This window comes from Glycine max, chromosome 3 (genome assembly GCF_000004515.6).
Source record: "Glycine max cultivar Williams 82 chromosome 3, Glycine_max_v4.0, whole genome shotgun sequence".
NCBI classification, from domain to species: domain Eukaryota; kingdom Viridiplantae; phylum Streptophyta; class Magnoliopsida; order Fabales; family Fabaceae; genus Glycine; species Glycine max.
This window is the reverse complement of record NC_016090.4, coordinates 42521896-42641681: the sequence shown is the minus strand read 5'-3', so window position 1 is coordinate 42641681 and position 119786 is coordinate 42521896. Positions and strand designations below refer to the sequence as shown.

The 119786-nt window shown below is 33.4% G+C and overlaps 16 protein-coding genes and 1 non-coding gene across 33 annotated transcripts in view; 9 read left to right on the top strand and 8 right to left on the bottom strand.

The window, feature by feature from the left end:
- The first annotated feature begins 5416 nt into the window (after positions 1-5416).
- Positions 5417-9128, top strand: LOC100808403 (protein WHAT'S THIS FACTOR 9, mitochondrial). 2 transcript variants are annotated; one of them, XM_003521469.5, is made up of 2 exons: positions 5417-6729; positions 7743-8143. In XM_003521469.5, the coding sequence occupies exon 1, from the start codon at positions 5476-5478 to the stop codon at positions 6649-6651; it is 1176 nt and encodes a 391-aa protein (XP_003521517.1). In that variant the 5' UTR covers positions 5417-5475; the 3' UTR covers positions 6652-6729; positions 7743-8143. The 2 variants fall into 2 exon arrangements, with proteins under 2 accessions (XP_003521517.1, XP_025983697.1); XM_026127912.2 differs by lacking the exon at positions 7743-8143 and adding an exon at positions 8735-9128 and having other exon boundaries at positions 5418-6729.
- Positions 9129-14028: 4900 nt separating this feature from the next.
- On the top strand, positions 14029-16585 carry LOC102666073 (uncharacterized). Its single transcript, XM_006577053.4, has 2 exons — positions 14029-14650; positions 15782-16585. The coding sequence occupies exons 1-2, from the start codon at positions 14105-14107 to the stop codon at positions 16307-16309; spliced, it is 1074 nt and encodes a 357-aa protein (XP_006577116.1). The 5' UTR covers positions 14029-14104; the 3' UTR covers positions 16310-16585.
- Positions 16586-20346: 3761 nt separating this feature from the next.
- Positions 20347-24933, top strand: LOC100807865 (lipid phosphate phosphatase delta). The gene is made up of 8 exons (XM_006577052.4): positions 20347-20950; positions 21073-21168; positions 21273-21347; positions 21490-21620; positions 22138-22241; positions 22340-22468; positions 22755-22870; positions 24386-24933. The coding sequence occupies exons 1-8, from the start codon at positions 20783-20785 to the stop codon at positions 24785-24787; spliced, it is 1221 nt and encodes a 406-aa protein (XP_006577115.1). The 5' UTR covers positions 20347-20782; the 3' UTR covers positions 24788-24933.
- An 840-nt stretch (positions 24934-25773) lies between these two features.
- On the bottom strand, positions 25774-31700 carry LOC100807329 (serine/threonine-protein phosphatase PP2A catalytic subunit). The gene is made up of 11 exons (XM_003521467.5): positions 31414-31700; positions 30210-30266; positions 29746-29829; positions 29359-29430; positions 28704-28775; positions 28451-28491; positions 27685-27751; positions 26796-26987; positions 26582-26671; positions 26384-26491; positions 25774-26280 (listed from the first exon to the last, which is right to left on the bottom strand). Exons 1-11 carry the CDS (start codon positions 31504-31506, stop codon positions 26215-26217), a joined length of 942 nt encoding a protein of 313 aa, XP_003521515.1. The 5' UTR covers positions 31507-31700; the 3' UTR covers positions 25774-26214.
- A 2561-nt stretch (positions 31701-34261) lies between these two features.
- LOC100819804 (strigolactone esterase D14) lies at positions 34262-36194 on the bottom strand. The gene is made up of 2 exons (XM_003520681.4): positions 35597-36194; positions 34262-34966 (listed from the first exon to the last, which is right to left on the bottom strand). Exons 1-2 carry the CDS (start codon positions 35986-35988, stop codon positions 34531-34533), a joined length of 828 nt encoding a protein of 275 aa, XP_003520729.1. The 5' UTR covers positions 35989-36194; the 3' UTR covers positions 34262-34530.
- Positions 36195-46506: 10312 nt separating this feature from the next.
- Positions 46507-61095, bottom strand: LOC100806799 (splicing factor 3B subunit 3). 11 transcript variants are annotated; one of them, XM_006577049.4, is made up of 16 exons: positions 60697-61095; positions 60330-60467; positions 60129-60208; positions 59846-59929; positions 56917-57001; positions 56395-56555; positions 54301-56251; positions 52964-53274; positions 52171-52486; positions 51851-52006; positions 51181-51319; positions 50491-50567; positions 49395-49534; positions 47855-47963; positions 46930-47082; positions 46507-46840 (listed from the first exon to the last, which is right to left on the bottom strand). In XM_006577049.4, the coding sequence occupies exons 1-16, from the start codon at positions 60874-60876 to the stop codon at positions 46757-46759; spliced, it is 4164 nt and encodes a 1387-aa protein (XP_006577112.1). In that variant the 5' UTR covers positions 60877-61095; the 3' UTR covers positions 46507-46756. The 11 variants fall into 11 exon arrangements, 10 of the variants coding, with proteins under 10 accessions (XP_006577112.1, XP_006577113.1, XP_014629419.1 ...); XM_006577050.4 differs by having other exon boundaries at positions 46507-47082; positions 60697-61085; XM_014773933.3 differs by lacking the exons at positions 46507-46840; positions 46930-47082; positions 47855-47963 and adding an exon at positions 47991-49034 and having other exon boundaries at positions 60697-61085.
- Positions 61096-63593: 2498 nt separating this feature from the next.
- On the top strand, positions 63594-69005 carry LOC100819268 (uncharacterized). 2 transcript variants are annotated; one of them, XM_014773932.3, is made up of 3 exons: positions 63594-63797; positions 64071-65115; positions 67745-69005. In XM_014773932.3, the coding sequence occupies exons 2-3, from the start codon at positions 64192-64194 to the stop codon at positions 68390-68392; spliced, it is 1572 nt and encodes a 523-aa protein (XP_014629418.1). In that variant the 5' UTR covers positions 63594-63797; positions 64071-64191; the 3' UTR covers positions 68393-69005. The 2 variants fall into 2 exon arrangements, with proteins under 2 accessions (XP_014629418.1, XP_006577111.1); XM_006577048.4 differs by having other exon boundaries at positions 63596-63797; positions 64180-65115.
- A 1200-nt stretch (positions 69006-70205) lies between these two features.
- Positions 70206-74276, bottom strand: LOC100805203 (eukaryotic translation initiation factor 3 subunit C). Its single transcript, XM_003521463.5, has 4 exons — positions 74149-74276; positions 73939-73995; positions 72039-73829; positions 70206-71355 (listed from the first exon to the last, which is right to left on the bottom strand). Exons 2-4 carry the CDS (start codon positions 73960-73962, stop codon positions 70390-70392), a joined length of 2781 nt encoding a protein of 926 aa, XP_003521511.1. The 5' UTR covers positions 73963-73995; positions 74149-74276; the 3' UTR covers positions 70206-70389.
- A 1453-nt stretch (positions 74277-75729) lies between these two features.
- LOC100805745 (rhomboid-like protein 15) lies at positions 75730-82696 on the top strand. Its single transcript, XM_003521464.5, has 13 exons — positions 75730-76689; positions 77058-77223; positions 77718-78021; positions 78404-78436; positions 78521-78612; positions 78718-78791; positions 79379-79473; positions 79569-79638; positions 80689-80867; positions 81612-81663; positions 81751-81807; positions 82273-82347; positions 82456-82696. The coding sequence occupies exons 1-13, from the start codon at positions 76648-76650 to the stop codon at positions 82459-82461; spliced, it is 1245 nt and encodes a 414-aa protein (XP_003521512.1). The 5' UTR covers positions 75730-76647; the 3' UTR covers positions 82462-82696.
- Positions 82697-85663: 2967 nt separating this feature from the next.
- LOC102664376 (MATH domain and coiled-coil domain-containing protein At3g58270) lies at positions 85664-87976 on the top strand. Its single transcript, XM_006577047.4, has 4 exons — positions 85664-85854; positions 86130-86278; positions 86435-86589; positions 86975-87976. Exons 2-4 carry the CDS (start codon positions 86157-86159, stop codon positions 87829-87831), a joined length of 1134 nt encoding a protein of 377 aa, XP_006577110.1. The 5' UTR covers positions 85664-85854; positions 86130-86156; the 3' UTR covers positions 87832-87976.
- A 542-nt stretch (positions 87977-88518) lies between these two features.
- Positions 88519-91511, bottom strand: LOC100806270 (uncharacterized). 2 transcript variants are annotated; one of them, XM_003521465.5, is made up of 9 exons: positions 91196-91511; positions 90916-91116; positions 90710-90848; positions 90350-90420; positions 90104-90131; positions 89931-89998; positions 89730-89842; positions 89220-89319; positions 88519-88944 (listed from the first exon to the last, which is right to left on the bottom strand). In XM_003521465.5, the coding sequence occupies exons 1-9, from the start codon at positions 91341-91343 to the stop codon at positions 88850-88852; spliced, it is 963 nt and encodes a 320-aa protein (XP_003521513.2). In that variant the 5' UTR covers positions 91344-91511; the 3' UTR covers positions 88519-88849. The 2 variants fall into 2 exon arrangements, with proteins under 2 accessions (XP_003521513.2, XP_006577109.1); XM_006577046.3 differs by having other exon boundaries at positions 90928-91116; positions 91196-91373.
- On the top strand, positions 91455-91527 carry TRNAR-CCU (transfer RNA arginine (anticodon CCU)). The gene has a single exon. It is a non-coding gene; the product is annotated as a tRNA-Arg (tRNA).
- Positions 91528-91952: 425 nt separating this feature from the next.
- On the bottom strand, positions 91953-98112 carry LOC100818733 (probable glutamate carboxypeptidase AMP1). The gene is made up of 10 exons (XM_003520679.5): positions 96656-98112; positions 95497-95739; positions 94998-95150; positions 94806-94874; positions 94275-94362; positions 93656-93739; positions 93455-93543; positions 92851-92964; positions 92591-92725; positions 91953-92357 (listed from the first exon to the last, which is right to left on the bottom strand). Exons 1-10 carry the CDS (start codon positions 97583-97585, stop codon positions 92178-92180), a joined length of 2085 nt encoding a protein of 694 aa, XP_003520727.2. The 5' UTR covers positions 97586-98112; the 3' UTR covers positions 91953-92177.
- A 3790-nt stretch (positions 98113-101902) lies between these two features.
- On the top strand, positions 101903-103278 carry LOC100818200 (40S ribosomal protein S28). 2 transcript variants are annotated; one of them, XM_006577045.3, is made up of 2 exons: positions 101903-101991; positions 102930-103278. In XM_006577045.3, the coding sequence occupies exon 2, from the start codon at positions 102931-102933 to the stop codon at positions 103126-103128; it is 198 nt and encodes a 65-aa protein (XP_006577108.1). In that variant the 5' UTR covers positions 101903-101991; position 102930; the 3' UTR covers positions 103129-103278. The 2 variants fall into 2 exon arrangements, with proteins under 2 accessions (XP_006577108.1, XP_040870102.1); XM_041014168.1 differs by having other exon boundaries at positions 101919-102066.
- Positions 103279-104161: 883 nt separating this feature from the next.
- LOC100526857 (SLC5-6-like solute-binding domain-containing protein) lies at positions 104162-107163 on the bottom strand. Its single transcript, NM_001248164.2, has 3 exons — positions 106594-107163; positions 105454-106101; positions 104162-104669 (listed from the first exon to the last, which is right to left on the bottom strand). Exons 1-3 carry the CDS (start codon positions 106822-106824, stop codon positions 104286-104288), a joined length of 1263 nt encoding a protein of 420 aa, NP_001235093.2. The 5' UTR covers positions 106825-107163; the 3' UTR covers positions 104162-104285.
- An 889-nt stretch (positions 107164-108052) lies between these two features.
- Positions 108053-110169, bottom strand: LOC100804141 (uncharacterized). Its single transcript, XM_003521461.4, has 2 exons — positions 110018-110169; positions 108053-108991 (listed from the first exon to the last, which is right to left on the bottom strand). The coding sequence occupies exon 2, from the start codon at positions 108978-108980 to the stop codon at positions 108195-108197; it is 786 nt and encodes a 261-aa protein (XP_003521509.1). The 5' UTR covers positions 108981-108991; positions 110018-110169; the 3' UTR covers positions 108053-108194.
- Positions 110170-113846: 3677 nt separating this feature from the next.
- LOC100803612 (D-lactate dehydrogenase [cytochrome], mitochondrial) overlaps positions 113847-119786 on the top strand; it is a 10888-nt gene continuing 4948 nt past the window's right edge. For 2 of the 3 annotated variants that reach the window (XR_413677.4, XM_041014164.1), the window contains exons 1-9: positions 113866-114178; positions 114424-114526; positions 114821-114921; positions 115948-115996; positions 116940-117032; positions 118374-118488; positions 118599-118659; positions 118942-118978; positions 119052-119113. Coding sequence is in view for 2 of the 3 variants with exons in the window: in XM_041014164.1 (XP_040870098.1) it covers positions 113919-114178; positions 114424-114526; positions 114821-114921; positions 115948-115996; positions 116940-117032; positions 118374-118488; positions 118599-118659; positions 118942-118978; positions 119052-119113 (881 nt within the window). In the remaining variant the exon portion in view is untranslated. Of the gene's footprint in view, positions 114179-114423; positions 114527-114820; positions 114922-115947; positions 115997-116939; positions 117033-118373; positions 118489-118598; positions 118660-118941; positions 118979-119051; positions 119114-119786 lie in introns of all 3 variants that reach the window. The other variant, XM_003521460.5, reaches the window with a different exon arrangement.

Below are 119786 nucleotides of genomic sequence, written 5' to 3'. Positions count from 1 at the left end.
TGGATAAGTGACATTCGATTGAACTTGAAAATTAATTGGGGCGTAAGAGTTGGTGAGGTTTGGATAGAGCGCAACTATACAAGACAGACGTATCTAGTAGGCTAAAAAAATTGTAAGGTGTGGTTATTTATTAATTTTAACTAGATCTTCAGTATTTCATTGAATTGTTTCATTTAAAAAATTAAAGTGCACAGATAACAATCTAATTCGAGACATAAAAATTATTAATATTGATGTTGTCCCTTTTTTTTACATAAACATAGAAATTCGATCTTAATTATGCCAAATTTTATTAATTAATTTTTATATAAACATTTAATGAGAATTCACTCTATTGTCGCATCATTTAATTCATTGATGTGACACTAAGGTCATTTTTTTAGGATAAATAATTATTTTTATCTTTGAATGTGTAATTTGTTGATAAATATATTCCTGAAAAATGAAAATATAAAATTTAGTTCTGAAAGTGTAAAAAGTGCGACAAATATATCCAGACGTTGACTTCCATTTGTCATCGTTAATAAAATAATATGTGGCATAAAGGGATAAATTTGTCACGAATATAATTGCCAACATGGTCATAAGATGAAAATGTGAGTAAAATATCATTTTTGGACGTAAATGTCACTGATTTTTTGTTAGATGAAAAATGTCAATATTTTTTATTGAAAAAAAATTGTTAGTAATTTGTTTTGAACCTAGATATTATTGCGTTTCATTGAACCAAAGTATGAATAAGTTATTATTATTGAACAAAAATGTCAACAATTTTTTATTGAACCTAAATATTAGTACGTCTCGGTTGAACTAATTTGTTAGATCCGAACTTTCGTTTCATTTAAGAGTAAAATATAATTTTAGGAAAATTTTTTGTTATTTTTTATCGTTACAAACATAACTTACAATAATCACTTAAAAAATATATTAACAAACATAATTTAAAACAAACATGATGATAATGATAATATTGATTATCAATTATAATTTGTCTGTCATAATTAAAATTATCTAAAATAAACATCATACCAATTTATCAAAATAAATATTGAAACAGTATATTAATCATTACAAATTTTTTCAAGTTATAATAAATAATATCAATATACTATAAATAAAAGATAAATATATCTCATATTTTACTCCTTTAATTTTTTTCTATTTTATTGACGATGATGGACGAAAGTTATAGTAATTAATACCAATCATTTGTCACACTTTTTATACTTTCGGGGATTAAATTTTGAATTTTCATCTTTCAGGAATGCATTTGTCAGCACGAGAAGATAAAAAGTCAAGAAAATATTATATGACATATACACTCATATGTTGACAATTAGAGATGGTCACGTTGATAATCATTTTAGTGACAAATTCATCTATTTGTGTCACGTAGGCTATTTTATTAACGCTGACAGACGGAAGTTAACGGTTGAATATATTTGTTGCACTTTTTACACTTTCGGAGATAATTTTGTATTTTCATCTTTTAGAGACGCATTTTTCAGTGAATTACACATTAAGAGATAAAAATGACTATTTACCTTTTTTTTATTTAATGTCTCTATAAATAAACACAATAACAATATATAAATCAAACATTTTTGGGTAAATAATCATTTTTGTCTTTGAATGTGTAATTTGCTGACAAATATATCCCTGAAAGATAAAAATACAAAATTTAATTTTGAAAGTGTAAAAAGTGCGACAAATATATTTCAATGTTAAAATAGTCTACGTGACATAGAGGGACAAATTTGTCACAAAAATGAATAAAATAATCTACGTGGCACAGAGGGATAAATTTGTCACGAAAATGATTGTCAACATGACCATGTTGACTAAATTGGATGAAAATGTCAGTAAGATACCATTTTTTGACGTAAATGTTACTAATTTTTTGTTGGATGAAAAATGTTAATATTTTTTATTGGAGAAAAATGTGAGTAATTTGTTTTAGACCTAAATGTCAATACACTCCATTAGATCAACATGTTAATAAATTATCATTATTGAATGAAAATATCAACAATTTTTTATTGAACCTAAATATTGGTATGTCTCAATTGAACTAATTTGTTAGACTCGGACTTTCGTTTTATTTAAGAGTAAAATATAATTTTAGAATAAATTTTTGTCATTTTTTATCGTTACAAACATAACATTACAATAATTACTTAAAAAATATATTGACAAACATAATTTAAAACAAACATGATAATAACGATAATATTAATTATCAATCATAATTTATTTGTCACAATAGAAATTATCTAAAATAAACATCGTACCAATTTACCAAAATAAACATTGAAACAGTGTACCAATCATTACAATTTTTTTCAAGTTATAATAATTAGTATCAATCTATTATAAATAAAAGATAAATATATCTCACATTTTACTTCTTCGAATATTTACTATTTTATTGACGGTGACAGACGGAAGTTAAAATAATTAATATCAATCATTTGTTGCACTTTTTATACTTTTGGGAATTAAATTTTGTATTTTCATCTTTTAGGGGTGCATTTGTCAGCGGAGTGAAATTTCAATGACAAATTCGTCCATCTGTGTCACGTAGATTCTTTTATTAACGGTGATAGACGGAAGTTAACAACCAAATATATTTGTCGCACTTTTTACACTTTCAGAGACTAAATTTTGTATTTTCATCTTTTAGAAACAATTTACAACAAATTACGTATTAAAGGACAAAAATGACTATTTACCTTTTCTTATCGAATGTCTCTATACAAAAACACATTAACAATATATAAATCAAACATTTTTAATAAAAGGTCTAATATTTGGCGGAGAGATGAAACTAGGTTTAAATGGAAGCAGACACTAATTTTTAATCATTATATATTATACTATAAAAGGAATCATGTACTAAGAATAGCCTCTGCTAATATAAAGTTATAAAGTTGATCTAATTGATATTAACTGTTAATGTAAATATTCTGAATCTATATTAATAAAATGATATAATGCAAATTGTATATCGTTAGTATAAATCTACAAGACAAAAAATTTCATTTCTTCTTAAATAAAATCTATACCAAGGACATAAGTCTAACGACCCACTTTTGTTCTGGCCGAAGAACTCAATATCTTACCTAAGATACCAAGTTAATGTTTGAAACTCTTTTAAAAAGAAGTATTTATAGCCATGTTTGAAATTGGATAATCTCTTAGATTTCCGCAGAAGATACATGCGAGGGGGAAAATAAAAAATAAAAGATTACAAAATGATCCATTGTGATAGTAACAACTTAATATTTTCTTGTATGGTAGATTTTGCCAAAATATGGAAAATCGAGCACTTACACGTTAATGCATATGAAAAATATAGGATTGAAGTCTGTACCCCAGCCTCTAAACACCACGTAACCCTGCCATAAATTTCATTTTTTTGGGACTCCGTAATTAGCGGTGTCATACAGAAAAGGTAGACAAACTAAGAGAAAATAAACATCAACGAAAGAAAAGAACCAAACTTTGCCTGGACTTTTGCCTGCATGCCATGACATGATATAATTAGGCTCTCTTCACTTCTCTTCAATTATCTGATCATCTCCTCTCCTTGGAGAGGTTCAGTTCTTGCTCTATGGTTATATATAACTGCTAGCATGCTATATATAGTACTGAAGAATATGTAAATGAATGAAAAAGCTAGCAAGTTTATTAGTTAGTCAATTCAAACCAAACCTTTGTGGATCTTTGTTCCATATCTCTAAATAGTTTGGTGGACAGGTGGAGCATAAACCAACTAATCCACTGTTACTTTGACATATCTATTTATGACAAGGATATACTGAGGCAGAATATCTTTTACCATGTTTATACACATAGAACTCACACACCTAATTATAAGATTCAAGTTGGTTTTCTGTATATAATATATACGAATAATTCTTTAAGAATGATTACACCCTTTATTGTTTTCGTTAATTTCAGTGCATTGATATAGATATCGTTGAAAGTTTAAACAGAAACGTGATCAGGACAATAGGGACACCACCACCACTGTTGTCTAGTCTTTTCCAACAGGGGGCTTGATGATCTAAATGACATATATAGACAAACAAACTGAGAAAATGGGACACAGACTTTCTCAATTTCTTTTGTGAACAGTGAGAATGATTTGTGTGAAGTAATATTAAACATCTCTATTCTCTGGTGTCTTGTCAGTAGAGTGAATGATGGTGCTTAAGATGAATCATAAGTGGTGAAAAAGGATATGTCAGATGTTGTTGGGATGTGTTCTTTTTGTACGAACCAAAACATGAATAGCCAAGGCATTGTTGTGAGAATACAAATATAGTCACAACAATCCTTCATCCTTTCTGCAATCATATACCGACCATACGAGTGGGTGAGGGGATGGAGCGGGGCGAGGGAAAGAGAAAAGAACACAAGCAATGAAGCATGCGTGTGTCAATGATAATAGAATTAAAAGGAACTGTTCTTTGAGATAAAGATAAACAGTCTACCGAGAAGAAAAACTTTTCTTTCATGATAACTGATACAGATCTATCTTAGAATGAACTTTTCTTTTTAATTTAGCAAATACTGTAAAGTGAAATCACGAGTTATGATCATATTAATCCATTTTAGAAATTAGGATGTTCAATGCGGCTCGAAAAAACGTTAATGTGACAAAAGTGTTATTCTTTACCAACGGGTTTAGCCTCAAGATCATATTGGACTTCATCGACTCGTGCTTGATTCTAAAAAATGTGTAGTATTTATCATGAGTTACGTTTTAGGCTTGATAATGGTCGCCCTAAATTAGTCTCTATTTGTAGGGATCAAACTTTCAAATATTAATGCAAATTCTTAATTAAATTAATGTCTAAATTATATTTTAAATAATATTTTTTTACTAATAATAATAATTTATCTTAATTATGTAAAATAAGGAAATTAATTCTTGTTTAATTAAATAATTGATTAAGAGAAACAGAATGCTAATTTGCTTTAATTCAATATAAGAGCTCAAAATATATGTACACTATCACAATATGAACGTCACTCACATTTTATGGGGAAAAGAATATAACATGGCTTTGCGAGAATCAAATATAAAGACTTAAAAATTTATAATGCAGGATTTGCACCAAATATTAGCATACCTTCCTGGGTTATACTCGGTTGATATTGTTTTTTTCTTTTTTCCTAAAAGAAGTAGTTATTATAAAAGTTATATTCAAGATTATTTTTTATTAGTGGACAATATAAAAACAAATAGATATTTTTCACACTAATAATAATCTATAAAAATTAAACCCTTAAAATAATTTAGAACATAATAATTGTAATTCTCTCAATTGCTTGGTTGGGCCGTTTGCCTAAGATTTGGGCCGATGTTTTGTTAGACCAAGCGGGCAGGCCCATTGTCCAGATGGTGATGATGCCTGAACACGACGGAGGGGTTTGCTTTGTTGATTGTGTTGGTTAGGTTCGAAGATGAACAAAAATGGCGTTATTCCGTCGTGGATGAAGCAGCAATGGCGGGGCATAGTGAAAGTGCGTTTGAAATGGGTCAAGAACCGAAGCCTGGACCACGTCATCGACAAGGAAACCGATCTGAAGGCGGCGTGCCTCCTTAAGGACGCCGTGAACCGCTCCTCCACCGGCTTCCTCACCGCGCAATCCGTCGCCGACTGGCAGAAACTTCTCGGCCTGACCGTCCCCGTCCTCCGCTTCCTCCGCCGCTACCCCACCCTCTTCCACGAGTTCCCCCACCCTCGCTGGCCCTCCCTCCCCTGCTTCCGCCTCACCGACACCGCACTCTTCCTCCACTCCCAGGAACTCTCCCTCCACCAAACCCACCAAAACGGCGCCGTCGAAAAACTCTCCAAGCTCCTCATGATGTCCAACTCACGCGCCCTCCCTCTCCACTCCCTCCACGCGCTCAAGTGGGACCTCGGCTTACCCGACACCTTCCACAAAACCCTAGTCCCCCAATTCCCCAACCACTTCCAATTCGTCAAGTCCCCCAACGGCGTCGTTTCGCTCAAGCTATCCCGCTGGCCCGACGAACTCGCGGTTTCCGCACTGCAGAAGCACAACGAGGGTGGGACCCACTACCGCGAATTCAAGCGGGGACAATCCGCGTTGGCTTTTCCGATGCGGTTTCCGAGGGGCTACGGCGCGCAGACAAAAGTGAGGACGTGGATGGAGGAGTTTCAGAAGCTTCCTTATGTTTCTCCTTATGTGGATTCCACGAAGATTGATCCTAACAGCGATTTGATGGAGAAGCGTGTGGTTGGGGTTCTGCACGAGATTTTGAGCTTGACTCTGCACAAGAAAACCAAGAGGAACTACTTGAGGGGCTTGAGGGAAGAGTTCAACCTTCCGCATAAGTTTACCCGCATTTTCACCAGGTATCCTGGGATTTTTTACCTCTCCTTGAAGTGTAAAACCACCACGGTTACTCTCAAGGAAGGTTACCAGAGTGGGAAATTGGTGGACCCGCATCCTCTTGCTCGGCATAGAGATAAGTTCTACCATGTGATGCAGACGGGGCTGCTTTATCGCGGTGACGGATCCTTGAAACCTCGGGAGAACAAGATTGAAAATGATGAGCTAAGGAGTGAGGACGAGGTTGAAATGAGTGACCAACTCTGCGAGAGTGAATGAGATTTTGATGCAGAATTTTGTTAGTATGATACACGCAACCGGATAATTCGTTTTAAAGAAAAATTGTTTCCTCCCCAGGTTAGTAGCTCTGTTCCTAACTAGCTTCATGGCGCGGTTTGTTCGATTTGTCTTGCCCATAACAGTGGAACATTCATGTACTTTGTTATATATACTTTCGTTTTTAACTATTATTATAGGGTATAATGGATTCAGGGATTGTTGCTTATTATAACCATAAAAAATTGAATTGTGAACTCATTGTCTCTATAGGACCTGTTGTGGAGTGGAAATTTCATTCTGTTTTTCAACAATGTTTATAGCTGCGGCATTTTTTATATATAAAGATTCAGTGAAGCCAGATGATGGTTTGCAATTGCTTGTCTGCTTTAGGTTGATAGATAATTGGATGTGCTACTTTTGACAAATTTTGAACTCTGATTAATATCTGCTGTGCTATTTTACACTGGTTCACATATGTTGTCTAATTGACTACGGTGAGCTGGTTAGTTTGTTTTCATTAAAATTTCCCCGTTAGTCACCAACTGGAAATATATTTCTTCTTTAAGTTAGAACCTTGCAGATATCAATTAGCAATCAACTGTGAACTTTATTAACTACTCGTATGTCATACCAGCTTGCTTCACAATTTTAAGTTAATGACTATAATTTGAGAGTAGTGTTTAACTTAATTAATTTGCTCGATTGTAAGTTTAATGTCAGCTAAGTGAATATTTCTTTTTAGGCATTTCCCTTTTTTTCAATTCAAATACAAGCATGTGCTATAGATTTCCTTTTTATTTTATTCTGGTGTTATAGATTTCCTTTTTATTTTATTCTGAAATAAATCATGTCAGTATGATGGAGAAATACAGCATTTGGTATTCAATTACACAACACAGGATTGAAAAGTCCATTTACTTTTATTGGTATTGCGAATAACAGCCGGCATCCACATAATTATCTGCTTCATTTCTTTTGGTATTCTAAATATATACATCGGTGCTATTTTGGGGGTGAAACAGTTAGTCTGCTGATTAATGCTTGTATCATTAAAATAAGCACTAATAAAAAGAAATTCTGTTTAATTGAAGGTTTGCAAGAAATATCATAGGAGTGGAAAGAAGATCATTTTAGGTAGAAAAGTATTGCCTGATGCAGGCAAGGAACATGATCTTCCTTGAGAAATTGTTGCAACAAAATGTTGTGTACCTGTGTGAGCGGCTTTAAACTTTCTTGTTCGAGGGCAGTTTGTTGAAGCTATTGAATATGCTGGAGATCACTGAAACTGAACTACTCTGGCCTGAATGGTTTACGGACATTATTTATCAGCTGTATCTACTAATCATGTTACAGTATTCTTTATTTTTTGCCACTTTGGCGATCTGTCAACCCGCACTTATGTTTTGATTCTAAGGTGGAAATTTGAGTTGACAAATAACACAAAATGTAGGATTTTTTTTTCTCCCTATGTTGAGAATTTGTTGCAACAAAAGTTTTCTTTATTATGGTTCATTCAGTTGGAAAATATTCTTAGGGAGTTTAGAAGCAGAAAAGTTTTCCCATTTCCTCTCGAGATTGCTATTCATCGTCCTCGTGTAATCACGTTAACAGCGATCTTCAAGGGAGGGATAATTCAACATGTAGGCTAGATCAACAGCTCACAGTAGCTAGGACATGGCATTTATGGATCTTAACTCTTCTTAAGGACTAACAAATCAACCTAAATAAGCTTGGTCTTTGAGTAGAGTTTTCAAATCAATGATGCATTTGAATAATCTCTTGCGAGTAAACATGAGCTGTGGAGGAAAAATCAACATGGATTTTAGTATGTATAGATTGATCGTGTGATAGAATATGAAATTCACTCATGTTTCCGTTGTCACCCTTGTGGTATCAACAAGACGTTTCTTTTCCTCTCCAAATCAGTATTTTCTTTTCGTCCTCCCCTCTCCAATTGAATGAGCAGTGAGATATCTACTACTGAACATTCATGAGTTGCTCAAATTTCACTATCAATTGTTCCAATTTCTTTTTTGGTTGGCTTTCGTTTTTTACTTAAGCTGACTAGATTGTTGGGTCACAGGTTGGCTACCTCCTTTATTTATTGGGCGGGCAGTTAATTGACCATATGAACTCGGGACTCGGGTGTTATCTTAATATGACATGGCAACTTTGGAGTACATGTCTGTACGTGAGGCCACTACTGCATGTGTGAAGCGATTTGTGATGTTTGGAACAATTGGGTAGGTGATGGTCTATGGGTTAGTCTATAAATATTATAGTTGCCTCGGGTTTCTTTGCAAGTTAAAAAAATGCGTGATGCAACTCGAGTGTGTAGTACTTGCAGTTAACTGTCCTGCAATTAGAATTAATTATACAGGTCACTTAGTGTACTTTGGTTCATGGGTTTGTGGACAAACCCATGATGACCTAAATAAAAATATTAAAGTTAGAAAAAAAATCTTTAAAGTTTATAAGAAAACTATTTTGAGTTTATTTTGCCAATTTGTTACCACCTTAGAAGCATATCTATAGGAGTTTAATTGACCAACATTTATTGCCAATCTATGATAATGAAAAACATTTATCATTCTAGTTTGGTTACGAGATAAGGTTCATCTCCAGCACAATTAAGCTTTGGATGCGGGTCAACCCGTACAACACCATAGATTTTCTTTTCATTATAACCAGCTAAACATGATAGAGGTGACCAAATATAAAGTTGCTCCTATATTTTAATTATATTTTTTAAAAAATAATAGTATGTTATACAAGTTAAACGGGCTGGTTGTTGGTCCATAGGTTTGCGAACTAAATACATAAGCTAAGGTCTCATTTGGGGTGATTTTTTGTTTCTAATTTTAAAATTATTAAAAATCAAACCTAGTTGTTGAGTTTCAGTTTCAGTTTTGAAATTGATTCAAGCTAAAAAAATGCCCCTTCCCTCTCCTATACTCTTTACACCCCATATTATTTGGAAATTAAAATAATTTTTATCTACTCTTATATTCACACTCCCTTTTTAAAAAAAATTGCCCCTTCCCTCCCCCTACTCTCCTATATCTCCTCATGTCCACCCTACAACCCATCTCCTCATCTTCTTCAACATATTAGCATTATTCTTCCATAGCATCTATTACCTTCATGTTTCCTTGTTTCATTTTGCATTTTTTCAGTGCATTGCTTTTTGTGATTTTGTTTTGTTCCTTTAGAGACTTAGAAGTTGAAGATGAAAGTATTTACACTGGGATATGTGCCAATTGAGGATTCAATCTAGCCTTCTGTAATTGAAATGGTTTTCATTGATATTATAAGTACGCTTTATTTAAATTGCCTTTATTATATGATTTTGGCATAGTATTTAGAAAATACAGAGGAAAATTACAGTGAAATAATAAAATAACAATTAGAAAATTATTCCACTCTAAAAACATATTATAATTTATCATATACTTTTGAATTTAAAAGAAATCCCTTTCAAGAGAATAGACAAATCCTTGCACACTAAAAAATAATCAAAGGAGAAAGATAGGACAAAATTAAATGTATGTGGACCAAGAAGCCAGCCCTTATACTTGCTAGAACTACCCTTTTGGTTTCTAGTTCAAAAAAAAATTAATTCGTAATTTCAGCAAAGTGTTTTTTTTATTATTTGAACCATATTATATTATAATTTAGAATAAAATTGAAGAAACTGCTATTAGTCGGTTTAGTGGTGAGAATAAATTGTCTAACATGAAACTTTTAAGTTACATAATTATCTAAATATTTACTTATTTATTTATATTTCTATAGACATTAAATATATAAAAATTAAAAATTTGTAAACAAAAGTTTTAAATTAATATGTAAATAAATACAAAATTCTTACGGGAACATAAACTACATAGTTTTCTTTTTTCTTTTTTTCTTTTTTGAGAGGGGACTACATAGTAACTATCTAAATTTTTGGGATATCCGTATAATAGTAGTCGCTATCTCATTCAGTTTGCAGTTAATAGGTGAAATTAATGCCCATTTGTCTTGAGTTATTGCCAATTGCATAATCCAAAATCTGTATTTGGATTTTGGTCAACAATATGCTTCTTCCATCTCGTCGGTTCCAGGCCATGAACATTGAACAATTGTTTTTTGACAGAATGAACAAATGTTAATAACATAACTTTCTATTATTTGTTGGTATTTATTAAAATTCATAAAATTTTATAAATCTTATTTCTTATTTAATTATTTTATAATAAAATTGACGAGGAAAAATATAAATTAGGATTTATTCAAAAACATGTTGTAAACATTCTTTTCAATTATAAACGATGAAATTATTCAGTTTGAATATTCAATAAATTTTAACTAAAAAATGAAAATGATATTGAAAGAGTTTGCAAAAAAAAATGTTACTATCACTCTTTTTTAATGAAGTCGTTCCAAATTTTGTTCCTTGTTAATCCTATGAACTGAAAGTTTAGAAGTTGCCCCATCAACAAAGAGCTAACAGTTCCCACTCCCACCTTTTTTTTTTTTTCATTCTCTGTAGGCTTTGCTACCGAATGGTGTGAACTGCATTTTTGCATTTCAAGATGTGAATGATAGTTTAATCAGCCTAATAATAAATGCAACCATAACATAAACATTAGTGTGAGAGTTGAAGACGCTTAAATCTTTGCCAAAAAACTCTGAACCAACACAAAGCAAAGAAACCCCAAAATTGCACCGAACTACCAGAAAAGGCATAATTGCAAATCGGGGAGGATGTGGACACTTCAACTGCACAGCATTTCCATTGCCGTTGCCTCCCTTAAAAGCCCCTTCTCCTCAAGGTTACCAAATACACCACCCCATCACATTAGTGACATATATATACTTCAAATCCCACGCGCCTACTCTACCATATATTTTTATTATTATAATCACATCATGACTGTAAAACAATTACATTGCCTAATTAATATGATTATTGTGAACACTATATATTTTATGGGTTAGAAAAGTGCAGCACTTCCTTCGAAGATATTTTTCATAACTTTCTAATAAAATAATTGTACAAGTTTTTGGTCCTCAATTTAATATATTTGTTTTAGGGTCAATATTAGATGAGAACTTTTTTTCCCCCAAAAAAGCCAAAGTCCCACACTCAAAAGCCTCTATAAAAAGACAGTCCGGAGGAGTCAGCCAACAAATACATAAATAAAATCCGGCAGAAAATCAAAGATTCTAAAATCTACACTAATGGGTCATGCATGCTTAAGTGCATTGGTCATTTAGTTTGCTTCATGCTATACATGTGTAAATAACACACTAACACTAGCTAGATCTTGAATTAGCCAAAATTTTAGTGGGTATTTGGTTTAACTATTTTTTATTTTCATTTCTACTCAAAATAGAAAATAGTGATGGAAATACATTTGGTTGGATTTTTTTAAAAATATTTTCAGTGAAAATATTTTCTCAAATGAACCAAAAAATGAAAATAATAAAATCTCATTTTAAGTGTTTTTAGTTGAAACCAGAAACTTCATTTTTGGTAAAATGAAAACGTAGTGGCAAATAATGTAATTTTAAGCAAATCTAAAAATATATTTCCTTTTGAAAATGTATTTTCAGTGTTTTTATTTCTTAAAAGCAAAAAACAAAAAGTTAAACCAAATATATTTTCAGAATTCTAATCTTTTAAAAATGAAAGCAGTTTTCAGAAAATAAAAATGTAAACCAAATATATTCTTAATTTCTCCGGTCAAGTTGAAGCATATGGATGAGTGGAAGAATAACCATATAATATCAAATGAGAACTTTTATAATTTGAAAAAATAGAATTATAAATATAAACTATTATATTATATTTAAATCATATAAATTAAAATATTAACATGTAACTATTGATTATTTTTAATTTTGATCGTCTATATGATTATATAATTTTAGTTTATCTCACAATAAATAAGAGTTCTCCTTGATATATCCCTCATTAGAAAGATTATAATTTGCAAGTTTCAAACTAATTTTATTTATTTTTCATTAATTTTACAACAGACGAATATAACTATATATTTTTGTGTGTTTTGTACCAATGTATAATTTGATTTCTATCCATTTCCCTTTTTATCTATCAGTGTCATTTTTCTTTTATTTTTTTCATCACACCTTTTCTTTTTTTATTTTTAACTCCGCATATTTTCATTTGATTATCTTACGATCCGTTCAAAATGTGTCAAACGAACTGGGAATAAAAAATTGTTCACAGTCTTAATTAATAATTCAATAGATGATTACGAATTCATTGTCAAAAATTTCGTGTCATTCTGGTAATACAAATTAAACAAACTGGGTGGTTTCCATCCAATTTTGCATTTCTATATTCCGTACGTACCAATTGCACATTCCATGACTATTTTAAGAAAAGATGCACAGCACGTGACATGCAGAGTTTTTGCTGATGAGGAACTTTAGTCTGGATAAATAATAAATAAATAATGTAATTATTATTGATTATTATCATAAGAATGTAAGTAACGTGGATTTCCTCAAACTATGGTTTACTTCCTCCAACCAAAAGAAAAAGAAAGCATGGACCGACTGTGGGAATAACTGGTATAAAGCTGTTAACCAACAACAGTTCCACTATCAGTCAAAAGCCTTTTGTAGAACCAGCGAGTGATCCATATGTTTTGTTGGAAGCATCCAACAGTGAATCTAAGAATCCCAAAATAGGAATTCTATTTTAATTTCTTTTCTTTCTCAATTTCCCCTCCCCATGATACTTTATGTGTGGTAGGACGTAGGATCCTTTATATACAAGATTTGTGTTTCTGTGTTAGGATCATTAATACTTTACATGATGTTTTAGTATAAATAAGGATGGAAATTTTAGATGATGTTTTCGATAATTAAGTAATTGTTTTCAACGAGTGAAATGGTGAGTAAAAATTTTAGATGATGTTTTAGATGATTAAGTAGGACGTAGGATCCTTTATATACAAAATTTTGAGATTTGATCCTTACTCAAGAATGAAATGGTGAGTAAAAAAGATATTAATTTAACCTAAAATAGATTCACTTGTTGAGTAAACAATTAGTTAAGTTTCAAATAAAAGTTTAAAATAAAAAATGATAATTAAGAAAAAAAATATTTATACATGTAATATTTGATTATTATTAATAATATATTTTTATTGTGATTTTAAATAAAAACTATTTTTTTAATAGAGACCCCATATCTTTTATGGGCAGGCAGTAATAGTGTGAAATTATTATAGATGGGAAAAATTTCTGGATATTTAACATTATTTTGATTGATTTATTATTATCCTATTTGGGTGGATGGTGTGTCACATGCACGCACTTGTGATGCGTGTGACCTTTTAAGAGCGTTTTTCCAATTTTCCATTCATTATTACATACAACATTTTCCATTCCTCTGTTTCTGTGTGTGAGTTTGGGAAGGGAAAGGAAGAAGGAGATGGGTCGTCTTGCCACATTATCAGAAGAACCCATCAACGACCAAGACATCAACTACAACAAGAGAAACAGCTCCTCAGGCTCAAAAAAATGGCCAAACTGGAACTGGATCAAGACCCACTTCTTCCACAAGAAGCCCGACCTCAAGATTCTCCTCAGCGTCCTCGCATGCCCTCTCTTCCCCGTCCCTCTCCACACCCAACCGGACCCACCACCCCTCAACCAGCTTTCCTCCTCCGCTCAGTATATTATCCAGCACTTCACCGCCGCCACCGGCTGCCGGAAGCTGGAGGGTACGGTGAAGAATGTGTTTGCCACCGGGAAGGTGGAAATGTGGGCAGTGGATGAGGTCGGAAACACCGGAGTCTCCGAGAGAGGCTGCTTTGTCATATGGCAGATGCTCCCCGACAAGTGGCAGATTGAGCTTGCTGTCGCCGGTCACAAGGTTGTCGCCGGTAGTGACGGCGCCGTCGCCTGGCGCCACACCCCTTGGCTCGGAACGCACGCCGCTAAAGGTGGCATCCGCCCTCTTCGACGCGCTGTTCAGGCAAGTTCAATTATTAGATAGTCCAAAAACATCATCATCTTCATTACTGATCTCAACATGACATGTAGTCTAGTGTTATTAATCTTTTAAAACACTTGATTATGTGTCATGTAGGCATTAGTCGGAATGATAGACATCGAACATCTTGGATTACCTAATAATTTTTCCATCATCTCCTACTTTAAGAATTTCTAATTATTATCGTTTCCTTGATTTGTTTGTGTATTTATTTGTTAATGATGCCGTTGCTAGGTAGAAGTACTAAAGTTTGGGGTAAGAGAGGTTTGTTGATATTTAATTATGTGTGATGACCCTTGAGCGAGACGTGACTATGAATTGTTTCAACTTCTTTTGTTAAATAATAATATGAGGAATGAGGAATGAGGAATGGCGGGGCATGAGAACTGAGAAGGGGGTCAGTGAAATGAAATCTGTGAATGATGTAACTGATGTAGACTCCGAATTCAATGTCTTTGAATTTTGTTTTTAAAATTCATCAATGCTGGTTGATGAGGGGTTCAGTTTATTTTAATTAATATCCTAACCTTTTTTTCCCCACATTACCGGCCAATATAATGGATCTTTGTTTTCCACCTAAATTCTCTTCATTTGTTGGATCTAACCACATTCTCCTGTTACCTTTTCTTATTTCTGGAGGGCTCGACGATCACGTGTTACTATTTTGGCATGACCTACTTCTTCAAGATTCTTTCATAAAAAAAATAAAAATAAAGCTCATGATAACTAAGATCTTATTGTTTTAAATTCACAAAATCAATCTTGGCACTCTCAACCAAAACAGTTCAAAACTAATTCTATCATGATCAATTTTATCCAACTCTAAACCAATTTTGCATTGATATAAGACTATAAGAGAGTTGAATTTAATGTTTCTCTGAAATGTCAAACTTTTTTTTTGTGGAAAAGTTGGCTTTGGGCCATAGGGTACCCTCTGTATGAAGAACTACGAAATATATATTATTAGTATAGTGATTTGACTTGATCAGCATCTAATTCTAAGGTGGTGCCACACTGGCAGTAATGTTTGCCATTGCGTAGCATGAGTAGTGATGTGAGTGGTTGTGTAATTGTCACACCCTTAAACGACAAATTTCCTTGTACGTGTTGTAGGGACTGGACCCTTTGGCAGTGTCTGCAGTATTCTCTGCTGCGCAATACATGGGAGAGAAACAAATCTCAGGCATCGATTGCTTCGTTCTAAAGCTGTCACCTGATCAGAAGGACCTCGTTGACCGAAGTGACAACACTGCTGAAATGATCAAGCACGTTGCATTTGGCTACTTCAGCCAGAGAAACGGGCTTCTGGTGCACCTAGAGGACTCTTACCTTACTAGAATCCAATCCCCTGGGACACACCCCACTTATTGGGAGACCACTATGTCAACGAAAATTGAGGATTACAAAATGGTGGATGGTGTGATGATTGCACATGCTGGCCATTCAACCGTGATCATCACAAGGTTTGGAGACAATCTTAAAACAGGACCTGCCATCACACGGTTGGAAGAATCATGGACCATTGATGATGTTGCGTTCAATGTTCAAGGCCTTTCCATGGACTGCTTCATACCCCCTAAGGAACTCCACAAGGATTACCCACAAGAAGATCTAGATTGGAGATCACCCTTGCATAGATGATCATCATGAATTCATGATGATCCCATCCCAAACCTTGGTTGGAGGAGTTTTGTGTATTTTTGCTAAATAACTCTTGTTATTCATAATGCTAACTATTATTACTTAACATATATGTGTAGATTGGTTTGTAATTGTGTATTACTGATTTTGGGCATATATAATTAACAGATTTCAACTATTAATTGCTGTGTCTATGCCATGTGATTCCGGGCATAATATAGATATGTCTGTCAGCTATTATTAATTTTCTCTATGAAATTTTACTTTTTTTGGTTCCTTGTATTGAACAAGCCTGGGTTTTTGTGTCCAGTTTGTTGGGTACCTTTTGGCTGCTTTTAACTATGTATAAAGAAATGTAAAACTTACGTTCTTTCGCTGGTTGATTATATGATATGTGCAATGTGCATGACCTTTTTCCTTTTCACAATTTAATTTGAAAGGTATTATTTTTAAGTAGCTAAAATTTCAAACGCTTGTAGAAAAATGTTGTACTACTTTTTATTTGCCTTCCAAAAATAATACTAGTTATTTATGTAGTCGGCGTGTTATTTCTAGTTTTTCTCCACGTTCATGCCAATTTACCAGTCTTATATATGTCATTAAGCTGAACAGATGTTTGAAACTTCTCAACTGAAAACAAGCACACCCTAAATATATTTGCTGTGTATTTTGCAAAGCCTTCAACATCTCAGAGAGTAAAGAAAGAAACAGGCATGGCGTATAAACAAACAGAATTGTTTGCGAGTGCAAAACAATTAATTGTGTCGGTAAAATATAATTTGCAATTGAGATCGAATTTATAGAAGGTAAAAGATTGGCTTTTATTCTATAGAAACGCAGGAATTTTTTTTAAAGAAAAGTCAACAACAAATATCAATGCACAGCCCAGCACAGCACATAAATTAAAATAGTTTTTTTTTTTTTACAAAAAATTAGAAAATTTATATGGCGAGGTTGATTTTCAATTGTGGCACATTTTTGCTTTCACTGATTAAGTGATTCTCGCGTTATGGGGTTTTAGGTTAGGATGCATAAAAACGGGAACGAGAACTTATATAGGTACGGATACCGAAACCAAAAACGATAAATCTAAAAAGTTCAAGTTATAGGTATGATTAGAAATGATAATTTTTTTCAATATTTTTTATTATTTAAAAATACTGAAAAATTAAAAAAAAAAAAAAAAGAGAAATAAGTAGCAACACTAACACTAACATATTATTCCTTTATTATGCTCTGTCATCATATGAACAAATTTTGGAGTATTTATTATCATGTAATTTTCTTGTTTTATGTATGACTCCTTTATTTTCTTCTATTATATGACTGTATTGTGTTTCTAGATCATTTTAATAGATGACTCTTGTATTACTTATTTTAAAGATCTTCATTTTGATAATTGTCAATTCCTCATTTTCAACCAAGGTAGATTTTGGTTGGGGAATACTCTTATTAAAAGCACAAAAAAATAAAACTTAGAAAACTGAAAAATTTGTATTCCCAACGCGTCAACCCGCACTTCAGCAGCTTCGCGCGTGCGGTTCTCCAGCTCGTGAACGTCGTACGCCGTCGTCTCCACTAGCGCGTGAAAGGTCTGCAATCGGGTGGTTCAAGAGAGTGAAAGAAAGGAGAGAGGCAGCAAGCATTTCTCAGAATCCTAATTTAAATTTATGTTTTTTCTTATTTTATACAAATTTTGGACTTGGGGGATGCCAGCTAGCAGACGTCCTGGTGCTTCAGCTTTCAGGTTGAGAACCCTCAAATATCATTCATTGAAAAATACCCAACAACATTTAAAATATCAATGATACAAGACTCATAAATTAGAATAAGCTTTCATTGAAAATACCCTGTAACATTTACAAAAAAGATAGAGAAAATTACTGCATACTTGCATTAGAACGTACGTTAACTGCAATACAAATGCACACTTGTGCATGAAGCCCACGAGTCATTACTGTATATATGGACACTTGTGTCTTGAAGCCCACTAGTCATAATGGGTGTATCGGTATTTGTTAGGGCCGTGTTGTTGGCACACCCCCAATCTACTATTTAAACCTCGAAAAATTCCTAGCAGCTTCAGTTAGCTTATCTGCCGGCATTGTTTAGAGAGAAATAATGCTGGCTTAAGAGCTTAGAGATTAAGATGAATTAACAGTTATCCCTAAGTCCATGTTACATATATGGAAAGAACAGTACCTTAAGAAACTAGACATTGAGACGATCTTCAAAGAATAAATAATATTAATATATCCTCAAACAGGATTTAAAACTTCCTTATTTACACTAAAGTAGTGTTTGATAAAATAAAATAAAACAAAATTAAATTGAGATAAAAGTTTTAAATTAATAAAATATAATACAAAATGGTAAAGTCCACTTTATTTTATTGTTTATTTTTTTTCATCTCTATTAAATGGATGGTAATAAGTGCGTGTTTTTGTTTGGCAGCTTCTATACAAAAGTAGTGGGATTAGCAGAAGTTCCTATCATTATAAATGTACTTGGATATTGTTTATAGGATTCACGAAATGAAAAGAAAAGAAAACTAAACATAGCATAATTTTGATTTGAGCACCTGGTTTGGCGCCAGTTGACTGGTCAGTTTTGAAGGATGCCACTTGGACTCGGAGTCCTTTAATTAGTTGTTCCACAATCCACACCATTGATTTTCATACACCAAATAGTATTTTGCATCAATTACTTGTGATTTATATTTATCTTACACTTCAACAGTAAAAACATCTAACTTTAAAGGACGTAAAATAAAGAAAGGTATTGTCTTCGGTTTTTTCTGCAGAACTTTTACTACTTTCTTCTTGATTGATTTCTGAATTCAATATACAGTATCTTGTTTTTATTCTAAGTAAACAATCTATGTTTTCCCAGTGCTGCAAGCAAATAGTCTAACAAATAATAAGTCAACACTAAGTTTTTCTTAAGGTAAGTAAAATTGATATTATAATGAAAGAAACGATATAAAAAAGTTATATATTATCACACTTTTTTTCCATCTCATACAAAAAGAAGAACATGAGTTTGAGAAGTATATATATTTTTAGATAGTAAAAAATCGGACCACCTAAATCTAAATGTACCATAAAATCAAATAAAAGTAACCATAAAATCATTTATTGAACCACGAAAATCGGTCATTTAAAACTTTTGATTAGCTATATTCATTCATAACCAAAAGTCAACCGGAAATTTTGTTTGTTTGCCCATATCAATTTAGAATACTATATTTAGTGAATTACATTTTTATGTGTACATATATTTTACTGAAGATTTTCAATATTAGAGAGGACCCGAACTCTATATTGATTGAATTTTGGGCGGCATAACAATAAATACAAGGAGGAAACAACGCTGTATTGCACTGTCACTGTCCCGGAGAACGTATTAAATGTACGTGTCAATTCATTATCAAATCGATCAAAATCAACACTTGGTTTTAATTTCTCTCTCTTTTATAGATTTATTACCTTGGAAATTTTCAACTACAAAACCATTGTACTCAAACTTCTTAAAAAGGAAAATGACCATTAAAAATTAAAACCCCCAAATATATAATTAAGATCTAGTATGAATTCTTATTTTCTTTATAGATACGGATTCAATTTCTCTCAATATCGGTTAAAAAGAAAAAGTAAAAATCTCGCTGGGTGGACATTGAACAATTTTTCTCAGAAATATCCAATATTTTGTAAAATAAAAGTTCCAAAATTTAAAGAAAAACTGCACTTCAACAAGAAAAAAAAAATACATATTCACTGTAATTTGTCTTACACATTTGTACCTATAAGTGAACAAATATCACATGCGGGGAAAATGGGCCTCATCTGTTGGAGAAGAACATGACATATTTTAATTAAAAAAACCCACTTACATAGTTACATTAAATTAAGCCAAGATGATATCTGTTTTATTTTACTTATGGGTAATAGCAAATAAATTAACTTAAGAATCCTTGTCCCTCAGAATTTCCACGATAAAAAAAATGAAGAAAGAAGACTTTTAACCATTGACCCACTAAGCGTTGAAATTTCAAGCTTCTCCTTCCGCTCTCCGCAGGCCAAACTCCACTGAATCCGTGGACCGTAGTCCAATGAATATAAAATTCATGGCTTAGAAAAAATCTTGCTTGTTTCTTTTTATTGAAAGCAAATTAAACTGAATTCGATCTTCACTTGAGTGATATTTTGATGAAAATGAATCATTAATAAATATTTTGTAATAATTACGTGGTAATCTAAAAATAAAAGTAAAAAACCATTTTCATCTTTTATTTTATTTTCAGTGAGAGAAAGAAATAAAGTTGAATATTGAGAATACCGTTTCTTCCAACTTCCACGGTTCAATAAAAAATTTGATTCAGCCATTTTTGTTCCAGCGAGTCTCCTTTCTTATTTCTTCGGTTCCTCTCTTCTTCTCTTTTCCCCCAAAACACAAGAGAGAGAAGAAAGACGAATGGAGGGTGAGGGTGCAGCAGTGTGGCAAGGTGCGGTTTTAGGTGGAATAATCTTCTGGCTTGTTTCTGCTTCATACCTTAACGCTACTCGCAAACTTAGGTCTTTCTTACAACCTTGGGTTACTCATCACGTTGACACTCAAACCCCTATTATCCTCAAGATCCAGGTAACTCTCAATTTCCACCCAAATTGAATTCAATTGAAACAGACCCAGTTTTTTACTCTCCCAAAGTTGTCAGCTTTTTATTTTGTTGGTGTGTGTGTTGATCTTTTCCTTATGGGGTGCAGAGTTACGGGTTTGGGTTCCTGGATGCACTTTTCTCTGGGTTGTCTTGCGTTGTTTCTGTGCCCTTTTACACTGCTTTTCTCCCTCTGCTATTCTGGGTACGTACTACTACATGTGTTATGATGCTGGTGATGTCAGATTCAACCTTCGAGATTGTGTGACAATTTGGGTTTTGAAAAAGTCAAATTTGTTTGCTTTGTAGAGTGGTCATGGCAAATTGGCGAGGCAGATGACGTTGTTGATGGCGTTTTGTGATTATATTGGGAACTGCACAAAGGTGTGTGTGTGTGTGTGTTGTTCACTTTCATTTAATGATTAAATTCAACTTTGGATTCGGCCATTATTTGATGTGCCTGTGATCACTGCTTTTTACTGCACGGTATTTTATTAAATGCTTGTTGTGTTTGTCAATTTAACAGGATGTGGTTTCAGCTCCAAGACCTGCTTCTCCACCTGTCAAGAGAGTAACTGCCACAAAAGATGAAGAGGATAATGCGTTAGAATATGGATTGCCTTCTTCTCACACACTTAACACAGTTTGCTTATCTGGGTATTTATTATTCTCTGTTTTTATTTGCTTTTTATTTCTAAGTCATCCTACTCGGTTTAGGACTAGTTTAGCTGGCATGGTAACGGAAAGGGATTATGAGGTATGTCTCTTTAGAGTGAGTGAGTTTTTGTGTCATGTCATAAAGGTTCATATTGTGTGGCGAGATGGCTGTTGAGATGTTATGTTAGATACGTAAGCTAACTGATCAGGTGGCATGCCTTATAAGTCAAGTAATATGGTTACATACACTTACTCTTCTTCCTATCTATTTTTCTGGTTCAAGGAAGGAGAAACAAAATTAAATGAATGAGTAAAAACATGGAAATACATTTGCAATCATATATTTTATCTACTGTCAGTTTAACTTGATTAGAAGGGTGCCGATAAAAAAAAAACTTGATTAGAAGGGTCTTTTTTTATAAAGTCAGATTACCTTTTGAGAAAGATTAAACAATTGCTTTCAATTCTTTGTGTTTGTCATTAATGGATGTTTTTCCTCGGAATGGATGTTTATCAGCTACCTTTTGCGCTATGTCCTGACTCATACTCAAATTCAAGGTGCCTATGTTACTTATCTTGGAGTTTCTCTTGCCTGTATGCTGGTGTTTCTCATTGGATTGGGTAGGTCTCCTATCACTTTTGCATTATTAGCAGCTTCCTATTGTTGGCCTATTTCACTGCAAAACAATGAAAATTATTTGTTTTATTTTTTGTTGCAGGAAGAATTTATCTTGGCATGCATAGTGTGGTTGATGTCCTTGCTGGCCTTCTTATTGGACTTGTTGTCCTTGCATTTTGGCTTATGGTTGATGAATACATAGACAGTTTTGTGATCTCAGGACAAAATGGTATTCTTCAATATATAAATCTGCCCAAGATTGCTTTGTTATTTATAGTAACCACAGCAATGCTGATGCTCAGATTGTAGGAACTGGATTGTGTTTTAGATTATCATATTAGAAAAACTATATTCTCAAGGTTTTAAGGGTTTTTTTCCCCTTATTTCTTAAGCATCTTTGTTTATAAAATGATTAAAACTACTTATTGTAGAAGTTTCTCTCTCCCCCCTCTTTAATTTCAGTAATCTTGACAAGCTTTCTTTGTATTCTATCTCATAATCTGTTTTTGCTGCAGTTACGTCCTTTTGGGCTGCCTTGAGCTTCCTCTTGCTTTTTGCTTATCCAACTCCTGAACTTCCAACTCCAAGCTTTGAGTATCACACTGCTTTCGATGGTGTTGCATTGGGAATTGTAAGCTGTTTCTCACCCTTTAAGATCATCTATAATTGTTTCATTTCTTTCATTATGAATAAATATACCCAAGATTAAGTAATTTCTTCTTGGTATAAGGGTTACACATATTGAGTGAAAACAGGATTTTGGAATATAACCCTCAATTAGAGTCATAGACCTAAAGATGTCCTTGACTGTTTTAGTTATTTGTAATTGACCAGCTCTAGACAACTTTTAATGTTGGCAGCACCAGATCAGAATTTAAAATCTTAGTGCTATTGGGGTTATATCTGATCGGGCTTGAATGTTGACTTCACTGAGTTGGATTTGTATGCACTTTAACTAGTTTAAAACTAGCATTCTTGGCCTTGTTGCATATAGTACTAATGTTTAGGTGAATATGCTTTATATAAATTTATGCAGAGTAGCTGTAGAATAGAGTCAATTGCAGTTTTTGATATGCTAAGGGAAAAATGTCAAACTGCCTAGAATTCAGAATTTTGAGTTCAAATGCTGAGTAAGCCCTCAAGCTCAAGCTGATCAGGTTCTGGACCATGATCCTATTGGGCACAATACTTAGCTAGTTTATTCAAGGAGAGGAAGGACAGTCAGCTAGTAACCATTTACCAGTGTTGGCAAGTGGTTAGTCTGAGTCAACAGTTAGGAATTCTACCAGTTTTTAGGGAGTGAAAGGGGACCAGAATGGGGAAGGAGAGAATTGTGGTGTTAGTTTGGGCAGAGAGCTATCTCTTAGAGCTTCAGCTCTGGGACTGGTGTGAGTTTTTTCTTCTTCCTGTAAGAGCTTTGAGTTCCTCTTTCAGTTGAATAAAACTCATTTCTAGAAGTATTCTTCTGGGTTTCCTATCAGGCAGTGTTTGAAATGTAGCTGTATGCTGCAGTTGTAATAGAACTATTTGGAGATGTTAGAATCAAGTACTCCCCTAGGATTTGTTTTGGTAGTCCTCCGATATTAACTGAGCATGCCAGGAAGGGCCAGAGAAGAGCTGTTCTATGTCTTGGTTGATTAAATTACTATTCCTTTTACATTTATTTTTATTATTCTGTTAGGAATTTTTTCAAGGTACAAAAAACTGCAGTAAAGAATGTTAGAGACTTAGAGTAATGCAGTTGTGTTAAAAGATTTACTAGTATCCAAGCCCCTACGTTGAGTGTCAATGTGTCATGCAGAAAGAAATTAAATAGACATTTGTCTCTTTTACAATTTACTAATTAGAATACCATCTTTCTCTCACATTTTGGCATGTATGTTTATTCAGAGTTCAAATTCTTCTTTCCTTGTTATTCCTACGGACATAATATGAAATGGATGGAACATTTATAAACACAAATTCAGGTGGTGCCTGCCCCAATGCAGAATTAGGCAGGCCTTCACTACTCTAGTTATTTAAGCATAGGCAAATTACATTGTTGTTGAAGACAAGGAAGAATTCAATATTTTAATTTTGTATGTCCCTAACGTTGTTTTGTACTTGTATATTAATATTAATATTAATTCAATGCTCTTGTGTTCAGGTCTCTGGTGTTCAACAAACATACCATCAATTTCACCATGCCAACGTTCCTCGTTTGTTCTCGTCAGAGCTGACTATACCTGTATTTCTAGGAAGGATGCTATTGGGCATACCTACAATTCTAATTGTGAAATTCTGCAGTAAGGCTCTCGCAAAATGGACCATTCCTGTGGTAGCGAATACCTTGGGCATCCCAATAAAATCAACTGGCTATATACCTACATTGAATGGATCTGTGACGGGGAAAAAGTCTGATAAGCTTAAACAAGGTTACCTGCAAAAGCTCCTTTCCCAGCATAAGGCATTCGATGTTGATACCGGAATTAGATTTGTTCAGTATGCAGGGCTTGCGTGGTCTGTAGTTGACCTAGTGCCGTCTCTTTTTTCATACATGAGCTTGTGATGATATGCTTAAATTTTTTGAAAATTTTGTACAGCCGGAGATAATCCGATATCGGTCATATCCAGTCAAAATTATCCATCAGAACATATAAGTGTAGATCATTTACACGCGATGAAATTTTAACGTGAGAATCCCTTGTAAACCCATAAAATGTTTCTCAATCTTTGCGAACCACAAAATATAAAGATCATGTTCACGCATTAATTCGCCTCAAGATTAATTTTCTGCAACATTTCATGCCTGTGTCGTAGCAACTAGAGAAAGGCCTTATTCCTATTTCACGTCAATAACTTTAATTTTGCAATTTTGCCCTCCATCTTTCCAATAACGTTTTCTGATGCAACTAGTGATAGAAACCAGATAGCGAGCAAGTACAGTTTTCTTTTATTTTTTGACGAGTTGGGTTATAAACATAATATACCCGCAACATATCCAGCTATATATGCAATTATTTAATTTTAATTTATAGGTTTAATTACTTAGTCCTTATAGTTTTTAGTCTATAGTTAATAAATGTATTTTTTAATCCCTAAAATTTAATAAGTGAAACTTTTAATTTTAAAATTTATATTTTAATTTTCAAAAGATTCATATGTTAAATTTTTTTAACTCCATTAACTAAAGAATTTTAATAGTAAAGACCTTTTGGGAATTAAAATATAAATTTTAAAGATTAAAAAATTCACATATTAACTAAAATAGATAAATTTAAAAATTATAAAGATTAAATGAATTAACTATAAAGATTAAATAAATAATTAAACCTAATTTATATAATAAACGAAAGACATACCAAGAGAGAAAAAGACTTCACTTGAGTAGGAGGCCAGGAATCATATGTAAACAATTTTTCGTTGTCAACGAAAGAATGGAAAGATAGTCACAAAAAAAATAAAAAAAAAGTATAAAATGATTAAAAAATAACAAATAATGATAAAGGGAGGCTAACTTTAGATACGCGTTAATGATAAGATGAACATAATTCGTAAGAACAAAAATGAATCACTATTATCATGCAACTTTAACTGAAAATGATAGAACATGACAAAAACATCCACGAGACAAAAAAAAAAATCCAGTCATATAGCTTGTAAAGCCATAAAAGGGTTTTACTGAACATAAGAGACAAAAAAGATGAAAAACAAACAAAAAATATCCACATTTTGCTGGAACAATATGTATTCTGACATCATCTTGGCGACTTCTCCAGACAAGGTGTCCAGCAATTCCTCAGAGTGTAACAGATCAGTGGAATGTTACCTGCCTATTATGCATCAAAGCAGTCTTTGGACAACCCCAAAAGCACGGAACACGTATATCCATGGATTTAAATGTTTACGGCAATCTCGTGATGAGGATGCGCTACTACCTAAAATTAGTGCAGTAGAGGTAACCATGATATAACAGTATGACATTCAACAGCTACATTATAAGAAGTAATCAGGCGTTCTACGAGTGACATCAGGTTCTCCTCTCCTAGGAGCAGGTTCAAACTGCAAGAAATATTTCAAACTTATTCAGAGATAATCCAGGGGTCAAGACTAAAGTTAACATAATTTCACCAAGTAAATTGTATTTTGAATGACAGAAAAAGACCTGGATAAATGTGTGGCCCTTGCAATCATCAACCTCCAATATGGAAGCCATGTTCCCACATCGGTAACAGTAGTTAGGTGCACTAAAAATGGTAACCACCTTTTGTTCCTGTTTCAACAAAAACAATGCACATATCTAAAATGTTACACCTATAATTCTAAAGAGAGCAAATGGAAGAGAATCCATAACAACAATTACATGAGCCCAGTTAAATCCATCCATAACAAGCTGATGAGCTCTAGCAATCAACTTAAGGCTGTTTGTGTGATTGAATTGTTCAGATATATCCTGAAAGAAATAATGTCAACTGGAATAAAAAATCAAAATAATAATACAAAAACGGTAATGGATCTCTCAATGCTTCAAAATTACATTCAATAATGTAGAGTCAAGAAATTAAAGCTATGTTTACCTGGCCAAAAGTATATCCAGCACCACGAGGAGAAATTCCCCAGCCACATCTGTCATCTGGGTCAGACCACAATAGATCACACATGGGGCCTTCATGAGGAACCTCTTGAACACGATCAAAGTTCCTTATGTTATCAAGGGTCTCAATTGAAGGCGACAGTCCACCATGCAAACAGAATATTTCTGATTCAACCTGGAATGGACTATATTAAATTACTAGCTGAATGATCAAAAGCATCTAAATAAAATTTTAACCAACAATTTCTAAGTTGTCTTTATCATGCGCTCTAAAACATGTTAGATTGACTGTTGAACAACTTTCATGTTTATTATCTTAATTGAACTAGTCACAAAAGACAAAAACTAGATAAGTCTGTTGAGTGAAATTACAAGACAATCATGTCTATTTTTGAAAATAACAAAAATCTTTTAAAAGAAAATGCTTGAAAACTTCCATATCTAGACATGTATTTGTTAAAACTTACCCCTTTATATATTAGTCTATTATCACAATCTACTTCCTTGAAAGTTCATACATTTTATTTTCTCAATTTAACACAAATTTAGGCTAGTTTATCTTCCGTGAAATGGGTACACCTCAGATAAGTCGTAAGACATAGTATATAAAGAGGGATAGCATAGTTTTGATTTTAAGTTATTGAGGAAACAGTCACATGTCATGTTTAAAGATAAGTCACATGTAAAAGAAATGGACACCAGAGTTCTGAGCCTTGAAAAAAGGAAATACTGATATTGCAAAATGAGAATGTAATGTGATCCAGAAATTCCCCCCAATTCTAAATTTCAATTTACATAATAACTGACGTGTGAATGAGATATGCTTCAAATCACAAACAAAACACAAAACTACACAGGGAAAAGACACTAACCAATGCAGTCAATGGAAAAAAATCAAAAAGGTCTGTAAAGGTCTTCCAAACATTAGCATTACCATACCTGCAAATTAATAATAAACAAGGAATCATATTAAAAGCTAGAAACCAAATATCCTTATTTTGTTCTCTCACTTTTACTTTAGATCAAAATTTCCTCATTTAATAGAATATATTCTTTATTTTTTGGGACAAAAACAGGGCAGAATTACTTATTCATTACCTATGTTATGTTAACAAGAACATAGGACATTGTACATCAGCATGGTATTTTATATCATTCAACTACTATTACATCACTGGTACTAATACAACCAGACATCATGCTGCCACATCCATTAATATCTAAAACTAAAGATCTCTCTAACAGTAAAACTAAAAATCACAAAGCAAAAAGTTACATGACACCAAATCAACAGAAAAATTCATATGCTCATCCCAGAACTCCAGTTCAGCATATTAAAGTAACAAGAAACTACGTTGGAATTCCAAAAGAGCATATTGCAGGGGGAAGGAAAAATAAATTTCTGTCAGCTTCTATCTAAAAGGAAATTTTAGTGACTCCAACATGGCAAAACTAATAAAAAAATTGAACATCCGTATTTAACAAAATGAACTTCAATTGAAACAACAAAAACATCCTACACAAACAGATCTTTCTCTAGATAGAAACATCTCATGTTTTTCACTTTTGCTCCATAGAAACTATAAATTCTTCATTTTTGCCCCATAGAACCAATGAATGAAGGTGTTGAAAACTCACTTTCTAAGGCATTCATCATAAAATCCATATACTTGAGTAATCTGCATTAAAAGATGATAAAAGAACAATTAGCTCAACAGATAAGAAAACATCAACCACCCATATAAGTCTTCAAATCACAGCCATAAATGTTTAGAAACAACAATTTGTCATACAAATACAAAGCCTCCAAGACTAGCTAATTTATGTGCCATTCACAAATAACTACAGTTCAGAAAGTAATTTATAGTTTTGAAAGATTTAAAACACAAACCTGACGGCTTTCATGGTTTCCTCTAAGAATAGTAATTCGCTGAGGATACCGAACTTTCAGTGCCACGAGGAGCTGGATAGAACAATTAATTAGTATGACTAACATACACTGTCAATCATGGAAAAATTGTATGACAGTATGATTTCTTTTAAACCACCACAATGCCTAAAATTGTATGTGAAACAACCCCTATCTATTATTTACAAGTTGAAAAGTTGATGCTGAAAACCTAATCTTAAAAAATGATTGTAAGATAATGCAAACTTCTATATAATTTTGATGCATATGCAATCCACCTTTCATCTCTGTGAGCCTTCTAAATATTGACACATTGAAAAACATTTGCTATATAATTGAATTCCCTTATTTACCTTTGCAGCACATTCTAAACCCTGAACTATCTACCACTTGGGCATAGTCCCATTTTCTATTTTCATCCTAACAGCAAGAGACAACTTAAAGCTCACAGCTCATACAAACTTCATGAACAACCGCTTGAGAGCAATTTCCTACCTGATAGGTGATCACATCCTAATGCATGAATAACACAGAAACATACCCCGGAGGTTTGGGGCAAAGAGGAACAACACATTTTAAAAAAAAAACATCCGAAAAGAAAATCAAATAAGTTTATCTTGGTTGTAATTGTACTTACTGACACAGTCTCAACTGAATAATAACCCCGGTCCACATAATCACCCATAAACAAGTAGTTAGTATCTGGACACTGCAAACAAAACAGGTATATTTAGAATCCATTCCTAAATACTCAGCAAAAAATATTATCCAGAAGCTGACAAAATATTTCACATAATACATTTTCAGAAAATAAAATGTTAACAAACTTTAACAAAATATTAATTAGGGTCACAGTGGAGTCAATGAGTAGTTCCTGAATTTTACAATTTACTCCTCAATACCTCTGATGCACTTCAATCTCTGAAAGCTTTTTCTTTGACAGGTCTGAATTAGTTTAGTTAAGACATTCCCCAGCTGAAATAGAAAATTGAAAACAAAAGAAATACATAGTCAGAAATTATACCTTCCCTCCAATTCGAAACAGTTCAGCAAGATCATGAAACTGCCCATGAATATCGCCACAAATTGTCACAGGGCTTTTAACAGGCTGTGGTACAGGAGAGAAACCCCCAAGAAAAAATTAGACAAGAAACTAGTAATTAACAGACACACTTAAAAGCAATGGCATTAGATGTATAGCAAAAGCAAATTAGGTATTTCATGAAAGAGATTGCAAAAATTAGATCCTCCTCCAGAAAACAGGCTCGAAAACTTAAAAGCAATGGCATTAGATGAATGAATCAATGAACCCAAATACAAGATGAAAATGATAAAGTTCAATAGCTCATTTCTGACTTAAAATTTATTCGTGCAAAGCAAGCAGCAGATGGAACAACAGTCATGCAAGTAATATCAATGTTTAAGAAATAGAAAACAACATCAATAAAATGAAGGCATAAGTTAAAAGACTGGAAGAAAGGGTTGCACCTGAACATTACTTTCATCCGTTAAAATCTCCTTAGCCTTCTCACATAAACCTCGGACCTACAGGCAGAGCAGAAAACACAATCATGAGTTTATTTTTTGCATATTTATTTTTGACAAGGAGTCAATGATATTTGAGATATCTCCGCAGAAAAGGACATGACTACTTAAAACAAACAATACAAAGACAATCAACATAAAATGAAATGATGGCAAAACCTTACCTAAAAGCGATGAAATCCAGACATTTTTTCCATCTTAGTACATTTGAAGTAAAACAAACTTAGCAAAATAAAATCCTTTGCAAGGAAAGACAAATGAAGCAATAGTATTGCTGCAATAACAAGTGACAAACTAGGTGAGACCACTAATGTAGTACCCCTACAGTGTATGTCAAGCACCAGCATCTCTTTCTTTTAATCTAATCAATCTTTAACCATAATCGCAGTGTTAAGTGTCAACTTACAAGTTCTAAACAAAAGTCATAGTAAGCAAAGACCCACTAACATACCAACAAAACTATGACTCTATAGAAAACTCTCGCCAACATGCTACGACATTCAAAACTCAGGTGCTGAAGTGCTTTTTGGTGCTGTTCTCTGATCAGAACAGAAATTTCACTTTGATAACCTATGCTGACCTATAATGCAAACCTTTATCACATAGATTACCGAGGTGAAACTCCAATTTAATAAGAGGACAGCAACAAATACACCTATGGAACTGCATCTAAGTTTTATCCTTTAAGAAAAGAACTCATGCTATCTTAGGGCACTAGCAAAACGGTTTGAGAAAAATCCGATTTCCAGTGTTGGACAGTTTCAAATACAGAAAATCTACGTTTTTAAAACATCAAGCTTCCAAACACCTAACATAACATCTCTGTAATCTCTAAAAGAACATTGAGACAATCTCCACCAACGAAACTCGCTAATACCATACCAGAACACCTAAAAGCAGATTCCACATCTGAAAATCATTTTTCAGTGAACAAACACTATTAATTTCCTCCCAATCGTTCCACATCAGGTCAAAACGCAAAGAATCATCGCATCTGAGTCGCCATTTCGCGAAATAAACGCACGCACTGTCAAAAAACTCCTATTCGCCGCGAAAAAGGCAACAAATATACAAATCGAGGATAATTGGACACGTGTGCGGTGTTTTGGTGGGGAAAAGAAGCAGATCGAAGGAAATGGAAAGGAACCTGTTGCTCGGAGAGTGGCTTGCACTGCATGAGCTGGGAGATCTGGTCGTCGAGATCGTGAGAGAACTCGGCGAGCATGGAATTGGCGCCCATCGCGGTGGTGGTGGAGGAGGAGAGCGACGGATCTCCGGCGCCGTTGCAGTGAGTGAGGAACGAAGGAAAGGGAGGTCCAAATTGGAGAGAGAACGCGTGAAATAACAAGCAAAATGCTTGATTTGCACGGAGTCCAACAATCCCCTTTTTTCCTTTTTCTTTTTCAGATTTTTTTTTCTTGTGGAGGGAAAAGACTTCACTCCCCCCAATCACACCCGGCCACGTAGTGTTTTTTTCTACTTAAAATGAGGGGTAGGAGTGAAATTAAATTCTTACATTGAATTTTATTTGAGTTAAAAAAATTAGTTTAAGGCCGTTTGATTTCCTGAAAATCATAATACTTTTATTTTATGAATAATATAACCTTTGATCTTTTGCTAAAAATAAAATCTACTTGATTTTTATTTTGTCAGTATTATTATAGGAAAAGTAAACATATGGACTTTTTAAAAAGATAATTCAAACGTATTTTCAAAATAAATTACAAATAAATATATTTGTTAAGTCGTCTATTATATAAGAAGGAAGATGGTCGAAGTTAATACTAACAATATTTGTATTGGAGGTGTAAATTAATATCAAAAGGTTTAGTTCATTTGATTAAGTTATATATGTAAGTTATTATAAAATTTCTAATGCTCAAGAATTGTAGATTAATTATGTACAACCGAAAGGTTCTATTGTGTATTTTGACTCACATATATAATGAAAACCTATTTTTGTTAGGAATATTTTGGTTGAAAAAATCCTTAAAAGGTTGGGATGAACTTAGGAAAATAGGATATGGGAATAGCAACGACTGCATGGACTTATTTTCTATAAGGCTAGTCAGAACAAAACTCATTTTTTTATAGCCTTTGCCCTTTGGGATACTTGGAAAATCATTTGATTGTTGACATGATAAAAAGGAGGCCACCTCGACCATCATTTTCAATTTATAATTTTTGTGATTTGTAGCAATAGTCTTAAAAGTGACCAAGTATTATAGGATTGATTCATTTTTATTAAATACAAAAATTATTAAAACATAACATTTATAAAAGACCAATCAATTTAAGCACTTGCTATATTAAAAAAATTGTACATACATATATCTTAATGAAATACTTAAATTTGACAAATAAACATATTTAATACTCAAATTATGTGCGTTTTTTTCTTTTCCCGAAAACCGTAAGTACATTTCAATGTCTTGACTTTAGAGTGAAAACTTTGGAAAATCATTAAATACAAAAACATGATTTGATTCCGCTTACAAAAATTAATAAGATTGATTAAGTGGTGAAGAAAGAAAAACAGGAAGAAAGATCACATGTTCCAATCATCTTACTAACTAAAATTGATAATACTAACAACTAACATTTATTCATAAAAAAAAGATAAAGATAAAGGTTTTCAAATTAGATAATCAAAACTTAATAATGCTTATTTGAGGTCTTGTTACTTTTAAATTTTTGTTTTCATATCTAAAAGTTGAATTATTTTTTAATTTGATTCCAACATACTTCAATTTTAAAAAGTAGTTTTAGTTTTTGGATTTTAGCTCTAAAAATAAATCATTCAACTCTCATATTTTTTAAAAGACATAATTACTATTATGTTATTACTTGTAATCACAACCATTATTATTATTATTACTATCATGATTATCATCAATATTATTATCTTGATTATTATTATCATTATTAATATTATCACTATTATTGTTGTTATTATCATCATTATGATCACCATTAATATGTTTGCTTTATTATTGTTGACATTTATATTATCATAAATTGATTGTGATAATCATTGTCACCTCCTTCTTATCTTGTCCCCACACCTTTAGTGTCATTATCTCTCCATCACCTAACCATAAACTTGAACTAAAGATTTGGGAGTAATTTGTATGGTTTAAATTTAAGATTTGATATTAAAATTTAAAAAAAAAAGTTTGAAACTACAAATAGTTATAAATCTGAAAACTATTTTTTATTTTATTTTTAAAGTTCAAATAGAGGTATACAGCGCTGGGATGGGTCAAGCTAATATTTTTAAAATTGTTTGGTGAACTAACTTTGTACATTAAGTTAGACCAACTTTGAAGTTTTTGTACATTGAGACCAAGTTTGTCAAGGTAATATTTTTAGGTTTTTATTTTGAAGTTTAGGACCTATACAATAAATTCATATATTTAAGACTAATCTTGAGGCCAGGTCTATATCTAGGATGAAGTATGATAAGCTAAAAGTTTTATATTTTTTGTTAACTCTGGTCGGCCATGGACCTAGTCGTGAGAATCACTGTTGTGTAGTTAAATTTATTTATTTTAGGCAACTATGTAGTTTTTTTTTATGATTTTTTTTTAAAATAAAAACTGAAAAATAGTGATTATATCACAAAAATAAGCGATAAACAAACATGCTACTGGATCAACGATGACACGTAGATAGATGCAGAGTTTTGCAATGCTAAACCCCCATTACTAATTTTATAAAATTAGTATGAATTGACATTAAGAATTGGATAGTGTCTATTGTCATATGACGATAATAATAAGTTAAATTAAATCATAATTATATATAAAAATAAAATAACAGAATCTATTTCGGTCCAGAAAAAAGGTAATATCAATCGCAATTAATTTATGTATATATTAAAATTAATTATTAATTAGAAATTTAAGATATGAAAGTTGCCACAGAATATTAAAAATACAGTATAAAAGCAGTATTTTAATTAAAGGTATTTTTTTAATTTGAAGAAAACTTAAAATAAGAATAATTAAATTACAATTAGAAATGACAATAAATTGGAGTAATATAATAGCTACTGCTAACTAGAGACTCCTATCCCCAAGATTTTTCTTTTTCACAACATCATTTATTTTAATATATCGAGGTTACATTACAATTAATCCAAAGTTTCACACACGTACACTTAATTAATTATCACCTTGTTTTCCCCTTGTTCTGTAATCATATGTTTTAACTTGAACATTAATTAATTTTATACCATCTCAGACTTGTTAATAATGTGACTTCAATTCAGAGACAATGAATCCTTAAGAGCTTGCAACAACGAACGATAAGCTGTCAGCTGAGGAAAATGACCTTCTGTTTCTAGAATTATGACTTTGGAAAGAGAACCCAATTCTTTCTGCATGTAAAAAGAAACGTTTACAGGAACAATAGGGTCTTTTCTGGTCTGAATTATGGTGGAAGCTGGCACACGAACTCGTGGCAGAACACATCTGAGGTCACTTAGAAACACTGTTTTAGCAACACTTAGTGCAACTTCTGGTTTCATTCTTAGCAGACTGCATTCAAATTCTGCAACTGCAGCAGGATCGTTTGCGCTAATAGCGTATGGAGCAAAGCTGTGTGCCCACCCTGAAAAGTTTTGCTTTATTGATTCAAAGATTTTGTCCAGTTCTGATCTAGTGAACCCTCCTTCGTACCCTTCTTTATTCAAGTACCTAAGCAAGTTGTCAAAATTAAATACAATGTCTAATTAATAAATTCTAAAAAGTAAAAATAACTTGTTTTAACAAAAAAAAAACGGAAAAAAGAATTTTCACGTACTTAAACTGATCCCGGGAACTTATATATATATATATATATATATATATATATATATATATATATATATATATATATATATATATATAAAAGTACATTTTGTAAAGAATTAAATTTTAGTTCATTGTTCTCAACCAATTAGAATTACCATATTAAACATATCTATTACAAAAGTCAGCAATACAATCTACCACTAGATTAGAAAACATGTTTCAATAAACTTTAATTAAATTATTTTTAATATTATTTTATAGGCTAAAAACATATTTTTTTAAAAACTAAAAACAAATAAAAATATTATGTAAATTGTGGGTGACAAAACTTTTTCAAGTTAAATAATATTCAAATAGTAAAAACTAACAATAAAACTCTCCTTCCTAGTTAAATGTATAGAAAACGAGTTTTCTCACTTATAATAATTTTATCGTTTTGAATATGATTATCAGCCATCCAAAATACGTGAAATTTTATAAATAATAAATAAATAAAAATATGTTTAAACAAAATTTGATAGAGAATGTCATCACATTGGAGAACCAGCCAGTAGGACTAGATGTTCAAAGAGTTGAGGTTTCTTTGTTGCAGCTAAGCATCCAATCATGGCGGACATGGAATGACCCACGTAAATAGTTTTGCTCAAATTGAGCTCATCAAGAAGGCACACCAAGTCCTGAGCATATCCATTAAAGGTTGAATACTTCTTTGGGTCATAAAGAGAAGAAGGCCTTACATTTGGGGCGAAAGGCAAATCGAAAACCAGCACCTTGAAGTAGCATGCAAGGAAGGGAATAAGATAACGCCACACCGTTTGGTCAGTGCCATATCCGTGAGCTAGAACCAAAGTTTGAGTACCATTTCCATAGAAATTAGCATTCAGGGCATCAACTATGCCTCCTCCATAACCACATGCTGTTCCCATGTTTGTTTGTTTAAGTAATGTAACAGTTGTTGAAGAAGAAAAAAAAGAAATGTTTGTGATGAATAGAATGGAGTTGGAGGATAAATATATAGGACAACATGCTGGTCCCAAAATCGAAAAGAAAAAGGTGTGAAAGTTATGGCGAAAAGTGCTTACTTGGTAGCATTATGCATGCCACTTGCATGTCGCTTTCTGCACGTACAACTACGAAACTTTATATAATTAGTATATGACTGAGTTTTAATTAAGATGGATGATTCTACTCGCAAGTATGATTAATTTATTAATTTTGTTCAAGATGTAATGAGTTACAGTATTTCGCGTGTTAAATTAGATTTTTTTTTCTTAAGTCATATTTTTTATTCAGTAATATTATTCTGCTTAAACTTCACATAATAATAATAAAAATAAAAATAAGGAATTATAAAAGAGGTTGCATTAAACAATTATTCTTGAATTCCTCAATTTTACCTCCAACTAATTAATTTAGCCCATTTTCCTTAAGAAACTTATGAATTTTATTCTTCGTTAATTTACTCCTAACATAATTGTACTTTTTATCCAAATATTTTTATTTTTTGGCAAATTTTACATCCAAATTTTTTTTTTATTTTTTGGTGAATTATCCGCCTAATTTTTTTTTTGATAAATTTTACTCTCAACTTTTTTGCTTAATAATGAATAAATGACGATGAGTAAAATTTTCAAGTTTCTTTAAAATTGACCAAAAAAATATGCAAATTAATTTGTTGAAGGATTAAAAATGGAAAAAATAAAGATAAAAAGTGTGATTAAGTCTAATTTTTATGATTAAGATTTTATATAGTGACAATAAAAAATGGAGATAATATTTTTCGTAAGAGTATCTCCAATGAAAGTATTACATGAATTATTTAACTTTAAATAATATCATTTAAGTTTTTTTTTTCTTATTGGAGCATATGATGTAAAGTTGTTTATATAAGTATTATTAGTTTTATAAACAACCATTATTTAGTAACATTATATCATAAATTATATCATAAAGAATATATTTTTAAATATGGTAGAACCCATAATATTAATTTAAATATTCATTTTTAACAATCATAATATTAAAGTGAATTTTTGTTTAAAATACTTGAATTTATATTAAATTAAAACAAAATTATAATAAACAACTTATATAAATAATTATATCCGCGATACAGCTTGGATGTGCACCATTAAAGGAACTATTAATTATTTTGGTCTGCATTTTGAGGACGTAATAATTGGCTCTTTTTTTTTTACCGAAAAGGTTTTTTTTTTCAATTTTTCTAAATTTTTTGAATTATTTACCTAAAGAGATAAGTCGTGTTACAACTTTATTTATTTTTATTTTTTAACTGAAATTGTAAAATTATTTATAATTTTAATATAATTTTTTTTTATTTTACGACTCTAAAGTTGTCACATTTTTTATAAAAAAAAAACTAAAGTTGTGTAATTATTTATAACTTTAGTGTTATTTTACGAAAGTTTTCTTTTGGTATTACAACTTTAAAGTTGTAATACTTACTTTTTAATTTCGAAGTGCATGGAGGTGAAGTCGTGAGCTTTAGCTTGGCTACTAATTCACTGTATCTGTTTTTTAAATTTTATGATATTATATATTATTTTATAACATTAAAAAAATTTTAGACATTTTATTTTATTTTATTTTATTTTAAATTTTTTTAAATTACTAATAAAATTTATTTATTTAATTATCAAATAAAAAAATTTAATTTTACTTAATATGTTGTATATTTTTTATGTTTTTATTTAATATGTTATATATTTTTACAAAACAATTCACACCTTGTTGAACTAAACTGTTTTCTCTATAGTTCGGTTTATAGAACTGAACTTACCAAACAATTTAGTTTGGGTTAATTATATTTAAGTTCAGTTTTATATAATTCAGTTTCATTTTAATTCCAATTTAGTTTAGTTTATATTAGTTATTTGAATACCCCTGTTCACATATACATGGTCTGTTATCACGTATGTATGAGGCTGCTATATGACAATCACATGTTTACTAACAATGGCTATATAGGCAGATAGCATGTCACTTAGATATAACGTTAATTTTAATAAAAGTCTTTTATTAGTATGACTTAAATAACAGAGAAATTACATTTTAATTTTAATAACGCATAGTGAAGTCGTAATCAAGCTCACGACTTCCAAATTAAAAAATAAATATTATGACTTTGAAATTGTAATACTAAAAAAAAAATTCATAAAATAAAAAAATAAAAAAATTATACTAAAGTTATAAATAATTTTATAATTTTTTTTAAATTACATTAAAATCATAAATAATTTTACAACTTCACTTAAAAAAATAAATAAAATTTAAAAAATAGTAACCCAAACCTAAACGTTATTAGTGTATTCAAATACTATAATAACAATTGCAATGCCCGCACATCACGGTAATGTAAAATGGTCAAAAAAGTTTGCTTGCATTGCAGACCCAATAAAAGCAGCATGAATGCAATCAACAAATTTGCTGGCCAGCGAATTTATTATAGGAGACTATTCTATTCTATTCTATTTTCTATTTTACCTCTTTTTTTTTTTTTTATCTAACCCTCATTTTCATCTAGATTCAAACTTTCATCTGATAAAAAAAAAGATTCAAACTTTCCTCTACATAAAAAAAAATCTCTCATTTTCTCTCTTATTTCTCTCAAGGCTCATCATCTAAAGATAAATACGTATTATAATTATTACTCTATTATATTTGTAGGAGTATTATTCTTTATTATATATGTAGTATGTATGAAATTGCAGGTTTTTTAAGTTTATTGATGTCGGCTAGAAAGATCGTGCTACTCGTTCTTGCCGGCCTTAATAATATTACTTACACAGGTCTTATTTCTTATATATATAGGTTGACCATCTTTACTTGCTTGGATTATTTTTTTTGTTAGGTCGAAAATTATTGATGTCTTTTAATTTATTAAATTAGAGATTAATTTCTTTGTGATGTGTGATTGTTATTGACCAAAACAAATTTTATATAAGATAGAAATCAAATATAAGTTTTTTCGCTAAATTAATTGGCCTCACTCATATAAATGCAACTAGATCTGACATCACTACACTAATCTTTTGGATTCTTGCTTGGAACATTTAACTATATATGATATTTTTACAACATATACATTTACATAGGAATGACCATGACTTCATTTGTCGGTTTCAAACATTAAATAAGACATTATATTTTTATTTGAAGGTGATTAGAAGTGTGTAAAAATTAATTCGATAAAAAATCTGAATGAAATTTATTTCAAATTATTTTAAACAGTTCAATATTATATCAAAATAGTTAAATTGGTTGGAAACTGATTTAAAATCGAATTGATTTTAAAAAATTAATTCTAAATCAAATTAATTTTTAATAATTTTTAAATTGATTTTTGAATTATTTTTTTAAATAAAAAAATATTCAAATGAAAACCAGTTCAATTAACAAATTGGTTGTATAAAACAATACATTATTTTTTTAAACTAATTTGAAAAAAAAGTCAATTGAGTTTAAATTTAGTTACAATCAATTTGAATTCAAACCAATTTTTTTCAACACCCCTTAAGGCTTCGTACAACTAAGGGTAATAAGCGAAATACAAGTGGGACCAAAAGTATGCAAGAACTTAGAACTGTGCATCACTGACAAGTGACGTAGCAATGCAATGACAATAAAATCGCTGGAGATATTCAATTCATGAGAATTCAAACTTGTATAGCTTCAAATAAAGTTTGTTATTTGATTCATAGGTGAATTTTCTTCTTAATCTTTGGGTGAGTGAGGCGAGTAAAAGGCACTTTAATGTCCTAATTCTAACAAAGGAAATATATATGCAAGCGTGAGAAATTAAGTAATTAAGTAATGAGAAATATACATGCAGGTGTAGTATAAGGAAATTAGAATCTAAGTAATAAAGAAAGATATTTTTTTTTTGAGATACAGAATGTTGTAGAGTAATACTATAATTTATAATCTTATCAGTTATCCTTTAGCTAATATAAATCCGTTGAAAAAATTGTTAAAAATTCTTCTAGGTTTGTGGTCCAAAGCAATGTAGGTGTGATTGGCATTCCTCATTTGAGACGCCACAATTCATGAAGCGCCATCACGTAGCTAAGAGGTGTAAGAGCATGCTTTAGATTCGTAAGATCGACCTGGTTAAGTTTTACTTTTTCTTATGCCAAAGATTAATTCTCAATATATTTCAATGTGAAGCACAACCGTTAGCTTTTTAAAGTCAAACATATTTGCACAGGAAAATGTCTACACTCTCCAAACCTCTCAAATGATTTGGCCATTGGCTTTTTGAAAGAAAAAAAAAGAGAGAGAGAGAGAGATAGAGGCTAATTAATCTCTGCAAATCTCCACCGACAGGTGTATGTGTTCCTTCTTTTGACAGCTACAATATTTTGAATTACAGTTGCATCCAATTGTTTTGTATGAACTAGACTTTTTTAATTGAATCCAATTGTTTATATTTCACAATTTATATGTTAAAATTTACAATTCCAAGTATAAATAGAAGCAAAAGTTAAAATTATTGTTTCATATCTCATTATCGTTTATCTTCGCAGCTTACATACTACAAAGTACAAACCATAGTTCGGTGAGCTCTTGTTGCTAACAACATCCTCCAATTAGAATGCCAATTAAATACAGAACCATAATCTCAATTTTTTATTTGTCTCAAATGTTATTTTAAATTTTTAATCAATTTTAGTTTTATAACAGACTTAAAATTATAATTATAATTTTAAACCACTAGTAATTCTATCATCCAAATGGGCCCCTAGAGAAGATGTGAGAATCAATTAAGTTAACCTTTTCGGTTCGCTTTCAGAAACACTTTATTTTAGTTTCTCCTTGGTTTTAGAATTTTTTCAAGCGATTTACAATTTCACATTTGCGAACAGATTGGATTCATTTGTTCTGTAACTCTGCAGAGAGAGAGCATACGCACATTGTACGACGGTGACTATGTCATATCTTTAAGCAGCACAATTAATTAATCTAGACAAACATTACAATCTACATTAATGTCCAACCAGAGAAAATAGCCTAAGCAGAAGCACTCTAAAAAGAAAAATCCCAAAGAGAGAATAATGAATAACTATACAAGAACATGGTCTAAGAAAAAGTTCACACGAAAGTAATTTTATTTAATATACAATATTTAAAAATTTAAAAATCTATTACTTCTATTATCTATTATTACTCTTATATAAAACAATTTTCCTATAAAATTGATGAGCTGTCACTTACTAACTCATGCACCACATCCCTTTACATTCTTCAATCAATCTCTTTGTAGGATAATTTGGAGCAATTTCAAGGCATTCCAGGTGGTTTTCAAATTGACAAATGAGGGTGGGAAGTCATATGGTTTGCAATCTGTAGAATCAAATCTGGAAAGTGAACTAAAGACTCTTACTAAATGCCAACACCTTGCTTAGAGGGCCTATAACTATGCATTGCATGTTAGAAGAAAAAAGAAACTCAACCTTAGACGTATTGTGACTGAGCCAAATGTGAAAGCAACACAGATAGACTCTGTCACACATGCTCTTTTGACATGTGAAGAAATTAGGCGAATTTGGTTTACATCCCCTCTAGCTATTAGAGTGGGAATAGGAGATGATGCATCTTTTTTTGGGTGGCTGAGCCATTTCCTATAGGTGAGTGATGAGGAAAGTGCTGCTTTGGTCTTTTTTGAAATTTTGTATTCTATATGAAGTTGCAGGAACTTGCTGGTGTTTGGAAAAAAGAAAACCTCTTTGCCACAGTTGTTGTTACGAGCAAATTCTATGCATTTATGAGGAGCAACAACCAGCAAATTAACAATACTCATGATTCACAATTTTGGAAGCCACCACTGAATGGTATATTTAAAGCCATCTTTGATGCTTCTGTGCAATTTGGTAAGGGTGCATGAATGAGAGTGATTATAAGAAATTGTCATAGATAGGTAATGGCTGATGCAACTTTCTATGAGGCTCAATGTTATCAGCCAAAAATTGCAGAAGCTCTTCCATTCAGGTGGAGCATTCAAATAGCAAGGCAACTAACTCTTCCTAGAGCAGACCAATTTTGAGGCCATCTATAGCATGGAACAACAAGGGCAGGAAGCAATGCACACATTTATCTAAAATTTTACATGATTGAAGTGAATTATTGAGAAATAGGCAGGATGTTCTGTTAAGTCATACTAGAAGGACGGGCAATAATGTTGCGAATGTCTAGCTAGATTAGCCTTTTCCATTCATGATGGTTTTATTAAAAAGAAAATAACAAATGTCAACACTTTTTTTTTATCTATTCCAACAGAAGGAATGCAACTACATCAATCAAAGCAATATATTATACAGCTGATTGATATTTAACTTCAAGAAACATAATTACAGACTTAAAAACAGTCACGTTTTAAAACATGGTTCCCCTAGATAAGCAAAAATAGATCAATAGTTTGCACCATCAAAGAATCCTTTACCATTTAATTCACTATAGACAATACTTTTTGCCACGCAATGAATTTCAAGCACAGTGCTTATTGTATGCTATACATATTGGCTAGCTTGCTGGAGGAAATGGCTTCTAAGTAAACATGAATTGAATTACTTGATAAAATACAAACCATTAATTCTTATGGTGTAATTCTTAGCTGAGAGAGCCTTGATTGAAAGAAGAGAGAATGTTTTTACATTTATTTTTTTAATATATACCACATATAGATGAAATAATCTCGATTGTCCTTTACTTCTAATATAACATATAAAAGTTAATTAATTTTAAAAGAATAAATGTTTAAAAATATTTTAAATTGAAAATACATTTAAAAAAGTAATTTCATTCAAACGATAAAATATCACCATTTTTTAAATGAAAAATATATAAGTAAGTTTTAAATAAGACCTAAATTCCATGTTTAAAGAACTTATTATTTACTAATTTTATTCCATAAAAGTCATGATCAATGTATTAGTAATGGAGATAAAAATAGATACAAAATTTTATTTACGAGACATGGACAGAGTTGGGATGGGAGATGGATATTCGTCCCACCCTGAATCGTGGTGCTTATTTACAATTATCACATATATATTTTATTTACCAGACATGGACAGAGTTGTGGTGGTTATTTACAATTATCACATACATATATATATATATATATATATATATATATATATATATATATATATATATATATATATTTATGTTAAATAATTATAAATTTAGATAAAATTAAAATATTCTTTAGTCTTTTAATTATTATTTTTGTTTTATTTTTATTGGATGGGAACGGGACATAGATGAAAGACATACCCATCCCTGTTGTGTCAAGTTGTCATACTTTTTAGTTTTTTTTATTGTAATTTTGTTTTTTAAATTTTAAAGACTTAAATATGTTTAAATTTTATAATTGATCCTTAAAAATATTTTGCTTTTCATGAAATCCCTAAAATATATTTGAATTTTATAACTGATCCTCAAAAAATTATTTTTGCTTCATCAAACTTTAAAAGTAAGAAATTTTTAGGTAAAATTGTATTTTTGATTCTCAATTCGTCTCTCCTTTAAAATTATTGATAAATTTTATCTTCCTATTTTATCCAATCATGCAATCTTGATTCCCCCAATTCAGAATTGAAAGTTGACAGTTACAAATGAATGTTGACAACGTCAAGTTCTTATTAGATGATAATTATCACATGTCATGTTCTGAATTGGATTTCGAATCCATGAAAGATGAAATCTTATAATCAGAATATGATAAGTAACCGTTAATAATTTTAAAGGAAGACCAATTTTACGTAACATGATACATCCAATTTTAGATTGGGGGACCAAGATTGTGTTATGGGATAAAATAAGAAGACAACCAAATTAGAGACAAATTGAGAGATCAAAAATACAATTTTGACAAATTTTTATCATTAGTCTTAGCTCTTGTCGGTTAGTTGAACACACATGTGAAACCATATGAGAAGTATACATGTCAATCGCTTACCATTGCACCTCCGTCATCCCAGTTTTTCTCTCTCCATCACAAATGTCTTTTTGTCACTGATAGATGCATTGCTTCTCCATGGCCATCAATGGCTTTGAAGTAAGCGACAAACAACAGAGAACAAAAAAATCTAATGATAAAAGCTATGAAGAAAATCAATTTCATTTCAAATCTGAGAAATTTGTACAAAATCCAACTACAAAAATTTATGATACCAAATCAACATAAAAAGGCATTGTGACTGCAAATATATATAATAAAAAAAAATCAAAAGGCACAGACGATCGAGTTTGAAGCTGGCTGTGAGACACATACTTAAGAATCAGAGAAGTGAGAGTGCTTTGAGACGCTGCAACACGATTTGGATCTGGAGGGCATTATCGCCACACTCCGTCGCCCGTCTGAGATGGCGAGGCGATGGTCACATGGAGCGATCATTTTCCAACTGGTGCCAACGGCGGAGATCCTTCTGGATTCCAACGGCGCCATTGACGGTCACCTACAAATCCGATGAGAACGCCGACGTCAGAATCATTGCTCCTCCGCATCACCGTTCGTGTGGTTGGACTTCTGAGACGTGCTTCGCAGCAACTATGGGTACTGCCATGAGCGCACCGCGACTTAATGTCGAAGTATTTCCTCGTCGGATCATTGATGTGGGGCAACTCAAATGAAGAGATGGAGGGCATCTCAATTCTGAAAGGGGTGCAAGAAGAAGGGATAGAGAGGGGAAAAAAAAAAAAAAAAACCAGAGGCAAGTCTGAAAAGGTTGGGGAAAAAGAAAAAAAAAAGGAAAAAAAAGAATAAATACTCACAATTGATATAAAACTACTCTATAAAAAAAATAAAAATAAAAATCAAATAGCATGCGATGTCATTGATATATTTATATTTCACATGATTTTATAAGTGTATTATTGACATGATCATCACACATTTTGAACGAAACTAACGATAAAAATTTCTCACAAAACCTTTCAAGTTTCAAAGACCTAACAAAAAATAAAATATTTTTAGAAATTAATTACAAAATTTAAATATATTTCAAGGTTTCTAACATATTTAAGTGAATTTTAAAAGAAAAATACCTTGATTAGTTCACGTTCTAGAGTGCCGAACCAATATTAGTGGTCTTTCACGGATCAGTAACTAAGAATGAATATTCGGATTTTTTATGTTATTTATTTTTGAATTTTTTGAAATAAAACGTGGACAGGCAAGAATATCCTTTTACTAATATATTGAAATGACAAAGTTGACCTTTAATAATATGTCCAAAACAATAAGGGAAATCCCTAAATGGAGCTGGAGCACAGTTCCTAAACGAATGTAACCAACCTGAATCACATACACCAGCCTAAACATTCGAATCCACCTACCCATAGGACCTTCCTGCACCGTTTAACAGTCCAACCAATAAGTGCTTACGTATATCTCCTCCTCTACCAAAATCTTCAAATTACAATGCTAAGCGTGAAACATTTATGATTTATATGCTCTGTTTTACCTCAAGGAAGATCAATTACTTATCATACATCAACAAACTTCTTCTAATATGCATTGTTGTATTACTTACAACATTCCTAACAGTCAAATGTTCACTACCTCACTCTTCAGTCACTGAAATCAACCTCCCAGAAACCTCAACCAGTGTATACAATATCACACTTAACTCATTCTTCAACTTCAAACACCCAACCACAAAGTATCTTCTACCATCTGCGCCACCAAACAACACGTTGTCATGGCCACGCCCATTCATACTCAATCTGTCGAACACAATACTTCACCAAATAAGTACAAACATAACTTGCCAATCAGAAATCTCCAAGAAAAACGACGATCTTGCTACAAACCGCGCGAACCACGAACCCACCGGACCCAATCGGCACATCCAAAAAACGACCCACACGAAATCGATCTCGAACGACCACCAATGCACTGTTTTGCAACTACAATCGTGCTCCACCTCCACTCAGGAATCGAGCTCAAGCTTCATTTAGGGATTTCAATTACTGATTTGGGGATTTTGGAAAGGGTAACTTTGTCAATTGAAAAAATTAATAAAAGGGTATTCTAGCCACTCCAGATTTTTTGTTAAAAATAAATAAAAAAATAAGTAACATAAAAAAAATTCGAATAACCTGTTTCAACATATTGATCCACCAAAGACCACTCATTTTAGTACCCCACTCTAGATGTTGTCTTATATACAAAACAATTTATCATTCATTATATTATTATATACAAAACAATTTATCTTACAATTTCTTTACTGTCTACCCAGGTACTAGCTTGATCAATAGGATAAGTTTGGTTTTGAAGTATTTTAGCTTCACACAAACTTTTATACAATGGATCTGTTGCTACTCATTTTTTGTAGTCATCAGACTACGCTGTTATTATATTCACTAACTGATATTTTGAAGTTCAATTTTTGCCTTTTCGCAAACATTCTACTATAGATATTAAATTCAGTATATATAATCCATTGTTTAATTCCTTTACAACATTCATAACCGTCGCTAGTAACTACTAAAAAAAAGAATGTTCCTCTCACTAATTTCACTAATATACAATTTATTGCACCAAAGACCTTTTCCTACAGTATAATGAAAAATACAACAAATAGAAACAAGAGATTCTGGTGCTGACTGTGCAGAACCTTACCACTTGATTGTTGGCTTTGCACAATTGATGGGGATAACATGTTTCTATATCTGACAACACTTTGAGAAGCAGACACGCAACCGTTGACGGACAATATTGTTTAGAACTGCATATGCATGTTCCGCGTTCTGCGTACCATTGTAAAAAACAATTGGAACGGGGAAGAAAGGTGTATTTAGTTCAGAGCATAATGGACTCGTTCAAGAAGTTGAACCACCTGATTTACAGAAACATGGGAGGGTAGGAGTGGCTTCAAACTTGGTTTTACCATATCCGGTAGCTCCAAAGACAAAATCATCTTTTGCTGCATACTTGTCAGCTCCAGAAACTGGGTCAACATGTCACCATCAAGTATCTTGGGTACTCCAACCTAACATAAAATAGATGTAAGCAAACATTGTTGGCTACATATTCTTTTTGGGAAATAGTTGTGTTTCTTTTTAAGAATACTTTCTTAGGAAGCTAGTAAAAAAAGTATTTCCTCCAAATAAGCTAGATCAAAAAAAGTATTTCCTCCAAAAAGTATTGCCTAACAGAATTCGTGTTAACAGATGGAGAAGTTGGTGGTTGGCCCTCACATGGACAGTGTGGCAGCACCGGAATAAAATCATCTTCTCAAATGAAACTTTTGATGGTAACAAGTTAATGGAGGATGCTATTTTTACACTGTGGACATGGCTGAAGAGCTTTGAGAAGGACTTTGCCTTCACCTACAGCTATTGGTCGTCTAACATAGCATCAGGATTTGTCTTTTCAGGGGGGTAGAAATCATAGATAGTGGGAGCAGTAGGTCTTTGTAATACCTAGCTATGGTTCCTTGCGAGACTGATCTCAGTCTGAGCTTGGAACCATGTTGCTGGCAAGTCAATCTAATTACATGTACTGTTTTGTACCTCTGGTACTCACAATATATATAAATATAATTTATCTTTGCTGATAAAAAAAAAAAGCTAGATCAAACATGCACTAAAGGAAAAAACTGACGAATCAAATGAATGACAAAATCTATTTCATGTAATGAATGAGTCAACCATATTCAATCAGTGTGCAATTGTGTAGATGAAATTTATTTGGTTTAAAAAGAGGGAAAATGAAATGAAAATAAATCATCGTAAGATAATAAACTGAAGTGAAGTCCTTACCCGATTTTCGCGACTGCGAAACTCATTATGATCATTTCCTAGAACAGGTGCTGTCAAATGATGGACAACAAGTCTTGCTTGCACTGCTTCTAAGAGCTCATATTCTTCCCTGCACACAAGATAAATGATGTTTCTCAGACAAGTCAAAAACTTAAACCCAAGCCAAAAGCAATAGAGCATCACCTCCCAAAACTCATCAATCCACTGAAAGTTGCAGATTATATATGTTAATACACAGCATCTAAAAATTTCAACAGTGCTGAAATTATGGGGTTTTAGGTACTGAGAGAAGAGACTTTGTATAATATTTTATTATGAAAGACATGCATTACAATGTATTGATGTGGGTATGTTAGGCAAGAGGAATCAGCTACTATAGCTAAGTTGTTGCTACGGTATAGTAGGAAGAATGAGATGAGAAGGAATGGCAATTAGGTTGTTGGGAGTTAGTTAGACTCATAGTTTTGAACATATAGCAGCTTTCTTGAGAAGAAGGGAGGAAGGAAGGAATTGATTGTTTTGAGAGAACCTGAGAAGTGTCTCCGTGTTGTAAGGGAAGAGAGTGTTCTTCCTTGTGTAAAGAGTGAAAGAACTATCAATAACAGTGAATCCTTTATCTCTGCGTGTACTGTCCAGTCTTGGTTCTTGTGTGTGTCTGTTCTACCCTCTAGTTGCAGTTAGTAAAGTAGAGAAGATTCCTAACAAGGTATAAAACCCAAAGCACTAAAACCTTATACTAATTATACTCCTAACTATTTAGGGAAACAAATAATGACAAGAAAATTTGGTAAACAATCCTAAGAGATAATTGGAAATAGGAAAACTAATCCTAAAAGATAATCCAAGATACAATTCATATATTCTAACAAACAGAACACAATTACAGAACAAGATTACGAGTAGGTTTGCTGAAATAAGTTTGTTAACTTAAATAATAGAATATTGTTCATTCCAAATACTTTGATCCCCTTGTAACCAAAAAAAAGATATTTTGATCCCCTTCCCTTTTATTTTTCTCTGCCACAAATTGATTCTTGCTTCTCACTCCCAAGGCCCTTGCCACATAAGCAGGTAGTTAATGCAAGTCATGCCCATTCAGGGTTCTGATTCTCTGCTCCTTGGAGTATTTAGAGGAGGGTAGCTAACAAGTCCGCACAGATTTACAACTGCCATTAAAGTTCTGGTGCAATACCAAAAACTATCAAACTTGACAAAAATACAGCTTCAGAATTGGGCATGATCTGCAAAAAGCTTTGAAGAGTGCCATATTTTGTGGCTTAATCACAACTTGAGTAAAGCTTTTGTTTTCCCTCAAAAGTAATAAATGATTTTTTTCAATAAAAATCATCCTATAAAACTCAACCAACATTTAAAATGGACCACAAAAATCTTTCAAGTACTCAATTAGCCAAACCTGGACTGCTATAAATCTATCTCCACTAACTTCATACATAAGAAAAAGTTCCAGGCAATGGCCAAACTGAACCCAACAATTGTTCACCTTGATATCTATTGAGTTACTGTCAAAATATATTGGTACCTTGATAAAGGGATGAAGATCATTATGCTTCCTAACAGGGTAGTGGCAATAATAGTATTTTGTAATGAATCAACATTTGTCTTGGGGCCATTTCCACCTTGCAAAACATCATCAGCTGGAAGTCTGTATGAATATGAGCCCTGCAATAAAATAAAAAACATAAATTACATCTAAATTACACATAGAAACAAATTAAAGTGGGAGGGGGAATGAGTGATTATAAATTGGCTAGTTACAGAACAAAACATCATAAATCCAAGAACAATAAATGATTGGTGTGAAAACTTATCAATGTCCTAAGGGCGAAGAAGCTAATCCAAAGTATAGAATCACCAAGATATCATGCCAAAACACATTTGACCAGTAATGGGAGAGCTTGTGAAACATGGCAGAGCACTTCTTTTTTGGCCAGTGTAATTCTTTACACCAATCACAAAACATATCCCTTCACAGCTAATCGATCTCTCTCCCTCTAGTAAGCTCATCGAAAGACCTGGTGCCCAATACTAATATCAACCATAAAGCATGAGGTGCTGCACCGAGATGCACTTGATCAGTCACTACAAAGACTACATTGGGACACTTCTCGAAGTGTTTAACTTTTTTATCATATATTTATGAAGAAAAGTGTGCCTCGATGTTTAACTAGCAATAATTTTAGGATTCCAGTTCAAGTATCTGACTCTGGTGCTGTATACCATCATTTCCATTACTGTAGAATCAGAAAGCCATAGAACATTCACCTTTGGTTCATAAATCACATAAAGAAAAGACTAAAGTTGAAAGAATAGAAAACAAAAACATTAAGTTCATTTGATATTTTTGAGCCACATGTGAGAAACATGCTCTAGCACAACTCACAATTGCATAGCAACAATTATTATTGGATATGTTAGTCAATAATGACTAATAGTATCTCATATTATATAAAAACTATCTCTTGGAAGAGTAATTCACATCATCATTACAGTGATTGATTACAGCACATTGCATCTGCACTTGGCAACCTCTGCTTCAAACAAATCAAATTTCTATAAAACTTGATGAGATTAATGCATATCAATAACCATTCTTCCAGCAGATTTAAAGTATATACCTTCTTGATGCTCATGGCTATCTCAGCCATGAAATAAGCACAGCTTAGTGCCATGTTGCATTGTGCACCTGCATTGTCTGATGCGCATGTCAGCAATAACGAAATATGGTTAGAATCATGTTTTCAGGTGGAATATAAAAAATGAACAAATAATTATAAGCTTGCTAATAGCATAAAAATAGGCTTCTATCATAATCTTAAACAGTATTGTCCTTGCAATATCAAACACAGGCAATACTAACATATCACATCCCTATTAAACATAAAGTCATATACACCATTAAGCATGGTACAAAGAACACAATTCACTCACAAAATGAAAGGTGGGTGGCACTCAAGCTGTGAAAAAGCTAGTTACCATACACAAACTACAAAGTCCTATACTCTTGTGCATATTTTCAAATGAAATTGTATTTATTCCACCATTAATTAGGAAGACCAGCATAACATGAGCAGCCAAAAATTTTCACAGAAATTGACTTCATGTTCTTCTATTGAGTTTAAATCTAACAATCAGAAGCAACAGAGATGGATATTATGATTAGAAGCAACTAGCAAAACGTAATAGTTCATATTTTGAAACCCCTGGTCCCAGAGAAAATAAAATTTCAAAGACACAGTAAACCCTAGATTAGAAAGTGGCAAATAAGGAATCAAATCACACAAATGAAAGGCTTAGTTCAAGAATACCTTCCAAGTGATCTGAACATAAAACAGCAATGCTTCCTTTACGATCCGAAACAACAGCTGTATCAGCATCCATGAGAATGCAATCAGCAACTAACCTAAGTGATGGGTCATTGTAAAGTAGCTCCAATTTTTTTGCTTCCTAGCATAGAAGATACAAACTAAACAATTTTAGCAGCACTGGCTTTTCAATTTTCATAATGAAGAAACATCATAAACAAAAACAAACTATCATTACAAAAGGACCATTTTTTTTTATTTATGAAGCATAATCAATCAGACATACAAGGTAACTTTTTTTTTATATATAAACAAAGATTTTATTAAGATGGAAGAGAAAGATACAAATGAAAGAAGATAAGAAATTTTCAAAACTAGAAAATCGAGACCAAAAAAAAAAATGGGGGGGGGGGGGAATTAAGGACACAAAACATGCAATGCAGCATGCCAATGAGTGCTTCTCTTTTAGCACCTCAATCACACTATAACTTTAATAGAAAAGGAAATGAAAAGAGGGATAAGAGGCACAAAAAATACAAACTTCGGTTGAAGGAAAGGATAACTTTGATTTTTAGCCTCAATAATTAAAACAGAAAACAAACAAAACATCCTCTTTTTCCTTTAATTTTTAGTTTGAAAAATAAATACTGTAGAGACAGTCATCACTACTCACCTCATGATAAGAATATAGAAGGATACCATCACGGCAATCACCAACTGCAATTCTAGTAAAATGTGCAGTCAAAGATGTTATCATGAAGCGCGCCCTTCCCATAGCATACCTTCTCACTCTTTGAGGATTGTCATTAGGGAAACCACAAACATAGAACTGAATAGAAAGAAAGTATTGTAATGAGAGACTGTGTAAACAAATGTAGACAACAGATAAAAAGAACCTTCTGATTTGGAGAGAGAATTTGGGAAGGATGGGACACAGGGACAGTGAGCAAGTGACAGAATGAATGGAGAAAAGGCAACAGTTTTGCTACTTACAGCATTGCCAGCAGTTGCCAAGAAGTAACGATCAAGATAAGGACAGATTTTAAGTACAACTCCCGGCCATTTAGTTGCAAAAGTTAATCGGAACTGCCATACTTCATTTTCATCGAGTTTGATGCCATCAGAACTATTATCATCTGGACTGCTGCCAAGGCTACTGCTCGATAACTGTTCAGGAGCATATGTAACAATTTCACGGAATGGTGAAGTTTTTTGAGATGATGACCCTGCCTTTGAACAGAACGTCACTGAACCACTATCTGAATTTTGCACATGATCAAGACAAAGAACAAGAAGACGACCCTTGCAACTGCAAAGAAGCAACCTATTAGAAAATCAATGCGAAGTGCATAAACAGTATGAACATATTAACTTTTCACCATCATACATGCAATACAGGATTATCAAAGTAAATATAAAGATGTAAAACAGATATATTGCTATATAAATTTTAGATAATCCAAAGACTTCACCCCTGCATTGGAGATATTCACTTTTATGTTATTATGTACATTTAAGTTTACATTACATTGTCGATTCAATTATAATTTCCTTTACATTTCTTCAGTTAATATGTACATTTAAGTTTATTCTTCAATATTTTGTGCTTGGGACAAAATGTTGTCCCGTGATTAATGGAGTAACAAATAATGAAGTTGTTGTTCTGTCCGTCACCATCTAAGTTGTACTGTCCCATTTTTTTTTTTAAATCAAACATGGAACAACTAGAGTTGTTCTGTCCTGTACTATACTTTATTGCAAATCAAACAGACCCTAAATGTCATACCTTTCAGCTTCACCAGTGGCCATTGTGTGTGGACCCGAAGACAGACTAGTTCCAACAACAAGCACCTGCTCACTTCCAACTCTTACTAATTCCATGGATTTTCCTGTTTCTCCAAGTTCAAGTCTAAAAGACGACAGTACTGACCCACTTAGGGGATCCATAATACATATGTCAGACAAACATGTACCACAATTCAGTTCAGTCCTCATCACAAGCAACATCTTGCTTTCATCATGATACAAGACCTTCCGTGGAGTGCCCTCTAAATGAAACTTCTGCATATTAAGTCTCTTGCTGTGGACCATCTCCACCTAAATCATCAAGTGATAAATACAGTACAAGTCAAGACAGCAACACGATGAAACAAGGAATGAAAAACCATTGTACCATATATTTCTCAAAGATGGCAAAATAGGGAAGAGAAATCAGTCCAATGACCCAAAAAACTATGTTTTTCATTTTGTATTGAGTATGTAATCTAAATCATATAAATAAACAGAACTTATCTGTTACAGACTGAAAATCAACTAATAACATTCGGAAGACAAGATCCAAGAAATGCAGTGGCAATCCTCTGGTTTATAGGAATTCAAATGCAGAAAACAGTAGACAAGATAACCAAAACAAAACGACACAATGATTTCTCCAGACACCAAGGAATACCACCACCCAAAACTTCTCTCCATGATTTAACATAGAATAATGTTATTTGTATAACAAATTTTACAACAATGAGAAAGAAAGAGAAAAGAGAGAGAAGTATGGGATGTGATGGGTGATGTGATACAGATACAGGGAAAAAGAAAAGTATACATTGTTTTATGAATAACACAACTTTTACATAATGATTACCTCCCCTCAGCCCCCACCACCCCTTCCTCATATCCTCCCTCGGTCCCTCCCTCCCTCTCTTGCAAATCTTCCCCAACCATTCATTTTCCAGTCTCCTGTTTCCAGCTGTTCATCTTCATAACTAATTCCTCATTTGTCTTTCCCTAACCATTCATTCATAATTTGGTTACTACTTACTACTGCCCCAAATTATTGTAACGTTCACCCTTTTTCCATTTCAGACCTCCTTCCCCTGTATACATGTATTGGAGGCGAGTCCCAAGGGTGTGACATTATCCTCCTTACTCCCAAAAAATAGGAACAATAACTACTAGACACAATTAAGAAACAGGAACAGCAAAAATTATGTACGAAATGAAATGAGACTGTCTAACAAAATTACATTATATCCAGCACCACACAAGCAAAACAATTGATAGTAATCACAACACATAATATATCTCAGGATTTTCTGTGCATTTAAATCTGTAATATGATTTTCTTACCAGATGTAAACTGTTTTCTGCAACAAATAGTATTCCTTTTGGACACTCAACAGAGCAAACAGGAGTTACATGCGTGGATGGTTGAAATGAGATAGAAGAATAGGACAGGCTGTGTCTTGCACTATGCAACAACCAAGGCCTATCACTAAGAGTAATTATATCGGCATCCAGTGTATCACCCAGGGGCACCAAGAAAACTGGAGTAATGCCAATTCGTCTAATGGCAATCAATTGAAGCATGGAAGGAAAGTCATTTCTCTTGTCAAAAGCATTAGTCACAGAATTTACCAAATTTATAGAAGATAAAGCAGTATCCACTATGTTTATTGGTGATGAAGGACATGGTTCCGCCGGCCACTCAAAGCGAAGGAGCATTCCATTCCTCAATCCAGCAAGAACATAATACTTACCAACAAATACAAGCCGCACATCTTGGGGTACACAACCACTTATGGCAGTCCCTACTGTATTCGTTAATGAAATTGTCCCACAAGCAACTACTGTAATTCCTCCACCTGGTGCAAAATACCAAATTTCCACAGAAGGCCTATGTGTGCCAATAACAAAGGTTTTATTGATGTCCACTCCACTTTGAATTTGAAAAGAAGAGATGCTACTATTATTAGCTGAAATGGATGAATTTGATTGTTTTTGCTCAATTTCTTGTCCAGGGATGGAAATGCATGATAACTCATTCTGCAGTACCAAATGTTGCATTTCATAAATTTCATATTGATAAGCTGATAGCAATCTAACCCCAAGGATAAACAGAAAGCATGGGTTAGAGGTTGACACAACTATGAAATTATGCCCAACTGCCCCCAAACTAATACTCACATTGTCTGGAGACCAAGATGTGCAAATAGGAGAGGACAAAGGGATACCTTCAGAATGAGCAGCCTTAGTGGGCAAACAAAGCTTAACAGTAGATTTGTGGATCTGGACAAGCAAACCATCAGTCACAAGGCCGCATGCCAAAGTACAGACATTAGGTTGGAAACCAACTGAATCAGTCACATCAGTAAAACTTAAGCCAACTGACAATATTCTGGTTTCCTCAACAAATGATAGAACCAGAAAAGAATGGTGTGAATCCGTAACTCTCATTCGGACCGTCCAAGTACCAGTTACCCCTTGATATATAGAAGCAGTCCTATGTAGATTTTCCACATTAATACCATTTCGAATAATCCTTAATGACCCCTCTGGTGCCACACCACAGCAAGCAAACATTTGATCTTGCTTCTCATCATGATAATCTACAACTTCCATATCCAAGATTGGTGCAATGTTTTGAATAGGGTTTATATAGCACAGCCTTCCATCTTCCAATTTCAGGACCATACCATCCCCCATTTCCACAAGGGCAGCTAGATATCCACTTTCAACCCACAAAAGTGCTTTACAGGGTAGACCTTTATAGAGACACTCAGACAGATTAACTTTAGGGCCTTCAGAATCAAAAAGAACTTCAATCATAAAAAATTCTCCAGTATCTACACAGAAGATCATCCTAGGATCTCTATTATTTTCAGGTTCCCAACTCCACGAGCATATGTATTTGTAACCTGAATTGGCACCACCATTGTCACTGTCTATGCACATAGGATCATAATCGCTCAGCTCCAACAAAGCACAGGCAGCAACACTAAAGCGTTCATCATCAACATCATGTAATTTACAAGACTCTTCCACATAAGTCTGCTCTTCCATGGCATTGGGTAAAAAGTTCAAGTTAGTCTTACAGACACAGGATGGGTTGCGATGATCTCTAAGATCCATTAAGAGAACATCACCAGCCCTAAATAGAAATGCAAGTCCCCCGGAGTTGGGAACTTCAACAATGTCATGTGCTAGAGGCCCAGCTTCAACATACTGAGAAATAACAAATATTTTATGTGCTTTAACATTCCATTCCAATAATAGCAGTTCATTTAGAAGCGCTCCCCTCCTGTAGGAAAAAAATGCATGGTTTTAGTAATTATGCATCTTGACAAACAAAGACAGCAGAAACAGAAGCTAACTTCCATTATAGAGCTGTATTCAAAACTTAGAATAAATTCCTGACAGTGGGCAACACATGTATCATTATACCTATTTATAATAACAGCTAGTACAGGATTATGCTCCTTGCTTGGTTGTCTGGAATCTTGTGAAATGAAACAGATGCTCCAAATAGTACCACGTATACCGATTCTCTGGATGCTTCTGGAAGTACTTGCAGTCCCTTCATTTTCAGAAGGATATACAATTCTCTGGAGTTGAGCAAAAAAGATCCTATAAGCATATTTCTTCAGACAAAAGAATCAATTTATCAAAAGTAGACAAATTAGAAAATGCAAATATGAGAATAATAATTACTGTTACAAGGACATCATGAAAAAAAAAAAGAAATTAAAGGTTAATACGTTAGATTCTTCGGTTCTTCCAAATTCTAATATCTTTAAAGATTCACAGAAAATATTGCCCTATATGTATGTCTAGTTGGCAGCCATATGTAGCCTATACCACCAGAAAAAAAAGTCCTCTATCATATTCATGTATGCATTTTGCTAACACACACACACACCCACATGCAGCCTTTTCAAAATGCAGGATGGTATAGTAATTTTGAACCTCATCAATGATATCACCACTAGACATTGACAAAGAAAACAAAGCCAGCCGATCTTCGTATGCACTGGAAGCAATAAAACAACCACTGCAGAAAGAGAAGCACAGGAGTTAGTAATATTTCCAAGAAATGCTTACAATGCTTTTTCCTTTTGTCCAATTTAACGTAGATAAAAATATAAAACCATTCATGAGCCTTCATCCAACAGCTTAAGCTTTTAGAAGAGTAGGACCTTGACATGGTATCAAACCTCTTTAACCATGTGGTTAAAAGTTCAATCCTTGTTGCTTCATAACTTCTAAATAAAAGTTGAATTCCAACACAAGGTGGCCCTAAGCATTGTCCATGCTAGATATGAAATCATTCATGAGCCTTCACCTAACAACTTAAGTTTTTAAGAGTGTTGGCCATGAAAAAAAGTAATCCAGAAATGCACTCTATTATGTAAGTAATAGCATATCTTTGCCAAAAAAATTATAAAAATAGATATTTATTGTCTTAGCAACACGTCACCCACGAGTAGTTAACCGATAATGAATTAACTCACTACTCACTAGGCATTAGGGACTGTTTTATTGGAAGGATTCAAGTTTAATCCACTGATGCAGTGTAAAAAACTTTATACTATCAATAAAACATATGAAGCCAAATGGTTCAAAGATTTTACTGGAAGTGAAGAATCTTAGTTACAACATTGATTTGTAACTTTCTTGTCTGCTTATAGTTTCACATTTATATTGGATGTAATTTAAAATGTTATTGTAAAACTCACAGTACATCACAATGGGTCTTAAAGAGTACCGCACTGTTATAAAGTGGTTCGAATTTAATTTTAGGTCTTATCAGAGCATCACATGGATCACAAAAATCTCTCTCCTCTTAAATGGGCCATTTATGGCCCAAAATTCTCAATGCGATGTTCCAAACATACCAAGAGCCACAAATTGGTTTCCATACAAAAATCAACAAGAGCAACTGAAGCACAGCAGAAAATGCAGGAGCTGGAATTCCAAAGATTAAACTCTTTGGGGACAGAGGCGCAGCTAGAGAGAGGGAAAAAAATATAATTCTTTGGCATGTACAGATATGTTTTCACTCTCAATTGGATTTAATGTCTCAAAACCATCTTCCTCATCCTTTTGGATTCTTGATTCTGGATCAACAGACCATATACTCTCTCATCTAAATATTTCTCCACAAAAAAAAATGGCATTGTACACTTATAACAGTAGTTGGCATAGGAAATATTAAAAAAAATTCCTTCATGACCTTCAAAGATGTTCTTCATGTCCCAAAGTTATCCACGAACCTTGTTTCCATACAAAAACTTCAAAATGTTAAAGCCTCAAATTGGTTACAGGGTCAGAAGGGAATGCGAGTTCAACAATTGTCTCATGAGTCATGAGCCCAAAGTTTAGAAGGTTTACACTAGAAGGGACAGAGGGAGACTAGAGAGGAATGATGAGGTGGCAGTGAGAGAGAAAGGGAAGGAAGGAGCTAGTTATTGAATAGCGGAATGTGTTGTTATGATATAGGAGAGAAGGGGAGTGAGGAGGGTATCCTAGCATATCATTTTGTTAGTTATGGATAGAGAGCAGTATCTCTCGATAATAGCTGAGCAGTATTTCTCTATAATAGCAGAGCAGCTCAGGGTAGTATTCGGCTGAATTTTCCTTGGTCTTAATAATACATATTACATACATCGTCTTTCTTCTTCATTCCTGCTATATTTCTTTCATCTCTGTTACTGTTGGATTCAGTTTTGTATCAAAGTGGTCAAACCTGCCAGATTCTAAGGGAGAGCAGTGAACTAAGGAGAGGAATACAAATGAATTCAACCGATGAAGACAGAGTCCAAAGTAGCAGCTCTGGAAAATGAAGTAGCCAATCTCAGATCTACTCTTGCTGAAATGAAGTCTAAGGCAGATGAGCACCAGGAAAAGTCGATGGAGATGTTGACAAAGGGTATGGAGAAATTAACTTCTTCATTGGGATGGAAGAAGCTTCAAGGGAATCCAATGGATGAGTTCCTCCAATAGGTGAAAAAGGTGGAATTGTTGATGTTCAACAGAGAAGATCCAGCTGGTTGGATTTCTCAAGCAGAAGTTTACTTCTGAATGATGGAGACGAGTCCAGATGTTTAAGTGAACCTCCCACAGCTGTGTATAGAATGACCCACAATCAACTTCTTTAACTCTGGTAGCAAACAAGCCTAATTTGACTTGAGAACAGCTCAAAGGTTAATTGCTTGACAGATATGGATGGATGAGTGATGGCAACATTTTCGAGCAACTTACGGCTCTTCAGCAAGTAGGGAGTGTAGATGAGATGAGTAAATACAGGAATTTGAAAAGTTAACAACCCAGGTGATGCGCTTGCCTGATGACCAATATTTTGGGTATTTAATTCATGGACTGAAGGAGAATATCTGTGGCAAAGTGCGTAGCATCCGTGCTTTGGGTCCTCCATCCCATTCACAAATAATGAATCTAGCCAGAGTGATCAAAAGTGAATTATAGGGTCAGCAATAAGCATTGATTTCAATCAGGCATGAGATCATCGGGAAGAAGGGAAAGTTTTGGGTTGGGTTCTGCTACCCGAAATGAGCCATTTTAACTCAGGTGGCCCACACATTTTAAAAGTATTTAAATGTTATTATTAAAATAGATTTAAAAATCTGGAGACCATCTGGAGATCCTGTCAGCCATATTAACTGTTTTTTTTTTTGCTGAATGCCATATTAACTGTTTATTAACAACCAAAACATCACTTGCAGTTGACCAAGAAGTCAATGTAGAGCAATTATGGGAACTTCTCTATTATTTGCAATATGTGAAGCAACTAATATATGCTTACAGAATGGGACCAGAACACAAAACTGAGAGATAGACAAAATACATGCTTTCCAAGAATTTTTGTGACCAGAATCACCTGGAATCAACTGCTAACTTTCTTCCAGGAAGATAAATTTGGTTTCCAGGATTAGATAGCTGAATATGTGTTACAGGAATAAACCTACAAAGACACAGAGAAAAAGAAGAAAGTTCATACAAATTAACTATTTTTCCATAAAACGCAGTTTGTAACAACAGTTATCATATGTTCTAGCCATGCTTTAATGAACCCAAACTGGAAACACTCCCTCCACATTGCATAATATTTAGAGAGGGAGAGAGAGAGAGAGAGAGAAGAGACAGAGACAAGGTGAACGAACCTGTGCATTTCATTGCAAAATGTGAGCAACGACAACTTCCCAGAATCAGATGTAGCAACCAAAAGGTCTTTACCCCACAGCTACAGGAAAAAAAGATCCACTCACAACAACAAATTTCATTCAAATCAAAACAAGCCGAAACAGTGATTTCCTTACAAACAGAGCCCACAGTTAACCACAGCAGTGAAAAGAGTAACACACCTGCGGATCACGTGCGACACGAAATTTCTCATTCCAGGGCAATATGGCAAGATCTTTGACGGTGCCAAAGACAGGCTGATCACACACAGATTGCACATTCCCATCCTCGTCAATAACCACCAATTCAATAGATGTCTCCTGAAATCACAAATGAACAAACAGGAGCAACATAACATGTCATCCTCCTAATCCTAATCAAAATAACAGCAAGTGAAGTGATAGATGATAAGAGAAGCACAGCAGAGCTCAGTTAAATCAAGTTAATTATTCTAAAGCAAAAAATAACTACACTACAGCATGTAGCAGCAGTGAGACACGATAATAAGTTAGATTTTGGATGAGGCAAAAATGGGGAAACGGAGGTTACCTTGCCGAAAATGACGTCGTTTGAGGAGGGAGAACGGATGTGAGCGTGGAGAACCTGAAGAACGACGCTGCCTCTGAGAACGCACTTGGAGAGGTAGTAGCGCGCCGAGGCGGAGGAAGACGAAGAAGAGGGACCTGAACCTGAATTCGCAGAAGAGCATTCTTCTTCAGAAACCGCCATTCGCCACGATTAGTTGTCGTTTAGGTTTGAGTTCGGACGATTGATTGTGTTTGTTTCCCGAGAAATTCGAGACTCCAAACAGCGTTCATTGAGACTTGGCGACGGTGATGCACATAATTCCAAGTTCAGTATAAGATGAACAACAAGAGGGTTTTCGTTTCCTTACGTCTCATTTCATTACATGTCCGAAGAATGTAAGATGGAGGACAATAAGGAGACACTGAATTTCATTTTATATTACATCAATTTGGGTTTTATTAAGATTAAGATTTATGTTGATAATAATATTTTATTTAATGCTTATTGAAATTAAAAATTTAACATAATTTTATCATATTAAATTTTAAAAATAAATAATATATGTATTCATCACGTAAATGTTATATAAGTAGATGTTAATATTTAATATATGTCATCGTTAAAGTGTAAATTTAAATTTTTATATTTACCGACTAGTGTAATGATAAATTTATCAAATTTTAAAATAATTCATATCTATAATAATTTATGATTTTTATAAACATGAAAACTTTTATGTTCAGCATGAAGATGTTCTTGATGCTTTATCCTCAAATGAAGATGTTCAACAACTTCTGATAATCTTTCTCTTCAACACCTCGGACTAAGAGAAGCTTTTATGGAGACATTCTAGCAATGGTATATATAATGTTAAAAATATTTATCATGACGTTGTGGATACTCTTTAGATGTTACACATTTGATTTGAAGGTTCATGAAAGTTGGACATCCCTTTGGCGTCTACACATTCCTCCCAAGATAAACACTTTGCTTGAAGATTTTTGAGAGGTTGCTTCCCACAAGGACAAAGCTTTTTTGCAGAGGAATTCAATACCCGACCAGTTGCATTTTCTGCCTCAACTCCACGGAAACAAATTGACATCTTTCTCTTGACTGTATCAAAGCTCGACAATTTGGGAAAGAAGCTAATTTTTGGTCCCTCATTGAAAATAAAATTCTCGCAGTTGATACTATTCAAAGCCTTGTTTTTTGACATCCCTGATACTCAATAAGTTTCGGTAAACACAAAGTTCTTGATTACTCTTTGGTCAATTTGGAAAAACAAAAATGAAAGAATGTGGAACAATCAAGGCATTTCAACTTCCATAATTGCAATATCTAGCCAATACCTCCATCAATGGCTTAGTGTAAGGGGTCCTAGTATTACCTCTCACTTGCAAAATCTTTTTTGGTACCAATTAACTCATAGGAAAATAGGTTAACCCAGTAACAAACTCAATAACAAAACAATAAGCCGTCGAAAAAAATTCCTCCAAACCTACGAGAACCTATGAAGAACACCAATAAAATATAGAACACAAAATAGAATAAAGAGACAAGAAGACGAAACCCTAAAATACAAAATAGAAAATGTGAAACACTTATCTTCTTCTCCAAATATTGTTTTGACAACTGGACAATTTAAAATATGACGTGCGTAGAATCTATTGTCAAAAAATCAGTCTGATCGAACTGTGAATCAATCTGTAATTGCAATTTGAAAAATGCTTTCTGGTGGGTGTGTAAAAATCACAATGATTTTTTCTATACTTTTTCTCTCAACGTTTTATAACCGTTTTTTCCTCACAAATAAGTCTCCCTCTTACTAATCACAAAATGAATATTTTCATTTGGGTATTTACTCCACATAAGAAGGAAGCCCAAAAAATTCAACATGACAAAAACCACAACCAAACTCAATCAAGATGAATCTAGACACAACTATTTTCTCTAATGCAAACTCTTCTGGTCTTCATTTGGTCAATCCATCTTATAATCTGTCATCTGGTCGACCTATCCCAAATATGAACCATCATTTTAGCATTATACCCGAGTGAATTATATTTTTTGTTTACTCACCTTTATCGTATATTATAATACTTATCTTTATGCTATCATATATCATACCATACATCATATCTAGATTATGACTTATATCTTACTTTCATCTCATCATATCTTATAATTAAAAAAAATGATGAGAATATCTTTTAAGAACCTCTATATGTTATTCAAATTATACATAGGCAAATTACACACATGCATTGCTTTGGGCATGCAACCTCAAAAATCTAGAGGAAACTAAAATAATTACATTTTTTTCAATTTTTAATATTTTTTTGACACTAGACTTGTGGGCTAGTTTATGAATTTAGGCTTACACAAACATTATATAATAAGTGAGTTAATTTAGTCATGTATCTATTTAAATGTGAATCAAAATAAGTTGAGCTAAACGAATCGAAATGATTTACATTTTCTGTTTACGCCCAATAATTACCGAATGTTGTTACCATATATTTTATGGGAATACACCATATAGAATTTTATTTATTATTATCTTACATATTATTTACTTTATTTTAATTATAGAGAGTCATAATTTAAATAAGAGGCAATCAATCTTTCTCACAAAAAAATCTTTCATTTTCATGGTTTAAGATTTTATTTTCAAATCTTAAATATTTTTATAAACATGGAATTATGTTTTAATATTATTTGATTTCACTTTCAAGCATAAAAGTATTTATTAAATACTGTTAATAAAAAAATTATTTAAAAGAAATTTGATAAATAAAAAATTAATAAAGTAATACTACTTGCTTAACAATCATATCTTATTTGTGATGAAATCCTCACACCCCTTGCTAGGTAGAAACCAATCCATTGGTACGATCTTTGGAGGGTATGTAAGAGCAACTAAATTTCTAATTTTACGGAACTGAGAAGAATAGTAAAAGTAAAATTGTACGGTTAAAAAGAATAGTTGGCATTAAATGGAAAGGAAGGAGCTTGTGGCGTTTCGCCGCCTAAAAAACCGATTTTTCCTACAAAATTAAACTCTCAATCACAAGCGATATTTTTTCAGAACCCAACATTTTAGATCTCAACACCCCATGTCGGTAAGTTTTGATCTTTCTGCAATTTTTTTTCAAAAATCCAAAACTTGTATATGAAACTTTAATGGGTTGTGTGATCATAGAGACTCAACTCAATTGGGATGCATTTTGATAAATTAGGCTGTGAAAACTTATGTTGTTGGTTGTCCTTGTGAAACACTGTAATTTCATCTTTGACAATTGATTTTGTAATTGATGGTAATGAATGATGATATCTGAAATATGTCTCCAATATTGTGCATTAGATGCTGAAATCTTTTTCTTGTTTAATCGTAGTCACTTACCAGATTGTAATAGAACAATGAATTTGAAGAAAATTAAAAGTGTTTTCAAGGATATCAAAGAGTATATAGCGATGATTTATCCTCAAACTTGTTATGTCTAGATATTATCAAGCATGGACATGCCTACCATTGATGTGGACCTTGGGCCTGAGAAGCTTGAAGATGAGAAACAGGGAGGTCCCTTGTTGCATTGTGATCTTTGTGACACAGAAGTAGTTCACAAGCTGGCTCAAATGTTCCTTCCAGGTCTAGCCAGTGCTTGTGTTGATAACACATCAGGAGATCTCTTCAAGACTCCGGGTTCAGTGGCTGTTGATTTGAGGAAGGAAATGATAGAGTATGTTACCCAAAGAAGTGAATCATTTGTTGCTGAGTCTGTTATCTTGGAAGGTAGTCCAGATGGTGAAGTATCGGACCATCCTTTTGATATCATTTCTAATTTGGTTGATGACTTTGTGAGTTCAAAGAGGAATCTGTTTAGCCGAGTTTCAGGATGGCTGCTGAGTGAAAAGAGGGAGGACAAAATAGATGATTTTGTTCAAGAGATGGAAATGAATGGGTTTTGGACACTTGACAGGAGAGAAATAATTGCAGAAACTTTGCTCAAGAATGTTGACTTTGAAAACTCATATCATTGCAACATGAGTTTTAATTCTGCGGAAGAACTTGCCAATCATGTTGATAACTGCAACTTTAGAACTATGATCTGCGAAAATGAGGGATGCAATTCCAGATTTTGCGCAGCTCATTTGAAGAATCACGACTCAACTTGTGCTTTCAAGATAATTGCATGTGAACAGAAGTGTTCTGATAGCATTATGAGACGTGAGATGGACAGGCATTGTATAACTGTTTGTCCAATGAAGCTTGTAAAGTGTCCTTTTTATGTTGTGGGTTGTAGGTCAGCTGTTGCACAATGTATGATTGAAAAACATTGTTTAGATGACGTTAATTCTCACTTGTGGCACTTGCTTAAAGGCATCTACAAGAAAGCATATGGGGATGATCTTAAACGACGAGTGGAGCAAATTGTACAGGTCAGTCTGTGTAAACAATAAACACTTTTTTATATAGCTAAAAGAGCCTAAAACTTTGTCAGTGAAATTCAGTATTTTTTGTCCATAATTGAAAGTTTAAAGTATAAACACAACTTTTTGTTAGAAAAAATTCTGAACTCTGATTTCACAAAGTTAAAAAAAAAAATATATTTTTTAACTATTCGGGTAGCCCTATTGCTAGAGGTAGAGGGAAACCGAGAAAAACTATAGGTGAAACCATTAGGAAGGACCTTAGAATAAATAAAAAACCAGTAAGAAGGATTTAGAGATCACTGGTTTATCTAAGGACATGATTCATGATAGAAGACTCAAGCATCATTTGATCCATGTAGCTGATCCCATCTAGTAAGCAAAGTTTGTTGTATTGAGGGTATAATACAATAGGGGAATTTTGTGTCATTTATGATTGAGGGTATAATGGAAGGGAATCATTGTCATTAGATAAAATGAAGAGTTTATCAATGGGAAAAGTATTGAAAGTGTGCCCCCTATTCCTTTTGTCCACATACATTTTCCTTTTTGTTATTTATTCAGAGATCCTGAAATTTTCAATGCTGAGGCCTTCCATTTTCAATCATCCATGTAATTTACATACATGCTAATAAATTTTAGAGCAAATTACATTCACCTCCCTTGTGTTTAGGACTTATTACACTAGCATCCATTGGATTTCTACACAAGCCTCCCTTATTGTTGCAAATACACAAACACCCCCTGTTAGTTCTGTTAACCCCAAGACGTCATGTGTCATGCACATGTGTTTTAATGAAATTTTTGGTCCAAAATGTCCTCATCTTCTTCCTTAGAATACTGGCAACTTCAAAAATTTCATTAAAAAAATTCATTCAAGATCTCCTCCAGGCAACTAAACAAGCAATAATTTATTTTTTGAATCAAAATTTTGATGTCGTTCTACCCAATGCCAAAGCAAACTACACCCATGTTCAGATCCTGAGAGAAGATTCAAAGACAAGAGCAATGACAACGGTGAGAAAACTGACGGCGAAGGACGAAGAGATAATGGAGGAAGGAGAGGTTGGGCTAGGTGCCGAGGCATTGATGGCATGCATGTGAGTGGCGGAGACGACGACAAGAAGGACCGTTAACGATGGTGCTCTGCGACGGATCGAAGCAGTCTGGTTCAGCCGCCGACAGTGTTTGGTTTTGGTGGGGATGGTGCCTCTGGTGGTGGAAGAAGTGAGATTAGGGATTAGGGTGTGACTCTGTGAAGGGGTTAAGTGAGAAGGATTCTTTTGACATTTCACTCAAAATTAACACCGTTGGTTAACGGTGTTCACTCAGGGGAGGCAAAAAAAATGCATTCTAACGGAGAAGATGTGAGTGTAATAAGTCCGAAATATAGGAGAGACAGTGTAATTTTTTCTAAATTTTAGCCTTGGCTGTGAGTTGTGGCTATTTCCACGGCCAAATTGGGTAGTGGCACCACCTAATTAATGTTAAAGGATTTTTTCCCAACACAATTTAATTGATATAATGAAACATCTCACTTTTTTTTTTAAAAAAAAAATCATGTTGATGTTGTTTTAGACATTTGTTTTTCACGTTCTAATGAAATTTGCTTCCACTACTAAGAGGAAATTGTAGAGAAATATGGATATTCATCTCTTTCATTATTTGTTTCAAATTAAGCAATAGGTTTTTGCATTACCTGTTGATCACCCCCATACAACAGCATTAATATTGGTGATAACATGATTGTGTTAGTTTTAATAATTCAACTTAGTGATATGTTGGACCATGAGTTTAAAAGTTATATTTTAATTTGTCATAGCATTGTCATTTGCAGCATGTTGACAATCTAATGCCCATAACATTGTCATTAGAAAGACTGATCTGATCTACCTAGTAGGATAAGGTTTTTGTTGTTGTATTGTCATTATGTATGAATCATTAGGAGCAGTGGATAGGCATCAGGAAGGAGCTAGAGCTGATATATTCAAGGCATTATCTTAATTTGATTTGAAGACCTGACTTTTTATTGGATTGTTTAATAAAATACTTTGATAGCATTTGACATATCAACAAAATGAAATGGAATGGTTCAGTTCCCCAGTTTCAACTCTTTTAGTAGAATCCAAATGTACTACTTTTTAACCCTATGTCCGTGGCTCCATTTTGTTTTATTTTTAAAAGACATAAAAAATAGAACTCACATGCCACTTTCTGTCCTATTCTAATATGTCTACCAAACACTTTCCCGTCAATTGCCACAAGGACATTCCTCCTTGAGAAGGCACAATGCTCAGAAAGGTTATTTGGCTAATTTTGTGTTTGTAGGTATTAAAGATTTCTGAGGTCATTTGCTCTCCTTGCCTTTCCTTTCATAAACATAATAAAAGTGGACGGGATCTTTTGGCCTCTGTAATATTGTCTAGTTATAAGATGTTATCCCAACCAAGAGTTTGAGGGAATGAATTTTTATCCTGGAGTTGATTGGCTTAATTCGTGTCTTCAAGTCATTCATTGATGGAGACATGAAATTGTTGGCTTTCATCATCAGTTACCATTTATTTTGCCTATGATTTGGGAAATGATACTCTATTTCTTTGTTATAATGAGTATTTGAATTTTTCGTTTTGTGTGATAGGCATCATCAAGCAGCCGTTTAGCAGAGGCTCGGGATGTTAGATCTTTAAACTTCATTGTCAAGGATATTGAAGCTAAGCTAGGACCTTTCAAAGTGAGTGCTGTGGAGAAAAATAATGGAGAGACTGTTACCAAGAATGGCCAAGGGGAAGGTGGTGAGACTGATATGAATGGCAGAGAAAAGAGCATGAAGGCTTCAGATATGGTCAATTCACCAGATAAAGCTGAATTGAGTGGCATGGTAAATATGAATAATGCAGAGAATACTACCAAGAATGAAGATAGGGAATCTGTTCCTCTTGAAAATAAAGGCTTTGAAGAGATTGCACAAACTTCAAATATGACAAATTTATCTGATAAAACTGAAGTTGGCCTCCCAAATGATGAGATCAAAGATGATGCAGATAGTGAATTAAAAATCAAGGGCAACGAAGAGAGCACTCAAACACAGAAGGAAAAATTATCAAATGAAGAAGTTAGTGCCACAGATAAGGGCAACGAAGAGAGCACTCAAACACACAAGGAAAAATTATCAAATGAAAAAGTTAGTGCCACAAATGAGGGTAGTGCAGAGAATAGCATCAAAAGCAACTATAATGAAGACAATAAATTTGAAGTTAAGGACAACGAACAAAGCATACAGAATTGAAAAATGAAAACCGAGGGTGGTTCAGAGAATAATGTCAAGAACAAAGATGTTGAAGATGGTGACTTAAAAAAGAGCATACAAACTTCAGATTATAAAATTTAGGTTAAATTACTCATTTGGTTCCTATAATTCCATGGTTCTTACCTTTTTAGTCCCTATATTTTGAAAGTGGTCTTTTTAGTCCCTATAGTTTACATTTTAATTCTCTTTTAGTCTCTATAATTTTCAAATTACAGGAACTAAAAGTAAACTATAGGGATTAAAAAGATCATTTTCAAAACTACATGGACTAATAGAGAATTAAAATATAAATTATAGGGACTAAAAAGACCACAACTTTAGAGACTAAAAAAGTAAGAATCATGAAATTATAGGGACCAAATGAGTAATTTAATTTAAAATTTATCAAATAAAGCTGCATGATAAAGGGTATAGTGTGGATAGTAATATCACCAGGCAAATATAGTGAAGACTTTTATTCGGACTTCAAATAGTGGTCTTGTGCTGAATCTCTCTTTACTTGCAGAAAAGGATTTCAATTTTGCTGTAACTGACAACGTGTGCTGATTTTTCTTTTTGTTTAAGCTCTAATATCATTCATTGGTTGCTCTTATATTTTCCTTTCTCATGGTTACTTATCCTTTCTTGTGCAGTTTTTTTTTCCACTCCTAGCTATGCACTTTATGAAGCTGAATCTTTTCACATTTGAGCCGCTTTTACACGCAGCGTTATTATTTTCCCATTGGTTAAATTTATATAATGTCCCACTGCAGAAAAGCATCTATTAATAGTTAACCTATTTAGAAGGAGGAACCCTAGATTCACCACATTGCATAGATAATATATCATATAATGGTGCTTTGGTCAAAGCGATAATATCAACACATAAATATAATTTTCTTTATTGACAAATTTACAATTTAGCTAGTTTTCAAATTGTACTTGAACTGATTGTTAGTTTATTACAACTATGCGAGAGTTAGTTTTCAGTGCAATGATGGTAACAAGTTTTAAATTTTTTAGGTAAGGCAATATTGAAATCTGTTCGCCTGTATATACAACTTAATAATACTTTGCGTAAAGGTCTCTTATGTGAGCGAATGCATATCAACGAGATCGTGCTTTTAGAAGCCAACTTATGTCTATGTAGTCAGTCGTATTCAGAAATAAAAGATTATAAAAGTGGCAGCAAATCGAAGTTTCAAACAGCCTTAATAACAACCATAAGTCCAAGGTTATTTTGCTAGATGTGTAGAGAAGAGTCAAATAATTTTAGGTGATATGTGGCTGGCAAAACAAATTAGAGCATTACACATTAGGTAGTTCCCACAAAAACGAGGATGAAATTCTGGCGCAAACTTAGCAAAGACTGCCAATCCAACCACCACAATCGCATGGCTGATGTATATGCCAATATTTCCTAGTTAGGTTGAATCAGTATTGTTTCAGTGAATAATTGAGTTTCCCTTCCACAAAAATTCGAACATAAATATAGGTTGGCTTTGCATCATGCACTTTTTATGCAATGCTTGAAGTCTGATGCTATTCTGCAAGCTGTGTTATAGTAGAACAAGGTCTATGGACAAATTACAATGCGAACGTCTATATATTATCACTATACACAACAACAGATGCATCACAGAACATACACAATTTAGGAACCATTCATTTGATGTAAAATAGATTAATTGACAAGATGGCATCTTTGTACTAGCTCTATCTGATCATTCTCCTAAACTTGTATAAACCTTTAATACTTGTCTTGTTATGGTTAATCAAATTCAAACAGAATAAACCCAGGGGGAAATCGGTGTAAAATGAAAGCAAGCTCCGATTATAACAAATCCAGACAAAATCCACAAGCTCCGATCATACATTTCAATGCAAATTTAGACAAAATCCAGAAGTAAAATGTTACAGAAATGAAAACCAGAAATGCTATAGTGCATTTAGTCAAATTATCAAAACTGGCGTACAGAAGATAATTTTGAACTTCTCTAAGCACGAACACCCTTAAGGCTAACCATGCGTGTAGATACATCGCCATGGGGTCCCCTCAATGCTGAACCCCCCTGATATCGTCCACTCTGATAGCCAGCACCTGATCCTCGTCCCGATCGATCCCTGGAATAGCCACTCCCTTGGCCTAATGCCATTGGCCTTCCACCACCACCAACATATCCTGCACGCCCACTGCTTTGCCTTGGCTGAGAAAGGGACAGGTCTTGCCATCTACCACCTGACGAGGCTGTTCCACTACCAGCAGCGGCAGCGGCATAGTCCTGGCCATCTCTGCGCCTTAGAGGCAGATCCAATCCACCACCACCTATCCTTGCCTCTGTTGCTCTTTCATTACTCTCTGCAAGGATAGATAATTTCTCTGTCAACTGGAATGCCAAGGCCTGCAGCCTAGAGTGTTCAACATCTTGGAAAAGAATGCACCCAGTTGGCTGGTCCCAGCTTGCATGAAGCTCCTCATTGATCATCATCCTACTGACAATGCTATGAGTGCAAGAAACAGGGAGATCAAAAAATTTTGTGAGCTGATCCAGGCTCAAGGATTCATAAGATGAAGAGAAGGTAAAGAGGTATGTCCTCAATGCCTCCTCCTTGATTTTGTCCTTAAGCATTTCAAGCACAGTGTCTCGATTTCTCACAAATTTCCACACATCAAGAGACACAATAATGTCAAAAGCCTTCTGGAAGTCTCCCTTGCTAAGAAACCTCGTGGCAGCCATAACATGATCTCTTACATTTTCTGGTGGACCAGTGAATGTTTGTCTGTCACTCACCTCAAGCAAGCGACGGAAAGTCTTAGATATGAGTTTGCGTTTTGCATCATGAACATTGGCTGCCATATTAGGAACTTCCAGCAGCATAGCAGATACAAGATGTACTGTCTCCAGGAGCTCAAGATTGATGTGCATATGATAAGGCATTTGCCGTCTTCTTTCCAACCTTTCCTGAGAATTGAAAATAGTAGTTAACTGCAATGCCAAATGTAATTCTCACAATTTTAAAACAAATGCAACATTTAGAAAAACATTGGAAATTTTACTATGCCCCAAAAACTGTATTTATCTGCTACATTGATCACTCATATAAGACTAAAATAACTAATAACTTTGGAGCATTAAAAGGCACGAGATGAAAAGTCAGAGACTATCATGTTGAGTATCATAATAACTTTAGAAAAAAAGGATATCCAGCTGAGTATAATCATGTTGAACAAATTATTATCACAGGTTCACATTACTTCAGTTTCTTTTACTTTTGCTACACATTCTTGAAATGAAACCATTTTCTTATGAAAATGTTTACCTCTTGAGTGTTTGTGATCTGTGCATCTAATCAGTTGCTTGCAATCCATGTATATATGAAAATACAGTTTCACCCAACAATAAAAATGTAACACTTAATGCTTAACTGTTGACTGGGAGTGCAGATCTTGGTATTTTGAGACGCTTTTCAATTTTGAAAACAAAATGGTACAAGCACAATAGCACAAACATACATGCATTTGTACATCTTTCACCTACTCTCTTGGTCACATCACAATAAATGCATTGAACTCTAAGATCAGCACCTAAAAAACTTCCACCATATCATAAAACAGCCATTTGTAAAAAAGGGAGGGCGGCAGTACCTGTTCTGGAGTCTTCTCATGATAGCGACTTTGTGACACACCTTGTGCAAGTAACTCTTTCACCCTCCCACCAGAGTACAGTTCAGACAGGCAGCCATGGGCTTCAGAAATCAGTCCAACCCGAAAAGCACATAAACCCAACTGTGACATAGCTCTGTTAAAAAGTATCTGCGTTGAAATGTCCATATGTTGAACACTATCTTGCAGATGACTCATAAGCAGCAGATCACGGGCAATTGAGAATTCATCAAGAAGAGCATGGTGGTATATATCACAGAGCATTGCACGTGCTTTAGTTCGCTCATCGCCGTACTTGTATATCAATGATACCAATACATCCATTATGGTCCTGCTATTCTCAGGGAAGGTGGGCTTCCGGGCCACAACCTCTGGGGTAGCAACAAATGCAGTGGGAATTCTTGATTCCTCAAATCCTTTCTCCTCACTTGCCTCCACTCCATTATCTCCATCCTCTGTCAGCTCAGTCAATTTTTTCATTGCAACATAAACCTCTTGTGGTTTGTAGTAAATGAGCTCAACCCTCCTCAAGGCCACCTTAGATGCAGCTTTGAAATTTCCAACTCTTTCAAGATATTCCTGAACATTCTGGGCAAGAACCAGAAACAAGGGCTCATCCCTGAGTCTCTCAACATAGTCCCGGGTATGAGGATCTATGCACTGCAAGCTCTTGAAAAATTCAACATCAATTCTTTCTAAGAAAGCAACCAAGTTACCCCAAACCCGAATCGGCCCATTATAGTCAACCCCTTTCTGAGTCTCATTCTCATCTGGTTCCACCGAATCATCAACCACTATGTTTGGATGCTGCACTAGAATATCAAGAATGACAAGCATGTTTTGCACACATTTTTTCCATACATTTATGGGCATGTGCCCATTGAGCCCTGGATTAACATCAAACTGGGCAGAAACCACACTGAACAGAATTTCCAGCTTCTGTGCAGCTGTCTTCGCAACCTTCGTTAAGAAAGTAAGCTGCTCAACCTGTTCAAATCTGCCAGTGCCCTTCCGGCCCCTAGCAGCCACAACCTCTTTGAACTTCTTGTTGACAGTGTCCCACGTGATCTCACTAGGGTCTTTCATAAACTGTTTATCCAAAAGCCGGTCCTTCTTGCTAAGCTTTTGGTCCCAAGGACCATCACCAGCATCTTGCTTTTCATTGTCATACTGAGAGGCTTCAGAATCAGATTTTGCTTCCGGAAGCTGCTCCGGCTCAATATCATCACTCTCATACTCGTCCTCGCTCTCCTCCTCTTCCTTTTCCTCCTCACTCTCAGGATTCTCCCTGCATTTGGTAATCAACTCCTCATACTGCTTATTATTCTTCTTCAACTTCTGCTTCATGGAGTTCAAGGCCTTGGCATTGCTACTACTCATCTTCTTCTTGGCATCCTTATTAGCCAAAGCCTGAACCAAGAAATCGTCCAGCATCACAAGCGCCTTGATGTACAGATTCGGAACCTTCTCAGACTCGGTGACACGCATGACCTTCTCAAGCTGTTTGTTAATCTTGTCAAAGCTCTCTTGCAAACTCACCCAGTCATTGATCTTGATGGCATTCTTCATCTGGTCAACAGTGGATACCATCTCCTCGAATCGCTTATCTTTCGCCGACCTCACAACGCGCTTTTGGCCATCGGAATCATCACTGTCACTTGCATTGTCCACAAAGTACTTGCTTGTCACGTCTTGATTCGGAGCTTGTTCACCCGCCGAGTGTTCATCTTCCTCACCATAATCACTCTCCTCCTCCTCGGAATCACTTCCACCCTACAATTCAGTAAACAACAATTAAATAGCAGACTTTGATACGACATAATAACTTGCTTAACCTAACGGAGCAAATAATCGAAACATAAATTGAGAATTTAGTAAACACCTGAGTCCAGAATCTTGAAGCCATCTTCTGTCAAAAGTCGTGAGTAGCGTCAAGAATCTGCGAATGAACACAACGGTATTAGATTGTAATTGCGTCATGATTCGTAAAACGAAAGCATAAATCAGACAAAAAAATGTATATATTCAGATGCAAACAAAAATCGAGGAAGAAGAAGGAACAAGAAAACCGCAGCGTTGAATTTGTGCGTACCGGTTTTGCAAGCGGCGTGTGCTCTGTAAGAGAAGGAGAGAACAAAGAAACAGAAGCGGCGGCTACGGATTCTAGTAAAAACACAGATACTTGTGCTTAGGGTTTTGCTGTTTAACATTTGGGCCGTTGGGCCAAACCCATCTTTAACATGAATCAAAAATAAAAATTAATATATGATGGTATATTAATTTGTATGATAAATAAATAAAAATTATATAAAACATTTAAATTAAAATTAAATTTGTTGCATTTTTTATTTTTATGTTTTTTTTATCTTATATTTTGTTTGGATATCAAATAAAATGAAAAAAAACGAATAATGCTAAAAAATATGTTAATTAGATAATTAAATAAGAATGAAAGAAGCCTAAAATAAATATATGATTTAGACAAACAGAAAAGACAGCGAAAACAAATAAATCAATAGTATAAAAGGCGTTTTCTTGACATAAAATTATTGACTATTATTTTTTATTTATAAAAAACTACATTATTTAAAAAAATATCCTTCCTCTCTTCACCTACTTGAAGATGAAGTTGATTTTTGACATATTTGTTTAAAAAAATTAAAAATATATATTTTAATGAAATAAGTATTTTTTATGTATTTGTTTAAACTTTGACTAGAATAAAAAAAAAATTCTAAGAACTAAATCCTGAATTTGTTAGTTAAAATTATTATTCAGTAAAATCATTTAAAAAATAAGTAAATTTTTAATTTGTTGTGTTATTTTTAAAAGTAACTTTCATAGAATTTGATAATTATTGGTCAAGGAGAGTAAAATATTAACTAGTAAATATATTAGCATAGCACACATGGTTGGTTAAATGTTCTTACATCCAAGTCACAATGATGGTTGAGCCGAAATAAACATTTCATATGTGAAGTTTTTTTTTTGTACAAAATTAGGTTTTAGTCCATGCAAGCACGAGATTATTTTTTTATTTCATTAATTTATATTTATATTCATATATAAACATTTTTTCAACATAAATTGATACACCAAACCAATATATATTTGGAAATTGAAGAGGTTTAATAAAATTAAAGCCATAAATTAAAAAATGCGTACAAAATATCATTTTTTTATAGTAATCAAACAATAGTTGCATTTTATTAACTTATTGCAAATTATATATTGTTTAGACTTTTTATTGTTTTATACCAATAAATGATAGGAACTAAGATATTATGTCTTTTGCAACAAATATTCTTCACAGGTATGGACCTCCTATATTTCTCTTGTTTTCACAATTTGTTTTTAATTTCATTTAGAAATCCAAGTAAAAAAAATGTAGTTTCAATTATTAAATACAGTGTACAGTGATGTTGATAAGCATTTTATAAAAAAATGATAATTGTGACTTTTCATTAAAAAATGATATCATTAGTATATGTCCATTAAATAATTATACGATAGATAAAGTGACACATCATTATTGTCACACAATCCTTGTTAATTTTTAACAAATTAATTGATATTTTTATTATTATTAGTAGAATCGACTAATTCAGTGTCCGTGCTTAACACTTTCACTCCTTTGCTATGTCAAGTCTTTCCCCTCCTTAAACAACAATGTTGATGGATTTGAAGCAACATATCAAACCAAGTCACAACACTCTTAACCTCCTCGCCCTCACCCACATCCACTCCTACCACACCTGCAACCTTAACCCCGCGTGGTACCACACGCCTCTTTTCTACTTTGCCAAATTCCTTCCATTCAAATTCTTTGGTTTCGACTTCTCCCTCCTCCACATCCTCCACCCTGACACCACCCTCACCTTCCATGTCACCTCTATCGATGCCTGTTATTGCCCCAATCGGTAATCTTATCACTTCCAACTCTATCCTACTTTTCATTTTGTAACTTACCTTTTGTACAAACTTAAATTTGAAGTTAGCATCGATTGAGCTGACTCTAACAACGACAATAAAAAAATTAGACAGAGTCTATTAAAGTTTGACATGGTAATAATACAATAGTGGAATGTGTCATTCTGTTTACATGTCATCACTTGATTGACAACACTAACAACATATATAAAAATCGATTATAAAAAATATTATAGGTACTAAAAGAAAAAAAATTAAGCAGTAATACGAAAAATATATTTAAGTTTATAATTTTTAATAAATAATATTCTAATTAAACAATTATGGATATACTTTTTCTCATTCTCCGTCTAATAGTCAAATTTCAAATAAAATCATAATTTTGTTTTACTAACACTAATAACAATGTTGAAACGCATTGTAAACCTTGCGATTTGTTTGGAGGTTGGTAAGAGGGTGAAATCCGAACCCAGCATCCCCCAACAAAGTGAAGAAAAGAGAAGTAGGCTCTACGGTTTTCGCGAGTCAAAATCCGAATCAGCAACTCCAATCCAAAACCGGTTATCCGAATTGAAATTTATAAAAAAGTATCAAATACCCCGTGTCTGTTAGTTAATCAGAGAGAGTAGTGAGCCAAAGCTGCGAAGTTAAACTTGGTTGCATGCGAAGAGCAAGAAATATGAGACCAAACATCGTTTCTGAGGTAATCTCCGATCCATTTCCCTATTTACTTCGACCATCGTTTCGTTTCTCTCACAATTTTGAGGTTAGATGCCACCACACTTCACTCAGCACTCAGCGTAGTAGCTGAACTGAGAATCCTCGTTTCTGGTCCGAGATCCCGTAGTGTCTGTGATAATTTCGGTCATTGTTTCACTTTCAGTTCTGTTCTGTACGATTCGTGTCTGTCAAATGAAATGAAACAACCTTTAGATCTCAATTTATAGTTTGCTATGTTTCTATATTGGGATTCGCTGATTCTATTAAGTGTTTTGATAGAATGGTTAGGTAGAGATTTTCCTTCATTGATGTTATTGTGATTAATTGTGCTTGATTGCTTAATTGACTCAGGCCGGGTTTCCTACTAGGATGAGCCAATGGTGGGAAAGCATTCCGTTTCTCACTTCTGCAGTGGTGGTTGTCTGTGGAGTCATTTACTTGATTTGTCTTTTGGTTGGATATGATTCCTTCTACGAGGTTTGCTTCTTGCCATCTGCGGTTGTGTCACGGTTTCAAGGTATATTTCTTTGGACAAAACTTGCATACAGTTCTTTAGGTGCAATTGGTGCTGTTTTCAGTTAGAATTGGAGTTTCATTTCAATAATCTACAGAATCCTTTAATGCAAATCTATATTATGTGGACTTCTAAAGTGAAACTCCAATTCTGATTGGAAAACAACATCAAAAACCAAGGAACTGTATCTAAGCTTTTTCCTATTTTCTTCTTCGAATTGTATTATACTGTTCAATCAATGTAGTGTCTGGACAAGCTTGTGCAAACATCATAATGCAGAAAACTAAACCCATTCGTATATTGAATTTGATTCTAGCAGGTGCTATTAACTGGGTTAGTTGGTTTGAAAGCTGCTTGCTATATCTGAGAACTATCTTTTCTAAATATTGTTGAAAGTTCAAACTTGTGCTCTTGGTCTTGTTTTCCTTGTAGCAGTTGCTTTCGTTTTGTGGTTGTCTGATTGCTCCTCTCAGAATCATTTGTTTTTTGACATGCAGTTTACAGGATTTATACCTCCATTCTTTTCCATGGTTCACTGCTTCATGTTGTCTTCAACATGATGGCTTTAGTTCCCCTGGGCTCTGAGCTGGAGAGGATCATGGGCTCAGTTCGCTTGCTTTATGTCATTATTTTGGTGGCTACAAGCAATGCCATATTCCATGTTCTCATAGCACTGCTGGTGGCGCACAATCCTTTACTTACATATGATTACCTCATGAATGAGTGTGCGATAGGCTTCTCAGGAGTTCTATTTTCAATGATTGTTATAGAGACAAGCCTGAGTGGAGTTCAATCAAGGAGGTTAGCTACATAAATATTACTGTTGTGCAGGAAATTTGCCACTGTTGGGAAAATGCAATTTAGTATGTTAATCACCTTTTTCTTCAAGATAATTTTGCAGAAACCATGTTTTGGAAGCTGTCCAAGATGCTGAAATAGTAACATTGTTTAATATTGTTTTCAGAAATGATGCTAATGATTGTTTTGTGAAAGTTATCTCCAATCACATTTATTCTGTTTTATTAGTACACTTTTGCCAACCAGTTCACCGTGCAATGATTTTCTTAACTGGTTTTTACTAAAAAAGCTCTATACATTCAATAGATGTGCCATGTTACATAACGTATCATCATCAATCATTAAGGGTTCACTAATTTAGTAACTTGTTCTATTCATTCTGCAGTGTGTTTGGATTGTTTAATGTGCCTGCCAAGTGGTGAGTATGACCTTTTATTGAACTTATTTCTTGATTTTTATCTTGATAATTCCCTTTTGTGATAATTGGACATATTATGTTTAGGTATGCATTCTTTTTGTTGGTAGTGTTCCAGCTTCTCATGCAAAATGTCTCACTACTTGGACACCTTTGTGGCATTTTATCTGGGTTTGCATGTTAGATTTCACTCTTTTTTTCCTTCTCTGTTTTTATTTTTGATTTTTGCAAAAAAAATTGAGCAATTATCTCTTGTTTGGATGATGCTATGCTTAATGTTTCAGATACATATGGCTTGTTTAATTTCCTCATACCTGGGACATCATTTTATTCTTCCATTGAGTCCTCCTCCTGGTTTGTAAGTATCTTTCTGGAATAGGCTTTGGTAGTGCACCAAGATGGGAAAAGTTTTAATTGCTAGTTCCATGATATTAAGTTCAATGTCCAAGGGACTGTCAAATCCAGATAAAATATGTATTATCAAATGCTGTCTATACCCCCCCCAACCCCTGTTCTGCAGACATGCATAGTTTTAAATTAATTTTTTTTTCTTAATTGCATATTGACTCAATTAACCACTGGAGTTGTTAATGTATTTGATTTCAACAATTCTCCCCTTTTTGGGGGGCTAAATGAATTCACAAAATGGATTGATGTGCTGAACAAGTTGTGATTGACTGGAATGTGAACGAATATTTTTATATTATATCTTGGTAACTTCTTTTATTTTAAAATGAAAAACAAAAATAAAAAAGGCATCTGCTAGATATTCATTCTATGAAAATACATGCATATATATATATATATATATATATATATATATATATATATATATATATATATATATATATATATATATATATATATATATATATATATATATATATATATATATATCTTATGTGGACTTTTACTAGTATATATGCTTGTTCTCTTGACTTTCAGTCATCATGTGTGAGACGTCCAAAATTTATTGTTTGCACTGGTGGAAATCCTTCGGGTTATATTCCTACACATACAAGCCAAAATTCAACAACCAGGTAAATACCAAATACTGTGGTTTTCACATGAAACCATACTAAATACTGTGGTTTTCACTAATCTACATTTTCAAATCTATACTTTCATGGGGTAGTGGATTACTTTCTGGAAATGTTTGGAGGAACCTATCATCATTTATGCCTCAAAGGGAAGTGTCTGCTCAGGTACGTGTGCCATCTTGTCTTATGAGTACTTTTGGTGGACTCTCAAATAGTCTTGTACATGTTTGCTGGTTTGATAACTATTTTTGTTTTTCTCATAATGTGAACAAATGCAACGAAATTGTTGTGTAATACTCATTCATGACAAGTGTACATGGACCTCTTATATGTGATCTGCTGATCTTTGAATCTAATCAAATTCTGTAGGGTTAATTTTATATAAGTTTGTTAGTTAGTACCCTGGTTATTTTGCACCAATATATGAAAAATGCAATGAATAGTTTTCTTGTGTGCATTTAGGTGCAAGTGTAAAGAGTGTGCTTGCATGTAGTCATTTAAAAGTGTCAGGTATTTTGACCTGGGATGATTCTTTTTTATATGAATTAATCTTTTATCTTCAACTCATTTGTTTTTTTAAAACATTATGTTGTATCCATTAGATTCATCTATACATCCATCATCCATAGGGCTTTGGCATCAGCAATTGGTATAAGAAAAAAAAATTATGTGCCTTTCTTATCTTTGAAAGTTCATTATTGGGAATATGAAATGTTACATAACATGATTTTGCCCTGTTCAAGTTGAATGATATATTGGGCCAGTTTGTTACAAATTAAAAAGAAGTGATTATGATGTAAAATAATCTTTTAATTTTAATCAGATTTTAGATTCTTTTAGCTTTTGATTGTTTTGAAAAGCTAAAACAATTTGATAAAAAAACTAAAAGTGATTATTTTTTAAAAAGGAAATGATTCTTTTACAAAAGTTGTAACAAATGGGCCCATTATCTTTCCATTTCAAGCCATTTATTAGCTGGCTTTGAATCTATTGATGCCCTGATGGTTAACAACAGCAGTTTTGATTGAGTAGTCAGTTAGTCAGTAAATTGAGGTTATGTCAAATTGAATTGAGAAGTTTAAAGTTCAAATTATATCCCTGCCTTAATACAAGTCATTTGTTTATTAGTTTTGTTCATGTATTCATATTTATATTCTTTGTGAGATGAAGGCTTCAATCTATTGACATTTGATTGTATTATGCGATACCTTGCAGTCAACTGAGGACAGTAGGTTCCCTGGGAGGGGAAGGACCCTTGGTGCTGTTCAAGGTCAAACTGCTTCTCATCTTCATTCAGATTCAAACCTTCAAGCTAGACTTTTGGAGGATAGCAGTCCCAATAGTCCTTTAGATTCATCCACTCCTAGTAATCCTCAACGGTTGTCTGAAGGAAGGTATGAGAGATTGTTTTGAGCATAATTGATAACTTATGATGGTTGCTATTTAGAAATAAAATTTTAATATGCTGACCACAATCATCTTTTCTTTTGAAGTTTGAACCTGTCATAATACCTACAATATTAGGCATAGACTGATAAATTCTTGGTTTTTTCCCCTTTCTAGGAATGACAATTTTCAACATGTACCCACCCAACACAAGTTATATTAGCTTGGCTTGTAAATGGGTTCCCTGTTTGACATGTAACAATAAGCTTATGGGGTCAAGTTGATCTGTCTAGCCTGAATTAATTCATGCAACACATATTGGTGCAATTATGTATAATAACTTCAAAAGTAATATTGAAAAAACATAAGAATGAGAGTATATTTATCTAGTTTAAGTTATAAAATACTTAAACACAATTTTAATTGTAAGCTATTTTAAACAGCATAAATATGTATTAACATCCAAAGAATTATAATAAAATGTAAATAATTCAACTTATATGTCCATAATTATTGGACGCCCAGATATATTCATAATGCATGTTAAACATATAAGCTTATAACATTTCCAGAATAAGAAATACATATACGATATTCTTTATAACCATTGTCCATGAATCTAGTAATATTAATGAAGGGTTCATTGAGTTGTAGATAGGTTGTTTTTCTAATCATTGTTTTACTTAAATTAAACTTATTAAGTTTGTGTTTCTGTATGAATGATGTTTACTTAATTTTCTAATTCAATTTAGGCATTCAGTTGACAATGTAGCTACAGCAGCTGCTGGTGTTCCACAGAATCAGGTCCCTTTACATACATACCTTAGTTGAAACTTTCTCTTGGTTAATATGGATGGTTAATATTTACTATTTCCCCCCCTATAAATGCAGGGTGCAGCTGTTTCGGAAGAAGGGATTAGAAAACTTGTATCAATGGGCTTTGATAGGGTAAAAATCAATTTCCTTATCTTTTCTATGGTCTGAAAATGGCTTGAAACTTTTTAAAACTTTCCTGTTTGTCCTTGGCTCCTTGCATATTATGCTTGCTCATCTGAGAATGGTTTTCTCATTCAAACAGATCCAGTGTCTAAAGTTATTGTTGTTTGATCTCCTTATGGGTCCTTCTCTGGTATTTCTTATCGGTCTCATGAAGAAGATCAATTTATTTTTTAACTTGATTATTTCTGTGGAGGAGTGATGTGTGTGTGTGAGAGAGAGAGAGTGAAATCTAGCTGAACAAGTCAAAGTGTTTTTTGATAAGTGATATCTGTTATAAAATATCTCCTACATAAAATTATTTTCTCAGATGCTGTGCATGGTGAGATATCATTCCGGTGCTTCTGCACCAAATGTAGATTGAAACCTACAGCTTAGTTCTATATTTTTTATGCCTTTGTCTTGGGCTGGTTTCAGACGCAGGTGGAAGTGGCACTGGCAGCTGCTGATGGTGATCTCAATGTGGCAGTGGAAATACTCATGAGCCAGCAGGTCCTAGTTGATCATTTCTTTATCTATAATTCTTTACACTTACATATTTATTTATTTGTTTTCTTGATTCTCTTTTTGTGAAAAATTCTTGGGCTATCTCATTTGCAGGGTTGAAAAAGAAAGCTTCTCTTGGATTCTCAGAGACTTCCCTGACGCTGTTAAATGAGTATGTCATTGCGCTTTATTCAATCACTGTATCTGTTTAATCTTTGGACCCTACAACAATTCGCTCACACCTGATAGCCATGCTAACGCCAATTAGCAGAAATTGAACATATGTAAATGATACAAGCAATGGTTAGGAATATGTTGTTAATTAAAGAAATAGTAAACATTTTGTTTCGCTCGATTTTTTTTCCCTTTCTCTTTTCCCACTTGAACATGTTTATACATACATATATAGAAAATGCCTCTAATGCCAGTGCCCAGCAGTAAAACATAAATTCAATTTTAGATCATTAATTAGTGTTGCCGCTTGCAGAAAGACACTAACTACATCTGATCTGGGGTTACAACTTAATGTTTGACTTTGAATTAAAAAAAATAAGATGATGTGAACGAGGATAATGGTTTAATTTGTGGAAAAATGATGTTTGTTTGGTAACCTAGAAATCTCAGTTTCTATAATTCTTCTTGGTCTTGTTGATTAGGATCTGACATTGGATAAGGAATTAATATTTAAAAACTTATTGAAAATTACGATGAGATGAGTTAATAATGTTTTTTTTTTACAATTTGTATTTTTGATTCTTTAAGTGTATTGGTTAGTATTTGTCTATTTTTTTAAAATAAGAATATAATTTAACTAGAAAACAAACATAATTAGCCACTCATGAGTAAGTTTTTCGTTTTAGTTTATTTATTGATATTGATTAATTAATTAAATAATATATGTGTATATATTTAATTAAAGTGCACTTTCTGGAGTTTATTCTCTTTAAAAAATGAATTGTCAGTGATGCTGAGTGGCCGTGCCGTGGGCCAGGATGGCCGAAGGTAATGGTGTCGCGGGGTGTTTGGTAATTTGATAAACTGATGGTGGTCACTGAAATTTGAAACGATAACGATTTAAATTTCTTATATTTGTTTTTTACTTCAATTTTTGTCCTTGGCTTAATTGAATTTTTGCATAATTGAATTATTACGTAATGGGGACAAACCATGTTAACATGATCTTCACGATTGTGATTTGTTCCCAGTCCTCCCTGCAAATGAGACAAACGAAACAAGCCTCGAAATTGAATGGTAATGAATCCTTACATTCACGAATTCATGAATTGAAGTTATTGGATGAATATTGAATATTGATGGTTCACATTTCGAATACATATTTTAAATCAGATTTATCAATATAAATTATGAGTAATCCAAGTTGTATTTAACGGTTGTGGTTAACTAAATTCTTGCCGATTCGAAAAATGAAGATTGGCTTTTGATAAAATCTTAAGGAAAATGCTAGTTGTTATGAAAACGTTTTCGTAAAATAATATACCAAGGAACTGATTCGTCGTTTTTTTTTCAAATTATATTGTTTCTTGAACTCTGTTGATTATAATCATATACATGTTATTGACACGTATGCGTTCGTGCAATTCATGCGTGAAAACTTTCTACACAATTGCAATCATATCTTAAAAGGTAATGGCAAGGTCCTTTTTTTTTTTTTTCCGGTAGTGGTAAGCTGATAAAATAAGTTAATTTTTGGTTAAAATGTATTTTTTATTTTTTATTTTTTTAAAATATGTAATTTTAGTCTTCTTATTTTTTAATTGATATATTTATTTTTTAAAAATTCATAATTTTAATTCTTTTATTTTTTTTAAAATATTTTATCCTCACTTTTTAAAAAATTTATAATTTTAGTTTCTTTTTTTAATTTCAGACTTGACTATATACTTTTATTTAATAAATTAAACTTATTAGTAATTAAATAATTAAAAAAAGTGTCTGCCAATATTTATATAATACATAAATTAACATTTGAAATTGACTATAAAAATCAAAATTATGAATTTTTTAAAAATGAAAAATAAAATGTGTTAATTGAAAAATGAGAAATTAAAATCGTAAAATTTTTAAAAATGCATGATGAAATGTTTCAATTAAAAATAGAAGAACTAAAATTACATATTTAAGAAAATAGGGAGACAAAAATTACATTTTAACATTAATTTTTTAAGTTATATATTTTAATTTTTGGAGAAAAATTATAATCTAAGGATATATCCGTCATTCGTCAATTTGGCTGACTCTCCATCTCGCACCCATTGACTTAACTTTCAGAGTTTTATTGTGGATCGCAATTTCAGGATATTTTTAAAAATGAACAAAACTAGCAGCACATCTTATCCGAATAAATATTAATAACGGAACTGCTTGTATCGTATAAACTACAAAATTTATGACAGACGAATGTGAGAATTGAGATATGTACCGAAACTTCATCCAAAATGAGGTGACTTCAGTGGTTTATCCCATTGAATGTTCTACCATCTCATATTTCGTCTTTGTATCAAATCAAATAAATTCAGCTACGCTTTGGATGGATTTTTAAGTGGACTTAGTATTAAGTATTTGATTTTTATTAAAATTTAAATCTTATTGAGATCGAGAAATTTAAAATTGATCAATAGGCAGTTTTTTTTTTCAAAAAAAAAAATATTGAAAGAAGAAAAGGTAGTCTGGTTTGTGTTAACTGATAATCAAATAAAATAAGATGTGCTCTACTGAATTCTTAGGATAGAAGGTTCAATCAATTTAGCATCACTCAATATTCTATAGCAGACAAATTAGTTGACTCTTAAAAAAAAATTATATGTTTCACGATGGCTCTCAATAAAAATAATTCATTGTATTATGAATATTATTATTTTAATATTTGGTAGCTCTCATCTGTTTTCTCCTAAAAAAATATAGTATAGATTAGTTTTTTTTTCTATAAGGATATAGTTTTGAGAAAATAAATTTTCTACTTAGAATTTTAATGAGACGATATTTTATAATGTATTACGCGTGGAAGAATACTGATCCTCATGACTAATTTTGACTTTTGATACTTAATTAGTACTAAAAATAGGATATAAAACAGGAATATCACGATGGAAAAATGAAAAACCAACTAAATTTGCACTATTTCTCTTCTATTATTCAATTTATATGTATTTATTTTGGTTGATTTTAAAGTAGACTCCCTAAAATTTCATTTTTTATCTTATTGGTAATGGTCCTTTTCCCTCTAAATTATATGTCCCACGTTTGTGTGGAATATCTAAGTATAAAGTATAAACTTAGCTTCCTTCCTTTCATAACAATTCTGGTTGACTTGACTTCACTCTCATTATTTCATACTACTTCTTCCCTTTATTTTCCTTCCAATTATTCCCGGTCCTCACATTCATGACCTGCATATTTATACATTTTTCCATTGCCCCGGCAACGTTGGTGACGAGTGACGACCCTTTGAGGAGCTTGAGCCAATATTTTGGTTATCCAATCTTTTTCTGCAATGTCAGTGTTTGCCATTCCATTTCAAATTTGAATCCTTTAGGACTTTAGCTCCAGTACAAACAAAATTCACTTGTTTTTTCTACTTCTATGCTCATTCAGTAGTAATATTCATATATTAGTGTAGAGCACTTATAAATATTTCACTTCTGTGCTTAATTCTAATTCTTCGAGCCTTTGGTGCTATACTCGTGTGTGTGTGTCTACCCTTTTTATTATTTTCCATCTTGAAGTGTTCACTGTTTGGGTTTATTGACTTTATTCTTTTGTAATGGCAGCTTAGATGTAGCTACTAGAAGTCTAGAATGGACAATCAGAAGGGAACGAGTATTAGTTTTGAGACATTCACGTGGAAAATTGAAAATTTCTCAAAACAGAACACCAAGAAACTACAATCCAAGGCTTTCCGAATCCGAGGTTATAAATGGTACAGGGAAATTAGTTTGAAGTCTAAAATTTTGTTGTTTAATTTTAGATACACAAAGATTACAATAAGCCTAAAAGCATCGAATTTTTCTATATGTTGAACCTCCTATTTTACTTTTCATTATTAATTATGTTTTTCGTCTTAATTACCTTGCAGGCGGATTCGTTTGTATCCAATAATGAAGAATGTTGACCATTTTTCATTATATTTGATGATTGCGGATTCTTTACCTCCGTATGGATGGAACAGAAATACGTATTTCAAGTTGGCTCTAGTTAATCAATTGGATGTCAATAAGTCAGTTGTAAAGGGTAATATCAGTCTTACTAATTGTTCTCTTCTTTGCTGTTCTTGTAACATGATTTTGTCTTGGCAATGATGGTGTACATATATATACACTTGGTAATGATGGTTTCATAGAAGAAATTAGCATTACTCATTAACCATCATCTCTACAGAGTGGAAACCACTACGAGCATTTAGGTTCCAAACTTCAAGGAAGATATTTACTTAAACATGTCACATTTAGTGATATGAATTTGTTTATCTCATCTTACTCGCGCCGTATTTATATGTTGTATGTTTCACTTTTCATTAGTTACTTTTTAGAAGTAATTATCATTAACCAATTGGAATATTTGACCATATGTGATTCTAAATTTCTAATTCCTGATATGTATATTTGTACATTTTCAGAGACTCAGCAGAAGTTCAATGGTGGATATCGTAGCTGGGGCTCATCTTTTGTGAATCTTAGTGACTTCTATGACTCTAAACAAGGCTATCTTGTGAATGACACATGCATCATTGAAGCTCATGTTTGTGTCTCAGATCTTAGCACTCTTGAAGTTGAAGCTAACAATTTGAACAAAATCACTCCAACCAAAGACTCTAAATTAGGTGATCAAGCAGCAAGTAATTCAGAATCCACACAGCAGGAAGATGATAAAGAAACAGAAACAGAAATATCAGATGAGAGTGAGACACTTAGTTCTTCAACCTGTGGGTCTAGTCAAACAGAAGGGGAAGTTCAAAGTTCAGATTTGACACTAAAAGACCTTTTAGATTTGGCGAGTTTAGGAAAAGAAGAGGCTGCTTTTGTTCCACTGTTGGAGGAGGCATGCATATGGCATCCTTCCCTGATAAGGAGCCAGAGGAAAAGTTCAAGATGGTTTAAACTATGGGCATTCACATCTTTGGGCCAAGTTCTGCATTTACTCAAGACAAGTAAGGTGAAGGATATGAATGAAGATGCATGCAATCGCCTTCGAGGTTTATGGGAAGAACTTGTTAAGCACTCCGGATTTCAATTGTCTTGGTTGGAGCCTTATGTTCAATCTGCATTGGGTATGGAAGCTCATTTGGATAAAACAGGTGAAGTGAATAAACTCAAAGACAGTGTGGTTGCTTTGGAGATTAAAATGAAGAAGCTGAGGGGAGAATTGGAAGCTGCAGAAGCTGAGTTTGAGGTAGCAAGGAGGGCCTTGACTGAAGCACGAAAAGGTTTCATAGAGATGGATTTGAGTGCTGATTTAGGATATGCCATGTTTTAGCGCATTGCATATATAGTGATTAGTGAACTTGATTTTTCTCATAAGTTCCATTTCCTTGCAAATTATGGTGGGAAATGCCTTGGGTGCCCGCTGCTAATACTTCTCTGTATGTTTGATACTTACAATATGGGGTATGATTTTGGCTGATAACTTTTTTGTTTACACAAAGCAATTGTAGATGTTACCATTCAATCAAGTTTATGTACCATTGCTTTGTGACTTTTGCTGCTAATTTTTTTTTGTTCTGCGGCGGCAGTGGCCGGTTGAAACTAAAGCTCGTGCGATGGACCTTAAGCACAATCATGCGAGGTCGGATCTACAACGAGGAGGTCAGATCTGGCGGTGGAGGTGTCATACTCCACGGTAGAGGGGCGGCGGAGGGTGGTGGTGGTTATTGTGGAGGGGTGCAACACGGAGGATGGTGATGGTTATTGTGGAGGGGTGCGGTGATGAAGATTGTGGAGGAGGTGCGGTGGTGAGGGTGAAGGGTGGAGAAAGGAAGATGAAGAGGAGACAAATGAAGATGAAGAAGCAGACTGTGAGGGTTAAGTCAGAGGACGTTTTGGACAATTCGCTACAAATTTAACAACGTTATTGACTGTGATGATTTAGGTAAGGCAAAAGAAAAACATTTTAATTGAGGGGATATGAGTATAATAAGTCCTAAGTACAAGAGATGTTAATGTAATTTGCTAAAAAAAATTCTATCCAACGAGATCAAGCATCACATTACATTATCGTCAATAACACAGAACAATATGATTATTCAATCTTTGCCGTTACAAATAGAAGGAATATGTGGATATCAATCATACTCAGCCTCAAATAAAAGGGAATGGAGCAGAGAATTTTAAAAAATACCAGATGCCCAAACACTTCAAACAATGGCACTATTATGTTTATGTGTATTTAGTTATGTGCTGTGTTCGTGTACTGGGTCCGTTCTCCTTGGAATATGAATGCCAACGAAAAGGTGAACTAGGAGATGAAAAATATAGTTCTCCAATGGGTCTCGTATCTACAATACTCTGTACGATAGTAAACCATCAATCGTCTCAACAACCAATCGGTTCATCCGCACTAGAAGCAGCAAATATGATCTTGTTTTAGGACCTGAACAAACAGACAGCATCAATAAGTGTTTGGGGATACATGAAGCATTGTTGGTCTGGTTCAAAAATATTAGTGTCCTTATTAAGTGTTATAAAATAATATTGACTTTTGTGGAGTGATTCGTGTATATCGATGGTAAGTTGCTTGAACTAAAGACTACTCCCAATTTAAGGTCATACGTGTGATTAAACGATGGCAGAGAGATCTTGTTATGGGAAAAATCACGAGCAGCAAATTACCATTTTGCAATAGATTCTAATTTGAAAAAGAGCTACCTAATTCAAATGAAGGAATTTCATCTTGGTGGAAGTAGCTGCATCCATTGGTCTTCTTGCTTAGGCTTGAATTAATCTTACCAACAGCTACAAGTAGATCCTATGAGGTCGAGTTGGACAAAGAACCCCAAAAATATGTCAAATAGGTTAACAAATTTCTTACACGCAAGTGATTGTCAAGTGAAATCAAGACCCGTTTGATTTAAGAAAATGTTTTTTTTTTCCATTTCACATAATAATACAAGTGTCACGTTATTTTTACTCTATTTTTTGTTTTTAAATATTTATATAAAAATAATGAAAACAATAAAAATGTCATTATTTTTTGTACAAATATATTAAAAAATAAAACTAAAATAAGGCCACATATATGTAGTTATCAGTAAAAACAAAAAATCATATCCGTAGCTAGCCAACCAATTTAGCACATTAGCTACCCTATATCAATGTGGAAGAACTAACATCCCTGGTATATGAATGTTCGATATTGAATGCCATAAAAAACCTCACCTCCCATGATGTTAGACCCTTCATGTAGGCAGGAAGACATTCAAATTCGCTTTTCAATATCTTTAAGATGGGTCTGGGAGCTTCAGCTGACTTTATATTCTCCTTGTCTTGTTCTAAATTTTATTTTAGCAAAAAAGAATTCAATTAACAGTCTCCATATGATTAAGGTTAAACTCTTGAAACAGGCAATTATTCGATTACCATCAGATAAGAAGTTACTTCCTTCAGTGTCCGCATCATGTTGATGTTGCTGCTTAAATTCTTGTACTCTGTTCACCCATAGTTTGGGGAAGGAATGAGAATCATGTAGAAATTATCAATAGAAATGCAGAAAATCCCACAACAGGAAATGATATCCATAACTTTCAACTTACTTTTCAGGTTCTTGTGGTGACAAATCACCTGCATGCGTGGATGAAAAAAAATAGGGGTAAACATGGAATTAGCAAAATACTATTAATTTGAGAAGCTAAGGCTAGTTTTCATGTAATCAATAATATGACCAGTGGGCACAAGATAAATGTTAACAATAAAAGTACTTGCAACAAAATAAAAGCATGGAAATGGAATCCTTCCAAATCAACAAGCACTGCTTATGGAGGGAAGTGGCATTCACTAACCTTTAGATGCTAACATGGCCAGACATGTATCTGACAGCCCAAAGTTTTTCAAACTCAAAGATTCATCAAGTCTGAAGAGAATTAAGGGATCTAAAAAGCCTTATTGTTATAACAATCAACAAAACTGATCAATGATTCAACCATTATCATATTAATAGTGAATCTTTTTCAGAGCTTTAAACAAAAAAAATCGGGAAAGTAAAGTGCCAAAGTAAATAAAATGAATGAAAAATTGAAAAGACAATTGTATGCAAATTGTACTCGCTATCTTCCAGGACTTCAAATCAATCTAATATTCTAATTGCAGCATTTCATTCCATATAAAATTTGTTCAGAAGCTGAAAATCGTATTAAGGATACAAAGCATCTTCTTCTAAACTTTTGAAGCTAGAATCGGCGACGGAGAGTGATCCATAGAAAGAAGACGGACTATCTAATTTGTCTTCCGGATCTTGATGTTGTATATCCTCAGCTTCATCCTCCTCCTCAATATCCGAAACTAATTCAAGAAAATTCAATTTTAACGAAGCAGAAAACAGATAGAGATTTTATTTTTTTGGAAGTACCAGCACTATAACCGTAGCTCTGGAGACGATCTTGGATTTGAAAGAGATCGGAGTGGTTCTTCTTGTACAATTCGTTGCAGTGACCTAGGAGCTCTTCGAAAGAGACGGTGCCGAAGGACATGGAATCGAGCATGTCGAGGTCGGCGCTCGCGGTCGATACGCGGCGATTCAGGCATTGCACGAAGGTCGACGATGCGGAATCTGTTACGGTTATGGAAGAATTTGAATTTGAATTTTCTCAGCAAACAAACAGAACAATTAGAGAAAGAGAGAAGCGTACCGAGAGGAATAGGTCGGCGATCAATGGATTGTTTGAGAGCATCGGAAGAGGAGTGGAGGTGGTTGCAGAAAGCTGCCAACGCGTTGCAGAAGCTCGAAACCGGATCCTCCGCCATCGTCTTCTTCCTCTCTCTCTCTGCTAATTGCATTTCCTCTTTGCGACTATGCTTTCGAATTTTTCATCCAAAAGGCGTTTAGGCGGGATCTCCACATTTATACTTAATAAATATTATTACTGTTATGCAAGCTAATTTCAGCAAGCGCTTGTAGCTCAGTGGATAGAGCGTCTGTTTCCTAAGCAGAAGGTCGTAGGTTCGACCCCTACCTGGCGCGCTTTCCCTTTGATAAAGTAAATTATTTTGTCAACCTCTTTTTATCGTGTGTAGTCTATGTTCATAACTTTTATTACGTATATGTATAATTTTTTGTTCTGTTTTTTTTAATCTATTGAGATGTTAGAGCTTCCGCTCCCCAAACATATATATATGGTTCTTCGAATACTTTAAGATGTTAATCAAATGACCAAACTGTATTGGTTGAATTTTGGATAGAAAATCTTATAATATAAAAGACAATAATAGCACGTATCAATTCCAAAATCATATGGCCAATTTCTGTTGTCTATCTACTCAAACTATCACCGTATTTTATTGACAAATAACAATTTGATTGATTCAGCGATTTTTCATTACAATTCGTACCAAAATTTCTCCGTGCTCTAAACAAAATGTAGAAAAACTTGTGCAGAACATTCATTATAAGCACAAAATCTGCTATCATTACCGTGTATGTGTCTTCAAACTGCTGGCATGTTCATTCATCTCCTTTTTTACAACTTAATGTACAGTTATATACCTCAAAATGCAGGTAACTCTGCTCGTGTTAAAAAGAAACACTACTATATTTACAGGTAACTCAAACGGAGATGATTTCATCCATCTCCATTCTCCTCTAACTTAACTTTTTTTTTCACATTTAGTTTTTTAGGTGAATTCTCCTCTGAGTGCAGAAGCAGCTCTTCGAATGGCTCTGGCAACCCTCCAGATTTCGTGTTGAATTGATGCTAGCCTTTCTCTTTCACTTACACCTGCTGACGTAATGGTAGAATCAGAAATCCCTGGGAAGAAATTGATCCTTTCATGGTCGCTGGAAGGCCCAAACACCTATTACAGAAAATGTCAGGTTTTATGTTTTCATTTACAACATTCAACGATGATAATACACTAGTAGTTGCACAGGAGATATAAGGTTGGCTTGGTAGTAAAGGGTGAACGGAGAAAGAGATAGGTCTTGGGTTCCAATCCCGGTTAACAAAAACTAATAAACTAATAATTAATATTTGCCGACAAAAAAACTAGTAGTTGAAAAAATATGAAACTAAGTGACAGAAACTCACAAGATGCTTAAACCATTGCTTTCCCTGAAGTCCATCTGCATCCAGGAAGCCTTTTTCTGCAAGCATTAGTCTATCATTCAATGCTCGCTTTTTCATATCTACAAAACAACCTTCAGTTTCTTGCAATCTCAGTTTCTGCAGTTCAAAACAAAGAAAGACAAGCATAAATACATGGCAACAAGGAACAACAAGTTGAAGTGTTTACAGCATAAATATATGTACCAATATATGAAAACTCCTTGTGGTTATTTCGGTTTTACCTTTATTTCATCATCAGCTTCCTTGGCAGCAGAAGCAAATTCTTCAATTGAAAGGGTTAATGGATGTAGAGAAATTTTCTGGTCTATCAAGTTGCTCAACGTGTTTTTGTACAACTGCCCAAAACAGGGAAAGATTATATACTCAATATATGATAATATGAATGCTATGCACTAACATATGGTGCCAATTATACATGCAACATCAATATTGCAAAAGTTTTTTTTTTAATTTTTTTCTCTCTTTGCCTCAGCAGTATGTTAATCTTCTATTCTTCCTTATTAAATAAAAAACCAATGTTTTTAGAAAGGAAAAAAAACAATGTAATGGAATTCATGAAAAATCAATTTTAAATATTTATGTTCTTCAAGGAAAGAAAATGTTAGATTCAATAATCAATGAAAACACGCTCATTGAGTTATTGTGCATCCTTTATTCGGGCAACTTCCATGCATCATGCATGTCACTAACTAGTATGAACTAATTTAATTTTGTAGTTAACTTTCAAATAGAAGTCCCTAGATTATTTGACAGCGCAGCTGGCATCCCAAAAGACATCAACTAACAAGTAGTTTACGTAAATCAGAGGTGAATATAAATGCGCACCTGCAACTCATTTGCATATGAAACGTAATTGAAAGGAAGAATGGGATCATCAGCCAAGTGAAGAGCTAGAAGCCCCCAAACTCCTGTAACTATTACAACAAAGAACAGAAAAGTTACATCTTATGACTGCCACATGGATTAACAGTTCACTAAAAATAGAGACTTGTAAACCATATTAAGCAATTAAAAGAGAAATCTAACCAGCAACATGGCGGTGGAAGAATGGATCTCCATACTCTGCCATCCAGTTATAGGAGTCGAACGCAGTGTGATAGACGGGAAAATCTGGAAATCCGAAAGAGATTATTACATCATATTAGATACCCAAGCCTATGGATGTATGACATTATAGACATGGCATATTGAGCTAGAAATAATTTAATTTTGCATTACAAAACAATATATGCTTAAAGAATCTGGGACTGGATTGCGATCAATATATTTATGGCTCCTAGACAAACTAAATTAGAATTTAATTATTAATCCTGAATTATGAGTAATTGATCATAAAAAAGGAGAAAACATAAGGACCACTAAGTGCAAAGTCATACTTAAGATGAAAAACATTAAGTAAAACAATAGAGTTCCATGACCTCAGATCTGCATGACCCAATCCAAAAAATGAAAGAAATTGAACCTCTGCCAACCTCACCTTAAACTAGAGAAATTATTTTAAAACTTGGAATAGCCTCTTAAATGCCCAAAAATATTTTTTAACAGATAGAAATGGCATAACTAAAGTAAATGCCTACATAACGTGACCCACAGGCCTTGGACTTTCCATCAATCATACAAAATCTTCTAGTGATGAGATACATACCTCTTCCATAATACATATCAATGGATGGAACCCCTGCGTGTTGCACAAATGGAGCGAAATCAGAATCAACTCCACTGAGCCTCTGAATCTGCAATCCAATAAAATAAAAGTGGCTAAGCAATGAAGACATCACAACAAAATTGAAACCCAGTTTGAAAAAAGCATGGCAAAAACCCAACATTATCATAATACAGTTATAAAATTTAAGTGCTTTCATCATTTAAAAAGTCAGATATCATATCCTACTAATAAAATAAATCTGTCATTTACACACTAGGGTTTCCAAAACTCAAGCAACTCATGAAACTTCAACTATAAGCTAATCATTATAGAACTATTTTGAGCTATATGCCAACTCAAAACCCAAGACTAGTTTGATCGGTTACTGACAGGTATTGGATATGGTGCATTAAAACAACACAGTTAATCAAAAGATCATAGTTCTTTGGAACATCATAACAATTGTATCAGACAAAACATATGTGAGGCGAGTGCAAACAAATACTTGGCCAGTAGTGACAAAAGCATTACATTATTGCCTCCACCACCAGCAGCCCAATTCTCATACAATGACACACCATCAGAGTCAGGATCTTTGACCTGAAATTAAAGTAAAAGCTGGTCGATGTTCAGAGTTACCGAATTACTAGGAGCAAGCATGATAATTATCCATATGTATGTGTCTACATGCATTTATAAATGATAATATTTCCAACTAAATACCTTGTTTGTGACCTCAAGAATAAGATTGTCTAGCTGAGGAGTTGAACCAACAAAGAAATCAGGACCTTGCACAGCACAGTCCACATTAAGGTATGCTACAGCTTTGGAACCTAGATTAATAAGGTTTTGTTCAACCCACTCAGTGGATCCTATCTACATAAACAGATTAACTTGATTTAGAGAGAATATTGCAGGAAATGACAGCATTATTGAATTAAAGCAAACTCATTTGATTTGATAGTGAGCATATCAAGAAGAAATTTGCAAGAAAGACGATGCAATTTAATTTAGACAAATGATAGTAGAATTTCGCCCCAGATGTCCAAAATTATTTGTCACTGGCTTATCAACAACCATTGACACCACACCATCATGAAAGCGGTTACAAGCAGATATTAACAAGAATGGAAAACATTAAAAACCAAAGAAACGGGCCATTTTCCATATTATTCATGGAACCGCAATGCATATCAGTTGTAATGAAGGAACTACTACATACCATCCCAAATTCCTCTGCATCCCAACTGCAGAGAATGATTGTCCTCCTTGGCTTCCACCCCAAGCCCAGTAGAGCAGAAAATCGACGAGCAATATCGAGTAATGCAGCTGTTCCACTGCTGGGATCAACAGCACCATACGTCCATGCATCTCTATGGTTCCCAAGCAGAACATATCGATCCGGTTCTTCCGATCCCTTTATGACAGCAAAAACATTTTGAATGGTGGCCACCTTCTTTTCACCCTGAAAAACAGAAAGCAAATCAAAAAGACAGAAACATACACACCAAATACTATCATAAGCTTCAGCTTAACCGTTCCCATTTATCCTTTTCAACTCCCCACCTCATTTCTATCAAATTAGATATCATGAGTGCATAATGAATAACATGGCAGTTGTATGAAAACGTATAATAGGAATGCACAATACACCCTGTAACACACTTCTTTTAATACATTTTCTATTATTAGTTAAAATTTGTTAGAAACTACAAAAATTATAAGTGAACTCATTATAAGCATTGAGACCCAAAAAATTTTGTACTTTCCAATAAATTTCAACTAATAATACAAAGTAGTATATACAAGAAAGTGTATTAGAAAATGTCTTCCAAAGTTTGCCACAAAATAGAAAAAGAGAAGTAGCCTACAATCATAGGGTAGTTTGTCTCAATATAGAAAATGTTTCGTCTACCATATTTTTCACATGTGAAAAGTTTTGGCTTAACCAAAGGAAAAAAAAAAAAAACTTTCACATTTTCCAGACCTACCTGAGCCCCTACTTAGTAGTATCTTTTCCAAGTACAAACTAGTGTTTGAAGAATTGTTTCTTTTGTTTCAGCAAGTAAAAGTTGGGCCAGATAAATAGAATGTAAAAGAAGTAAAAGTCATCGTTTTTTTATAAAGAAAAATTTAAGTGAGTTGAGTACTAGAATCAATACATGTCTGCTCTCATTTTTATATGAAAAATTTAGGTAAGTTAAATCCTAAATGAATCAGTACAGCCGTCAAGCCTAACAAAACCACTTAGCAAAAGCCATTTCTCAAAACCAAAAACACTGAAAAGCATAAATGAGGCTTTCGGGTTGAAAGAGACACTACACAACACAACAACACTACATTGACATATTTACATTTACATATAGTAGTCACCATCTCACCTCGTAAGTGAAATTGAGCAAGGTGGGGCCAGGACCAACATGCCTGACCTTAGACCTAAGGGTACCCCTCCAATGAAGGGGCACATGAACACCCCCAAGAGAGGACAAAATAGTATCAGCCACCTCAGCTGACAAGGGCATAGATGGAATTTTGGGAAACCTCTTCAAAACCTCCCTATCTTCCAACCCCAGCGTCTCAGCCCCTTCAACCCCAGCCCACCCGGGAGTAAGTGGGTCTCCTATCCCCCCTCTCATCACGTGTCCCCTCTCAAACCCCTTCCGCCACGTGTCACCCTCGCCGTAAACGAGCACTGCCGCCGCGCCGTTCACCTCCGCCCTCTCCACCACCGCGCCCCGCCCCATCTCCCCGCCCTTACGCACCACCACCACGCAGCCGCTCACGTTCACCCCCATCGCCGCCAGCGCGCGGTAGTCCCTCTGCCTCCCGTAGTTCGCGAACACCGCCGGCGCGTGCACCGCGCCCGACGGCGAGTACGCGTGGTACGCTGCCACCACCCCCGCCCCCGACGCTTCTTCGGTGAGCCGCAGGCTCACCGAAGAACCGTCGTTAAAATGCGCCGAGAGGGAGGAGCGCACGGGGAAGGAGAGGAGAGTGGTGTAGGTTGTTGTATGGGCCGAGAGGCCCAATGAAGTGAAGTGGTTAAGCACGTAGCGGGTTGTGTCGGAAGCGGGTTTTGTTCCGGCGAGGTGAGGGTGCATGGTAAGAGCGCGGAGGTAGGACGAAATAGTAGAGTTTGAGGAAGTGGAAAGAAAAAGTTTTTCCAAGTGAGAGAGGTTTTCGGAAGGTGTGGAAGAGTGAGGGAAATGCAGAGCGTAGAAACCCAGAATGCAGAGGATCAGCATCACCACCATGGTGCTCAAAGGTGAAGGTTTTGTGGTCAAAACGTTCATCGGTTGTTTCGGCATCATTTTGCGAAGAAGAAGAAGAAGAAACAGAGCAGGCTCTGTTTATTAAGGGAGAAAGAAATTATTATTATATTGTCGTTGTTGTTAATATATTATTATTCCTAATACTTTGTGTGCCTTTTTATATGGGAAATGAAATGATGGTGATCTTTATGAGTAGGAAAAGGGAGATGATGCGTTTTGTGATTGTTATTATAAGGATGGGAAGAGGTGGATGACAGTGAAGGGGGGTGTACTGTGTGTGGATCCATGCATGGTGGAGGTTCGAGTCACAATGTCAATTTGTCCCCAGAACAATCCAAGTTCTTCCAAGACAGCAACTCTTGTCACTACTCATGAAAACATTGGTTTTCAGGAACCATTTTTTTTTTATCACATATGTATTTTTAAATAATTGTTTTGGTGACTTTCATTTCGAAAACTCGATAAGATCATAATAAACTTTTAAGAGATATGAGTTACAGAAATAGTTACAAATTGTCTATATCAACAATATTTTCTCATACACGTCGTCATGAGATATGAGTTTTATTTTTATTAACCGAATCAGTCTTCGTTTTGGACAATATCTTTGTTATAGTTAGATACTGAGAATATCACCCCAACTTGTGGCTTTAAATCAACAAAAAAGATGCTGCAGAAGCAGACATGAAAACTTTTGATTTTTAATTTCTTTTTCAAAATTCATGTCTGGTGTGAAAAAGAATGAGAATCAATGTCTTTGTTTCTCTTTCACTACGAGATCCATGCCAAAAGGAGAGTGGATGTCCACGCCTGTGAGTGGGAGAGCATTAGCTCTTGAGCATCCATTATGTCTCTCCCAAAAAAAAAGGCAAAATAAAAGAGATGTCATTATGGTATCATGAACATGCAATCATTATAAAATGCTTTTCTATGGGCATAGGAACTTATGGAAGACCCAGGCTGTTCCGTAAGATTCTCCAAAATCCAAACACAACTCTCCACGTGGGATCCTTTTAGATTTGAAGCTATTTAACGGCATTCTGATTTGCTACGTGCCATCTTACTGAGGTGTTATCTTATCCACTAACCGAATGGGGCTTTGAGTCGAGTGGCTGGCAGAATTATGGGTTTTTTGGTGCGATCTATTAAAACATATAAGATAGTAATGTCTTTATGATATTGATCAATGATTAAAAAAACAATATTTACTCTATATGTTATAAAAAAATATTAAAAAAATTATAAATAATATAATTTTGTATATTTCAATAATAAAAAAAAATCAATCTTTTAATTTCTTAAATAATCACTCAAGACACTAATTAACATTTTCCAAACATTTAAACCTTGCTTTGCCATATGTATGATGAACATGTAAGATACTGAAACAGTTTTAGGAAAAAGACTCGATGGCGTTATGCGAGCAAAGCTAGGTAAGATAAGATTCAGTTAAGATTATTGCAAGTGACATGCTTTTCAATGTGTCCCTGCTGAGTGGCTGATCTTCATACGGGACAAAACAAAAACAACGTGGCGGGCATAAACGTTAAAGAATTTGCTGCTATTGCTGTTATCTTGTCAGTTTCAGGTCAAGTTGAGTGATTTTTTGCTTATCTGTGTCAGCTTCACTTGTTTCTTAGCCCAAGTTGAGTGAGTTACTGAGCCAACCCCATCAAATTGCGCGGCTCAATTCACAAGTTTGTCGTGCTTGATCACCGCCACTTTAAATTGTTAGTTAACCACAATTAAGGTTATATGGAACTCAAAATATAAGATTGATCTATACATAAAAAGAAAAGAAAAGAAGGAAGAAATCGCCCCGTTTGAATCTCCACTAATAAAAATTAACAATAGTAATAACTAACATTTCCATATAAAAGATAAAGTTTTGTGGAACTGGAAAAGACAAAGAAGAGCACAACTCACTCAAGCACACAAAAGGCTAAAATGAATAAAGGATAACAGAGTTACAAGACAAAAGACTCCGTTAAACAATATACCAAATTAAAATAAAACTTTAGCTAAGGGAATACGGAGGAAAATGGGATTATCATTCATTTTTTTGTATCCCATTACCAATGTGTGACTTAAAGTTTATGCAATATTCAGTTTTGGTCAAGGAAAGATACATCCAATCATCCATGAATTCAGATGAAAAGGCACATTGGACCATTGGCAAATAACAAACAAAAGTATTAGCTTAGCTACAGCCATTCAGAAAAACATTAATAAAGACAAAGCTAACTGAGCTAGACTGAACATCCAGGAATCTGAAATATTGGATGAAAATTAGAGGCTTTCATCTCGCTGCGTCTCTAGCATGTCCCTTTCGTACTGGAGGCTCCTTCTCACATTGTCTGTCATATTCATCATCTTCATCTCTTGAATCGGATTCATAGGGCCCTCGGAAGGATTTACCTCTCCAATTTCTTTTAAAAAATTCAAAACTCTTTGAACAATTTCCGATGGCGGTATTATATATAGTTGGAAATTAGTGCCTAGTCATTTATTACAAAACTTCATGAAAAAATATGCAAGAAAAACACCAAATTAACTTGCAGTGTTCTAATGGATAAAATTACAACACAAGTTACTCAAGTCAACCCCTTCCCTCTCCTAAAAGAAAGCAAAAAGAACTTGAGTCAGAGAAATTCCTTTTAGAGTGTGTTGGATAGAGAACTTTAACGGAGGAAAGTGATTTATCAGAGAATTTAAATTTCTGTAATTTAGAATTCATTGTTTGGATGTTTTTTATGAAGAATTTAAAATTTTTGAATTTTAAAACAAAATTTTAAACAATTAAAAATCTGAAATTTCAATTTCTTTCTAAAGGTGAAAAATTAAAATTCTCTTCTTACGTCTTCTTCAAGAACCACCATTTGAGCTCTTAAAATATCGGTTGGTTGAACATAGAGGAACACGTACACCAATCATATCTTCTCTTTTTTCATTCATTTCTTTCATTCTCATAATTTTAAATTTTTTTATCCAAACACAAAATTTTGAAAATAAAAGAATTTCAATTAAAGTATTTAAAATTCTTAAAATTTAAAATTTTTCAGAATTTTAAATTTCTCCATCCAAACATACTTAGATGAACATTATCCAACTATCACCGGAGAAATAATTGGCTGACTTTGTCAAGCCATGAAACATTAATTATGGCTAAAAAAGAGAAGCTTATAAACAAAAAGCCTGTTACGTTTTTTACGTACCCGAACGAAACATAAGCCCGTTACCAAATGTGGGCTTATACAACTCACAATTATTAAAACGGATTTTTAATTGCACCTATTTTTTCTATTCGCAAACTTACTTTTTTTTTGTATTTTTTACTAAATATATTCCTATTGAAAATTAACTTTGGAAACGTATATTTAAAAATACGCAAACTTCAAATTGTCTATGCTTTTGTATCTTTTACTAATATATTTTATATTCTTTAAAATCATAATTGAAGCTTGTGATTAGTTAGATGATTATTATTATTATTTGTTTTTTTGACTGAAGATTTTAATTTTTATTCAAATCGATATTGTATAGTACTCCTGTATAAAAGTAAAAAAAAAAAAAAGGAAAAATGGCCAACTCCAACCTCCATATCTAGAGATGATCAATTGATCATATGTTCGATTGCTTCATATTAATCAAATTCGAATCAATCATATTTAATTACATGACTTTGATTTTTTTTTCTTGTTAATTTGAATCAAACCAATTTAATAAAGATTGAGTTAGTTTTTTGAGTAATCAAGTTATCATAAAGAAACTAAGTTACTATATTTTATTTAAGTTTTTATCCCCACTAATTGCCTATTTTTTAACTAAATTTTTAAACATTTTAAAAAAATTAAACTGAATATTAAACTAGCTATTTATATTATTTAATATATAATTTTTTCTATGATTATCACTTAACGTATTTCATTAATTTTTGACTAAAATTAACAAAAAAATATACACAATATATATGACAAAATTAAGAAAGACAGTTGATAACACTGGATATATCATAAGAAAATAAAAATAACAAAAATAAAGAAAAAATAGAAGTAAAAATTAAGTACTAAAGTTTAAAATATACTAATATAAAAGTTAAAAAAATAATTGAATGAGTCATTGGATTAATTATAATTAGTTCAAGTCGAAAAACAATCAAGAAATAAATTAATCAGAGTTAATTTGGTTCAAAATTAAAATATAAAAAACCAATTAACAGTATCAATTTAGTTGCTTTGAATTGATTCTTCAAAAGAATAAATTTCATCTAATAAATTTCATCTATAATCACAAAAATAAAGAGGGTTAAAAACGTCATTTGGACATTATTAGGCCAACTATAAATATCGGGAGGAGCTAAAATTCTTAGTCTGGTCTCGTGCAAGTGTAACCCAAAACCCTAGCGGCGCCTGCTTTCTTCGTTCGTCTTTTGCATCAGCCATCAGGTGCGAACTCACCCTATGGATTTCTATCCACCGCTGGCTGATCCTTCTTCTCTAACTCTAATTTATTATTTTCATGTATTGTTCTCGCTTCACTGCTTCATATTTGGCTGTCATTTGAAATTTCTTTAATAATTCTTTTCTTTTAATTCTAGTTTGGCTATCTGTTACTGTGTTTATGATTTCAATTTCATGGCGGAATTATTATTGCTTTCTTAGTGACGTTGGGTGTGTAGTGTATGCGTTGATCTTTTGTTCTTGATTTGGGTCGCATAGCTTTAGCGGAATTTATAATTTGAGGCTTGCTTGGTGAAGTAACGTAGACCCGAGTGTTCTAACAAATGATACGTGGATTCGTTCATTAGAATACTTTTTGTCATTTATAATAATGTTCCTTAATCTTCATTTGGAATTTTTACCTTTGGAAGTCATATACTGTAAAACGTCATAAACTATATTGTGGATCTTGTTTTGAATTTAACATTCATTTAGTCCTTCCACAACAAAAGAATCTGGTGTAGGTTGTATCCTATGAAATGAAACAAAGTTTATGCCGAAGTACATATAAGAAGACTGATCTGTTATTGATATTATTGCTGGACTAGGTTTTCTTTTCTCCTTGTATGTGATTGTGATGTGTGCCATGTCAATATTTGTTTTTTTACCTAATCCCAGGGAACTAGTTGTGTGTTTGGTGTGAAACTGTTATTGTTATTTCTTGTTACTTCGGATGTCTTCAATTTTCATTTGCTGTTAAGATGCATTCTGTTGAATTTTGAAAGTTGAAGAGCTAATGATTCAAGGTTTTGGGTCCTTTTGGATTTGGAAGGTGATATATATGTTATTCCTGATTTATCTGTGATGCTGACTGATTAACTGTGATGCATTAAACGCAATTGTTTTCCACTTTCATCTCATAACTGTTGATTGTGTTTGATCAGGATGGAGTCTCAGGTGAAGCATGCTCTTGTTGTCAAAGTTATGGGTCGTACTGGATCCAGAGGACAGGTGACTCAGGTTAGAGTGAAGTTTTTGGATGATCAGAACCGTCATATCATGAGGAATGTTAAAGGACCAGTGAGAGAAGGAGACATTCTCACCCTACTCGAGTCTGAAAGGGAAGCAAGAAGGTTGCGCTAGAGGGTATTTTTTTCTTGATCTTTATGGTAGTTAGTTGGTGCTAAAGGTTATAGCACCCTGTCTTGTTGTCTTGGATCTATTTTCATTCAAATTATGGGTTGAATTTTGGATGTTTGGAGTTTAATATATGATTTTGAATTATGGCTTAAATTTTGGATTAATATATTTGTCTTCTATATATGGCTGCTTATAATCTATACCGCCCTCTGTTAAACAGTGGACGACTTCTTATAATTACGAACTGAAAAATGTTGGTGGTAATTGGCGAGATACAATAAGCTGCTATTGTTGATGGGTTTATTATTTCATTTCTAGTTGCAAGTGGCTATGATAAAACACGGCTTATAAGAGGATGTCTGGTTACAATTTTAACGAACAACTTCACCTATGAAAATGTGGATATTTTTTCAATCATTAGATCTAAGTAGTTACTTAAAACTATTTTCACGTTCACGCCAAAGCAGCTTCGTATAGGTTCAACTTTTTTATGCTTTTTATGGTCCTTCCACCGCGGCGTGATATAATATTTTTGCATTCGGATAAAATGTTTTCAGACATCACTTTACATTAGTACTAGGTAGTGGTAGTAATCAGCATTATCAAATAAAGGGAAAAAAGTACTAGTTTTGGTTTGAATGTATTTTTTGTACTAGTAATTTTTTTTTCATTTTTGTCCTTACAATTTATTTTTAATTCTTACAAAATGTATTTGCTTTAGTTTTTTTCTTAAAATACTTTAAATAATACTTTTAAGTATTTTAAATAGGAAAGAAAACGTTATTTAAAATGTTTTAAGAATAAAAAATAAAACAAAAGTAGAAATGATAAGATTTACGGGGGCAATGACTCTTAAACCAAAATGCATCCAATCATCCATGAATCCAGAAAGTGATGCTTTGAACTCTCCCTCCGGCCCTCCCTTTTTCTCTATTGATAAAAAGAATTTAATGAATTTTAAATTGTAAGTTAAGGACAATTAGGTTCGGTGGAACTGAAAAAAGAGCAAAGAGGAGCAAAACTCGCTCAAACACTCTGAATCAAACAATTGAGTAGGCTTTCATTAGCATTTTGCTGGAACGCTTACTTATGTAGAAATAACAAATTGAGTTGTATACAAGCTTCTAGCCTTCAACTAAGTAAAATACATGCTAGATGCATCAAACTCCAACTATTGTGTTGTAGGTGCCATAAAATGCGAAAAATAATCCAGACAATAATACAATAGAATCCAAGGCTTTTTGCCAGATGGGTAGAGAAGAGCCAAATAACTTTAGGTGAAATGTGGCTGGCATAACAAATGAGAGCATTGCACATAAGGTGCTCCCTACAAATGAGGCAAATACAGAAAATTCTGGCACAAATGAAGCTATGACTGCCAATCCAACCACCACAATCGCCCGGCTAACGTATATGCACATATTTTCTAGTCCCATTGAATCATTATTGTTTCTGAGGATGATTTTGAGTTTCCCTTCCACAATCTCATTAATTGGGTGAAACATGACTGGGAGTGTGAATGCAAGCCCCACACATAATCCTACCTGTCAAATGTAGCAAAAACTTGAAGATAATGGAATTCTGGCAAAATAAACGTAGTATTCTGCAAAGTGTACTATCCTAGTAGACATGGCTAAGGACAAAGTAAAATACACCCAAGCATATATTATGCAGTGCACACAGCAAGATGCACTTCACTAGATATGCTAGACAGGACAGAGTACAGACACAATTTAGGAATGATTCTTTGTTGTAAAATAGGTTAATTGACATGACATCAATTGACACAAATTAAAAGGCATAGTTATATCTTATCAGATGTTTATCAAACGCCATCACCTCTACGCACTAGGTGTTTCAAGCCAGCCGTTAGTATCCTCAAATAACATGGATGTAAGTGAAAAAGCAGCATGATAAAGTATTTTCAAACAGATTCCACCAAGCTATATCAATTCTATGTTGGCTTTTCCAAGGATTTTCTCATGTTGCAATGCCAACAAGCCCTACTGGAATGTTGGGTGTATGAGATATATCCCAAGACAAGTTCATGTCACTGATAGTGCTTTGTATATGAAGAATTATGAAGGCATTGTACCTTTTGCTTATAAACATTTGTTATCAATCTACTAAAAATGATGTACAAGGATATATCTGGAAGGTGATATAAGATACTATCCTTTACAAGTCAAAGTCAACTGGTTGAGGAAAAGAAAACAGAAAAAGCATCATATTGATTAGCTCTAACCGCGAGAATACTATTTAAGAGTAACCGCACGAGCAATTATACAAAAAGAACATAGGAGCTCAAAGTACGGATGTCTTTACTACCTGTACTGCAAGAGATGACCAATTCCTAGGGAGATTGAGGGTCACAATGTCTCTAGTTTCTTCACCAAAAGCCATGTAACCACAAAACCCAAAAAGAATGTACACAAGAGTTATGCCACCAAAAGTCTGAGCCAGCAATATTGGGAATTTACGTTTATCCTGCATAGAATTCTCTAAGGCCAGCGTCATTCCAAACCCCTCAAAACAAAAAACAGCCATGCCTGCAGCAAATGGCAACCCACCAATGTTGGATGTGATCATTGTCCTTTGTCCAAATGAAAATCCCTCCCCGAAGGCCCGTTGTATATCTTCCTTCACCACAATTCCCATGGCTATGACATTGCACACATCAGCAAAAATGTTGAAAGGAGCCAAAGCAGATAAGCTACCTACCCAAGACAATCCAATCTCAACAGGTACCAACATAAATATGTAGGAGGCCTTTGATAGTCCCTGGCCTTGGAATACAGAATAAAGGTTTTGTCCTATAAATACAAAATAAGCAACAGACCCTGCAAATTGTGCTACCACAATTACAACTTCTGTAAAATACCGACCCGGGCTTCCAAAGGACCTATAACCCAAGTCTCCATAAGTGCTTGATTCCCCTAGTGGTTCTTCTGATGCCAATTTTTCTCTGCACACAACCTGTGTCCACGAAAAAAAAAACATACTATAAAGGCAGGACCAGGAACCATAAAATAAAATATGTACCATGTACAAAATTTCAATAGTATGTACATTTTCTCAGCTGGATAAAAAAAAAAACTTTTATATTGTCATCCAATCAGAAACCATCTTAAACAACAACAACATCATTGTCAACTAATGAGGCATATCATAAACAACAACAACATCATTGTCAACTAATGAGGCATCATAAACAACAACAACATCATTGTCAACTAATGAGACATCATCCTAGATATCACTACTTGTGAATATAAACTTGGATGACAATATAGTGTATTTTAATAAATTCTTAGTGTCAAGTCGCAACCAATAAAAGAAATAAAGTAATCAGAAACTAGTATAATGCGGTATAATGAAATTCTTAAAGAAATACGGAAAAAAGAAAAGATTATTCGGGTATTCAACTAAAAATGATTGATGCAATGATTGAGAGAAGAGATGACCCACAAGAAGGAGCATGCAATAGTAGGTGGACATGCCGACGATGGCAACCCCGAGCGATCCAGCGACCCATCCAGCGATCCGAAAAGCGAAGGGCAATCCCAGAACCCCAGTTCCGACCACGGTGACTATGATGTTTCCCAACGTTTGAAGCTTCGAAGCTCGTTTGGAATTCGACAAAGGCAGAGGTTCCAACAGAGGAGATGATGCGATGTTGTTCTTTGTGTCCAGCGCCATGATACCCGATCTACCCGGAAATGATTAGGAGTGAAGTGAAAATGAGGTTCGTCACATCTCACGAATACAGAGCAGAGCCATCTGAACAGAACATGGGTCAGTGGGTAGTGATAGTTACTTATGGGGATAGGATAAGATTCCAGCAAAGGATTCTATAAATAATGATTAATGAGTGAGCAGTGGCAACTGAAGGTTACCCAGTTACGGGGTGGGTTGACAGCAGAATGGAAACAGGGACAATTCAAGAAATGAGGACTACGCTAATTAATCACGCGGTTTCACAGATAATGGAAGTAAAAAGTAAAACTAAACAAAAAATCTTGCTCACCAGAACACCGGTTAAGGAATAAAAAACAAAGTCAAACTATTTATTAAAAAATTTATAGAAGAACATAAAAACTTTATCAACGGCTTAGTTATATACATCCAAATAAAAATTTATATTTTTACTTTAAATTTCTTAACCCAATATGTTTAGGCTAAGGACATCGGTTAACGTTTAAAAAAAAATTGTATAGTACTTTGACTGCTCAAACTTAATGTAGTTCATGTACCCAAAAAAACTGTGGTTAGAATTATCATACCTGCCAGAAACTTTAACTTATGCATGTAAGCATTATTAATATTTAGTTTTATATAATTAAAATTATAATACATAAAGGTTTTTAATACATTACTTATGGTCAAACATCCCTGAATGTTGCTAGTCCACATGGTAACTTCTTCAAAAAATAATTAAAAAATATAATAGATGATAAATAAAATTTGTATAATATATATATATATATATATATATATATAATACATAAATATAGTGAAATACATAACCATAAATAAATAAATTTATTAATGCTACACTCATAATAAAGAAACAAACTATAATAAATACAATAAAATACATACCTAGTGTATAAGTTTATAGTATATAACTATGTAGATAATAATTATACAAAAATATTAACTATAAATAATTTTTAGTTATATAAAATGTTATTAATGCTAAAAAAATCCCATCCCCCTATGTTCTCATAAACTTGCAAGTTGCAATGTCTCATTCACTTCACCCATCTTCAAATACACATTTATAGACGTGGTATCAAGGTACTAGTGCATGGAGGCGCAAATGTAGAAGGAAGCATTGTAGAATGCGTTTACTTGCTTATAAGTTATATACAGAAATCTCTACAAGTACTTTGGGACTCAAGTGCTGTGAACCATCACAAAAGCATACAGAAACAAAAGTTTTGCATTTGTGCCATGTCTTGGAACATTTTTGTACAACAACAACAACAACAACGCCTTATCCCACTAGGTGGGGTCGGCTACATGGATCAACATTTTTGTACATTATCTGAAAATCCTAAGAACTTTTACAATGCCTCAAAGCAATATGGCTGACAAACACAGTCCATGGCGTGGATCAGTTTCCTGCGAGGTCCCACTGCACTGGCGCCCATATCCTTGAGTTTTTTCATGGTTAGATTTACCAGCTGATACTTACTGAGACTATTCCCCTGAAAAATTCTCACAAATTGCGCCAGTCCAAGCGATGTCAGCCATTTGCTAAGTCCACCGGCTCTTTCGAGCTTCCTCTCAAGGTTTGATGCTCTTAAGCTTTTATTCAGAGTTTCCAAGTTGGAGGACCTTCTTGGTGCAAGTAGTGTTCTGGGCTGCTTAATAACTTTTGATGTATCAGAAATTCCAAGTAGTTTATGTGACTTCAAACTGTTCGTTTGATGTGGATTTTCTGATTCTATTATTTCATCTAAAGACGGTGGATTGACCACAGTTGGTTTAGGTAAGGTAGGGGGAGCTCTTCTCTCGGCACGAGTCTCCTTTCGGAGAGCCAAAGTGGCCTTCTCATGTTCATTACCTGAAGGATGCATCGTAGATGTTTCCATGGGAAGCTGCACATGGTTACTTGCTATTTCAGGAGGCATAAGATGCATGTGATTTGGTCCTTGGTTTGCTGTTAATGATCTCTCATTAAGAGGTGCAGCAGGCACCAGAATGGTAACTCTCTGCTTTTTCACTATAATCCAATCACTATCCTCATGCTGATTGTCACCGTTTCCAGAATTAACAAGGCAATGTGAAGAAGTACCACTTTTTTTACCAGGAACTTTTCCTGTGCGCTTCTGCTTTGTTTTCACCATTAGCCACGAACCTGCATGCCATTAGTAGGATGTATAGCGTTAAGACACTAACAAAACTCAAGGTCCATTATGATCAAATGGTCATTATTAAATCAATGAAAAGTTAATTTAAGCATATCATACAAAAAACTCTATTCCTAAGCAAAATGACTAGTAATCCAATTATAGCATTTCATACGTAGTGTGTGTGCATGTGTAAGAAACTTGCTTTAGATTATGTGGCTTGGAATTAAGATGAGCGCATATCAAGTTGCAAAACTAATAGTATCCACTTTGGAATTCAAATTCAGACAAAGAACAATAAGCTAGCCCATAGGTGCAGATGCAAATGAAATGCAACAAATCTTCACAGAGAAGTATCAGAAAGATTTTTTCCATCTAAAATAAATAACAAACAAATTGCTTGACAAGTTTTTTTATCAACCTAGAAAAAAAAAGTTCTCGTAGAATATGTTTATTTATAAGCACAGCACAGAAAATAAAGAAGCAATGAAGTGAGAAAAACATCCATTTCTTAAGTCACAGAAGACACATAGACAACTATTAGCCCAATGAAAGATTCTGAGGATGAACTTGATAGGAAAGGTGATGGAATGCAAATACCTTTACCCTAAAAAAAATCGTAGAACTGAAACTACAACAGATTTATTATCAACTAACTAACGACTAGGGAGGCTTAAATTTCTCGCAAGCAATTTCGACAATTCCTAAGTATTGTCTCCTGGGCTCGATTCCCCCGCTAAAAAAAACTAACAATTAAAAATTAACATTTGCCGATAAAAAAAAGTATTGTCTCCTGATCTGTATCCAATTTGTCCATTTGTTGTTTGCTAAAATGTCCGACAACGTTGGATCTCGAACTAAGTATGGCTTTTAAAATCGCATTATATTATGGTGAAATGCAAAAACCCACAACTTCGAAATCTAAATGTACCTACATGGTATGAGGATAATGAAAACCCGCGCACAAATTGAAAAAAACAAAAAAAAGATTGGATCAAAATTAGAGGAGATGAAGAAGGGGCGAAGAAAAATACCTGGGTCCTGGTCCAAGGTCTTTGAATGAAAATAGAACTAAGCAATCTTGAAAACTTGCGTGCCCTGATATTCGCTTCAGAGATAAGCAAATTGGGTATAGTATAACTCTCAAGCAGAATGAGATGTCTTTGGAAAAGGAAATTAGGGTTTATCATCGAATTAAATTACTTTTTTTTTTTTTTTTGCTGAACGGAATTAAATTACCTTTGCTTAAACAAATTATTAAATTTTATAATTAAATTGGGCATAAGATTAATGCACACTTTTATGTAATTAGAATTTCAAATAAACAAATATATTTAATATATACATTATATTTGTATATAAACTATAATTATAATAACTGGATGGGATAATTTTTAGAAGTTAGGAGGGTTTTTTCTTTCTTTCAAGAAGATCATTTTTTTTGGAATTTTTCTTAACTTTCTATCTTTGTCAATAAATATCTTTTATCTTTATATTCTCTGTATTTAAATTAAAATAATTAAATTAAATGAAATTTTTTTATATATTTTATAAAATAATTTTATATTATCATCTAATTATAAATTATTGTTGATAGAATTTTTAGGATTATTATAAAAGTTAAGAAAATCATCGTATATGATGAGTTTGTATTAAATGACAATACAAAATTATTTTTACACTATCAATGCATAACTTATTTTATCTTGTTTAATTTAATGATCATATACTAACACCGTAAAGTAGTTTTATCTTTTGAGTTTAATAATCATATATTTATACATTAAAATAAGTTTATATTATCATTCAATAAAATATTATTATTAATATGTTTTTATAGTGATTATTATAAAAAATGACAATCATACATGTTAATTTGTGATTAGATAATCCTATAAACTATTTCACTAATGTTATACCCTTCAACTAAATTCTCCTATAAATCCTCCAACTATATTTAATAGTTAGTATTAAATAAAAAGTAAATACATCTAATATCTTGAAAATATAAAACACATTTATTACTTATCATAAATGGATAATAAGAGGATTTAAAATCATTCAAACTATGTCCCATAATGCATCACCTATTTTCTCATGTACATTTTAATATGTTACTAATATTATGTTGGAACGAATAAATTAAGTATAGATCTCATATGCAAGGTATTGTATTTGAGCTTTTTTAATGAAAAAAAATGTGTTTAGAAGTAAAGATACCACTAAACATCGTTAGTTAGGTTCTTTAACTGAGATTAATCATCAACAAAAGTTAATGAATATTTTATATGTAATATTCTTGATTTTTTACTTTTCAATGACTTTCACATTATGACGCTTTATGCGGTGGTATTTTACTCAGCATTTTTGTTGGTTAAAACCTTTCACAAGTAACCATTTATAAGATCTCGAAAATCAGCTCTGTTTGTTTTTAAGATCAATGGCTGACCCCACAAACCAACACAAGACTTTTTAGCATATTTTGTTCTCACACATATACTTTTTGGGAAACTTTCCATAAAGTCACTCATTCCATTACTACTACAAGCCAAACACACTTAATTATGAAATTTTTAAGTGATGACTAGCGAAAAGTAAATGTATCTTGTTGATATAAGTGATTTGATCGGGATATTACATTATACATTTTTTTAATATTAATGAAAAAAGAACTTTCTAAAGGACTAAAATTTGCGTGAAAACACGATGGAACTAAAAAATGATAACTGCGAAATATAAACTAATTTGATAGTCAATTGTGACTAAGAATAATAGTGATTTCTTTACTTTATTATTGTTTTTAATGAAAATATGAAGAAATTAACATCTTTTTGCCATTTTTAAATAATAGAAGTCAAAAGAAGAAGAGTGAAGTATTTTAAGAGAATTTGACAAAAGAATTGTGAAGAAGAAAAAACATAAGAAGATGGTTCGCTCAGCGCGCACAACACGCGTTAGCGATCAATTCTAGGTCTCGCTAAGCGCGCAGATCTCGTTTAGTGCAAGAAGGCCCACGAAGAGAGTCCATTTACAAATTTTTTATAAAGTTATAAAAAATTGATGATTTTGTTTTCTTATTGAAGTCATCAATATTTTTTATTTATTTTTATATAAAGTTGTTACATTTTTTTAAATTATTTATTTGAAGTCATAAGACGTTTAAGGATTCGTGCTAAAGATTTTTAAAATTTTAAATTAATTTTGAATAACTTTAAATTAGTTTTAGTTTATATGTTTATTTAATATTTTTTTATTTTTTTATTAATGTTAAGAGTTATCATTTGACGTGTAAATTAAAAAAAACAATTTAAACAAAATACTTAAATTTAAATAAAAAATAAATGACCGGTATATAAGTTAAAAAATATTTACAAATTTTTTTAATAACGATTTTATTTCTTTGGAAGTGAAGATAAATGACCTCGATATTTTATATTCATATTTTATGTCTGATCTTTCAAACCAATGAGACACAACGAAAAGATCAATTACTAGTTGTATATATAATGGGATGAATTAATTTCAAACAGATCTAAAAAATGATCATTGTGTAAAGTTGAATGACATAATCATAATAATTGTCTATACAAGTAACTTGACGACTAGTGTTGTTTTTACTTTTCAATTTTATGTTTGTATTTAATTTGTATTGTTTATTTTATATTAATGTACTATGTTATTTTTATTTTAGCAACTACTTTTATTACTAAATTATTTTTTGTTGTTAATATTAAATAATTTTATCAAATAAAATTAATTAATAATACTATACAAAAATATTAGTTTACTTAATGATAAATGTAAAAATTAACTAAAAAATATTTTAAAAAATATTAATAAATTTTAAGTTAGTATTATTTGTTAATATCAGTAATTTAAAAATAAAAATAGAACAACTTTAAAGTCGTAAAATTTTTTATCACTTCATATAAATAATTAAAAAAATAAAGTCATTTAATTTTTACAACTTTGGTAAAAATGAAAAAAAGTAAAATTGTTAAATTTTTTATGGCTTTATAACTCCTCTATTAATTCAAAATTTTCCTTCGTATGATAAATTTCAAAAGAAATTACCCTTTTGGTCCTTACTAGTTACCCTAAAGTAAAGTGGTAAATGCAAAGTTTTGAGATTTGGACTAACCGGCCAGTCCAACCAATCAAATTGTGACCCGGTGGCTGGACCAGGTTGGGTCTTACATTCGGTTGTGTGTGCTTTCAATTCGGAGTGACTCGGACCGGACCACTTATCTTCTTTTTTTGTAGTTGTGATCATTTTTTTAACTTGTGTTTTTTATATTTTGTTTGTATTTTGTAAGAATTGTGAATTTTAATGTTCCAAAGAGAAAGATTATTGGAACATGGGTGACTACTTTTCTGATGATGGTAGGGTTTCATGAAAGGATAATGTTATTCCATTGTGCTTTTGTTGATTTTTATTATTGTGAATTAGTTGAGTATTATTTTGCTTAACGAGAGACAATTTTGGTTGTAATTATAAGTTGAATTTCGCCTCACATGAGGTGATTAGTTTATCTTTTGGTTTTTCTAACTTGTTGTGAGCAAAATAATTATCATTATTAAACTAGATATTGGAGAATCTATCCCAATACCAAAATATTAGACAATAATAAATATAATTAAATATTATATTAGATATTACACTAAGAACATATGTTAAAGTTTAACTTATTTAACTATTTATGTATATTTGTGATCTTTATTACTTGTTTGTTTGAATTTGGACAATGATGTTTTTTTTAACATTTTGGTATCCAATATGATATGAAATTATATTAATTTATGATATTATTTTTAAATATTACAAGACAAAGTATAAAAATTTTATATTTCTTTATTTATTACAGATGGAATCATACAGAGTAATTAGTGATCCACCATGCCTGTCGGTAGGCCGGTTTTAAATACTATGAGTGAATGAGCTTCTTCGTTTCGTTTGATGTCAACAGCATGTCAAATTTCTCCTCCTGGTACTCTCGTTTTCGTTTTTCGGCCAAGTACTTGTACTGCTACCACCGCACTCTCCACAAAAACGCACCCAGCACCATCTTCAACAACCACGGAACCAGGAAGAACGCATGGCCAACCTCTCTGCTTCCTTTGGCGCTCGCTGTTTCCGCTGGATCACTCGCTCTTCAACCACACTTCAATCCTTCCTTCTGCGACACCGACGACAGGTCCGCTTTCACCTTTATCAATTCAGTTCTCAAAATCTAACTCGTCTTTTGTTGCGAGTTAGGAACTTGTAATTGTAAGCATGCATAAGCTTATTCAGATACTTCCATCTATATATCAGAAGAACAATTAGGTTTTTAATGGTTTTTAAGAGTTATTATTAGTTATGGCACCAAGCTTAATGTTTCACTTGAATTACAATGAATGGTCTCAATAAATCAAGTAATTGTTTGATGACTGATGTTAGAGGTGTGGGTGTTGGGGGCAAAGGCAGCACGCAATACGTTGTTAAGGGATCACAGAAAGAATTTCCGCGGGAGCTTCTTCAGGATTTGAAAATCGTCTGTCAGGTACAAACTCTTGTTGCCTTATCTGAATATCTCGTAAATGTGAATATAGAGGAAATGCTTGGGCTGGTTCTAATTTGTTCGTCAATTGTATTTGAAAATTCCTTTTGGCTCTGGCTATTTCTTGTCAAGCTGATTAGTTATAAACTTATAATCTAATTTTTTAATTTTGCTATGTATTTTTGGAAGGTTGGCCAGTCTTATTCATTGGTTGGTTGTTGGTGTTCATGAATACTTTTATTATGATAATAATAAGAATGGAGTTACCTGAATTTTTTTAATACTTCATTATTACAGGATAACATATCTCTTGATTATGATGAAAGATATATCCATGGAAAACCACAAAACAGCTTTCACAAGGCTGTCAATATCCCAGATGTGATTGTTTATCCAAGGTGAGACATTTTCTGAGCTGAAATTTTGGCTGAAATATATGTTTACTTCCTCATTCATCTGATTATAGTTTCTACAATGCTGCAGTGATCTTGTGTTATCCTTTTAAATTTTAACTTCATCACAATTTGGTACTTGCATTGAGAAAGAACTTGGAAGTTTCTATTGCAGTGTTTTTCCAAATAATATAAATTTGAAAGACTTCAATTATATGTTGTTCTCTATTTCCATTATAATTTTCAAAACAAAACTATTAAAAATACTTGTTGCTGAGCTATGTTGAAAATGTGATGTGTTTCTCAAATGGAATTGTAATATTGTGACAATTATTTGAATATAGTAGCAGAATGGTTATGGAGATTTGGTGGTCATCAGAGCAATTGGACCTGGTGATATTTTATTAGATACCTTTATTCTGAATACCACTTTGATATATCATATGCTCTAGTAGAATGCTGCCATGATCCTAACAATTTTTTATCGTGGTATTTATTTCTACCTTATAAAAAGTATCCCCCCCCCATATTTGACCTGAATACTGTTTGAAAACAGACAAGTCTGATATAGTGTGGTTGATTTCTTTGTTAAAATAATTTTCTACATAACATTGGTCAATCTGTATATCTGCAGAATTTTATATTCGTATTTTCGTATGCTTAGTGCTTTTGCGCCCAAATGCTATTATGTCTAATATCTCCTTTTATTGAGAAGAGATTCCATGACATCTGTTATGTGCCTTGGAATATCCAAACCCTTAATCATGCTGGGTCGAAAATGCTTATGTGAGATATATGAATTTCTGATGTGTCATATTGTTGATTTCAAAATATGCATATGTATACCTTGTCTATCATTTTAGACTATACAATATATCAAAAAGACTTCTCATATATTTTTATAGTATCTCGAATGGACATGAATGAACATGGGAGAGTAGGAGAGATTTTTAAAATATTGTGGATACATTCTCGTGGTATAAGTTAGAGCGTCCCCATGTATTTATTTTCTTGCATTACTCTTATTTGCAGATCCGAAGAGGAGGTCTCTAAGATTGTCAAATTATGCAACAGTCATAAGGTTTGAGTTCTTCTAACTCATCAACCATTGTTTATCATGTTCTAGCTGATTGTTTTACCTTAACATTTTATTATAAAGCCATTTGGATCAGAGCAAATCTATATTCTTCATATATCTCTTTTGGCCCTGCATTTTTTATCACATTTTTTTTTGTTGATTTTTCTCCCTTTAAAAAAAATCTTTTTTTTCTGCTGTCCCTTTCATACTTGAATTGTTTTGCATTTGGAATTTATATCTCTTTTCATCCTTAAAAAAATGGTCCAGTCTGCTTTCTTTGTCCAGTCCTCAAACAAGGCTGTCTTCCTTCATCAAATACATATTTTTTTTCTTCCTTTCATTGCTTATTCAATTATCAATTTCTCTTCTTTATCTTTGTTGCAACCATATATCTATTGTGATAGCCCAGCAATTTTTCTAAAGCATAATGGGTCTCATAGGAACTGGTTTAGCCAATCACAATCAAATGTATAATTCCTTGTTTTTAGCTATCCTACTATTCATCAAGATGGTCCTTCTGATTTAGCTGTAGCTAGCCTTTGAGTATTAACTTGCACAATGTTTGTACTACATTCATCATTTTCTTTTGGTTAGCTTCTACTACATCATCTGCAAATGGCTTAAGCCTCATCCTAATATCTTGAACCATGCCAATTATGTTATGCCACTATAGTGCTGAATCTCCTGACGTAAAAGGTAACATAAACCTATTTCATCCCCCTGCCCCCCCCAAAATTTTCTTGTTTCTTCCAAAAATCTATGCCGTGATCCTTACCCAACTAATTAAATTTTAAATCAAGCAGTTATTTGGCATTTTATTATGGTGCCTTTTTGACCAATAATGTTATGTTAATACATAATAATAAATAATGATTGTGTTCTTGAGAAACTGTTAGCTGTATTTTACTTTTTATTTATGTTTTATTTTTAAAAAAATTGGTAACAGGTTCCTATTGTACCATATGGTGGAGCTACATCAATTGAGGGTCACACCTTATCCCCTCATGGAGGAGTTTGCATTGACATGTCATTAATGAAAGTATGTACATGTTCTATTACAATAGTATAATATATGCATATAATTGTTTCTAGTATATTATGATTATGAAATATATATTTGATTCTAATGGAATGTGGTGAAACTCATGTAAGGCCTATTTGGCCCCATGTCTGCTCAAGGGTTGCTGAACACAACTTATGTTTGAGAATAAAATCAGGCACATTAGACTTGTAGAAAGTTTAAGATGCCCTTATTGGCTTGGAGTGGGTGTTGAATCCATAGTTTCCCGTTTTTGTGTTCCCCTTTTGATCCTTATTGTGTTTCTTGAAGAAATCTTATTCTTTCTTTTCATTCTCAACCTTCATGCAAAACTCTACCCCTCCTGTGAACAAATAAGATGTCATTTGTTGGAATGGAGCATGTTTCTGATGCTAAACTGTAAGCACTTACCCTACCATTGTCCTTAAGGGATGAACATATACAAATGAAAACCCAAAGATGACGAGTTTCCTTATGGGAAGTGCATTATCATACCGGCCTGCGGAGTTGTCTCCAGTCTGCTAATCAGGAAGCAATTTTACACACACCTGTATTTAATTCCAACACGTATTTTTTCCTCTTTGAAATAAATTTTAGGGGTTGTATTGAATTGATCTGTGTGATGTATTCTTAATTTGTTTATTTTAAGGCAGAGTTGAGAGCTTACAGAGTTGCTAAGACTTCTGTCTTTGTGACCTAAATATGTTCTCCTTGCTTTGTCATAGTCTTTGTTAGAGATGCATCAGAAAACCATCTATGTGTCTTCACCTAATGGCTTAAACTTTTGGGATTTTTGGTTCATGACAATCTTTATTGTTACATGTTATCAAATGTTGTCTTTTTATGCTTCCTTTTACTTAAAAGTTAGGATTTATACTTATAAACCCATGGAATGATAATTGTATTGCTGTGCTGAATGGTAACATGCATTGAATATTACCATTGTAGTATGCTGGTGGCTTTTCTATGAACCCATTAAGCAATGCATTATTGTATAATTGTTACTGCAAATTATGAAAATACTCTTAGTATCATCATTAGAATTACAATATTTTAAAGCCATTTTGTTGCACACATTTCTTACTATCTTCCGGAATTGAAGTTGTAGTACAGAAATATGTGTTAGAACCAGCAACTGTACAATTCTTGATGATTATTGCAGGATCATTAGAGTAAACTTGTTTATATGCGCATGCACCATTATGTAGACAATGCACTTGCTCAGATGTATTTACACATGCAGAATGCAGATCATGTGTGCATATTGGTACAGATTGGACATAAAAAAGTGAACTTTACTTTAGCTGTTATACTTACATTGTATACTGGTGTAATCTATAGAGAGTGAAAGAATTACATGTTAATGACATGGATGTTGTTGTTGAGCCTGGCATTGGATGGATGGAGCTTAATGAGTATTTGGAACCTTATGGCCTATTTTTTCCACTTGATCCAGGTTAGTTGGATATGACCTTGGAGTATATGTGATAGTTGAAGGTTAAAAGAGGCTTAAAATTCTGGAAGAATTCACTGATTTAAAGTTAAATTTTTACTTGTTACAAGCAGGTCCTGGTGCTAGCATTGGAGGCATGTGTGCTACACGTTGCTCCGGTTCATTAGCTGTGAGGTAGTCACTCTTCTGTTATATGTATATTTTCATTTGTTGCTGGCAAACATTGATACATTCTGGTTTAAATGTTCATCTTGGTGGGTGCCAAACTGTCTGCTTATGAGGTCAAATATTTGATTTGAAGGATTTTACTTGAGGCTTATTACTTAAGATTACTAAACTTGATGTTGATGTAATTCTATCACTTGAAATATCCCAATCATATAAAAATCTGTTTAAAAAAAGCTATGAAAATGTTCCATCTTACTGAGCATAATAGTTCCCCTTAATAATTTGTAGGTATGGCACTATGCGTGATAATGTCATCAGTCTCAAGGTTTGTAGATCCCAATTTTCGGTTTCTAATGCATTGATGTGCTGCTATATTTATTGTTCTATTTGTAATCCAGGTGGTTCTTGCCAATGGAGACATTGTGAAGACTGCATCACGTGCTAGGAAGAGTGCTGCAGGGTTTGTTTTATTCCTTTCTGTTTATCTATTAATTAATTTCACTTATAATTTTTCCCTTCTGTGTGCTTTGCAAGAGGTCAGGTTAGTATAATTAAACTACAAAGGGAAAAATATTTGGTAAATTCTATAAAGTACCAACAATAGAATAAATTGATAAAATACCTGAGGCACTTCTCTTCATTTATCCTTCTTGGATATGATGTTTGACATCCTTAACTATCCCTCCATCTTTTAGGATTTTCTTTATAGTGTTTGAGGCTTTCAATTTTGGGTACTTCATCCCCAATTTTTATGCATCATTCACTCTCCTTTGCTGGGTTCATAAAATCAATAAACTTTGTCTGATGAACTCAATCGAAATCCCTTGGTCTTCAAAGCATTTCCCTCTAACTCCAACTCCAGCACCCATCTTCCAAAACAATATCATTAGCAAAAAAATCCACCAAGACACTTCATCTTGAATATGCCTAGCAAGTTTGTTCATTAGGAATAAAAAATCCTATATTGGGTGGTTTAATGTCAAACCTGGATATGAACATTTGTTACTGATTCTACTCTTAGAATTTGGGCTTAAAGTTTAACTCAACCCCAAAAAAACAGTTTGTAAGGTGAGAACTATTCAAGCCTTATTGGGACTACATTGGTCTATCTCTAGTCGATGTGGTATCTCAAC

What these genes read in the sequence shown, in the direction of transcription:
- LOC100526857 (NM_001248164.2), bottom strand. Translation starts at nt 106,824, where the DNA reads ATGGCGCTGGACACAAAGAACAACATCGCATCATCTCCTCTGTTGGAA. An exon ending in ACTATTGCATGCTCCTTCTT is followed by an intron (nt 106,102 to 106,593) that starts GTGGGTCATCTC and finishes TCGTGGACACAG; the next exon opens with GTTGTGTGCAGAGAAAAATT. An exon ending in GGTCATCTCTTGCAGTACAG is followed by an intron (nt 104,670 to 105,453) that starts GTAGTAAAGACA and finishes TACATTTGACAG; the next exon opens with GTAGGATTATGTGTGGGGCT.
- LOC100806799 (XM_006577049.4), bottom strand. Translation starts at nt 60,876, where the DNA reads ATGGCGGTTTCTGAAGAAGAATGCTCTTCTGCGAATTCAGGTTCAGGT. An exon ending in GCCACTGGTGAAGCTGAAAG is followed by an intron (nt 52,487 to 52,963) that starts GTATGACATTTA and finishes GCTTCTTTGCAG; the next exon opens with TTGCAAGGGTCGTCTTCTTG. An exon ending in ATCTTCATCCCTTTATCAAG is followed by an intron (nt 47,964 to 49,394) that starts GTACCAATATAT and finishes TCTTGTGTGCAG; the next exon opens with GGAAGAATATGAGCTCTTAG.
- LOC102666073 (XM_006577053.4), top strand. Translation starts at nt 14,105, where the DNA reads ATGGGTCGTCTTGCCACATTATCAGAAGAACCCATCAACGACCAAGAC. An exon ending in CTCTTCGACGCGCTGTTCAG is followed by an intron (nt 14,651 to 15,781) that starts GCAAGTTCAATT and finishes TACGTGTTGTAG; the next exon opens with GGACTGGACCCTTTGGCAGT.
- LOC100806270 (XM_003521465.5), bottom strand. Translation starts at nt 91,343, where the DNA reads ATGCAATTAGCAGAGAGAGAGAGGAAGAAGACGATGGCGGAGGATCCG. An exon ending in TCGCCGACCTATTCCTCTCG is followed by an intron (nt 91,117 to 91,195) that starts GTACGCTTCTCT and finishes TAACCGTAACAG; the next exon opens with ATTCCGCATCGTCGACCTTC. An exon ending in AGTTTAGAAGAAGATGCTTT is followed by an intron (nt 90,421 to 90,709) that starts GTATCCTTAATA and finishes AATTCTCTTCAG; the next exon opens with ACTTGATGAATCTTTGAGTT.
- LOC100805203 (XM_003521463.5), bottom strand. Translation starts at nt 73,962, where the DNA reads ATGGCTTCAAGATTCTGGACTCAG. An exon ending in CTTCAAGATTCTGGACTCAG is followed by an intron (nt 73,830 to 73,938) that starts GTGTTTACTAAA and finishes ACTGAATTGTAG; the next exon opens with GGTGGAAGTGATTCCGAGGA. An exon ending in ATGAGAAGACTCCAGAACAG is followed by an intron (nt 71,356 to 72,038) that starts GTACTGCCGCCC and finishes TTCAATTCTCAG; the next exon opens with GAAAGGTTGGAAAGAAGACG.
- LOC100819268 (XM_006577048.4), top strand. An exon ending in GAGTGGAGCAAATTGTACAG is followed by an intron (nt 65,116 to 67,744) that starts GTCAGTCTGTGT and finishes TTTGTGTGATAG; the next exon opens with GCATCATCAAGCAGCCGTTT.
- LOC100804141 (XM_003521461.4), bottom strand. Translation starts at nt 108,980, where the DNA reads ATGGTGAAAACAAAGCAGAAGCGCACAGGAAAAGTTCCTGGTAAAAAA.
- LOC100818733 (XM_003520679.5), bottom strand. Translation starts at nt 97,585, where the DNA reads ATGATGCCGAAACAACCGATGAACGTTTTGACCACAAAACCTTCACCT. An exon ending in TGCTCAATTTCACTTACGAG is followed by an intron (nt 95,740 to 96,655) that starts GTGAGATGGTGA and finishes TCTGTTTTTCAG; the next exon opens with GGTGAAAAGAAGGTGGCCAC. An exon ending in TGATATGTATTATGGAAGAG is followed by an intron (nt 93,740 to 94,274) that starts GTATGTATCTCA and finishes TCGGATTTCCAG; the next exon opens with ATTTTCCCGTCTATCACACT.
- LOC100805745 (XM_003521464.5), top strand. Translation starts at nt 76,648, where the DNA reads ATGCGAAGAGCAAGAAATATGAGACCAAACATCGTTTCTGAG. An exon ending in AAAGGGAAGTGTCTGCTCAG is followed by an intron (nt 79,639 to 80,688) that starts GTACGTGTGCCA and finishes GATACCTTGCAG; the next exon opens with TCAACTGAGGACAGTAGGTT. An exon ending in CAACGGTTGTCTGAAGGAAG is followed by an intron (nt 80,868 to 81,611) that starts GTATGAGAGATT and finishes AATTCAATTTAG; the next exon opens with GCATTCAGTTGACAATGTAG.
- LOC102664376 (XM_006577047.4), top strand. Translation starts at nt 86,157, where the DNA reads ATGGACAATCAGAAGGGAACGAGTATTAGTTTTGAGACATTCACGTGG. An exon ending in CGAATCCGAGGTTATAAATG is followed by an intron (nt 86,279 to 86,434) that starts GTACAGGGAAAT and finishes ATTACCTTGCAG; the next exon opens with GCGGATTCGTTTGTATCCAA. An exon ending in CAATAAGTCAGTTGTAAAGG is followed by an intron (nt 86,590 to 86,974) that starts GTAATATCAGTC and finishes GTACATTTTCAG; the next exon opens with AGACTCAGCAGAAGTTCAAT.
- LOC100807329 (XM_003521467.5), bottom strand. Translation starts at nt 31,506, where the DNA reads ATGGGCGCCAATTCCATGCTCGCCGAGTTCTCTCACGATCTCGACGAC. An exon ending in TATGATGAATGCCTTAGAAA is followed by an intron (nt 27,752 to 28,450) that starts GTGAGTTTTCAA and finishes ATTAATTTGCAG; the next exon opens with GTATGGTAATGCTAATGTTT. An exon ending in TTTTTCCATTGACTGCATTG is followed by an intron (nt 26,988 to 27,684) that starts GTTAGTGTCTTT and finishes AGTCCATTCCAG; the next exon opens with GTTGAATCAGAAATATTCTG.
- LOC100808403 (XM_026127912.2), top strand. Translation starts at nt 5,476, where the DNA reads ATGAACAAAAATGGCGTTATTCCGTCGTGGATGAAGCAGCAATGGCGG.
- LOC100819804 (XM_003520681.4), bottom strand. Translation starts at nt 35,988, where the DNA reads ATGGGAACAGCATGTGGTTATGGAGGAGGCATAGTTGATGCCCTGAAT. An exon ending in CTACTGGCTGGTTCTCCAAT is followed by an intron (nt 34,967 to 35,596) that starts GTGATGACATTC and finishes CAACTTGCTTAG; the next exon opens with GTACTTGAATAAAGAAGGGT.
- LOC100807865 (XM_006577052.4), top strand. Translation starts at nt 20,783, where the DNA reads ATGGAGGGTGAGGGTGCAGCAGTGTGGCAAGGTGCGGTTTTAGGTGGA. An exon ending in CTATTATCCTCAAGATCCAG is followed by an intron (nt 20,951 to 21,072) that starts GTAACTCTCAAT and finishes TATGGGGTGCAG; the next exon opens with AGTTACGGGTTTGGGTTCCT. An exon ending in ATGGTGTTGCATTGGGAATT is followed by an intron (nt 22,871 to 24,385) that starts GTAAGCTGTTTC and finishes TCTTGTGTTCAG; the next exon opens with GTCTCTGGTGTTCAACAAAC.